Source organism: Gambusia affinis, linkage group LG10 (genome assembly GCF_019740435.1).
Source record: "Gambusia affinis linkage group LG10, SWU_Gaff_1.0, whole genome shotgun sequence".
Lineage (NCBI taxonomy): Eukaryota > Metazoa > Chordata > Actinopteri > Cyprinodontiformes > Poeciliidae > Gambusia > Gambusia affinis.
In genome coordinates this window covers 5,839,172-5,983,350 of record NC_057877.1, presented here as the reverse complement: position 1 = coordinate 5,983,350, position 144,179 = coordinate 5,839,172, and the positions used below count along the sequence as shown (strand labels likewise).

The following is a 144,179-nucleotide window of genomic DNA, read 5'->3' as shown; positions in this document are numbered from 1 at the left end:
ATCTTATCTCGCAGTGCCATATTTTCACAACCATTCTGTTGCTGTTCCTAAAGAATGGATGGTACAAACTCCAGTTATCAGGCTCTTCTCTTGTGGAACTAGTGTTTTGTCTACGAGGTGGACACTCTGTCCATTTTTAAGGACACTTTGAGTCCAGTTTCACTGCAGGTTTCTTCTGGTTAAATGAAGATGTTCCGCCCTACTGTCACCCCATCTTTGATCAGCATGACGGGCTGAATCAAGCCACAGTTCAGAAATGGTGGTTTTTTGTTGGTTTTTTGCTTTATGGCCATTTCAAAGTACGTGTATTTTGCAAAACTGCAGTGGAGAAACATTTTTTGCTTCATACGAGTCATCTGCAACAACCCAAAGTTACTACTGATGAAAACGACAAAGAAGACAACAGGAAGTGGTAGTAGGAGGACAGTCGTTTTTTTTTTTCCCATACAATGTGCAACAGCTCATGGATTCAACAGAACATTGAATCCAAGTTGCCAACTACATTTTCCCCAAAATGCCGCATCACTGCCTTGTTTTTATTTTTTTTAGTGACTCACATCTGATGTTAATTTCATTCGTTTGCTGCAAACACAGGAAGTGCAAGATTGTTTTTTTTTTTCCAACATTAGCAGAATAGAGGCAAAGATTTGCGCACATTTGTTGCGGAAACGCAGCTAGTGTTTTTCTTTTCCTTTTTTTTTTTTTTGATAGAACAAATAACATCAATTGAAATCAAATTACCAAAAAGAGAACAAACAAAACAAACAAAAACAAACAAGCAAACATGTAGGCGTACATTATAAAGGGTACATTCAAAACAAAACAGAACATAGTCAATTGGTGTCAGGGGGAATTGCAAGCCTTGCTTTTGACGCTGAAAAAATTGTAACAGCAGCTGCGCAGGGGGGCCCAATCTAATTTTTTGTCAGGGAGCTCAAGATTCCTGGCGACGCCCCTGATTGGTGTCACAACAAAAATGAAACTGATTAATATGTGAATTAGGATATGCTTTTTTTTTTTCTTTTGATCTTGGCAGTCTAATTTGAATTATTTTTCTATTCTCTAATTAATCTAGCATCACAGATGCTTTGGAAAAAAGGGGAGAAGGGATGGAAGAAAAAAAAGAAAGAGGTAAGCAAACAAAGAATAAATAAATAAAAGTATATGCCAGAATAAATAATAAATAAAGGATAAGGATGAAACACTATAAGTGTAATTACTTGGCTCTCTCAATTCCTAGTGTTTTTCTAACCTTCTAGGGAATTTATCTTGAATTGCTTGCAAACAAGTACGCAATTACAATATTATAACAATACTACAGCTTAAAAAAATTAAAAACTTAAATAGAAAAGAAAAAGAAAGCACAGCGTTGTATTATTAAAGTCCATAAAAGTTTGAAATTATTGCTTTGACGCAACCATTTCCCATGAAGAGTCTGCTGAAGTTAATTACCAATACTTAATACAGTTCAGAAATAGCAACAGAGTCAAAATTATTGCTTTTCTTCTTCAACCCCAGTGTAATTTCCTCCTTTGTGTGGTGCCCCACCACGGCTGTCAAGCGTCTGTAATGAGGAGAATTAGCACCCCCTCCGGCTGTTAATTGGTTTCCTTTGTTAAAAATGAAGGCTGGGAAATTGCTCACTGTGCACGTTTCAGATAGCATCGCCACCGTTCGCCTTTTTCTCTCCGGGCTGATTAGCGGGCCATGCCGCTGGACATTCACTACTTCTCTGGGACCGTTCACACATTAGCTGCTGCCTGTGACCGGGGGACACGGAGGAACTATCAACAGGCTGCAGTAATCCACCAGAATTACACGTAGGAGGACGCACTGTGAAGTCACGGGGTGAGGGTTCAGCGCGGAGTCGAGCAAGACTTTCCAGTCGTTCGTCAACGCTGGCAGCACAGCTGTGACAAGCAAGCATGGAGAGGCGGGCCTTTGACTCCGAGGTGTCCTTAATGCCCTTATCCCTAGCTTACTAACTTGTAGCTTGAGTCTTACATAACAAGCTAGATAATGATGTCACAAGGTTGTTTTTTTTTTTTATGTCTGCACAAACTGATTCTTAACCAGGACATACTTTAAAGTTGCAGTATGTAACTTTCTTAATTTTTTTATTTATTTATTTTTTTTACATATTTGTTGAAACACTATGTCCTGACAGTATGGAGCCCTCTAGGGCAGTTTAGTCCCCAACCTGTTTAGTGGAGCGGACCGGTTAACCCAGGGGTGAGCAACTCCAGGCCTCGAGGGCCGGTCTCCTGCAACCTTTAGATGTATCTCCACTTCAACACACCTGAATCAAATAATGAGGTCATTAGCAGGACTCTGGAGAACTTAGGAGGTGATTCAGCTGTTGGATTCAGACGTGTTGGACCAGGGAGACATCTAAGAGTTGCAGAACACCGACCCTCGAGGACCAGGATTGCCCACCCCTGGGTTAACCCTTCGTAAATTTTCTGCGGACCGGGGAGGGGGCGGGGGTTCGCGCCGTGAGGATCGACACCGACGCCGTTGTTTCTTATTCACTCTGCTGCATATTGGCACGCAAGACGTAACCGACAGCTTCCGGTTTAGCATTTTCAAAATTAAAACTCATCCAGACTCAATATATAGAACGGACATATTTAATCATTTCTTGCACGGCCCGGTACCAATTGGTCCACGGCCCAGTGGTTGGGGACCACTGCTCTTGGGGACATGGGGAAAAAAAATTTATTTTGCGTTCCCTCGCTATACTGTACTGAACAGTTCATGCGGCATAATTGAATACTGTTAATACTGTTACTTTCTTACGGTGGTCACCATACTTTCTGCTTTAATATAAGGTAAGGTTTTGCCATCAATGTTAGTGTCTCGTTGTGAAATATCTGTAGTTTTACATCATTTACTTTAGAATACAAAGGCACCAAAAACCTATGGGATAAACAGAAACTTTCTGTAAGTAGAATAGAAATAAAAAATACATCCTAATTTGGACTATTTCTGAGTTATTATCCCAGGGTAATGAGTCATCTGACAGTTTTAATTGTGTCTCTGTTGTGTTCGTAGTCATAGTCCTAGCAGGGTGGTGAGGGGGGCTGGTGGTGCCCATCTCCAGCAGTCATCAGATGAGAGATGGGGCTTCACCCTGGAGAGGTCACCAGTCCTGTGATGGACACCAGGTCACCAGTCCATTACAGGGCCCTGAAAGCTAACAATGAATAAAATGTATGAAAGAGAAATGGTAGACTAACAAGGGGAATAAATTCTGTCCAATTATATTCAAATCAAATCATGTTTATTAAGCACTTAGTGTTGGAAACACGCCGGTTAACAATGTGGCCAGCTGCTCAAGTTAAGTTTATGAATAAAACTTAACTTTTATTCATAAACTCAATAAACTTATTGAGTCGCAACAAACAGAGCCCCCATGAAGTTACAATGTGAAGTTGAATGATTGTTATGATAATCATAATCTTAAAAATCACAATAAAATTGATAAAATAACTATTTCTGAAACCAGTGTAACTTTGTTTAATATGTGTACTGCACTGTTTATAATTAAACAAAGATAATTAGCGTTTTGAAGCAAACTTACCACCAGCTAAACAGAATGTGCATTACCGCCACCATCTGGTCTAGAGTGTAAATTGCTGATTGGACCTGTGGAAATTCTACAAGAGGAATTCACTTCAATGGCAGAAATTGCCTATGGAGAAGTGAAGGGAGACGAGAATCCGGCAGAACTCCACAGGAAAGCAACGACCTCGCTACAAATATTCACCACTTGGTGTTTATCGCCTGAAATCCTAATGCACAATAAAAATGTGATGTAATGTGAAAACAAAGGCGGCGCTACTGTTGTTTTCAAATGTGTTGCTCTAGATATCAGCCAAATCGCCCTCTGGGTCAGCAATTGCTAGCCTGCCAACAGTAGTGATGTACATCACTGTAGTGCAAAGGTTGGGAACAATCCGACATTCCCGTTGAAGTCGGCAGAATCGACGAGTCTGTCATTCTTGGTAGCTTTTTGTTTTGACTTAATTAACTATTTAATCTTATTGTCACAGGGACTTGGAACAGTGTCCAGCACTTAGGTGTTATTGGCTAAAAGTAGCTAAATGCTGTTCACTATCGGAGCTAGAGATAGCAGGCGATGGCAGGAGCCGGGCTCCTGAACGCAGCTCAGCCGTGTCGCAGGCTAAACGTAGCGTGCCGTAAATCATTGATTAGATCAACTTGTAGTGCTTTTGTATTTTTGCTGTGCTGTAACATCTGTTTTTATGAGAGGGGGAAGGCGAGTGGGGTGTGGGCAACACATGCACACGAGCAAACACGCACACATTCACACAAGCAGGTTAAAATCCCAACTTTACGAGGTTTTATTTCGAAAAGAGCGTTTTTTGCGGATTACTCTAGCTCCCTTCTCTGACGAGCGAAGCCGTGTCGAGGGTGTCTGCTCCCGCTGCGGCTCTCTGGGGGAACAGCTTCGCTCATAATCGAGGGTCATTTGAAGTGGATTGCCGACGATTCTGTAACAATTCACATCTGCAGAAACATACCCCTCGGCTCTGCTCTATGTTACAGGAGCCTCTTTCTGCTCTCGATACACAAACACGTCTAATTAACACGCGCATGGGAAGCGTTACAGATCGCTAATTCCTTTCTGGCCTCAGCGCCATATTTCTGAATAAGACACAGCTGTCTTCCCATGTGGGACTTTCAAATCTGCTCAATCAATCCACCGTCCCCTCCCCGTTGCTGTTTCGCTGCCTTCATCGACACACCCTCTTGCTTCTGGCCATCTATTTGGGTTTTTTCCCTCTTAAATTGCTTCCTATGGCTCCTCTCATTGGGTTTTTGTTCCCAGTTTCGATTTGCACCTTTTCGTTCAGCCTGTTCGACCATTGGATGTTTCTCCGTGCGTGTGCCTCACCTGTAGGCATTACGTTTTCATCATTTATAGCAGAAGTGTTCATACAGACCCATGAAACCTATGGAATGCATTTTTGTCATTCCACGCAAACTTGGGTGTATTTTATTCAGATTTAATCTGACAGACCAATACAAAGTAGAGCATAAAAAAGGGAAAGAAAAATAAATAAAATGTCTACTTTTTACAGAAAAAAAAGTCTAAAAAGTGTGGTGTGCATTTATATTTACTATATAAATGCATCTCTAGTATAGCGTCTCTAGGTGATTCATCTCTAGTATAATATTCTCCACCTTACAGAAATATATTTCGCTGTGGTTCAAGATGGATTTTGGGTTTTGACTTTACTGGTTTCAGTCATATAGACATAGGAATTTTCTCGTCTTTGCGAATCTCAGCCGGTGAAAACCTCTGTACACCAGTTCTCTCAACTTTACTTTGACTGGGCCGTTGTAATGCAGAACATGCTTTGATCTGAAACCAGGGGGGGGGGGTGCTGGGGGTCAAAACTCATTTTCATTTTGGGCCTCATCCATATCACAGATGTCTTCAATATGGCCGGTTGTGGCAGAATGTATTGATAAAACTACCCATTAACAATCTGTTAAAATATTTATAATTATCTGTCTCTGTATTCAATAAGTGCATCTTATAGATTAAATAAAACCAAACATCTTTTGACATTCCTGTAGCTTGGCAGGATGCAGAAAAAAGCCTGCTTTGATTTTCATTGATAAAATAATATTTAAGCACACAACTGTTCATCTTAAAGCCTCTCTTTACGTGGCCCCCATAAAGTCTAGAGTTGTGACATAACTTAAACTTCCCCAGCTTTCTCATAGGCCTGTCCAGTATTAGCACTAGTAATGTTGCAACCAGTGGTATGAAATGAAAAGTGTGCAGAAAGGAATATCAAAACACAAGCCAAAAGATTTCATCTGGCTCCATCCTGTTTATGAAGAGATTAGCCTTGACCTTTCACCTACAGTAAGAGCAAACGCTGTCTGTCCTCCCATGCTTCTTTGCGGAGTTTTAACCGGGATCAAAACACTCAGTTTCATCGGCCCCTCTGCCTTAAACCAAGCCAGACGACCTGAGGCCACGATGGCAGATAGCGGCTGAAAGAGCAGATGTCTTGAGTGGGAAGCGGAGCGGCACACTGCCACCCAATTTGGCCCCGGCTCAGCCCTGAGAATCCGGCCCCAGACCCCGAGTCGGAGCGGCTCCAGCGGCCCCTGGGCTCTAGTAAAAAATTGAAAGCAGTTGGAATGTGGATGAGAAAGCTACGTCTTGGCCGGGGTAGCACCTGTCAACCGGACCGAGCGGGCCCCAGAATCCTTCTGAGCCCACGTCGTAAACAAGATTTTCAGGATGCGTACGTATGCGCTCAGCTAAACGGTTAAAAAGGGGGAGGAAAAAATAAGACATCTGTTCAGGATCATGTAATCTTCACTTGTTCTTAGTTTTTTGGCTTGATTTGGTGTGAAGGATTAAGTTGGTCCGATGTTCTGTGAGAATGACGTCTCGTTTTCAGAGCACTGAGCTTCCTCAGTCCACCAACAGGAGCGCCGCAGTTCAACCCAAAGCCCCGACGCACAAACCGGACGAGTCAATCGGAGCGTTTAACACGCCTCTCCCCATTTTATCTGACTACAAAACATAATTTTGTTTTCATGTTTGATTCTTATTCCCACTTTTATTTTCTTACCTAGGTATTGTTTTTCTGATGTTTGTTCTTCTGTTTTTTTACAAGCAAACCCAAAATAGAGTTGAACGAAAATTCCATTTGTTATGACCATATTACAAGTCAGCAACATTTTCAATTCAATTTTATTTTCAATTTTATTGAAAAGTTTTGCTTAAATGCATTTCCTTTCTCAGATATTAGAACAAAATCAAGCTTCCACTGCAAAAGAAACAATTTTCTAGAATGAGGTGAGCATTTCCTCTAAATATAGAAAATGAGAAAAGATATGTAGCATAGTTTGAAGCCAGTTACTTCTAAAAGCCTGTGGTAGATATTAAAATTGTTTTGCAAAAGATCTTCTTAATAAAGCTGTGCAATACTACAAATTCTGATATTGACCTGATGGCCGGTTTTGCCGTTACTGATACTTTTTATTTAAGTTGATTATATCGTCAAACATTTTTCCTTTTTAGGTGTTTTTGGGTTTTGTTCCTTTGAATTATTTTGTTCAATCCTAGAACAGAATTTTCACAGTTTACAACATACTTTAATGCCATATAAACATGTTTTGTGCGCATTTTGTTTCTAATTAGAGTGCAAACAACAAAAGTTGTTTGAAAGCAAGTTGAACCAAAGATTTTTTGAGGTCGAGATGAGAAATGATGCAAAAGTAAAATAAAATTTTAAAGATTGAAGTATCTGTCTTGCGCACTAGATCTATTGAATCCGATACCGATACAGACATCGATATTGTCGATATTTTGGATCAGTTCGCCCACTTTTACTAACAGAGAAACGCCTAAAATGATAATTTCCTTTTGCATCCACGATCAAAAACATTTCCTTTTTGTTTCTGGAGCTAGGTGAATATTCATGTGTTAGAATGGTCCAGTCAAAGTCCAGACCTAAACCCCAAATGAAAATCTGTGGAAAGACTGAAGAACTGATGTTCCAGTCTGACTGAGGTTCACCTGTTCACACAGAAGAAATGGGGGAGAGGAAAATAAAAAAACAATACGGTCTCCAGATGTGCAGAACTGGTAGAGACATTTCCACACTTTGTGGAAATGTGATAAAATTTCTGATAAAATTTGCCATTGAGGTTCCCTATTGTGGGTTTATTGGATTTGTAATGGGTTGATGTTTCTCACCTGAAAACTCTTTAATAGACCAACGTCACTGTCAACAACGTTAACAACCACTAAATGCTCCAAAAAGAAGAATGATTTCCTGAACACTTTGGGACGACTCTTCCAGAGTTTTTAGTGGCGACGGTTAAAAAAAGGAAATCGTTGACGAGAACATATTGACGGACTCGACTTTATGGGCTGACGTCTCATTATCGGGCACGCATCTGGCTCCCGCAACAGTAGTTCCCGATTCGTGAGGGATCGTTTTTTTTACTACCTGAGGGTTCGCTTCTTCTGCTTCCAGCAAATAATGACATCTGCAGGGCGCAGAGCGGCCCGCACGGCAACCCCCGGGTTAAAGCTGTAACCAGGGCCGAAAATATTTAAAGCTCAGTTAATGTTAGTTTTGACGGAGATGTTGTGTGTGTGTGTGCGTGTGCGTGTGTGTTTATTATGTCACATTCTTTCACACGTAGTGAAAAGGCAGGAGTTTGGGAGTCCGTGTGTCCATTCAGTGGAGCATTACCATGTTCTTTGATGGACTTCATTGGGCCCAAAGGAAAACGACGTAACTCTGTTTATTTAAATGCGCAGCTTTGTGGGCCCTTAAATGCTCCTCTGTCTTCATTCCTCGGTCACCGTTCTTCCATTCACGGCAGGAAACAAAAAACCTCTGACCCCCATTTGTGTGCCTTATTTGTTGTCCATTCGACTGCAGACTTTGTGCTTCATAGATTTCTCGTTTGAACAATTTTCCAGTAAAATGAGTTTCTCTGTATTTCTTTTTTTCTTTTTCCTTCCTTTGGCTTCCTGGGTTGGGTTTGTATGCCGTCCTGGTGGGAATCTGCACCTAAACATCTTTTTTTTTTTCTCTTCTTCTTCTTCTTCTTCTTGGGAATGCTTACCTGATTGACACTAGAATAATACATTTCAGTCAATCTCCTTTCTCTTCTTAACTTGTGGCAATTCTGACTGTAAGCAGAGGCAGAGGTTCCCAGCCCGGGGGTCCCGGGGGTCCCGGGCGTCTCGTCGGCTGTTCTTACCGCTTCACATGACAGGATTTGGTCTTTCAGAAAGGCTAGAATGTGAGAAGAACGACCCTGACTTTCTCTGTTAGCGATCTCTTCTGTTTCTGTCACACTTGAATGTTCAAGATCATCAGACAAATTTTAATATCAGACTACGATGAACTGAAATAAGATCTAAAGTCACAATAACCGAAGAATCAATTAATTGGTCGGACGATCAATTAGAGTGGACTCGATCATTTCTATTTCTACCAAAAACTAGATGATAAAAGTCTGGTGCTTTGGCCACAACTAGTCGATTTTGCTTATAGAAATGTTATAATTCATTTTATTTGTTATTTCTTGTTGAATTTATTTTGGATCTTCAAAATGTCTTCTGGTTCCAGTGTCAAATGGAACCAGTGACTGCATTAATCATTTAAAGTTTATTGATCTTTGAGAATGTGTTCTTGCATTATTATACCATTAACAATATTATTACTTGAATTCGGTCTCAATATTATCGTTTATTGCAGTAACTTCTGTGGCAATTTATCGTCCATCAGAATTAGTTATCGTGACAGGCCAATCTAAGAGGCTGTTTTCTATGGAGTATTTCATTTCCTAAAACCTCTTTAAAAAGCAACCGGCCATGTGTTTTAAAGTAATTGCTCTCTAAAGAGCCTTTAGCAGCAATATTTGCCATCAATCTCCCACCAATGAAAAAAGTCATTTTTTTCATGTGTGTGGATAAAATTTAGCCCACTCTTCTAAACAGAGCTTTCATTTTGCCACATAGGAGACTTTTTGAGAATTAAAACCATGTTTCAGGTCATGCCACCACATTTTAGTCGGATTTGGGCCCAATTAAAATGAAGCCATGGTTCCCTCAACTTCTGCAAGTCTTCCAGGTCTATAAACGGCAAACCGAATCCCTGACATTGCCACCACTATGTTTCACCGCCATATTCGAAAGTTGGTTGGTTTACTCCAGATGTGCTGAAAATGCCTTTCAGTACATCGAGTGTTAAAAACTAACTTTGTCTCAACAGTCTAAAAATTATTGGCAGGGGTTGGCAAAATGGACTTAATACGTTTTGTCATAATATTTTTGTATTATTGTGATAAAGACAAAAGCAACAAGAACAATTTATTACTTCATTTTTTTAGGTGAGTGTGTGACTGTTACTTCGTGGCACAGCGATTCTAACCCCACAAACATAAATACTGTTCTTGAAAAACATGTTCATTTCATTAATGCACTTCTTTTGGATGGCAGTCACACAGAGAAGTGGGATTTTTATTATTATACTGCGCAAAGTAATTGCATTGAACGACACTTTCAAGTGTACTAATGTGCATTATTGCTCAGGTTGAATAAAGAGTGGATAAAATAGCAAAACCGACATCACAGACAGCTTGAACGTCATTAAATTGAATTCATCATGACAACAATAAATCCAAAATTCATCCATCCATCCATTTTCTGTTCACCCTTTGTCCCTAATGGTGTCAGGAGGGTTGCTGGTGTCTATCTCCAGCTGCGTTTCAGGCAAGAGTCACCCTGGACAGGTTGCCAGTCTGTCGCAGGGCAACACAGAGACATACAGGACAAACAACCATTCACACACACACACACTCACACCTAGGGAGAATTTAGAGAGCCCAATTAACCTGACAGTCATGTTTTTGGACTGTGGGAGGAAGCTGGAGAACCCGGAGAGAACCCACCATGCACAGGGAGAACATGCAAACTCCATGCAGAAAGACCCCGGGCCTGGAATCGAACCCAGGACCTTCTTGCTGCAAGGCAACTGCTCTATCAACTGCGCCACTGTGCAGCCCTAAATTAAAAATTATAGTTATAATTTTTAATTAAATCTTTTTGTTTTTTCCAGGTTTCCATTTTGGCCCACTGTCTTTCTTGAATCATGACCTCTGACCTTCCTGAAACAAGTGAGGCCGGCGGGGGTTTAGTTGTTGTTGGGGGCTCTTTTGTTCCTCACTGGTAGAGTTATATTGTGTAATGTGTTTATCTATATACACAAAATGTACATTTTAGCTTCATTTCAGATAAATGAGAATGAGTTCAAGCTGGAGATGTAAACTTCAAAATGTGTAGGTGGTGTACTATGATTATGAAACAATTCATTTTAAGCTAACTGAACTGCATTTAGAACTGGTTCTTGATGAAGTGAACTGGAACAACATCGTTTTCCTTAATAAATTCAACCATTGTTTGGATTCAGCTTTTATCTGTGTGTGTTTTTAACAGTTATTGAGGATCTGAAACATAAAAGTGTGACAAAAGAAAACAGGAACATCAACAGAACGTCACCTGCAGTGCAGAACTCCCAGATTAAATTCACCCTGCTCTGTCAGGTGATTCATCTCAAGTCTTTACGTCTTAATTCAGCTCTTCACTTTATGTCTTTTTTTATTACTATTTTATTTTATTTTCATCTCTGAGCCGGGGGGGCACATCCTAAAGCAATCACCATAATAAGGTCAGAACTTTAAGGCTTCTGCTGGAGCTGCGGTGAAAAAGATAAAACACTTCTTAATCTCGTGAACAATGCTGGCTGTTATTAATCAGATGAGGGGGGAAAAAAACCCATGAGAGTTTTAAACATTTCTTTAAAACTTTACAGTGAATGTAGCTTTTTAATTTTGCTGCCTCTTAAGCCTCTAAGACTTAAGTTTCAAATCTCCGCCTGGATATTTTTGCTTCTTTTAATTGTACGCAGTTCTTTAAATGTCCCGTGAGTAAATATATTTACCCATTTATGCATAACAACAGAAACTTGCGATATCTAGCAAGTTATTTTTGCAATTTTTGCAATTTAAAAGAGTGGCCATCAGATAAATGTATGTAATAACTCGATATCGGCTGGACAGCGCAACGTCTCCCTCTTTCAGAAACCGTTGGAATTTTCCAGACAGAGCAACTTGTGGCGGAATTACGGTACTGCAAATTCGGCTGCGTCGTCGCCGACAATGTTCAGCCCAGACGGGTCAAAAAAGGTCCAGCCAAGGACTTTGCAGGTGGCTAGAAAACATACTACACATACCGTTGCTTCATATGTTGGCCTTGATGGGTGGCGTTGGGGTACAAACTTGAATTGAAATTGGCTGCGTGCTCCTGTATCTGCTTTCGGCGTGTGGGAAAGGCAGCCTCCGCTGGTGTTGCTATGAGGGCAGCAGCTTTATGAGGTACAGCCGAAGCTCTGCTTTCACAGGATGATTGAGAGACCTTGAGCGGCGACCATTTGCCGGCTAATTCCCCCCACAAACAGCTAAAGTCAACACCAGTATTGTGCAGCTGAGTGCAAGGCCTTCCAGTACGACTCTTCTGAGAGGAAGTCTTTTGTGGGCTGACCCTTTGCGACCTCTTCCTGCGTCGGCGTGAAAAAAAAAACCTCCACGAGAGTCGACTCTTAAAACTACAACAAATAATGACATATATATATATATATATATATATATATATATATATATATATATATATATATATATATATATATATATATATATATATATATATATATATTATTTAACCAACTCCTCCTTTTTTAATGATCCCCGACATTTGCCAATTTTTGGCTTTTGCAAGAAAATATGACCTAAGCTGTGACCGAACTGCAGAGAGGGCGTTAAAAAGGCCCGAGCAGAGACAGACGTGGAAGTGCGGTAATATGAGGTGTTTTATGACACCGCCAGGGGATGGCCCCGAAAATCGTGAAATACTGTAGCAGCGCCGGGGCCAGAAAGTTAGCCTTCAAGAGCCTGGGCAGTGTTTCCCATCACTGGGTTGTAAATTATTCTGGCAGGTGGGCTCTAAATTGAGGGCCACACAAGACAAAAGGCTCAAACTGAGAATTGGCCTCTACCAATAAACACATAACGTGGCCATAACTTTCCGGAGCATTTTCACAAATCAGACCGGTTCATTCGTTGAAGGTTAACCACAATGGAAAGACCAGGACTGCCGATTTAGGTGTCCACGCGAAGACAAGAAAAACTGCATAAGCTTCATTTAATTTCTGGGTCTGCTGGAGTGGATTTTACTTATTTGGCCTTCAGAAGAGCTTTTTTTTTCTTTCTTTTTTTTATCAGACTGTCTTCTGTCAAAATCAGTGAAACAACTACAATCCCCAGAAAACTCCCGTCTGTTCTGATCTGTCAATCGATTTATTTGAAAAATATTTTCCAAGTTTTTATAAGAAAAGTAGATGAGCTTTTGATTTCCACTTTACATGTAGGGGGGCGGGGGGATTCCTTCAATCTGAAGACAAAATGTTCATTATCTGTTCCAGATTTACATGATGTGGGAATTTGAAAGGAAGAAAAACAGGCTGACACACAAATTCTGTATTTTTCTATCTACATGTTATTTTTTTTTACCTCTGAGCTTTTTTCTTAGATCTCTCAACTTAACTTGAACCCATCTTAAGGTTTTATTTAATTTTTAGTGAACTACTCGCAGTGAACGGGGATTAATGCCAAATGAGTGAATAATTGCAAAACCACAATAAAGTTTATTCCTTTGAACATTAAATATTTGGTCTTTGTAGCGTGTTCGATTCAATGTAACCTGAAAAGAATTTTGTTTATGTTTTGCACAAGGTCTCAACTTCATTGGAATTGAGGTTGTTTAATAATAAATTAACAAAATATTCTAAGAAAAACACAAAAAACTATTGAATGGATATGTAGGTTGATTTGGGTTCAGCTCCGGCTTCTTTAAGGCTCTTTGTCACTTTCGGCTGGAAAGTGTCACCAGTCATGATTCACACATTTTCTGTCCTCCTGGTGAACTTTCTCTCATTCTGGACGCCTGTTGGATGTTTTTTTTTTCTGCTCCTTTCCTTTGGAAGTCTGGCTGGAATTGTGAGTAATGCAAAAAATAAAATAAAATAAAAACTGTTACAGTGGATAAAACAATGCAATCAATTCTTAATAAAGTTGATCCAGGCCTGGTCAGTGTGCTTGTGGACACGTTCTGGGCTCTGTATTGTGCTGGTCAGCAGACGGTTGTCTCTCAACTTCAATCTCACTCTTTTATTTAGCGCTCGATGGCACAGCAGAGTGTTTTTGACAGCTCAGACTTTATTATTCTTTCAGAACCGCCTGGTTTTCTCTCAGAGAGAAAAGGCTTAATTCAAAAGAATAAAACACCCTAATTGCAATGGAATATGTGTGTGTGGTTAAGACATTTGTTGACAGTTTTTGACACAAATGGAACCCCATGCAGTGAAAAAAAGAGAGGAAATGTTTTTTTTGTTTTTTTTTTGTTACCTCGTTTAGACATTTCTTCTTGTAAGCAGCTATTGTTATGTTCAGGTGAGATCAGACCCTGCATTAATTGTTGGAAACTGAGAATGAATGCAGTTTTACCTTTGGGTAATAATGGCAATAAAACCAATATATGTGTTTATGTGGACTGGTTTATGTTGCCAGTATATTCAGCAACTTTCTGAAGACCAGTGAACCTTATGGAAACCTAATGTGGTCTAAAGAGGTGTGTCAGGTTTAAATCACCTAGACATCAAAATACAAGACACAAGAAAAGACAAGAGTTAGATTTTTTTTTTTACTTGCGAGGAGTAAAAAAAGTTACAATCTCCTACCGCTCTGAAAACACACCCCTCCTTTTATTGAAAAAGACGTCCTTAAACATGCACTTTGCAGCTCTGAGGGAGATAAACTGGTCACGCAGCTGCAACGTGAATCAGAGTCACACAATATCTATTCTGAAACACTCTGTTCATAACACATCTCCATATCTATTTAGGCAAAACAAGTTGCACATCTTCACAATGACAGCTTCACAGCAATCTAGTGTGTCAAGCATTGCAAGAAGTTTCTGCTGGGCGGATTATCTGTTGAAACCAGGTGTAACCGCATCCTTCATGTCGACTGCTCCCAGCAGTGAGGCCTCCTTAAACACACTCAGAAATATAGTTAAAGCATTTCAGAATATACAATGTTTAAGCAAATGTTTGATAAACATACACAATTTCTCCAACAGGGTGGCATGACCTAAATTTAGGGAGAGGTCGGTGTTAGGAAGTAGAAATGTGCCGATCTGACGTTAGTATCTGTATCGGTTCAAATATTGGGAGAAAAAAAAATCTTCATCTGGTATCGGTGACAACGTGCCCGGCCCATAAGGGTGGATCTATTCAGTCTAATTTTATGCTTCGTGCTCTGAGCGACGTCTTGAACCATTTGATAGAAGGCTTGTTGCACTTCATTTTTTTACGTGTTTGACCAAAGAAATCAAACCTCATCTATCAGCTTCAGTTTCTTTATTATTTACTCTACATTGACTCTTAAAGTTGGGTTGTTTTTTTTGTTTTTTTACATATGTGACAGTTTGTGAAGCTACTGGTGTATTTAAGTGCGCTGTACTGGTGCAGAGTCATCAAATGAATTTGCAACTCGGTTCATTTCTGTTTAAAAGAAAGAAACGCCTTCAGTCAGTCCAGCACGGCTCCTCTGTGTCAGCCAAACCTCAGATATCGGTATCGTATCGGAAAGAATAAAAATGTGGATCGGTGCGTCCCTGGTTAGGAATTTACTGGTGGTGTTCCAGCGAGTGCCGGCACACTGTTTAGGTAGGAACCAAGCAGAATATTTGCTTGTGTCTGTGCAGGGCGGTAGCTTGGTGTCCCTAAGCCTGTGAGCTAAACGTTAGATTTTAGGCTGCTTTTTATGGCTGTTATGATATTAAGCCAAACAATGTCAGGGGAATGAGGATTTTGAGGAAAGTTGACTTGTTGGGTGGTTCTTTGTCCAGTGGGCTTTCTGAGCAGTGCTGTTGTCTGTCTGTTTCTGTGACTTAGAGGAAGATTTGGAAAACTGGGGGAGGGGAGATTAAGTTTGAACAAATAATATAGTTTGTATTCCAGGTGGTTGGGTTTTGGGCTATGGTTTGATTACTCAAGTGATATTTTTGGAGTAAACATAACCCTAGAGAAGTAGGAAGAGTGAGGTTTTTGGTGAAGGATGATTTCCTTCAACTTGTATTTTCGTGGGCGTGTGTGTGTGCGTGTGTGTGTGCGTGTGTGTGTGTGTGGCTTGTTTGGAACGCTAACCATACAGCATAAACCTGCCCCCCAACACTGCTGTCACCAACGGGACAAAAAACCCCAAAAAAAACAAAAAAACAGAGGGCTTGTTTTTCTGGGTCAGCATTAATGCTAGCATCAGAACATGCTAGCATTAATTATTCAGATAAATCTGATTTCTAGTGGTGATGGTTAAGGTAGGCTGCCACACGACATACTTTATATCAGTCAGTGACCCCGCAAAGAGTTTTCTAGTTTCAAGTGTCTGTCTGTGTGTGTGTGTGTGTGTGTGTGTGTGTGTGCGTGTGTGTGTGTGTGTGTGCGCGCATATGTTTCAGTGTGGGAGAGTGGGACAGCTTTTAGAAACCAGGGGCTCATAAAATGAACAGGATTTATATGGAGTGAACAGTGTGTCCAGAACCACTTCTGAGTTATGTGTCCAGCGGAGGCTTGTTCTCGGTCACAAAGCAGGGAGGGGCAGCAATAAACTTCTATAATCTGGCTTGTCTTTAGCTGTTCCAGGTTTTATTCTGTTCCTTTGAATTTACAAACAACCTTCAAATCGGATGCAAGAAAAGATTCAGGATCGCGTTGCTCGACGTTCGAACTTAGCGAAACTGAGCTGAATTTGCATGTGAAGTATGGAGGAAAAATGTAAAGCAAGAGGAATTTTGATCAGACAGCAGAGACATTGAATTATTACTGCCGAAGTGGAACGCTGTGGCTTCGAATGAACAACACAAAACCTCAAAAGTCAGGGATTGTCATGACGGCAGGTTGCCAAAAAAGTGATTGTTTGCTTTGGCCAGGTTTCTGTCAAAGCTCCACAGGCCCCAACAAGTTGGTTAAACAACATAATTGTGTACTTTATCCTCCTTTGCCAGCTTAAGGGCGCTATTTGAATTTGACCAGTTTATTTACGTAGCACATTTTTGCAAAAATGCGATTCAAAGTGATGACCAAAATGAAACGAAGAAGGAACGAACACTGCAGTGGTAAAATTTGGGGACGTAATAAAAGACTTTGGAATTGGACAGAATTAGGAGGTTCTTAAAGACACGGAGGCCCGATGTCAGGGTGTTAAATTGCAAAGTCAGATTTTATAAGTCACACTTTAAGGTAACATAGTTACTTGATTCTGCTATAAAACGTCACTATGTGCCAGGAAAACACGTAACCCTGCTCCTCTACGGTTAAGTGTCACAGTTTGGAGTGCCATTGCTTTATACAATGTTTTTATTCTGTTAGCTTTTTTTTATTATTTTATTAGCTAAATTACAGATGCCCAGACGAAGGTGACTTCATAGCTGGCTGTGGGTGCATGCACTAAGTTTATTACCCAGATTCATCCGCCAAAAAATTTCATAGCGTAGCAAAAGATGTCATGTTTGAGCAATAAACGTTGCGTCGTTGTTTTGACAGTTGAGCCTGTAGGCAAAATGGGAAAACTAATCCCCCATATATATATATGTATACTGGGAAATGCTTCTTTTTCTTTAAAGTGAGTGGAGTGATGGGTGGATTTGTATTGAGCGGGGTTTGGTGACAGTGAAGTGGAGCGGGGTCACGCAGAGGTCAGCGGGACAAGCCCGGTGGTCTCCAGATGCAGAGAGTGACGGCTGAGAGCCGGGCTCTCTCACTCTGAGGGCGGCCGAGGCTGGGAGGTTATCGCCGCGGCCATCGCGCGCCTCGCCTGGTTCTGGTGACATGTTGTGACTATCGCTGACGGGTGGCTCGAAAGCAGCGAGTTGCGTAAAATAAGAGCCGCAGTCACGCGTGTAAAGACCCTTTTAGTGCTGCGTGTGAGCCACGTCACGTCTCTTCCCGGTTCGCTCTCTCTCCGCTGCGAGGCTTTGTGTGGGTTCTGAACACATGAGCGAAGTCTACCTGACAACGAAAGGGCCTTGGACGAGGTAAGTGGTATCCGACGAAGGACGTGGTGAAATTTGCCGGAGCTTAGCCTTTTCTAATTCAAAATGGCTCCACACACATGCAAATACACACACACACACATCAGATGAAGCTGATCCAGGAGGGGTTTTTTTTCTCCGCCCCCACAACTTTTCAAATCCTTGGGACTCACTCTTTTAAGGCTGGTCCCCGAGTTAAGAATGAGTCATTGGCGCTCACAAAGGGCCACAGTGACAGCCGGGGCTCTGCAGATAGCAGCAGAAAGCCACTCTGGGAAGGGGGATAGGCGCTTTATATTCCCTTCACACCAAGGTCCTAACCCCTTGTGTCGGCCCCCTCGCCCCTCACCAAATGTCTTCTCTAATGCGGCTTTATTGACTGTGACACTGGGAGCAAAGAGACGATGACCACACAATCAAAAGCGCACCCTGAGAGGAAAGGTCGTTGGGAGTCAGACTCTTCTAGCAAGCTCCAAGACCAAACGCACCGCTCGTTTCTGTGAACTTACCAGGAGATCAACCGGAGATCATGTAATTACATTAGGCGATCGTTTGGTTTGATGGACGTAACTCGGCCCTGAACTCCTTAAACCGTCCATTTCACGGAGCTTTTTGTTCCCTGAGATCGCTTTCCAACACATTCTGCTGCACATCTAAGCCTCCAGAAAGTGGGTTATCAGTGAAATCGAGCTCACTAATGCTCCGCAAGCATCGCGGAGATCAGCTGGATTATGGTGCATCTAAGACTGTGGTGTGTTCAGCTGCCTCATAAAGCTCCTTCCCTGCAGATTTAAACTTTATTGGTGTGTGTGTGCGTGGGTGTGTGTGTGTGTGTGTGTGTAGAGCACGCACGCAGACAGACATGATCGCTGAGTGTTTCCGACGGCTTTGACAGCTCTAATTGTGCGTCTTTCTTTATCCCAGCTGTAAATGCCAGGCAACCAATCCCTTCCCACTCCCCCATAATGAGACTGCTAATGGTCTGCGTGACCTGCGACCTCATGTTTCTGTTGGGGTCTTCACCGGACCACAGGCCGCCATCATAATCGCTTCCATGAACTACTCAAAGACCCTTCAAATGTGACTTTTAGCCCTGCCAGAGAGGTAAAAAGTACTTTCTTTTTTTTTCTCTTTCTTTTTAACGCAGCGAAAGCCAAGCCTGTCACTTGTCGTCGGGTTTGATTACATTCGTGAGCCGTTGTTTGTCTTCCTTTATTGGTTTACGACGCGTTGAAATGATCTGTGTTTCACCGTGACCTCCTGAAAACAATCCTGCTGCCGTTGTTGCAACCTTGTGTACACAGACTCGCATTCACACAAGCCACCGTAGGACGATCAGAACATTGATAAAAAAATAAATATTCTTGAGATTTAGTTTTCTTCAGTTTCCTTTGGCTTTTTTAGTTGTTTGTATTATTTTTTTTTCTTTTATGTTGCAGGAGCCTCTAAAATCTTTCATCTCAAGGTTTTTTGTTCTTGTGTGGCACTCCCCCCCTGCTACCGTTACAGCTTTTAAAACTTTGTTCACATGGAATTTTTTTGTTTTATTTCATTTTTTTCGCCCAGAGGCCGCCAATCTACGCCTGCGATTCACCAAAACTTTTGCATTTGTCAGTTATATCTTTATTTACCACATCATATTATGAATTTCTTCCTGATACTGCGCAGCTCCAATCCACTCACAGTGAAGTCGATTATATGTACAGTGAAAATTAAAACAAAATAACACATATGAACATCGATTTTGATCTCGGATAAACCGTGTCACGTTCCCAAGAGCTTTGAAGTACAGGACGTACCTGCCTGCATCGTATATTTCCTGGTTGCGGTCACGTCAAACGGTGTCTTTAGTGTCCTTGTTGTGACCCCAGATGACCTTTAATGTCTACTTCCCCACACGGTGAAAGCAGCGGTTCACACACGTCTCGACATTGTTTGCGGTAAACGGTGATTCGACATGAATTCGTGTCACCAAGTGTAATATTAATAAAACTTTGACTTTAACATTACATCATGTTTTGCCAGGATTTATGTGAAGTCACGTTGACAAAGGCTTCCATTATTTCACCCTCCTCCATGACATCACCGTGCCACGTCTTTGGTTGTAGTTTCTGGAGGATGTGCCCACTGGAGAAAAGATGACACGCCGAATGCCATAAACAGAGCTAAATATGAAGAAATTTTGGCAAACATAATAGAGGATAACTCACTGCCTCAAAAAGAAAAAAAGCCAGACCACCTTGCAGCAGTAAAATGGAAGGAAAAGTTTAGAAAGGCTTTAAAATGTTTCAGTCTTCGACCTTTCCCTGCATTCACAGCTATAAATCGTTTTGCCATGTCTACTAATGTGCAGTACATTTTATCCTTTTTTTTTTTTTTGTGGGCAGGGGGTTTAATGTATGCAATAAAGCTTTTCGTTATGCTGCAAGAGTACAAAATCTTACCAAGTAATTTTGGTTTAGTTTCTAGCTCAATTATCTCAGTACTCTAGAAATATGACAAAACTACAAGAAATTTTTCTTAGCGATTTAACTCAATAATTCCTTAATATTGGTTCATAAATTAGCTGACAATTTCCCTTGAGACGTTTCCCATGTTATGCTTTTTCATCGATATGAAACTGTGGACTAAAAACAAGCTCCTATATTGTGCTAAAAAGACACATATAAGTTAGTTTTGTCTTTTTTCAAGCGTACTAAGATATTTGCACTAGAAACTAAACCAGAAATGCTTGGTAAGATTTTGTTATTGCAGTGTAAAGCTACCTGCTATGTCCCCTATATAGTGTGAGACTTTTTATGTCTTTCTTTCTACACTGCCTTTGTCATTTTTGTCGGTTTTAGATGATGTAAACAACTTCTTTCACATGAATCTCTACATCTCTTATAAAGTTGCCAAAGTTCTCTGGATTTTATTTAACAATATCAGAAAAAAAAGGTTACATTTTCCACATTTTTCCTTCCAGAGCACTGTTATGCACTACTTTGTGCTATTTGATCACTAATAATAATAATAATAATAATAATAATAATAATAATAATAATAATAATAATAATAATAATAATAATATAGATGTTAGTTTTTGTAATACAATAAAAATGTGAAAAGGTTCAACGGGTGTGGTTACTTTTACAAGCCGCTGTAAATCAATCACATGATCAGTAAATAAGTTAAAACGACTTCTGGGAGCAAAAACCACTTCTAGAGTTGCTCACTACTACCATCTGGTGGCGGCTGCTGTGGTCGCGTCCTCCTCCGCAGAGAGGAGCAGCACCTGCCCCAGATGGTGGCTGCTTTTTAGAGCGAGGAATCGCTTTCTTATATTTCCATTTGCTGGAAACACTCTGAGCTCCACAAACAAGAAATGTGAAACCCCACTCAGGAAAAAAACAAAACAATAAAATACAATAAAACACGGCAAAAAAAATAAAAATAAAAAAGTTGATGATTTTCAGCTGACGCAAAAAAAGCGAAACCTCCCAATTAAACCCTCGACTCGCAGCGGCAGGAGGATCGTTACTCCCTCGTCCAAATATGATCTCACAACAGAGCTGCCGGCGCCAGAAAAACAGGATTAAAAAGCAGCAAGTGTTTGCCATATGAACACAGGAGCTGCTTACTCTGATGAAGTCAGGCTTCTCCGGTGTTTGTCCAGCTGCCAGTCTCATTAAACAGAAAGTCTGAAGAAAAACTCCTCTCCAAAGATGTCGGACATCTTGCAGGCCTCTCTCCGTGTTGGCTGTTGAGGATTGAGAGAAATGTTTAATTTTTTTATTTTTTTAAACACTGCCCCCTTCTGGATGAGCTCTGAAAATCCCCTAAGGGGATCCTGAAGTCCTTAGGATTCACACAGAAACACTCTCATAGGGGTGTACGCTCGAGTGTGTCATCGTAGTGCAACGCGTCGTCAGAAGCCCCCAGATCGCTGGAGCAGGTGCACATCTGCAGGTCGATAAATCTCGTCGCTCTGCATATGAGCGGCTTTTGGAAAATAAATAGCCTGAGCCATCACAATAAATCCAGTGTTTTAATGGAAGTCGCTGTTCACACCTCCCCCCCCCATCCCTCCCTGCTCCTACAGGAGATTAATGCTGCTCAGAGTATAATATAGAACATCTGCTCAGCACTAAAGAGGCTGTCATAACATTTCTCAGAAGGCCAGCGTGTCATTCCCCCCGATCAGATGACTCTGCGAACGATTCAGAGAGAATACACTCTGCCCTTAGAGGAACTGCGTGGAGACGACCGGGCGAGTTTGGACCGGGTGATCCAGATGAACGCCTGGAGACGGACAGCGGCACTGTAGATCCTCCCCACCAGATCAGAGAGCACCTGCTTTCTGACGGAGAGCAGATCAACTTTGACTCATCTCAGTGAATGGAGTTAAAGGAATTACTAGAAAACCACTTCAGGCGGATCGGGGCTGTCACACTGACGTCTTTGGTTTGCTTGCCTTCGGGAATATTGCATCACATTTAAAGAATTTTAAGCAGTTCAAGCCTCTCCGGGTAGATACAAAGAGTCTGAGCCGTGAACGTGGGCTGGAGTTTTAAAGGTAGTTTCTAGTCAAAGATACCAGAAACTGCGTAATGTCAGAGGGGGCAGTATTATGTACAATCAACTTTCTTGAGCTTTATATCATGTTCTAATTATTTCCTCCTCAAAAACATGTCTGGAGTGTTGATTTGATTCTTTCAAGCGAGATTGAGAACTTCCTTAATCTCCCGTGGCAACCAGTCAGCTGTGCAAAACACCTGGGTGGACCTAGCTCCGCCTTTGAGGCAAAGCTCCTCCTCTGAGCTGCAGTTTCCAAGCTTCCATGTTTCTATCTCACAGGGCTCCCCTCCTCTGATGACCCATCCCCCAGTCAGCTCCTTCAGACTAGCCCGCAGCAATTAGCAAACAGCTGGTGGAACTGAGCATCCACTAAACTCTTTATAGGAGCTTCTTCTCAGTGGAACGCTGGTAAAAACATTGTTAAAGGTTTAATAGAGCAACTGTTGTGATGACTTTCTGAAGGCAGAGTTTCAGAAAGAGCAGGAGTTTTTAAAGAGACAGAGACACGATTTCAAGATGTTAAATTACAAAGTCAAATTCTTTTGAAGTCATATTTGATATATACAGCATTTTTGGAATAACTGAAGTTAACAAAGTTACTTGATTGTGCAATAAAATGGCAGTATGTACCTGGAAAATGCATAATAGTGCCCCTCTAATCACAAGAAATTCAGATTTTTTAATATTAAAACTGGGTTGTGCATCATTGGGAAGTACAGAATGCATGAATCCATGAATAGAAAATACTCTTTGCAGAATTCTTAATTAAATGTATCTCTGCACTTTGACTAGGCCAGCGGTCTCCAATCTATGGCTATGGATTATCTATAACAGATGCAGGTTTTAGTTATTTTTCATTTAGCTATTTTAGTAAAAGTATTTCCTGGTTCTACAGGTCTGGTAGTCATCAGACTTGAGTGTGGCCAGTCAATCTGGACCAAACAATGTAGTTAGTCACAAGGGATTAATTACTCACCAAAGGATGCTGGTTACTTTCTCAGATCAGACTTGCTTTGCTGTCATTTTCCCCTTAATTAATAAAATCTCCATTATTTATCCATGTCATGTTTGTCAAAAGCCGAGGAAATCTGTGTAATTGTTATAATTTGTAAATTACAGATGATCATAGAAATTATTCGGATGCTGTTGATAATTTACCAAAATAAAGTGAGTTGAACTTCTTCAAATTCATTGTGATACACTTTGTTTACTTTTCCCACAATGTCTCTCATATTCGAGAAAGCAAGTTTTTCTTTTTTCAAAACCGAAGAGTTTCTGAACCACTCTTTATCTCAATGCCGTTTCTGCAAAATTTTGACATGCTACAGTGAAACATATGAAAAGAAAACCAGAACTTGTTAGGAGCTCTATAGTCTTAACAAAATGTTGTCAAAAAACATCAAGCAACAGAAAATGGAACCTCGCTTTCTAGAGAAATATATCTTACACATGAATATTCACGTCCATGCTCGGAATCAGAGGGCCTGTTGACAACAGCTACATTTTCATCACAAATGTTTGCAAAATTTTGTTGATCTCCCACTAATGTCGAAAAAACACAATATCCTAATTACGATGTTTCTACAAAATAAGAAACGGGATTAAAATCAAACTTGAATAAGTTTGTTCACATGATACGTCATTAAAAAACACACCGCTATCATCCTGCTACAACTTCCTGTCGTCTTCTTCCTCTTTTCCGCCAGTAGCAATGTCCCGTTGTTGATCACATGACAGTGATGTGAAAAAAAGGGCTTCCACTGCAGTCTTGTGAAATACTCACATTTTGATACAGCCAACTTATTACCTCATCCCCGCGCAAACATTTTCTTATTTTTTTGCGTGTCTCCATTAAGCAAATATATTTTTGCAATTCCGATTTGCGCAATTATATTGTCAATGTAAACTCAGGTTCTGACTGTGGCGACACCTGGCTGCTCGGGCCCTAACGCTGTCATCCAAGCGTGTAGACGGTGGAGAGAGACCGGGTGGGGAAATCACTTCCACATGGGCTCTAATATAAACACACTCTCTGATTGTGTTTTGCGGGTCGCATGCTAATCTCCACAATCCTGACCTCTACTCCTTGATTTCCAAAATAATAAAAAAAAAAGGTCAAAAACCAGAGACATTTTTAGGACGGTGGGTGGAGGAATGAAGACTTTCGAATTGCATAAGTCCCAACGTTCATATCAGCTGCCTTCTGGCACGTTGTGTGTTTCTGCTGTTTGGGACGGAAACGTCGAAGCGCGAGCTGCTCGTGTGAACGTTCCTGCACGCTACACAGAGAGCTCTTTGTGCCTGAATCCAAACTTCAGGGAGGGTGAGGGGGCAGACTACGAACCCTGTGCCCCTTGCTGCCCCACGACTTCATGTCAACGACTTTGTGGCAATATTTACTTAATGTTCGGATGGCGTTCTAAATATACAGGTGTATTTACCTGCAGTGACGAGGGAGCCGGGGGGGCGGCCAGATCAAGTTGTCGAGGCGGCGTTGTACAACAGCAGGGAGGTGATTTGTGTGTGTTTGTATAAGCCTCAGGTTTCAGACCCAGCTTAGTGTGTGTCATTTTCATTAGCATGTTGGCGCTCCAGTTCAGGCCAAGGAACTGGAAGGCTAGCTAAAGTTACAGACTTTTACCTTGTGGTCACCAATAGGTAATAAAAACTACTGCTACATGTGGGAAGCCTTCAGACTAGACTGGATGATAATTTCATGCCATGTGCTCTTACCTGTCTTCATGCATCTTTTCACTTTTTCCTCTCCAAGAAGTAATGATATTTTTCAATGCATGACATGCTTGAGCAAGATTTTATTTATTTTTTTTTTTTTTCACAGTGCATCTCAAGTGGCCTCTTCCTCCTCTGTGGCCTCGAAGCTGGAGGATCAGCCAGCTTGCAGGAGATTTATGAACTCCTTGCAGCGCCGTATATTAAACCACCTCCGCCCACGGCTCTGCAGGGGTGTTGGAGGTGTCAGGAAAAGTGTGAGGAGAGCTCCAGCTGGCCAGTGGCCTGATTGTGAACCCAAAACAAAGTCAAAGATAAAAATCCCCAAATGTCCCTTAAAGCTGCAGTTTGAAACTGTAATAAGAAATATGTTTCTTATATATCTGTTAGAACTGTCACAGTAGCCGTGTTTCCGCTATGAATGTGCGCAAAGCTTTGTCTATATTGAAAAACACAATTTAATAACCTTGTTCAGGTAATAAAAAACATGACCTGAACAAGGTTAGCGCTCACCATCTATCAGCCATCAAAGGAGACGTTGGCGATTTTACAGAGGAGTTATGGATTCAACACGTTCAAATGAGACACAACTTTTTATGAACGCTGTGAGAGCTCCGGTGGAGCCAGCTGTGGAACAAACCGTCATCCTCTTATCGCTTCCTGTCGTCCTCTTTGTCGTTTTTGCCAGTAGTAATGTCTGGCTGTTGATCGTGTGACTTGTGTCATGTGAAAAACGCGTTTTGGTACAGCTGGAAAAAAACGTTTTCGCAAAAAAACTTTTTTTTAAATTTTTTTGCAGAAATTAACGCGTTTTAACTGAGCAAGCTTGTTTTTGTCATTTCAATTTGCTCAATTTTATGTTTAATGGAAAGAGACAAAAAATCTGTGGAGAAAATCTAGCTCCTCCTCCTCCTCTCAGTTCGCCAACATTGCCAACTGCAAAAATTCACCGCAACCAATCACAGGCATGAGGAGGGTCATATAGCGCCCTTGTGCTCGCCACTCCAGAAAAATGGTTTATCCGCCTTCATTCGTTTCCATGCTAACGACCCTTAGCATTTCTGACAGGCTCTGATAAGGTGTGCCAGCTGTAGTGCAGTCCTTGCTCAAGGGCAAGGATTGGAAGAGCGTGTATTTAAGGCTGGCTGACAGCGCTGAGACCCTCCTCCTGGCCCTGATTGGTTAATTCTTTTCTCACAGATTAGCTGTCTCATACTCTCCCAACATAGTGCCAGTTTTAACAAATATGTAAAAAATGAAAAAAATAATAATTAAATAAAAGTTACATACTGCAGCTTTAAACTGCATTAAAAATATTCACACCCCTGGAACCTTTTCACATCTTTATCCAGCTGTGTTTCTGTGGGACGCTATTTAATTCCACACAGGGTGTAGAAAGACTTCAAATTCAAGCAGTTACACTTGATTTTATTTAGGAATATCAGAGTAAAGGGGGCTAAAAGCAAATGTATGCCACACTTTTTGTGATTCTCTTTTTGAAATGATTCAAAAACCATGGACGTTTTTGATTTCACTTCATATTAGTGACGTGAAATCATTATTGCTAACCAGCACATCATATGCACAATCTTACCTCTTTGTTGGACATTTAATCAGACTAAACCTGTCCTGTTTTAAATTGGTTTGGATTAGCAAAATGCAGGCAAAATGGTTACTACAGTTACAGTTACTCCAGGGTTTCCCACAGGGGGGCCTCCAGGCTTTACCTGTTCCCCCACCAGACAAAGCATTGCTTATTTATTTAAGTCCTTTTAAAATGTTACCATTTTTTAAGACTGTGTAGTAGTTCCGGTGTTAATCTTTCAATAACACAGGATTATCAAGTGATACTTTCAAATTTCCTGTCAACTTTAAACATTTTTTAGCTCAAAAACACGATGGGCCGCTGGATGAATGACTGTCACCCAACAACTGGGCTTCTGTGGAGAAACCTTACACTCAGTTATTTTGACTTGAGAAACCTTTAGGAAAAAAAAAAACTTTTAGGAGTAATTTTTTTGCATATAAAGTTTCCACATAACTTCATATGTAAAAAGTACATTATCAGAGGGACTGAAATAGAAACTGATTGATATTTTGATCAATCAAAGTATCGGTACTTGTATAGCCAAATACTTTAACTTTTACTTGAGTAATTTCGTGGATGCCCACATTTCACTTTTACTTAAACAAAAATATGTTGAAGTAGTGCTACTGTTATACATGGGTACAACTTTAGATTTTTGTCTAATCTACTCACCTCTGGCACTTTCTTCAAGTTCAAAGTTTTTATAAAATTGCTATAAAGAAAATCAGGAAAGCCCAGACACCGATGAATCGCTCGTTAAGCTTCTGATAACGTTAATTCACGACATCTAAGTTAAACGAAAACACTCTTAAATTGTCATTAATGGGTTTGTTATTATAAGGTGACAAGAAGCAAAAGTGGAGTTCTACTGGTATTAAGGGTCCTGCAAAACTCTGTGTACTGTGACATCTGTCTGCTCTTTCTTCCTGCAGTAACACACACTTCCTGTGTTTTCATAAGGAATGTTAATTCAGAGACAAACACAGATCATTTGTCAAACATTTTCAGCAGAAAAAAAGGGTAGAGATCACACATGCAGCCTCATTAGCAGTTCTCCACCACTCTTCCTGATGTATTTATGTGTTAAGCCCTGAAGTGCGTGTGTGTTCCCATTTACAGTTTCATATCTTCATTCCTCCCCCCCCCCTTCATATATTTCTCTCCGTGTTATTCGACATAATAATATGCCATCCTCCAGGGTAAAATAGCGTAATGCTTTGGCTCCACTTCTAATAATTGTTGCGTTTCTGCCAGGACTCCTGCAACATTGTGTTTGGTGAGATGCTTCAATGTGTAAAATGGGAGCCATTGTGAGGCACAGAGTGTCTTTACTTGGCTTGAAAGCTGTTCAGCAAAACATGGGAGGCGCAAAACGTTTAAAGATGTGCTTTAGTGTTAAGGAATTGATTTTCATTTTCTTTTCAGATGTGGAATTTTAAATTTGGCAGGTTTGAAAACCGTGTGTTACAGATTTCTTAAATGTTTCAGATCAAACGAATTTTAAGATCAGGCAAAAACGACAAGAGTAAATGCAAATTGTACACTAAAAAAAGGAAATGGGTGATCCAACTTAAGAAAAATGGAGTCAAGTAATCAAATTAAGTTTGTTTGAGTAAATATATTAAGTTTATGAAGTTGTCATGTTAAATCAGGTTTGACAAGTTTAACGCGATTACATTAACTACATTTTTCACATTTGAAACCAAATTCTCTTTTTTTCATGTATTTTATTTTTTTTAATCTCTAGTTTTTCCTGCAGCCATATTGGTTTGTTTTTGAAGACACAAATTACTTGTTCAAGATCATTTCACTGCGTTTCAACTGTATTTGAATCCAAATTTTGACTAGACCACTCCACAACCTTAATTGTTCTGTGTTTTAGAGCAATTTAGGACTGGACTTCTTTGTTCTTGTCCTTAACACTCCTTCAAAATGTTCTGGCAGAGCGAAGAATCTCTGGTTCCATCAATGACGGCACGTTGTATATTTCCTGAAACGGCAATTTATGTGTTTGACTGGACGGATGATGTTCTTTTTCTGAAATGCGTTGTTGGTTTTACACCAGATGTGACGGGAGCCACACCTTCGCATAAGTTCCATCTTTCTTTTTTTTTGTGAGTAAACGCAATATTTTCTCATAACTCTCAAATGTGAGACGAGAGCAAATGAAGAACTCTGCTGAGGAAACCATGGAAACCAGTCGGCGCAATAGACAAAAGGTTAGTGCTGGGAAGTTTCCATAGACCATACAGTATGGTGTAATTTGACATTTCAAAAATAAATTTGCTAAGTGGAAACATACTAGTTTTGAAAAAAAAAACAACAACTCGTTTTTCGATAAAAGGAGAGTTTTTTTTGGCGCTAGGATGAAGTGGTATTGAAATTGGTTTATTTTGTAAAATCGCAGTGGAAACCCTTTTTCCCGTCAAATGAGTCACATGATTAACAGGATGTTGCCACTGGTGAAAACCACAAAGAAGACAAAGACAGGAAGAAAGATGACAATATAATAATACACTGTTTGTGTGTATAACATAAAAAAATGTAGAAAAGTTTAAGAAAGTGGACGAGCGGTTCAAATTTGGCTTCTCAAATCAACTCAACCTGTCAAAAAAAATAATGTCATAAGTTTTATGAAGAGGGGAAGAAAAATAGAACGCCTTAAAACTTAACTACTAGGATCAACAAAGTTCTTAGATTCCATCCAAGTATCTTTAAGAAATTTAATGCAGCGACAGATGTAGAAACATTTCACACAAAAAGCCCAAATTGAATCTCCCTGGAAGACAAGGAGATTGAAAAAAGAGAACGAGCGCCTGATTTAAAATGTCATCTTCTTACAAAGTCTGCCTGATCCGTGAGGAGCCTCCATGTGGTTTCCTCGTTTCATTTAGAGTGAAACAACAGAATTTCCGTTTTTATGAGAGCTAAGAAAAATCCTATCATGACCAGTAAAACTGTGAAATATGGGCGAGCAGAGACGATGGGAGGCTTTCTTGTTATTAAACAATAGCAACCAAGAAATGTAAGCCTTCCTGGCGAGAAGGGACCAAAGAGGACGACTGACTGTCTGTCTGTCTGTCTGCTGTTTTCTTTTTTCTTGTTTCTGTCACTGTCCCTCTGGAATTTTAAGAGTTTCTCTCTGAAACCTCAAACTTCAATCCGGCGGCTTTTCCCCCTCCCTTTTCTTTTCTTTTTTTCATTTCACCTCCGTTAGGTTTGTGTTAAACGCCGTGCCGTCTAATCCGACCCGACAGTTCGTTTCGGGGTCATTAGCCGGCGGAAAGTTAAAGATTAACCCTCATTATGTCAACGTCCCTTTTGATGTTCTCGACCCTGAATTACGAATCTGTTTGGTCCAATTAACTCTTACAATCACCAGGTGGCACCCCAGAAAAGTTACTGCCACAAACTGTTACCCGTAAGCTCCCACCCTTACGTACGAGCAAAGCTCATTCCCAAACTGTCACTATCGGTTTTTTCCGCCGGGGCCTGAAGTTGTGCTTCGTCGCCGGAATCAAACCCTGATGTTTCGCCTCCACAGTTCTCATTTTCACTCCCCCTTCCCGCCACCAACAACCTAATGAAAAGCTTCTACAACGTCGGGAGCCCGTGGCTAAGCCCACTGTTTGATTTGTGATTTAAAGGAGCACTGATAATCACGGCGCCTCTGTTGTACTTGACCAAATCGATTTGTGTTTATCCGCCGCTGATGTTAGCCAGCGCGTGGGGCTAAACTGTTTTTAATCCGAGCAGGGAGTCTCCGGTTTGGACGGCTGGCGAGTAAACGGAATGTGGAGGAGGTGAGAGAGAGAGAGAGAAAAAAATAGGAGGTCCTTATTGAAGCAAGCTGGAAAGTGATGCAGCAGGAGTCCAAACGGCGTCAATTGCTGGTAAAAATAAATAAATAAAAAATCTATTTCTGAAGCGGCTGATGGGGGTCCAAGGTGTTAAGGACACGGTGTGAAATATAAGAGGATGATGGTTGGAGAAGATTCATATTTGATGAACCTGTGGAGCCCTGGCTGGAGATGGCAGCGGAGATGTTTAACATTCTTCTGCAGTGTCTTCCAGACATGAGAATTTGTGCACATTTGCTGTGTGTTTGCATCCGGCCCATCTGACCCCGAAACTTCACGGAATCGCCTTTCACCACAATTTGCACCCGCAAGTTTTTTTTTTAGGGAGAACATCTCCACGGGATTTGCATTTAGAGGCAGGAATTTCTTTGCTAGAAGCTCCAGTTGTCGGTATAGGCATCGATTCCGAAGTCTTTCCACAGATTGTATTTAATCAATCAACTTTATTTGCGTAACACGTTTCAAAAACACCACAGTTCAGAGTGCTACACATCTTGAAAACATTTTAAAAAACAAATCATACAGTCAACAGCTGTGGAAACCAATAAGATATTACATTTAGTACCATCATTAGAATTACCAGTACACATCAAATTTATTGGTCCGTGTTGCTGGGTTTTTAGTCTAGAGTTAAAGGAATTCTGTGTTCTGGCAGTTTTGCAGTTTTCTGGAAGTTTGTTCCAGATTTGTGGTGTGTAGAAGCTGAATGCTGCTTTCTCCACGTTTGATGGAGAAGTTAAATGTACATGCCAATTCTTTTGTTTATCCAATTAATTGTTTAATCGTCAAAAAAAAATTTGTTAGAATAATCAATTATTACAATAATCATTAGTTTCAGGCCCAAATGCCTTATGTCCTGTATATTTTACAATTTTTTTTGCTATTATTATTTTACTTTTATTTGATCAGAAAATTCCCATTGAGTTTAAACCTTCTTTTTCAAGGCAGTTCTGGCCGTTTGGACAGAAAGAGAGCAAAAAATTGAAGGTAAAATTCCCCAATTCTGTGTGGGAAAACAGAACAGAGAGCAATAGATGATCATTTGAATGTAGAGAAAGTACAAAAAGGTGGTAGGTTTCGGTGGTAAAACAAACCGTACAACATCCGTGTTACAGTTTACTTAGCGACGGCGACCCTGATCCTCCAATGTCTTTGATTTTTCTTTTTTTTTTGTCGTTACTTTTTCTGCTCCTGAAAACCAGCCAATGTTAACATCTGCGTCAACCTATTAAATCTGTAATAACTGCTGACCGACAACATGTGGAGTCAGGGCTGCTGCTTCATGCTGCAGACGCTAATGACAGGACATCGTTTAGAGTTCAATGCCGTCCGGCTACTGCATGTCGGCCTTGGTAAAGGATCAAACGCAGAGGAACTTGAGTAAGAAGCTTCTGTGATGTTCTGGGAAGAAAAAAAAAAAGAAGATTGATTTCTAAATCAATTTTTGTCCCTTTACTTTAGGAACTTGTCAGTTTGTTTTAAAGTGCTGAAAGGTTAGGGGCCTGAGGAGCTGCGGAGACGATCACACACGCACACATAGTCAGGAGCTTCAGCAGACTCTTTGACACCAATTAAGACATGATATTTAAAAGTTAGTTGTCAAGAAAAAAAACGTTGGTAGGGTTCAGATCACATAACCGCAGGAAGTGATGGAAGCAGGCTTTTTTTAAATGCAGTCGTTAAAAAGCACAATCACTGGGCTCCAAGCCGATACCTGGGGCCGGATAGGAACGTCTATACCAGCGAGGTTTGTAGATTGCTTCTTACTGTTTCACTTTTCACAAACTGGATTGAGCAGTAAAATGGTTAAAGTTCTGCGTATTGTTTTAAAATCAAGCCTCGGTTAAAGGTTTTTCTACAATTTTTTATTTATATATTTTACACTGATCTATCCAAAAAGCCTCTGCGTCTGACTTCTGAAGGAATTTTCTTCACTTGATTTCATTTAGGGGTGTTGGAGTCAAAGGGGGCAGAATGGAAATGCACACCACATTATTGTCATTGTTATTTTGTCATTTGTAAAGACATGAGTCCTTTTCCTTAAAGGCTCAACGATTCCATGCTAACATCTGTTATCGGTGCCGATTATGAAAGAAAATTCTATATGTGGTATCGTGACAATGTGGCTGATCCATGAGGGCAGATCTATTCAGTCTAATTCCAAGCTTGATAAAACTTTATCGGTGTATTTACATCTGCTGTACTGGTGCAGAGTTGTGAAATAAATTTCTATTTCATTCCACTTATGTCTGTGTTAAAAACAGGAAACGTTTCAAGTCGATTCAGCTCTGTATTTCTGTATCGAATCGGTATCGCCCCACACTAACTCTCAGGCAGGGCTGGGGAGAGGAAACAAGAAAAGATTCATACAGCAGAGCGTTTTGTGGCTCACGAAATGTTTCAAGAAGTGCTCGGGAGGAACGTCTGCTGCAGTAATTAGATTAATGCCGTCTCATCCATCCCGACTGAGACGAGGATCAGCAGGAAAGAGGCTCAGTTAGAAAACTCAGAAAGCTCTGCAAACACACACTGCTCCTCAACTACCGGGCCCAAAGTACAGGAGCTGGAGAACGAGAACAGGAAACGGAAACTTTAAGCAATTTGAAAGAGTTCACTTTTTTGGCCCGCGTCCGAGTTCGACAGCGCAGTCACACCTCCCCAAACGAACCGGACTTTCTAGACAAATGAACCAGAGTTTGATTAAAGCGGACTGAACAGGATTGGTGTGAGTGGATATTACACGCTGCTTAGTTGGTGAAAAAGATCTGACTGAGAGTTAGCAGGTTGGGGAACTTGCTATTATACAGGCACATTGCATATATTCAAGCATTGACATATATTCAACCTGATGGGTTTATATATATATATATATATATATATATATATATATATATATATATATATATATATATATATATATATATATATATATATATATATATATATATATATATATACGGTTTTCTTGTGTAGAAAAAAAATCGTGATGGAGTTTTTTTTTCTTCACTCATTTTGAATTAAAAAAAAAATTATTTAATTTTTTAAAAATGATTATCCTGCTGCAACCAATTGTACAATTATTTGAAGCCAATTTATACATCTTCACCAAGAGGAGCTAAGGGTGGATGACAGAGGTGTAGCACAAGAAAACCTGTTTCAGTCCCCAATTGTATGTCTTGATTTAAAACAGTCAATGGTCACACTGAAAAAAAGGAGGGAATTAACAAAACACGCAATCCATATTTTTTTCCTTTTACTTTGTGAAAATGATAGCTTAAGCTGACCTATACTGTATGTAATTAATCTATTGGGCAAATATATCTTAACCTAATGGCTGTTTGTAACTGGAGACCAGGTTTTTGGTCACTGAATGTGACGTAGCACTAAAATGTGATTTATGTCTCACAGGTTTAATTGGTCGCATTTCCTGTGTCTGCGGCCCCTCAGCAGATTTCTGACATGTCTGAAAACCATGGGAGATGCGTACTCGGCTCTTGAACCAAGCTGCCTGGTCTCAGACCATTTATCTCTGTCTGGAGACGCCCCCGAATGAAAGGCAGACCCGCTTCTGTGGGCAGCCATATTTCTCCCCTGGAGATATCAGTTTTCATACCTTCAGCAGAACGACGGACTGAACGAAACAATCAAAGACATTCCGGAGGTTTAGAAATGTTTATATCTCAAGACAGTTTAGGAAAAACTCATAATTTGGAGCAAATTGTTGTTCTTTTTAATCAATGCTTGAATATATGCAATGTGCCTGTATGTAATAGGACACCTTAATGATTTTTACTGGTAGTTAAAAACAGAGCCTCGCTTATTTGAGGCCATGTTAGCAAAAGTAGCGCCTTAAGGTTTCATCAACATCATTCAGTGACAATGAATGCACCCAACCCTTTTGCAAATGTTAGATTTTGTTAAACTTTGTATTGATCTATCACTTAAAGGAGCAGTATTATGTATCGTGGATTTTTTTTTTAGCTTTACATCATGTTATAATGTCATTCCCTCATCAAAATCAAACCTGGATTGTTGCTTTGATTCTTTTACGCATTTTTGAGAAATCCTTCAATCTCTCGCAGCAACCACTCAGCTGTGAAAAACGCCTGAGTGGATCGAGCAACGCCTTCCAGCTGCAGTTTCCAGGTTTCCACCCACTCAGCTCCTTCAGACTAGCCAGCAGCAATTAGCAAGCACCCGGTAGAACTACACATCTGCTGAGCTCATTATAGGAGCTGCTGCTCAGAGAAACGCTGGTTACAACGCTGAGAAACATTGTTACAGGGTTAATAGAGGAGCCATGTTGTGGTGACTTTATGAAGGCGGAGTTTCTTAAAGAGACAGAGGCCCAGTTTCAAGATGTTAAATTACAAAGACAAATTTCTTTGAAGTCTTGGTTGATATATGCAACGTTTTTATAACAACTGATGGTAACATAATTACTAGATTGAGTTATAAAATGCTACCGGTTGCCTGGAAAATCCTAAGTTTAAAAGTCTTATGGAATCAATAGGAGTTTGTAAATGTAAGATGACAGAATTCGTAAGAGTTAACGGGGTGTGAATACTTTTATAGGCCACTGTAAATTTTGTTTTCAATGCTTTACTATCCCTTCAGCATTGTGAACAAAGCAGGCAAGCACAAGCCCTTGCTTCAGCCTACTCCTTTTTTTGGTAAATTATGGGTTTGTAAGTCATATTGTTTTTGTTTTCTGTGTTTGTAATTTACCAAATTGAAGTAAACCTGAACTGAATTGTGGTTCTTGTTCTCTCTCCAAGTGGCTTTCCGGATTCTGAACGCGGAAAGCCACGTGCGAAGGTTGATGAACTTCGCTTAATGAGAGTCCCGTTGAGAAATACAATATTTGTATTGTAAGCAGCGGTATATCATCAACACGGATACGATTCAGAAAAGTGTGACTGGTTCTTTTCCACGTTGTTCAGCTTTATGGGATTGATTGCTCCTTAGAAACCCATTTATAATAAAGAGTAACTTCCACTTGAGCGAGGCTCCTGTAAATGGCGTCGGTGACTAATTCATTGTCAGGTATCCGTTTCCCCGGCCCTAATCCGAATTATTCACAGCTCTGTCACTGCCGTGTTATGCAAACACGCAGCACATGTCTGCCCCATAAGTCTTTGCGCTGAATTATTTGGACATGGCAGGAAAAACAAGCGAAGTCTCTTAGCTGCCGAGGAGCTATTGATTTGATTTGCCCCCTAAAAGAGGGGAAATTTATGGATGTGCCGCGTCCTCTCCAGAGAGCGAAGTTGGTTTCCCTGAGGAGGAAAGGAAACTGTCTGAGTGGGGCGTGAAGAATCGGCCCCAGACTCAGCTGGAGCGCTGGCCCCTGTTTTTGTGAACGCATAGCCTGCTATTAGAGCAGAGACAGTTGTTACAGGATCGGTTCTCTCCAAGGTAACCCAGAAAGCCATCTGGTTCTGAGGAACAGGCTGTGTTTTGTTGCAGTTCAGACTTTCAGTCTCAACTCTGTTAGTGAGAGCTCTTTTGTTTTATACCACTTGGCTAGCTTATAACGCTCTGCACACACAATTGATAGAAATTGGTGGATCGTTGTTATTTTTAAAGGGACAGTATCATGGATTTTCCAGCCGTTTTACCTTCAGTTGTTGTAAAAATGTTGGATATATCGAATATGACTTAAAAAAAGTTTGACTTCATAGTTTGATGCCTTGATGTTGGGTCTGTGCCTCCTGAAGAAACACCCATTCTTCCTGAAACTTCGTCTTCAGGAAGTCAACGCGACATCACTTCTCTATTAACCCTTTAACAACGATTTGACCAGCGTTTCACTGAGCAGTAGCTCCCATAATGAGCTCAGTGGATGTGCAGTCCTACAGGGTGTTTGCTACTTGCTTCAGGCTATAGCCTGAAGGAGCTGCGCAGAAAAGGCGGTGCGTTTTGCACAGTTTGAATGGCTGCCACAGGAGATCAAAGAATTTCTCAAACATACATGAAAGAATGAAAACAACCAGGCATGTTTTTGGTGAGGGAATGACATTATAACATGTTGGAAAGCTAAAAAAACAGTTGGCTTTACATAATGCTGCCTGTTTAATGGTTTCCCCCAAAGCAAGTACATTTTTTTTCTTACATTTTGCTTCTAAGTTACATATAGTCCTAAAATCTTAGTTGTGCATACAAAAAACAATAAAGATCTTTGACATTTGTATCTGAAAATGTCATATTTTATGAAAACACATGGCTGTTTTTTCTGCAAGAACACACCAAGGGTGTGTTTCGCAACGTTTGAACAAATATGAATTTTTCTTAGTACAGATGATCCCACTTTCTTGTGAATTTCAAAACTCGCACGAGGGATCAAATTGCTTGTTAGAAAAGTGTAAATGTTCAAAAACGGAGTGTTTTAACAGCTCTTTAAAGTGGAGTTCCCTTCAAAGAGCCATAAGTCTCATCATCAAACAAGATACCAGGTGGGTTCTGAATGACTTGCACAATATATTTGCGTCATTATTTAGTTCCATAGAAAGAAACTGCTTCAGTTTACAGAACTTCCTGTGCAGTTTCAATATTCCACAAGAGATTTCCCTGAAGTTGACCCAACTTACCCAGCAGCCTTGTGAAATGTCCCATGTGTCGAGTCACAAACTGATAACCGTTTTACTGAAGTGGCTTATATTTATTATTTTCCCAGGGCAGCTGGCAAACACCAGCAACATTTCTGAGCATTTTTTTTGTTAGAAAGCAGGAGATACTTTTTGTTCTGCGACATTCATTCAGTTTTTTCCTTTAATTAGGCATTGATTGTTAAATTAGCCACCAAATAACTCAAATAACTGCTGACATTTTCCAGCCTCTGAGAGCTGAAATTGAGAGGAATGGTGTAGTGCAGAAACGTCACTCCTAAACCAAACTGAAACAACAAACTCAATAGATGTCGGATGTTCAAAATACCAAAATTCTCTCTGCACACTTTCCTGCGCTCACTGAAATGGCCTAGCTGAGTTATGAGCGCACGCTGCTGTCGTAGTTTTTGGCTGGAAAGTTGACGCATCTGTGGAAGTGGGACTTTTTCTCAGCGGGTCGTGATAAGGCCGCTCCACAGGGACAGTTTGGATTCTCAGAACAACAGCGATATAAAAGGAGCAGAGCAGGATTTTTATCCTCTGTTACATTGAAAACATGCTGCAGACTCTAGTCGTCGTCCTGCTGCAGGTGGCGTTAGGTGAGGTTTTTTTGTTATTTTTTTATTCTCTCATTTTAAAATGCAGTTGTCACGTATTCACCTGATATTACACTTTATTTACAGAATGATTTGTTCTGATGTTGTCCGTAGTTTTTGGGTGCGGTTCCCCTGCGGTGAAGCCAGACACCAGCAGGGTAGTGAATGGAGTGGACGCTCGTCCCCATAGCTGGCCTTGGCAGGTAAATCAGACGGCGCCTCGCAAAAGTATTCACACCCAGGCTCAATTTGTACACATTCAAAACCACAAAAAAAATTCAATAACATTTATTTGTGACGGACCAAAGCAAAGTATGCATATAGGTCTAAATCTCAACAGAAAATTGAAGGATAATAATACATGGTTACCTTATTAAGTAAAACAGTGTGGTGTATTTTTATGTGCCAGTCTGGATTTGGCCGTTGCCAGGTGACCAGCGCTTGCCTAATGCATTATTTATTATTTAGACGAGGTTTTTGTATGGGACTTTTTTCCATGAGTCTGACAACACCCCTTAGTTTTCGTAAAATTAACTCTTCATGCTTCATGTTGGACGCTGTAATGCTCCTGACTTTGAGAGCAGTTCAGAAATTGTCACTTCCTGTTTCACTACGGCTGTAGGCCAATGCACCAAGCGAGACCCATAGACACATGGATAAGTGAGTTGGTGCAGAAGAACTTCACTGACCTGACCCCAAAGCGATAGGACACCTTCAGAGTGAGTTAGAGCTGAGACTGACCACGACTTCCTCATCCAACATCAGTGTCTGACCTCACAAATGTGAAAGAATGGCAAAATTGTGTTTTTACGTACTATATTTGCCAATTTTTCATTGCGAAGTAAGATGAGTTCAGCCAGACTCAAGTCTTTTGTAGACTTTAGCAAGTTTTCTTCCAGGATTGTCCTACACTTAGCTACATCCACCTGCCCATCAACTCCGACCAGCCAACTCTGTCCCTACTGAAGCAAAGCATCCACACAGCATGATGCTCCTGAGGCCATTCTTCATTGTGGGTGTATTTCTCACAAAAAGGCATCTTTTAATTCATGTTTGAGTGCCCCCTACCGAGAATTTGCCAAACTGCAAACGGGATTCTGTAGAGGCCAGATTTAGTTGTAAAAGGTTTTATTTATAACTGCAAATAAGATTGGATTGTATTTATATTAGTAGTATCAGAATAAAGGGGTGAAATATATTCCACACTTTTCTGAATTCAATTTGCAAAGCATTTTGAAAACTGTGTTCTTTTCCGAACGCTTCACTATTATGTGCTAAGTGATGATGGTTCGACATGTGACTTTAAAGCGACTACTTTGGCTAAAAGTAGTCACCTTAGTAGCCACTCTCTACTAAAATGTAGTATTTTTGCCTCGCGCTGTTGTATTCATGCACCATGAGCATTGCTTTATCTGTATCTTGTTGGAACATAAAAATAAGGCGTAACGTTCACAGATCTCCCTGCAAGTGCAACATGGCTCCCGCTTCCATCACACATGTGGAGGAACGCTGGTCGCTCCTCGCTGGGTGCTGACTGCTGGACACTGCATCTGGTGACCAACTACTCACAGCATCGTCAATACAATGTGACATAATAATGCCAGACGCTTCAAGTGAAATGGTGCTGCCACAGATGGATGAGAAATGAGTGTGTTCTCTCTTATGAAGGCCCGGAGATGTGTACCGCGTGGTTTTAGGGGAGCATGACATGAGCCTGCAGGAGGGCACAGAGCAGATCAGAGACATCCTGCGCATCGTTGTCCATCCTGAGTGGGACATCGACCATGTGGCCGACGGGTGAGTGCGTTCGGTTTGTTTGGATGAAGCAAAGAGTTTGACCACCTAAAAGAGATTAGCAAATTTATCAACGAGACGAAGCAGCAAATGGCTATTTTTGCCGCACAGCAGATATGATCAAGTTAAAATAAAGAGATTAGGGCTGCATGCAATGGATCTAAAAAGCTTAACACGTTGAAATCGCATAATGCATATCAATTGCGTTACGTGTTTTGACCTAGAAGCCTCTCTCAGGTAGAAGGTTACTTAACTTAAAAAAGCACTTTTAACGGTCTTGTACTGCGGTCAACAATGCTGAGTCACAAGCGAAAAGATGAGTAAGGAGAATCAGACTGGGGCGCTAAGCAGCAACTTTCACTTTCACAAACACTGCAGCTAGAGCAAACACCTCTTATACAAAGCATATAGACCTCAGGTCCTTTGCCACATGTCTTCTTGCTGCCCCTTTCCTGCCAGATTACTGACAAAATTACTTCTTTTAAACCCTCCTTGATATGAAAACCTAGAAAACTGAGAATCTCCATCCAATTCGGTTTGTGGCAATAAACATTTTCTTAAACATTTTTGAAAACGTGCATTTCAACACTTCAAGCTTACAGAGCCAGACATAACGACTAATCGCGACTGATCACAACGCTTGAGTGTCATGAATCTGATTACCTTTTCTAATCGATTGACGGCACTAAAAGAAACGCACATGATCAGAAAAACAAATGGCACGTCAGAGTGCTTACCTTCCTGTTTAGACAAACTCTTCATGTGACAATGCTTCTCTCTCAGCAACGATCTCGCTCTGCTGAAGCTGGACAAGAGCCCCATTATGAACGACAGCGTCGGCGTGGCTTGTCTTCCTCAGGCAGGAGAGATCCTGGCCCACGGGACCCATTGTTTCATCTCCGGCTGGGGCAACCTTTACAGTAAAGTTCCTGCTACTCCTCTCTCACACTGTTTGTCCCCTGGACTAGACAATTTTGGACATACTGTTGTCAGAACTTTGCACAAACTTTGAAGTATGTGCTAGAGAGTGTGCACCATGTAGCACCATGTAGTCACATGCAGGGCCAGACTGGGATTATAATCCATGCCACAAATTTAATGCCATTAATAGAATTAACGCAAACCACCACGACTGAATTGAGTTTTAAATCAAATTGTGCACTTTACCATCAACAGCCAATGTAAGTTCTGTTCTCACTTAGACTCCACCTGTACCAGCGGACTGGCCACTGGGAAACGTCCCGATGGGCAGTCCGCATCTGGTTGGTTCAACTGGTATGACTGCAGTCAACATGTTCCAATGATTAATCCCTCTGATGTTGAGGAGGAAGCAGTTCCAGTTATGGTCAGCATTTTCAAACCAAAATGATTCATGTTTTGGAATTTGTGGGAGGAGCTAAAGATTTCAAGAGTTTTTTTCTAACCTCAAACACTGGGAGCTCAGCAACAAAGACAAATGTTCAAAATGCCAATAGAAATATCCAAAAAGCTGCTCGGCAATTATAAAAAGGGGTTTGAGCTTCTGTCTCACAGAGCAGCCATCAGCCGCAACTCCTCCACTCGGCTCCTACAGACTAGCCAGCAGCAATTAGCAAACACCCGGTGGAACTGTTCGTGTGCTGACCTCATTATACAAGCTACTTCTCAGTGAAATGCTCCTAAAAATTTTGTTAGAGGCTTAATGGAGAAACTTTGTTGAGATGACTTCGTGTCAGAAGGATCAGGAGCTTCTTAAAGAAACAGATGCCCAATTTCAAGGTATTAATTTACAGTGGTAAAGTTTCTTTTAAGTCATGTTTGACATTTACAGCATTTCTATAACAACTTAAGGTAACATAGTTACTTGGTTGTGCTAAAAAATGGCACTATATGTGACTGTAAAATACATATTACTGCCTCTTTACACATTGGATGTTTTCAAGCTTTTTGCACGAGTTGTTCCCAAATTAGTTTGATAGGATTTTTTGTAATAACTCCACCTTTTTTAGCTGAATGCTGAATGTGTTTATGTGTCGATGTCGCTCCGTCTTCTCTGTGAATCACCAGCCCACGGCCCCATGCCTGACATACTGCAGCAGGCCTCGCTGCCCGTGGTGGAGCACAGCGTCTGCAGCCGCAGCGACTGGTGGGGTCACACGGTGAAGACCACCATGGTGTGCGCAGGAGGTGATGTCGTTTCTGCGTGCAACGTGAGTGAATGCATCAATACAATCCACCTGTTTGAGCTTCGGCCGCTACATCCGGACTTGGTTTGAGGCTCCATGCTGTGTTTGTGTCACAGGGGGACTCCGGGGGTCCTCTGAACTGCCTGGGTCAGGATGGTAGGTGGTACATTCAGGGCGTGACCAGCTTCGTGTCTTCTGCCGTGTGCAACGAAGTGCAGAAACCCACCGTCTTCACGCGCACCTCTGCCTTCACCGAGTGGCTCAACGAGGTAAAAACAGCGTGCGGCCGCACGTCCGTCTGTCTGTAGAGATAAAAAAAATTGTTCTGCAGCTGGTATCAACAATTAGCAAGACAGGTGGAATGTCTGTTTTACCTGTTGTGTCTGCAGGTGATCCAGAATTACTGAGGGTCTTCAGGAGGCCAACCAAAACAAATACGTTCAAGGAATTTGTAGGCGAGCTCTAAAGACTTAACAAAAGCTTCCGAAATCTTCAATAAAAATAAAATAAAATTGATTCAACTCTACTGATGCTTTCAGTATGCTAACCCGTCAGCTGCCACAACCTTTCGCTGGCGTCACAAAGTTTAACGCCGCAGATTTCAGCCAAACCCTCTCCTAAAACGTCCAGAGCAGGTGTACGCAGCTTCCCAGGCTGCTCTACCTCTCCACACTCCATGACTCCTTGCTGTGTGATAAAACATGAGACGGACGACCGACTGACCGCTGGCACGGTGGGTGGAGGACTCATGAGTCAGGAGAGTCTATCAATCACCGCCAAGGTCAAACAAATGTCTGCGCAGGTGAACGCACCATCTGATGCCTTCAGGCAAAAAAAAGAAAAAGAAAGAAAGAACGAAAGCCGCAGAGCCTCTTCTCACATCGGATAAATTGCAGCAAACGGGTTACCCTGATGGAGAGACAAACGGATTTTGCCACAAGAGCTTGTAGCTTGAGACAAAAAAAATTTAGATTTTAAGGCGTTACGAATAACAAACTCAGGCTTGGTAAGATTGAGGGGAATTTCAACGCTCTTTTCTTTTCTAACCATAATCAGACACAAGTACTGAAGTACTTTGAGGTCAGTGAAGGCTAAAATAATTATGGTGTCTTTCTTGCACAGTATTCAAATCTACAGAACTTGGTCACGTTGCTGCCTCTAGCTCCGATGTATTTGATTCAGATTCCACTGAGCACGGAAATGAAAGTGAAAACATTTAGTGGGGCCTCAACCCTTTTCCTGAGCTGTGGTCGGCCGTAACGCACAGCCGCAGATCCTCACTGAGCTCTCTTTGCTTCGGCCGTCACTCGTCACCACAAACCGATTGCGGGGCGCTTCCCGTTTATCACCTGCTAAGTCGATGAAAACAGCTGCTCCCAGTTAATCGGGGTGGTGGTTAGGATACTTTAGGTCAGCAAGGACAATTTGAAATGTTGTAGAACCTTGGATTTTCCCACAAACTCAAACCAGTCTGGAATGGGAAATTCCAGACTCTGATATGAAATATCAGTCAAGAGGGGGGTTTTTTGTTGTTGTTTTTTTTTTTTTTTTTTTTTTTTTGCATAGATCATCGGTTTATTGCAGTATCACATTTTCACATAATTTAAATATACTTTGTAGTTAAATTAAGTTAAGTTAAAAGATTTCTTGAAATCTAAATCTGCCAGCGGTATTAATAACTCTGGACGTTGTTAGGCTTCAAATGAAGCTGCTGGACTGACTTTTTTTGCATATACTTTTGTCTCCATCTGCTGGTAGATGATGGAACTACACAGAAGAAGACTGAACAAACACACTGCAAAAAGTGTGTTTTTGTAAAATATCCCACACGTAGGATGAGTTTTTTCTTCTACTTTTTCTTCTTCTTCTTCTTCTTCTTCTTCTTCTTCTTCTTCTTCTTCTTCTTCTTCTTCTTCTTCTTCGCTTCTACTGGTTATACGGAGGAGCCAGAATGCAAACGCGGGTCGTGAAGTGAAATGTTACAGCGTCTAGCTTAAAACTAATGAATGTTTTCACAGTAGTTTCCGGCAGTGAAGTTGTACAATCTTTGTACATCTTAATTAAAAAGTCTTTTAAGCAAACCACAAAAGGAGCCTTAAAGTAACAGAAATACTGGATTAATTACATTTTTCTCTAACTAAACTCTTAATGAAACACTTTATGAAAATTCTCACTGTCAGCCAGGATCACAGGGTTGCAGCCAAGACAGATTTTTATTGTTCATGTTCCTCACGAAGCTTCGACAGGAAGGTTTCAGCAGCTTTCTGCCCTCTAAATGTGTGCAGACGCCTTAATATGGCTTGGATCTTTTCACATCTGGTCACATCAGCCACAAGCTTTAACTTGCTTTGGTAGGATTTTACTATTTTACATTCTTTTCTTTTTTGCCAATAGTAAATCTAAAAATATGGTGTGCATTTAGTCTCATATCCAAAATAAAATCGAAAGAAACTGAAATATCTTCAGGGCCAAATTTCAAAAAACAAATTCAGTGTAGAACGCAGTTAATAAACGCGCTCTATAACCTTTGGACAAATTAATAACTGTCAAGTTAGCTGTCGTCCTCATAACTGTTTAGGCCATAACGCAACATTTTTATTTATTTTATAATATATATGTGCGTTCCAATAATATATCAGATTTAATCACTTTTTAGTAATATGTTAATTTATTCAGGTGTGTGAAGCTACGTTTTGTAGTAAACATGTTTTTCTAGGAGGTTTTGGATCAAAACAATTTCAGGATGTTTTAGAAATTAGTTCATTCATTGGATGTAAACGGGGCTCTGGATTTTCATAGTCAAGTTAGCTTTGTTAGTTAAGCTTGAGCGTGAGTATATCAGAAGCCCTCCTCAATGGGAGGCAGAAAATGCGGTTTGCCGTGGCAACGGGAGGAAGCGGAAGCTTCAAGTTTCTTTCTCTTTAATGATAGCAAAGGGAAAAATATCAAAACATATTTAATAAAAATAAATAAAAAAAACAGCAAAATGGCAAGAGTTAGAGAGGAAGAGACAAAGTCAACGCATGCGTGTGATTTGACATAGAGCTAAAGTTTTATTCTCTACACTTCACTTGCTTAATAAAAAAAAACTGAGTGTGGGGGTTAGGGGGGCTTTATTTGATTGAAGAAAATGTTACTCTACTTTCACTTGTGAGCAATGAAGAACACTTAATAAAATGAAAGGAGTCAGATTCTGACTGGGTCCCGACGGAGGAACTGCTATCTAAAAAGCTAAACTGAGCAATTTCTGATTGATGGAGACAAATAAAAGAGGAAGAGAATAGCTTTCATCAACAACACCTGCCAGGGATTGAACCCCCAGTGACCGTCGCTTATGAACCTTGTGCAAGAGAGTCGTTGCTGAAACGAACCACAAGAGGTCGTGTTTGCAGTTTGAAAACAAGGCCTGAGAGGGAGACAGCAAACATGTGGAATGAAGTGATCAAAAGTCAACATTAGTTATTGCTTTGATAATTAAAATCAAAGCATGGTTACAATGGCCCACTCGAGGTATAGGCAGGAAATTGAAAATCATCTGGGATTGAGTCTGGTGTTTACAGACACTTTCCATTCTGTCAGACTGAGTTTGAGGTTTTGTTTTGTTTTTTTTGGGGGGAAAGGAGGTACAAAGTATTAGCTCAGAAAAAAAACACAGCTGTCAGAGCAGGGCTGGAAAATAAATCAATAACAATATATATCACGATAGACACATAATCAATATCTGCAGATTATATGTCTGGTTGAATGTTCAATAATTCCGCTGAATCCCGAGCTAGAACCGCACAGCATTCTGGGGAATGTAGGCAGAGGAAAGCCGCTCAAACGCTCAAGGAAAGCTAAACAAAACTGAGTGGCATCAACCAACTCAGTTTGTCTTTGGTCACCTAGCAACAACCTGTTGAGAAACTTGCGCAGTAGCAATTTCATATTTCACCACCATGCCTCATAACTGCTTAAAAATAAAAAATAAAATAACATGGGATGAAAACTGGATGGCACAGGAAAGATCACACCACCATTGTGGGAGAATTTTGTAAATTTAAATAAAAGAACATAATCAATAATTATCGATTTTGACAGATATGAAACGCTTATATTGCGATGCATTTGAGTCGTCTTGTCCGGCCCTACGTCAGCACTTGGAAAACCGTGCATCTGTTTCCTCACACTCTGTGCTCCCTTTTGTGAAACCCTAATTAAAGTACAAGGAAGTTTATCGTTTTTATGTGAAATGAGTGTGAAAAAAAATCTACTTTTCTAAACGCGAGCTGCTTTTCGAGTGCTCTGTTTTAGTCTACAGTGTCCGAATTGGAAATGTGTCCATCTGAGGGCCGCAGGACAGAACTCAGTTCACCGGGATGCGCTTTTAGCAACACGTCCTCTCTCCGATGAAAAAAAAAACTGTCTACTTCTGAGGTAGTTGAACGGATTCTTCTTCACGTTTCCAAATATTACCCTCAAATAACTCCAGCAAACTGAGCCTCGAAACACAAAAAGGCAGAGTCGTTGTTGTCATTACTACATTCCCTCGGCGACCATTTAAAGCTGTTTTTGTTTGTGTTTTTTTTTTCTTTTCTTTTTTTCCTCGGTTCGGCCTCTTAGGACAGCGGAAGATAAAAAGCGGCAGAAACCCACCGACCTCCTCGCCTCCCTCTCTGGTCATTTCTGTGTCAGCCTGATTGGAACCTCGATAGTTGTTCCGCCGCCCGCTGAGATTCAGCCAGTTTGGACGAGCTCCACCAGCCAGGGTTTTATGGTTTTACTACGCGGCCCACGCGCCCACGGCGTGTGTGTAGCACCACAGGGCTGGCCGTCCCCGGCCGGAACACGCGGGCGAAAACCGCTTGACCCTCTGTGGACTGTGCCAGCATGGCAACACGGCAAACAGCTCGGCCTCCCCTGCAGGCAATCATTGACTTATATTCGATAACTGCACGAAAATAAAACAAGGAACGGAACATGTCCAGAACTCATTTGGAACTGTGTGTGTGTGGGGGGAATGGACGCATGATTATGTGGGTGGAGAGGCGGTGAAAGCAGCATTCCAAAGGTTAAAGGTAACCCTCGACTGATCCTCTTCCATCATATGTGGGTCTTCCCGAAGTCACATGGAGAAAAGTGCTGCCTCCATTCTGATGGGTTAATCAATAAATAACCGAGGTAATTGTAAAAATGTTGCCTCTTTTTAGATGGCTCTTTATGTTTAATTGGTTGGCAACACAGGGGGCTGTCAATCATCCTCCCGCCACGTTACTGCAAGGCTGCGAAAAGGTCAAGGCTGGGTGGGGGAGAGGAAACAAAAAAAGAAAGCTTTGAAGAGAATCAAAACGCCCATGACGAGACGGCTCTACTGTTTGTTACTGCACAGAAGCTGCTGCTCTGGGAATCAGTACATAAGGGCAATTATTAGAGAGATAAATAAAGATATTGAATCAATGTTCAGCTAGAGATTGAGTGCTCCACCTTGTGTGTATCTCCGTTATCTGTGCAGCTAATAAAGTCACTTAGAATTGTGCCCCATAAAAATCCAGCAATAGTAATAAAGTTCTAAACTACAACAGAACGCATTTGTCAAGCATGGATTTTTATAAACAATTATATATTTCTTGGACATTTTCACTTGTTGTTACATTACAGTCGCAAAACTTCATGTATTTTGTCGGGATTTAATGTGAAAGACCAACACAAAGCAGCACATAGTTGGTCTATCACACAAAGTGCTCTTATATATATATATATATATATATATATATATATATATATATATATATATATATATATATATATATATATATATATATATATATATATATATATATATATATATATATATATATATATATATATATATATATATATATATATATATATATATATATATATATAGGCCCAGATCTACCACACCAGACAAGACCCAAGGTGTAGGTTGTGCAAGGAGGCCCCTGAGACAGTCCAACACATAACAGCAGGGTGCAAGATACTGGCAGGGAAAGAATACATGGAACGACACAACCAAGTGGCAGGCATAGTGTACAGAAACATCTGTGCAGAATATGGACTGGAACCCCCAAGATCAAAGTGGGAAACACCCCCGAAGGTAGTGGAGAATGACCGAGCTAAGATCCTGTGGGACTTCCAGATCCAGACAGACAAAATGGTGAGGGCGAACCAACCAGACATAGTCGTGGTGGATAAACAACAGAGGAAAGCCGTTGTGGTGGATGTGGCAATACCAAGTGACTGCAACATCAGGAAAAAGGAGCATGAAAAACTAGAGAAATACCAGGGCCTAAGGGAGGAACTGGAGAGGGCCTGGAAGGTGAAGACCACAGTGGTGCCTGTGGTCATCGGGACCCTCGGGGCAGTCACCCCCAAACTGGAACAGTGGCTACAACAGATCCCAGGAACAACATCAGACATCTCAGTCCAGAAATGTGCAGTCCTAGGCACAGCCAAGATACTGCGCAGAACCCTCAAGCTCCCAGGCCTCTGGTAGAGGACCCGAGCTAAGAGGAAGAAGAATCACCACCCGCGGTGGGTGAGAAGGGAATTTTTTTTTTTTATATATATATATATATATATGTAATAAACCTCGTTTATTACAACCTCTAATAGACCTTGTGCTATATCAATGCATAATAAAGACAAAGAAAACTTGACTTTCAAAGTTCTTAATAATTATTAATCTGAAAAGTGTGGCATGTATTTATTTCTCCCCTTCCGAATACGCCCAAGAAAATCCATCGCACCCAAAATTTAATACAGACATGGTCGATATGGACATAAAGTTTCATCACGATATTTTGTGGTAATATTGCGATCACGACAAAAGTGACAATAAGAAGTATTAATTGTATCTTTTTTTGGTAACCGTATGACCGTGACTGTGTTTCACAGTAACTGTGGTCCCATAAAACACAAATACTGCTCTTGGATAAACATTCCCATTTGTATTGCGCTTAATCACATTCCCACACTTGTTGATACTTCAATTTAACGGTGTACAAATAGTGAAAATATCAATCCGCACATTACAGACAGTTTTGCAGAGGGGATTTTGAAACATTTTATTGCAATTTATCGTGACAACAAATCAAAATTCTTATCATGACTAGAAATGTATCACCATAAATGACCATTCATAAAATAAATATTATAATAAATTATTATTATTACTATTATTGAAACAGAAGGTGATTACCTTTAGATATGTGTGTGAAACATCTTTTAGTTAAACAATTAAAGTGTTTATTGTTAGCATCTGAAACCAGAAATATGCTATTGAATAATATTAGGTGAGCACGGCTATATTTAATTCTCACACTGCCTTTTTGAGTGCTCAGTATCAACTTAAATGTTTGTTTTTGGTATTTGTTTCACGCAGGAAGATCATTACTGGTGCACCTATTTAACAGTTCAGGGATTTTGAGCTTCATCAAACACTGCTGGAATTAACCTCAACAATATTCACTAAGATATTATCTGCTTCTAACCTACTTCACTTGTAATATCCAAGGAAATCTGGGTTTTAAAACTTAAATTGATTAATTTATTTGTTTTTTTTTTAAATTTCTTTTATCCCTGACATTGTCTATTGCAGAAAACATTTATCCTATTCACCCAGTCACAAGACCCAAGACAACATCTTTAATGTTATGTTTTGGTTGTAGAGCGTTACATGAGTCTTGAACCTGTTTGTTTATGACACGTCCCGAATGAACGAGGCTCATCTGCTTCTGTTAAAATGCGGTGGTGGTGTTTTTTAGACGTCAGTTAAAATGAGGCAGCATTGCACTTTCCTCTCTTGCTCATGGCTAGAGGACCTGATTTTTTTGTTTCAGTCTTGAATTTTTCCCATGTTTAGGATAAGTTTGGCCCTCTGTGTGGAGATTTTGCTAAACGTTAAGCGTCATCTGGTTGGGTTTCATCAATTACTAATATCTTCCATACAGTAGAGACAGGCTTCCTCTGATAACGTTTCGGATTTGGTCCGGCACATGTACGCTGGAAAGTATTCACACCATTTGAACTGTTTCATAGTTTTTCATTTTCTATGCAACAGACTAACATACAGTAGTTTGCAAAAGTTTTTGTACCCCTTGAACCTTTTCTCGCTTTTTAGTGTTTTATTTGCTTAAAAAAACTAAACATTTTGAATCATGTATAATTTTCCTTCTACTTTATAATTGTGTACCACTTTGTGTTGGTCGTCCACATAAAACTCCAATGAAACATTTTTCTGTCTGTGACAAAACATGTAAAAAGGTGCTAAATGGTGAAAAAAACAATACATAGTATTGTACAATTTTCCACAACAATCTAAGGTTTTGCACGATTTCTGCTCCTGAAAAGCATACCTCTCATCCTTTCCCATCCTTTTTTTTTCTTTTGCAAAACAGCTAAAGATGAGTCAGATTTTCATAAAATTGTCGCTCTGTCTGCACGTTCAATGTGGTTCTCCTACCAGAACCCTCTGCCCCCGTCTCCAGTCTTCTGCAGCGTCTCTAACAGGATTGCGTTTAGCTCGGCCCGTCATCCGCTGAACTCTGAACAGCTCAGCCGCACGCTCTGGGGCCATCGGAGGAAAAGGAAGCAAAATACAAATATTAGAATTATACACTCGTTTTTGCTGCCAATGTCACATGAAATCTAAATAATCCCCAGTGAAGTCTGAGGCTGCGGACGGGGGCCGGGCGGATGTGAGAAGAAGTTCAAGGAGTTTGGACAATGTAATTACCTACAGGAGCTAAACGGAGCGTTAAAAAAACAAACGGAGACATATTTTTTGTCGATGTGTCATGTCTCTACTTCATCTGCTTCAGAACACACCTCATGACTTTTGTTTCTTTTTTCTTGTAGATATCTTGTAATCATCCTCAAGCGTCCCTGCATAGTTTGTTTTCTTTGGTCATTATGGGAGGGTAAAAGGGGAGATTTTATGATTATGTAATAGGTTTATGAGGTCATACAACCTAATTTGAATTTTCTTTTTTTCTTTTTTTTTTTTTGAAGTTTCGTAACGTCTAACCCATACCATAATATTTCTTCTAGACTCTGACTCTAGTTGCAGAATTCACTAATCTGATTGGTAGTTAATGGCAGCAATGTGTAATCATTGATTTCTGGTCGTGAGCTATTGTTTTGAAGCTGAGATGGGGGGTGGGGGGAGAAAAGCAAAACAAAAACAATCACATTCTGTATTTAAGTCCCAAATCTAACAAGACTAGTTTATTTTGGTGATCCATTCAGGCGTGTCGGGAGTCTTCTGACTCATGCTTGTGGCTCTCACAGTGTAGAGAAATGATTTTTATTGAAAACTAACACACATAGCTTTTGCAAAACAAACAAGTTGTGTGGAAGATCCAAACCAGAATCAGTAGCAACATGATAATCATAATAATCACAGCATTCATCATTTGAAAACAATTTTTTGTCTATTTAATACATAGATTTATATATACATTTGTATTAATCTTATGTCAAATGTTCAGAGGTTGTTGTTTTTTTTTTCTCCCTTCAACTCTGTGAACTCGTTTTATTGACGCCCCTCTAAATTTATCACGATTATTTTACAGCGTTTTGGGAGTAGCTGAAACACGACCAGGGTTTAATCATTCACTTTTATACACAGCGTTTATTTCAGATGTGAAACGATATGTTGTTGCAGTCCTATCGGCGCAGTATCTCACTATGAGCATAAGACAAATTCAGGGAGCTATAAACGCGTATGTGTGTGAGTTGTTAGCTAGTGTGTGTTCTGAAACAGCACAGTGTAAAAAGTCTTTTTAAACTTACTGATTTCTTCTGTTTTTGATGTTTTGTCACACTTAATGTTTGAAATTACACACACAAAAAAAATTCAGATTATTCGTCTGTATTTCATTCAGGTTTAATTCCAGACTTTGACTATGCCCCTCAAATCTTTCCCTTATTTTTTTGGTTTTCCTTTAGTCATTCAGCTGTTGTCCTACTTTAAAACCCAAGTGGAATTAGACTTTAGGTCACAAACTGATGGACTTTCTCCTTTCTGTGTTGTTGTATTCATTTTTCTAAGATATTTACTGAACGGTTATACAACATAAACAAAAGGTAAATATCTTCTATTTAAAGACATTCAGATGTTGATCACAGATGTTAGAAAGCTAAAAAAAAAAGAAACAATGGAAGAAGAAAAGGGGCATAGACCACAATTTAACTTGAAAAACACAAGCATTGAGTTGTAAAAAAAACACTCTTCAGAGATTTACTAAATAAAATTAAGCTATTCTTTCAATTTAATAAGTTTGAATGAAAAAAAAAAGTAAAATGAAGTTGTATACTAAAATTGTTCCATTAGTTATGGCAACTTATGTAGGTCCTGAGGCCCAGAGCATCACATTGTGATGCTAGTTTTATGCCAGATGTGACGGAAGAATAACATTTTTATCTATGTAATATTACCCAGAAGCCTTAGGGATCATTAATATGTTTTTTATTTGGCTAATGTGAAACATTTTCTGTGTTCTGTTAAGTCAGCACTGTTTTATTGCGTTCGAACTCGCCCACGGATTTGACCGCTCTCCAGAGTGAGTTGTTGATAAGACGCTCTGTCATTCTCAAATTTATTTAGATAGCACTTTTGAAAACAGGTTCAAAGCAACTGCACCAAGGTGCTGTACAAAAACGATAACATAATAGAATAATTTGATGGAAATAAAAAAACAGAAAAGTTGCAGTTAATGCTAGTTTAATTTTTGTGGGTGGGTCACTCCTTGGACGGTTTGCCATATTCACTGCTCTTTCACTTTTGTTGTGATTATTATACCAGCCTTTCTACGTGTTGTAATAAGAGGGATGTGGAGCGACGTCGAGTCCGTTCAGAATGCTGCTGCCAGGACTTTAAACCGACACACACCAGAGACGGTACATTGCTGCAGTTTCAAACCCGAGTTAAACCCTGTGTGGTCAAGCCACAGCCTCCATCATTAAACGTCCTGATAAACTTCCCACTCCTCGTCTCTCAGTCTGAGATGATCTGGTCAGAGGCTGCTAACAAATTAATGAGCACTGTTAAGACCAGAAGAGATAAATCCTCCAGATTGTGGAATATTTTGCCTTCACCTTTGTACTATCGTCTTTTAAGAAGCAGCTAAATACTTATTTATCCATAGTGGCTTTAAAGTTTTATTTTCCACTTTTATGTTTTTATGTGCTGTGTGTGTGGTTTCTTTTATGGCTTTTGACCTGTGAAAGATATGCTCTGTGACATTAGGCTTAGTTTGGCTACGAATAACAAATTATTAACAAAGTTAGTTACTAGATCCAATTTGTCAAGGGCACCAGCTGATTATGAGGAAAGAATAGCCAAATAGTTTCAGCCTCAGAATGAAAACCTGCCTGCTCCGGCGTTAAAATACAACAGATGAAGGACTTGAGTTTATCTCCGACGTTCGCTGATTCAGAGTCGGCGTCTCTGTTTAAGGAATCCATCATTTAAAGATTCCTTCTGCAGAATTTCAAATAAGCCGGGGTCAAGGCTTGTTTCTCAGCCAGAATTCAGTACCTGAATACACCAAGACGGTAGACAGAATATTTACTTTGGATCCAGATTTATATATCTCCCTTCGGTGAGCAAAAAATAAACAAAGTTTCCTACGGTGCCGGATAAAGGGACGGCTTCCTTTAGGGCGAGTGTTTTATTAAAAAACATGATGTTACATATTTCTGCAAAGTTCTCCTCTTCCCTCTAGAATCGAAAGGTTATTGCAGTGTATTCTGGGATTAATATTCAAATCAGGTTTATTTGTGTAGCCAGGCATGTGCAGACAGGGTGGGACCAAGGGGGCTTGGGCCCCTGCCCCTTTTATCCTTGATGCCCCTAGTGCCATTTTTGAGTTTTTTTTTTTTTTTTTAAATCAAAAAAAAAAATTTTTTTTCAATTTTAATTTTTTTTTTTATCTGTATGTCAAAAGGCCTGTTTGTGCCCCTCAGCAATAATATTTAGGTAAATATAATAACTTAGTAAAAATAAACTAGTCTGGCTGCCCTCAGTCTAATATTGACTCTCAGAGCCTCCATGTTGGTCCTCACCATGGAAACCGGGTCCTTGGTGAGGATGGGGGCAGATCTGTATCCTCTAACTATCAAATTATGGGCAAGAATATTATGAGTAAAAACATAGGTCTGATGTTGACATTAGAAAAACTGTTTCTATTTATATTTTCATAATCGTCCTTGCAATAGTGGGACAAAACCCGCATAGAAATGCTTCAGCTGCAGAGAAAACTTTTGACTTTAACTTCATCATTCTGCTAAAAGCTCGGTTCACTACAGGCAGATTGAGTCGGTCCACCGACAGATATAAAGAATATCTGTCTTTATATCAGACATCCTGATATAAGACACGGTACCGACTGTTGCGGAGAGTCAAAACGCAGCTCAAAGCCCCGGTGGTACCACCTACTGACTGTTCGCTCTGCTTCTCCTTAACGTTTCTACCAGGCATTTTGAAGCCGCTGCTGACTGGATCTGGGCTGGAGGTTCGTGGGTGTAAATAGAAGTTACTGCAGAACCTCAAGTCTTAAAGGACGATTCGGCCCATTTAGAGTTCATAAAATAAACATCAGAGAAAATACTGTAGCAATAATTAGAACCACAGCAAAAAGCCAAACATGCCACAATGAAATGAATCAAAATGTCTCTAAAGCATCGGTGGACTGACAGGGGCCACCAGGGGATTCCAGGTAGATTCCAGGTAGATTCCAGGTAGATTCCAGGTCGGTTCCAGAGATGTGCATCGCAGCTGTTCATGCAGGGCCGGCCCAAGGTAATATGGGGCCTTAGTCAGAACCCCCCCAGTCCTCTGAAACCTACTAAGAACCTCAGCATCACTAACATGTTTAAATATCGATAAGGTGAATCTGTGAGCGAGAAACCAGGTTTATTGGCCGAGTTTAAAATTAATCACTGATTATTGGTTATTTGCTGTGATGTATTTGTTAACAAACACAAAGATTACACCATATTGTTGCCATGGTAACACAACAATCAAACTATCAAGATGATTCTTTCAAGGTTTACAAAGTCAACTTCCTAATTAAATCCCAAATGTATAATTATTTTCTTAGCTGAATGCATTAAATAAAATGTAATAAAATTTTTATTCTCTATAAATGAATCTACAGTTTGTGTTACAATTAAACCATTTCTAGGGGCCCCTGAGTGTCTGGAGGCCCCTGAATGGCCCCTACCAGCAGTTACTGAGTTTTCTTTATCTTGATATCCCAGTCTTATAATTACAGATCTCAGAGGTTTAACATCAAACTATTATACAGAGTTAACCCCTTTGAGCTCTTTGATCTATAAATCAGTCTTTGCCAGCTTGTTCTAGAGGTTAATAGATATTATTAGGGCTTAATTAGTAAAATGGCAGCAAATTAGCTTATTTTATAACTTCATAACCTTCTCTCTCTCCTCTGGTCTGATTAACAGCTACAGTCTCAGATCAACTCAGGCCTCCAGGACTGTCAGCAGCAGAAACAGAAACTTTATACCTGTTGGGGAAAATATAGACTAGATTTACTTTGCATTTACCCGCATGATGGCACTGATTTAATATGATCCAACTAAATTCTTGATTAATATGAGTTGTTGCTACGGTGTTTTAAGATCTTGATCAATCTGCCCCTTTTTTAACTTTGAGCCCCTGCCCCTCCAAAGGTCTCTGCACGGCCCTGTATGCCGCACATTTCAGCAACAAGACAGTTGAAAGTGCTTCACACCGTAAAAACATAACACAGTAACCAATTCTGAAACAAGCGATTAACGTTACAATTTTGTCAAAGTCATCAAGCAAATACACAACAAATATATTTGACCAATGTTGCAGTTATTATTAATCAACCGTAAACTGCTGGGTTTTTAGGCCTGATTTAAAGGAGCTCAGTGTTTCAGCGGTTTTGCAGTTTTCTGGAAGTTTGTTCCAGATTTGCAGCGCATAGAAGCTGAATGCTGCGCCTCCATGTTTGGTTCTGGTTCTGATGCAGGACCAGGAGACCTGAGAGGTTCTGGAAGGTTGATACAACAGCAGAACTTTAATGTATTGTGATGCCAAGCCGCTCAGTGATTTATAAACCAACATTATTTTAAAGTTTATTCTCTGAGCTACAGGAAGGTTAGTGTAACATATATAAATACACTAACCTACTTATTTACGTTATCCCTCTTCTGTTCTTTCATTTTCTCCAAATCGGGCAATGATATGTTGCTTTTGAGATCATCCAAAATATATTATATTTAATATAATTATATTTATTTATAAATATTAATATTAAATATTAATTATATTTATTTATTTATTTATATTTTCACATAGAGTCACACTGGTTTGGACAGCTTTTTATGCTCAATGAGTCAAATTTTAAAAATGATTGTATTTAATCTGTTTTTTCTTTGTCTTCTTCTTCCTATTGTTGTTATTTGTTGAAAACGTCCGAGTGTGAGTAAAATAAAAACTGAGGAAATCTTTAAGGCAGCATCTTGACTGCATGCTCGTTCAGAAATAATAAATGTATAATGAAAAATTATTGTTTTATAAGCTAAGTCACTGCAGGGAACGCAGCAAGTAACCTTTCTCTCAACTTTAAATGTGGAAAATAGTTCCTTTTCCAGCAACCAGAGGGCAGCTTCCTTTACGACACCAAACGTTTCCAAGCCACACTAAACATTTATAACTGCTCCGTGTTGGTATTTTTAGCCTTATTAAGAGCCAGTAAGGTCTTCTGTGAAGATTATTTTAATTGAAGATGAATCAAATGAAGTTCCTCGTGTCGTTTCTGTCAGCAGTGTGAGTGTCAGCGAAGTGAGTAACTATTATTAATCAGATTATTGGTTCTGTTATCAGCCAGGCGGCGTACCGTGTATATACGGTGCTGCTGCTGCTGCGGCGCAAAGTTTGTCCCCACTTGTACTCTGGCCCAAGGTGCGCGACCTTTGAACCGAGCGCGACGGGCGGGCGGGCGCGCGCGCGCGTCGCAGCTGGCTCTATAAAAGCGGCGCGGCGCCTGGGAGCAAAGCGTCAGGTAACCCAGGTGAACACGGCGGCTCCCGACACACAGGCGCTCATCTGCAGGTGAGTAGACTCCCCCGTTTCTTTCGCTTAAAGACACCGAAATGAAACGGGCTCAAGACGTTTAGAACAGAAAACTTCCTTATTTATACTTCAGAAATGCACCTGCGTTTTGAAAGACACGAGCTTATTTCTTTGACTCTGATGATGGTTATGATTGTTTCTGGTTTTTAATCTCTGTCTGTTGCAACATAAAGAGCTTTTTGTATCTCATACTCCTGAAGTTGTCTCGCTTTTAACTCTTGAATTTATCATAACTGAATCATTCATCTTTAATGATGTATAAGTTTAAATCAAAGTTCAGGTTACTGATTTAAAATGGGTCTCATTATTATTATTATTATTATTATTATTATTATTATTATTATTATTATTATTATTATTATTATTATTATTATTAGGCCCATTAATTGTAGATAAATGTAATAATTAACCATTAAGCAAACTCTCACACTTTGTGACCAACCAACCAAAGCAATGTCAGTCATCCCTGTTAGTAAGATGCTTCAGTAGAAATTGTGATTTCTTTCCATTGTAAATCAGTCTGGCTGGTGACAAATAATTTTTTATGTAAACAGATTGTCCTGCTTTACTCCAGAAAAATATTTTTTAAGAGTTGAATTTATTTAGAAAATTGACTGAGATAAGCACCAGCATGTTTTGATGGCATTTAGACACCATCAGAGACTTTAGTACAAATATCTTTTCACTTAAAAAAAAAACAAAACCAAAAAACAATGTTTGTGGTGGTAGACCTCTACCACCACAAACATTGTTTTTGTGGTGGTAGACATAAATCGGGAAGATTTATGTTTAAATCTTCCCGACTCATAATAAGAATCTGAATCAGAAAGTCAAAAGATCAACAAAACTATTGGAAAAGCAGTATTGGAACATTCACCCCCCCCCCCCCCAATAAAAAAAAATTACTTATAACTTTAAATTTAGATTTTTCCAGATAAAAACATGAGTGCCTGTAATAATGGACACCTGGATAAAGGTAGTAGTTCATATCACAACATTAAAAACAGCATGAAAATCAACTTGTGAAAATGACAAGTTGATTTTTGTTGTGTGTTTCACGTCTGGATTTTTGTTGTGCGTTTCACAAAACAACCACTGCCAGCTCAGCAGGTTTTCACATCGCTCTGCAGCGTGGCATTAACAATCAATGTGACGACCAAAACCCCGGTCTAGCCCTAAAAGTCACCTCAGGTCTGCTTTGTGTTTCTTCATTCATTCGACTTCATTCTTTTAACTTCTCGTCATTTCTCCAACAGTCATGGCACCGAGACCACAAGAGGGGAACGACTCGTCCTCCACCATGAGTAAGCTCTTTTTTTTTTTGGATACTTCTAAAGTCTTTCAAGCTGTCATTAACACCCGTGTTTTCCAATCGCTCTGTTTGTCTTTCATTAGGTGACAGGTCTAAGGGTAAAGATAAGGAAATGCCACCACCTTACTCCACCTTGGAGCTGGGGAATGAGGAGCCTCCTGAGGAAGATCCCTGGGATCTCCCAGAACTCAAAGACACCGGGATCAAGTGGTCAGGTGAGGCAGGTCGCCATTTTTATCCCATTCTTTTTTCTAAAAGCTGACTCTGATTCAGTGTTTTGTTGTATTTTTGTTGTTGTCGTTGTTGTTGTTGTTTCCTGCTGCACAGAGCTGGATACACGAGGGAAGATAATGAGAGTGCTGACTTCCATTGTGAAGCTGATTCTGCTGCTCGGATTACTCTACCTGTTTATTTGCTCGCTGGATGTTCTCAGCTCTGCGTTCCAGCTAGTCGGAGGTGAAAACCAAATTGGTGCCGTGGGTCACAATGACTCATTGTTCCGTCTTTGCACATTTATGTTCTGTATTAGACAATAGGGTACTTTCGTGGCGTGTAGCCTATGAAGTACTTCACCGTTGAACCTTGAGGTCTGTGTATGTACAGGCAAAGCAGCCGGTGACATCTTCAAGGACAGCTCTGTGTTGTCCAACCCCGTGGCTGGGCTGGTGATCGGGGTGTTAGTCACAGTGCTGGTGCAAAGCTCCAGCACCTCCTCGTCTATTGTGGTCAGCATGGTGTCTTCTGGATGTAAGTAAGACTCTTTACGGACAAGGACCGTCACCATGAGGGTCTCACTGAATGATAATTTTTAGCTAAAATACCTTTTCTCTTAATAGAGTAATGTTGGGCTGATGTTAGTAAGGCTGACAGGTAGACTCTGTAGTCAGCTGTGTAACACTTTAGGTCATAACCTGGGTTTTGCATCACCATCAATATTTCAAAGCACGCACATTTTAAAAAACTTTCTCATTTATGTGAAGCAACAAGTAGTAGAGGACCAATGAATGCATATTTCACACAGCCTGAGAAAAAAATTCCATTATTAATTTCGCTTCCTCTGACATCTCATGAAAAGAACTGGAAAGTGGAAAACTTCTATAGCTTTGAAACCGTAACTTTGTAAACATTGTAAATAGTATAATAACGGGTAAACTGGCTGATTTTAAATTTGAAAAGCTCAGTGAGGAAAAGAACAATAAGTTATAAGTTATTACTTGATTGTTTTTTTTAACAAAACCTTTATAGCATGCTAGCTCTGAAAACCCTTGTAGGTCACATGACTATAATCCTGCTTCTGAATCTCAGAACATTGAACTTATTTATCAAACCACAACTAAGCCAAAAAATATTCCTAAGGGTTTTATTTCCTTATTGATATTATTATTTTGCTCCAAAATAACCTGTTAGAAAATCTATGGAGAGTTACAGATTAGGATAAGAATGGCTTTCCGACCTGAAAGACCTAAAGCTCAACATCAGCATGGAAGCATGCTAAAAGTTTATGCCAAAAATACAACAGTCCGTCAATAATGTAATAACTTACATGATTGTAAAAAAGTTATTGTCAGTGGTTCAAAAACTGACAAATCAGTACATGATTAATTGCGACGTACCCCGAGACTGAAAACTTAAGATATTTTTTTGTAATTCTTAACTTAGGCCAGCGGTAAATGCAAGCATGACAGCGGGATTGTTGAGACCCATCAATTAATGCTTCTGCTTTTGTTCAGTGCTGGACGTCAAATCTGCAGTACCGATCATCATGGGGGCCAACATCGGCACGTCGGTCACCAACACCATTGTGGCTGTGATGCAAGCTGGAGACCGAAATGAGTTCCGCAGGTAAACAGGGACCAGGAAGTAATAAGACACAAAGGGTGACCTACAGCAAAGTGTTTACCGCATTGTTTTCTTTACTTTTAGGGCGTTCGCTGGCGCCACCGTCCACGACTTCTTCAACTGGCTGTCTGTGCTAATCCTTCTGCCTTTGGAAGCAGCGACGGGCGTCCTCTTCAGGCTCACCGACCTCCTGATCAAGTCCTTCAACATCGAGTCTGGAGAGGACGCGCCCGAGTTGCTGAAGGTCATCACGGACCCCCTCACCAGCTCCATCATCCAGGTGACAAAATGAGTTGAGATGGGAGGGTTTGGATGTACTGTTCAAGATTCGGGCAAATGAAACACTTCCTTGTCTTCTCAGCTGGACAAATCGGTGATCACTGACATCGCAACTGGCAGTGGCGATGCTAGGAACAAGAGTCTCGTCAAAAGATGGTGCAAGACAGAGAAAAACATAGTAAGAAATCAACAATTGCTCCAGCACATGAAGAAAAATCAGTCGCAAAAAATAGAGTCTTGGAAGGATAATAGAGTCTATTATCCTTCCTCTAAATCACTGATATTGTCCTTCTCGATCTGTGACCACAGTGATTCCATCGTGTGAGGTCATGGTCTTTAAAAGGAATTAATGTTGCTTGCTATCACAGGAAGATGATTGTCTGCTGCTGGATTGCTTACTGTGTTCCCTCCCTTTTTTTGGACATGTCTCAGACTTTCTGGAATACCACCGTGGACAGCTGCCCTGCAGGTTACATCTGTTGGATGGAGGGAAACCAGACCTGGACTGAGAAGAACGAGACATTGACCAACTACCTTGAGAGATGTAATGCCTCCCTGAATGTTTTTTCTTTCTTCCCTTCTTTTTCGGTGGGGGTGGTTGAGGGACTATTACAAAGTAATCAGGACAACCTGATCCACCAAAGCTCAGTGAAACGTAAGCGGGACATTTGGCCAAAAACAAGGCTCCTCTGATGTCTGGACAATGCCAACCTTTGAGATGCTGCAGTGCCTCGGTTTATGCCCTGGCTTCAGTATCTATCTTGCTGAATAAGTCTTTTCATGCTGCCTTTCTCCGGCACAAGTCCATTACGTGGATCACTTACTCAAAGTATTCTGCTCACACTTAAAGTAAATCACTTGTTTGGTTTTGTGTGCTTCATTCTTACCGCATTCTTTTGTGCAAAACACACTTGTAGTTGTCTCAAAAGCTTGAAATGTCTAAGAGAGTTTACAGTGAGGTCGCTCATTGTAAATGTTGACACTTATTTGCAGGCAAGCACATCTTCGCCTACGCTGAGTTGCCTGACCTCGCCATAGGCCTGATTCTGCTGGCGCTCTCTCTGCTCGTCCTCTGCACCTGCCTCATCCTCATCGTCAAGCTGCTCAACTCTATGCTGAAAGGACAGGTGGCTGTGGTCATCAAGAAAGTGCTCAACACAGGTACAGACATTAAGCACCACGCGTTCACATGCTTCGCGAAGCCTGTTTGATAGTCAGCACACCTGTGTCGTCGTGGTGATGCTTGATGAGCAGCACAGGTACAGCCCTCCTGTTGCTCCTGGCTGGACTCCAGGTCCAACAGTACTGAAGCGTTGCTCAGAGAGCTCAGGCACAAATTATGTTTTGCCAAAGTACTTTTCTTTTTTGTGGTAGTCATCGTACGCTACCAGCTCATTAGATCCAAACCTGTTGTTCTGTTCCAGACTTTCCCTTCCCCTTTGGTTGGGTTACTGGCTACATTGCAATTTTGGTGGGAGCCGGGATGACCTTCATCGTTCAGAGCAGCTCCGTCTTCACATCAGCTATCACACCTCTTGTCGGTAAGTCGCCTCGGAACCACTAAAATTCTTTTTGATTAATTTTACATACAAACTTAAATCTTGTCTTTCTTCGTTTGCCAGGAATTGGTGTCATTTCCCTTGAGAGAGCTTACCCGCTGACCCTGGGGTCAAACATCGGTACAACAACAACCGCCATACTGGCCGCAATGGCTAGCCCTGGAGAAACGCTAGCCAACTCGCTGCAGGTATGTTGGCAGCGGTGCACCAACAACAGTGATGTCATATTGGTTTATGGTTGATTTTATTTGACTGGCAAGGCAAATTACCAGAGTGATCAACGATCACATCTAAAAATAGGAGAAAATAAATTAAAGTGGATAAAGAGTGTTTGATCACAGCATATGTATTATTTCCTGAAATGACCATAAAATTGAGAGTGAAATGCCTGTGTAAAAACCATCAAAATATTGCTGCAAAAGTAATGGCGTTTCTACCCATCTATTCTGGATAGCATCTTTAAAACAACTGAAGGTAACATATTTACTTGATTGTGCTGTAAAATGGCACCATGTGACTGGAAAATGCATAACACTGCCCCTGTAGTCAGCTTCTCACGCTTATTTTGTGCTTAATGTCGCTTATTTGTTAACGTGTGCATGTAATGTGTTCTCTTGCCTAGGTTGCACTTTGCCACTTCTTCTTCAACATCATGGGTATCCTCCTGTGGTATCCAATCCCCTTCATGCGGGTGCCCATCAGATTAGCCAGAGGCCTGGGGAACAAAACTGCCAAATACCGCTGGTTTGCAGCTCTCTACCTCTTCCTGTGCTTCTTAGTGTTTCCCCTGGCCGTGTTTGGACTGTCCATAGCCGGCTGGCAGGTCCTGGTCGGCGTCGGCGTGCCCATCGTGGCCCTCGCCGTATTCGTGATCGTCATCAACGTGATGCAGTCGCGATGCCCCCGCTTCTTACCCAAGGTCCTCCGCAACTGGGACTTCCTGCCCCGGCCCCTGCACTCCATGGCGCCGTGGGACAAAGTGGTGACGACCTCCATGTTCTTCTGTGGCAGACACTGCTGCTGCTGCTGCAAGTGCAGCAGCTGCTGCCGAAAGGACGAAGAGGCGGAGAAGATCTCCAGGGCCAGCAGGAAGAGCCTGGCGACATACGACAACCCCGCCATGTCCAGAGACGAAGAAAAGACGGTCTGCGAGAGTGCGACGCAGTTCTGATTTCAATGGGGGAGGGGGGTTTTTCCTGTGGGTGGGTGCAATACTTAATGCAACTGTATTCTCGTGACACATTTCGTAATTGTTCATTCCTTCTCAGGCTGTGATAAGGTGTGGATTATCTAATGACAAACTGTCGTCATGGAGACTATGGACAAAACTGTCACACATGCTCTCATCAGGCCCGCTGTGTCTGATGTTTATTTAATGTTTCCAAAATCAATGTACATACCGCCTGTCTTCTATAAGTTCATATATAGGTTTCTGTGAATACAAGCTTTTTTTATTGTTTGAAATTAATTTCACAACAGAACATTTTGGATTCCAATGTAGCATTTTAAATTCATTATTATTTGCCTTTGCTAACACTCAGTATTTAAAATGGTGTAATATTTGTACATTTAGAAAATGGCTATTTTTAAAGTACTACTTTGTCGTCTTTTGAATATGGTTTGTCTCTTATGTTCGTAAATCACAACTTGCGAAAAAAAAAATTTCTACTCAACATGACATATTTAGCTAATTTGAGGGTCAGACTGAGCTGCTCCAGCAGGTTTCACATGGCTGATGAGGATGTCACGCAAGAACAGTGTACTATCTGTATTTTGGTCTAATTTCTGCTGCAAATATCTTAGTACACTTGAAATGAGACAAAACTAACTCACCAGTAACTTTTAAGCAAGATTTAGGAGTTTGCTTAGAGTCAATAAGTCCTTAATATTGATGAAAAAGTTAGTTCCAATAATTATTCCACTTAATTGAAGACATTTCTCCCACGTTATAAGTGAAATAATCTGCTAATGAAACAGATCACTTTTCATCAATATTAAGGATTTTCTTGTTTACTTAAAACAACCTCCTATATCTCTTGCCGAAGTTACTCCTTTGTTTTGCCTTATTTCAAGTGCGCTAAGAGATTTGCACTAGAAACTAAACCAAAACTACTTGGAAAGTCTTGATGTTTTTGCAGAGTAGAGTTGGTGTGCTGAACGAAGGCCCCCAGTTATCCACACATTCCTGTGTTCATTGATGTAACAACAGGTTTGTAGAGAGATGGATGTCATTCTGAAACCACGTAATTACAATGCAGACAAAGCAACAAAAACACAGAGCTGAATAGGTAGAATTTGTCCTTCTATTACACTAGACACCATTTTTACATGTAGAGAAGTCATAAAATATATATAGACATAATTCTGGTTTAGATAAGACAAAGGTTATCAAGTTCTTATAGTGGTAGTACAGAATTTTTTTAAACTGGGTTGTGGTTGGAAGGTGTTGAGCAGTTGGCTTTTTGTCTATAAAATACTACTCTGTTGGCATATTCCATTTTTATGCACTCTTATAAGAGATTTTGGAGGCTGAAGCCTATTGATAGATAAAGTTGGGGAAATCTAAAAGTATGTCTGCTTTGCTGAAACAACTGTAATCTTTCACCCCACTTAGGGAAATGTGGTCAAACTGGCACAGGAGCAAATTAACCATTAGCTAAATTATAGCAGATACCCTGAAGGCTAAACAGTTTTTCAATTTTTTTAAGCTTTCCGCCTTTTCTTTTTATGGAGATTGCCGGAGTAGGGAATGTTTGACACCTTTCGAACATTCTAGAAAAGGTAAGCGTCTGCCTTCTCAAGGAAACGCTGATGTGGCCATTGTTAAATATGCTAATTCGGCTAACCGCGCTAATGTAAGATGCTCAAGAAAAATTCAAATGTCAGTCATTTCTATCCATTTTAAATGACTAACACCTAGCTGCTGTTGCACACAAATGGTCGGAAATACTTTGTTCAAATAATTAATGAACAAAGAATATATTGAATGTTGTTTATTTTGGTTCCTAAAGAGAATCAAAATAAATGGTTTAAGTGAACATGGTGACCAGAGGCCCATAATAAACACTCTACCACCCACACTGCCACACCTGCGCACCTTCTGCTCTGGTATTTCTAGGTGAAAGAGATTTGCTGGACTTTACATTACATTCAGTCTGAAATCGCACTCTGTTCTATTCACAAAATCATAATGCAATCATAATTCATTTCTAGCCATCGGTTTCAGTGCAGTAGAAAACCTGTACAGTGTGTTAGCTGTGCCACTGGAGCCATGTGTCAGACTGTAAACATGGAATCGTTCACATTCATATGTCCCATAAACCAATGCTAAACAATTGTTGATTTGTCACTTTATTGGTTAACAGGAGTCATTTATTCCCATAATAAGTGTGTAAAAAAGTGCAACAAGTGAGTCATGAACTCAGTCGGTCACAGCCTGTGCGCTCTGTCCTTATCAGGGTTCAACTCAAGAGTTCTGTGAAGGACTTTTATCAGCTGCAGCATTCAACCATAAAACCTACTGGATCACGTAAAAAAAATAAATAAAGCAGCTGCAACGATTCAGAGGGAAATACCAGCCGGCAGAATAAATACAATGCAGTATTGTGGAAAAATGTCAAGTGTAAATACTCAACAGGACTTTATCAGTTAGCGCTCACAAAAGCCAGTATCGTCCGGCGCCGGTATATCATGTGTTTAATTTCAGATGCTCTCCGGTTTCACCTCAGAAATAACCAGAGCAGTCGGCCATAGCGGACTTCTATTATAAAAAGTTCAACAAGTCCGTGTCGGCATAAAGGACTTTCTTTATCGTGACATTCAGCAGGTCAACTTTTAAACCTCGAAGTGACAAAATAAAACGTGACCACGTGGCTCTGATTGCGTTTGGGCGGACCAACAAAATTAAATGGATCAACTGATGAAAAGATAATAATTTATGGTTTGTTGGATGTGCAGCTCTTCAAATGTTTCACGGCCTTCTAAGGGAGCCGTATTGCGCAATAAACTGTATTACGAACACTCAAGGTCAGTGGCGCTATCAGCTCATTAAAACTTGGCAGCATAACTGCTCAGCTGGGGATCATAAAGCGCTTTTAACTCCATAACCACTACAGATCACTGTTTTTTTTTTAATTATTATTATTTTATATTTTGTTCTCGTTTTTTTCAAATTCTCAAACGTGCAGTAGTTACATTTACTTGATAACCGAGTTCAATTTTGCACACAATCTCAACTTGTTTTATGATATTATTCAACATGTAGCGAAGCATTTCTTATGATCTTTTTCTTGAGGGGGGGGGGTGACTTTTTCACTTTAGAAATTAGTGTTCACAGTGGAAACAAGTACATTTCCGTCATTAACTTGTTACATTTGGATAATAAATTTCAGCAAAAGCAGATAAACTGAAAACAAATTTGTTCCTGGAACCTTCCTGTTTGTGCCGTTTAACGTTTTTTTAATGAGATGTTAGAGTGTTTTTTCTATCTGTTTGAAATATTGAGTGCCATTGCAGTGAACTTTGTTAAAATATTGCTGCGCACTGCAGCTCAGCTGGCTAACATCAAGCTCTCCTGCTTACCAAAAAGACAAATTCATCTGTTTTCAGGCATATTAAGTGACAAAGAAATAGACTTTTTGATTATTAAAAGCAAATTCACCACCAAGAATAATCTTTTCAGATTCTCATGAGAGTCGAAGCGTAAAAGATATACTATTGTACAAAACATGAGTTCAATGAATTTAAAAAAAAAAAAAAATTCCTTCAGATTTATGATCAAAATAACAATAAATGAACGTCGTAGACAATATTATGTCTGTAACAACTGATAAGTCTTATTTCCAGCTGCTGGATGAAATATTTACTGTGGGATTAAAACAAAGGTAATGTGACACCATCCCGACTCCACTGAAGTCCACACGTTGTGTAAAAACCGAACGCAGCGATTTGCAAATCCATTTTCAGACGACATTCAGTTGAAGTCGCCACAAAAACAAGACGCTTCATGTTCACATGGAAAACTTTGTTGTGTTTCTGCAAATATTCACTCGTTTGGAATTTGATGCCTGCAGAATGTTGCAAAAAGATAAAAAATAAAATCAATAAAAATTGCCATAAGACAGTTGCATTGTTACGTGAAAACGCCAAAACGATGTTTTCATTGTTCAATTGTTCAATACCAAACATAGTATTTTTGCTACAGATGTTTCTGACACTTTGACCTGTTAAAATAAGTTTTAACAGGTCAAAGACGTCGTGTGTCGAGTGAATAATGTTGAATATGATTTTACGCATTCGTTTTACAAATGTGGAAGGTGTAAATCCTAATTAATCATAATGCAGTATCTTTTGTTAAAAAAAAAATAAATGTTTTCCAAATAAAACCATTGTGATCACTGTTGCGTCATGATGTAAACTGTCAACATATTAACAATTTAAATCATGTTTGGATGTAAATTTTTACAATATTAAAAAAAAATAGAAAAAGAAGAAAAAAGTTAGATTTCTATTTCCCAATAAAAATAAATTAATTGTTGTGTGTGGGCTGCAGATAACCCCTTTCTTCTGCAAAACTGATGATATTCTAAAAATAGAAAACTGTGTCAACTTACTGTGTACAACAATAAAAAAAAAATCACAATAAATTTCCAACAACAGCAGCTTCAGGTTGTGCACATTTTGCAGTCTTTTTTTCTTTTTAATTGTTATTACACTCTTGACTCCAGGAGAATTTGCTCGGCAACACTCGCTCTATCGGTAATTAACGGTGTTGGTCAGAGCATCCAGATGGACAATAAACGTGGGCTCCATATAAACTGATGCATGATGGGACAAATAAAGTTGTTTTATGTAAACAGGTGCCATAAAGCAAAGGCAGGAGCACATGACCCTGAGAGCGGCTTGGAGGTTGCAGGATATGCTAATCGACTAGCAGCAGCATCCCTCCAGTCCTCGTTTAGCTGTAAATCCGTTGCGGGATTTTCGCCAACGCATCCTGGCACTTTCGTAAACCTGCAGCGGAGCTTTTAATTCACCACGAAATTATAAAGTCAGCTGCTCTTCACCTCCCCTCAGAAGCGTCGGCGACGTCACCAAAAGCCTGCGCTTCACGTCGTTTGCTAATCTGACTGACAGGGTTTACAGCAGCGAGCCGGTTGGCGACATGTGAAGGCCCACGGGAGGCAGGTGGCAAATAAGCGCCATGATTTCTCCCCTCTCTCGTTTTTGGTAGGGAGAAAGTATTTGTTGCAACATGCAAGGGAGAAGTACAGTAAGTGCTTGCTGAGTCATAAAAAACTGTCACGTTGCGTCATGTCTACTCCTCTTTTTCCTGCTGTAAAATGCAAAAAATATAATCTGTCATGAACAGTAATATGACAGAATGATGACTTTTGGAGGGGGGGGAATCGACAAATTACTCCCTGTTTATGTTATCTACTTGAAACCTTTCTGCATAAACAGAAGTTCTCTTGTTTTTGTGTTCTCTTTGTCTTTCTTGTGTGTGATATTGAAGAAGAAATGGTTCCTGCCGTTTAGAAGGAAATGCCTCATCTTAGCAGGCAGATGAGGCCTGCTAAACCAGAAAAGTTTGGTAGGACGGGAAACCACCAAAAAAGAAATTCAAATTTAAATTCTGAAATACTTTATTGATCCCAAATGTGACGCATATTAATTCCAGGTTCTCCAATACAAAGTGGAAATATGAAAGAAGCTCCTCAACATTTATGAGACGGGTTTGATAGAGGCAACGCCAGCAACGATTCTTCTATTGATTATTATAAAGTCTGCGTGATTTTTGACATTCCACTTGTTCAGAAAAAGGTAAATAAAGCGGATACATTTTAATTAAATGAAAACTGATTCTGCTTTTTAAATTGCTTTATATAAATTTCGCTTTTCTGTAAGAAATACATTTTGGGGATCTGATGCCAATTAAATACAGAGCCAGTTTTGCAGGAACTGATACTTGATGTATCGTCACACTTCTGACTTTTAGGTGTTTTTGTAGTTTTTGCAAGTTCTGAATCATTTCTAATGGAAATCTGATAAAACAAGGTTTTTTTTGAAGGATTATTCCACCTGTGAGTCTTGTTGTCCACACCCCGCTGGGACATCGACGGACGCATCAAGTCGATATTCACTTCAACAGAGTGATAAATGAAGCACAAGCAAGGGGCGGGTTCATTCTGAATAACTCCTTTATTCGTGCTCGCGCTAAGTGATGACACCTCAGGCTGAGTAACCCAGAAGCCCAGCAGCACCGGCGTGACCTTCTCCTCCCTGAGGAGCAAAGGTTACTCTCTAACCGATGACCTGAGTTGTCTCATGTAGCTGTCCACACGCGCAGAAAAATACCCTGATTCAGTCTGTGTGGGCAGAGCACACAGTACAGAACATTTTATTCGTCATGTTAGCTGGTGACAGATTTGTGGAAAGTGCCGTTCTGACCTTGAGTCAGGCTGGGAGTTGGCGATGTATCATTTTTTGCGAAGAAAACGTCTTGTTTGGCTGAGCCGCAGAACACCTGATAACATTCCCGACTGAAACCAGATTGCTGGCTTGCTCACTCGCCCCGTGCTGCGTTAGAGTGCGAACTTGTTAACGGCTTCCTGTGCGTAGCGGGTTAGAGACGGACCTCCTGCTTTTCTCAGGAACACTGTGGCATCAAAAGAATTCCTCGGAAAAGAATGTTTCCAGAAACAAACCCGTCTTCAGGCGGCTAATTAATACTGATCTCAGTAAAATCTCTTAGTGATTAGATAGCTTGTCTATTCTGGGAGTGTTTTCATTTGACTTGCCTTTTATCATGTCATTATCAGCAGTGAGTATTCTTCCCAGCTGTTTCCAAAGTCCAGCTGAGGTTGGACAATCTTCTTTTGAACCAGTCTCTCTGCAGGAGTGTTATAATGAGAGATTAAATGATATACGGAGCACTTGCCGGGAAAATTTGTCCCTTTGAGTCTTTTCGCAAATTGTTAGGGGCGGTAAGACGTAAAATTGAACTTTTTTTTAGCTTTACAGTACAGACCAAAAGTTTGGACACAGCTTCTAATTGAATTCAGTAAGAAAGTGTGTCCAAACTTTTGGTCTGTACTGTATATCGTGTTATAAGAATGTTCCCCCACAAACATACGCGGGAATGTTTCTTTGGTTCTTTCATGCATGTTTGAGAAATACATTAATCTCCTGGCAACCAATCAGCTGCGCAAAACGCCTGGTTGGATCTAGCCCCGCCTTTCAGACAAAGCTCCTCCTCCCTGCAGCTGAAGCTTCTGGGCTTCCAGTTCACAGAGCAACCCTCTACATAACTCTCCCCATTTGTGCTAAAAAGACATCAGGAAAAAAATGTAGTCATTAACCAAAAAAGGGGGTAGGGGGTTGACATCAGATAAGAAGGTAAATAAATAATTTTTCATTCTGTCCATAAAATGATGATTACGTCCCCATGGACGGGTGATGGGGTCCAGAATGGACGGGTTGGTCTGGAAAAGGTTCTGCTTTACGTACCCGTCTCTTGTCCTCTAATGAGGACGTTATGTAACCAAAGCGAAGCAGATTTCAACCGGATGTCGGAGCTTTCCTGAACACCACACCTGTCGCCAGTACGAGTAAAGCAGATGATGAGAGCTGCCAGGACCGCTTTACAGGAGACCCCCAAACCATACAAACTAATTACCTCCAGATTTAATGTAAACATCCGGTAATTTATCACTGGATATTCGTCTTTCACTTGTTTTTTTAGATCCTGTGGTGACTTTCAGCCAGCTGAAGCTGAAGCTGTCAGAATCCCCCAGAGAACAGGAACACTCTTCTCTCTTCTTAGCTCAGATTTAAATATTCTAGTTTTACGTTCTTGTGTTTTATTTTCCCCCCGAATTGGTGAAATATTCCAGAAGCGTGGAACATGGATTAAGTTTTTGTAAAATAAAATGAAAAATAAAATAACATTAATTTAATTTAATTAGGGTTCATATGACACGTGCTTCTTGTGAAATAAAACAAACTAAACTCTGGGGCATGGCATTCATGATTCGGTGCTCAAAAAGAGAAGAATCATAGCAAGTTAATCAATTTAAACAACTGAAATCTTCGAGTGAAAATTACACGCGAAACTGTTGGATTCAAAAATTGGCCCAGATATTGTTTAATTATAGAAATAAATAAAAAATGAAATCATAAGTAGATCATCCGTTTTCCAGCTATGAGAAGGAACAGCCGTGGTAACTCTCTTTAGCTCGTAATAATTTAAGGTTTTAATTTAATTTTCTACATTTTTTTTAAACCTCTTCTGTAGCCATTATGAGCAGCAAATCTGAACTTCCTGTTGTTTTTGTGGAGCCATTTACCCTGTTAACTATTTTATTTGTCTTTATCTCTTCTGCTGCCACACAAGCAGAACATATGAATGTGTCTGTAGTCCTTCTTTCACAACATAAAAAAAGGATTAAATTTTTTTTAGCTGCATAGCTGAACTCATATCTTAGTTAAACAAAACAAAACACAGTCAGATGACTCATGCTTTAAGACAATGGAGGCATAACATTTTATTAATTTTAATTACACACAGTCAGTTTTAGGTGAAGCGGCTCCGCACTGAGTTGTTTACACGGCGTAGCTCCCAATTTAGCTAATGACAGCTACCAGTTACCAACTGCACATTATCACATCCTAGACGCCCAGACGTGTAAATAACTGTTAGAAGAAGTGACACGCTCCGTCCCTGGTGCAGGCTGGCAGGCACAACAACAAAATTACAGAGTATTTCCCGTTGCATTTGTTTTACTGACACGCTGGATTAACAGATATGGTTTGTTTTATCAGTCCTGGCAAAAACACAAAATCTTACCCGGTGGTTTTGCTGTTTGTTTCTACTGCAAACATCTTGGTACACTTGAAATAAGACAAAACTAGCTTACAAGAAGCTTTTCAGGAAGACGTAGGAGCTTGTTTTAGCACATTAATTCCATAATGATTATTTTTATTCCACTGACAGATTTTTTTTCACTTATAACAAGACATTGTTGCCCCATGTTTAAGTGAAAGAAAAATCTGCTAGTGGGACTTTTCAAAATCAATATTAAGGAATTATTGACTCAGAATAATCTCCATGTGTTGCTGAAATGTTTGTAAGTTAGTTTAGTCTTACTTCAAGTGTGCTAAGGTATTTGCACTCGAAAGTGGACCACTAGATTTTGTGGTTTTGCAGTGTTGTCCGAAAAAAAAACAAACAAGATTTCTTCTTTTTTTAAATTACCTGTTGCTATAGTTACTTTCATTTCCAGCCACTTATTACCGATGGGTACAGCTGCTATCTCATCTTATTGACCAAAAGCACCTGCACAGAGACTGGGTCAATAAAGAAAAATGTGAAATTCCAGCGTTGGGGTTTCAGACCAAACATCAGGTATTTGTGCCCTACATACTTTTGCCGTATATCCTTGTCTCCTGAGCAGCGTTTATCATCACTGATAGGACCAAGGGACAAGCCTTAATAGGTGACTCATTAGAACAAAGCTGGTAAAACATCTCCCCACATTATCATCTCTAAGGTTGAATCTTTTTTTTTTTTTAATGCACAACTATTGACTTTGTATCCTTTTCTGACTTACATGCCGAACAAGAGAAGGTTCAAACTCCTGCCAAGAATTCATACCATAAAAAAATACAAGCAGCAACATGAACCCAGGTACACTTGACTAAACTCTGTGATAAGTGGTTTATTTTCCATAAACATAAAACAGATGATACTGCTACTGATGAGACATTGTCGGCCATCAGATAAAAGCTACTCTCCTTCATCATGACTCCGATCTTTATTATTATTTTTATTAAAAATGAGTCACACATGAGTAGCTTTCCAAAAAATTATTTGTTTTTCATTTTTCCCCTTTGCTGAGGTTATTGAGTCGCTGTGCTGGGAATGGACTGTCGCAGGAGATGATAGAGCAGCGTGGTCCAGAAAGCGGTGAGGCACGCGCCCGATAGAGTCACGGCCAGATCGCCGGCCTGGCTCAGCCGCCGTCGCTCGTTTACGGTCAGCCATGGATTCCCCGCGGCTCTCCCCGGGTCGTCTGCCAGTTCCGCTTGGCTGACAGACGGCGTCCTCCTCCGCGGAGCGGATGCCCCGCCGCTCCTTTCTGTCGCACGCGCGCGCACACGTACAGGTAAAAAGACAAACAAGACATAAAAAAAAAAAAGAAAAAGAAGTGAATTAATCGGTGGGAAACAGTGCCATCTTGTGGTTACTGTTAGTATGTGGCCGTGTCAGTGAGCAAACGGCATCTTACCCAGACAGCCCTGCAAAGACACGACGACTACGAGGACAAATATGGAGACAATGGCGGCGTACGCCTGTGGAAAAGACAGGTTAGTGACTAAAATGTGCCGCGTTTTATCTCAACACTGCAAAAACACTAAAGCTTGCCAAGTATTTTCTACCTAGTTTCCCCACAAGCGGTTTTCTTCCTGATGCCGTGAGCTTCCAAAGTTCAATTTAGCATATTTTAAATATAACTTTATTTACTTATTTGTTTATTTTGATCTTGCTCTAATGAGGAGGATAAAATATTTGAGTCTTTTATTTTATGTTTTTTTAATGATTTTTAACATTTTAAAGTATTGAGCGCCTAGCAACTTTGAATCATTTTATATTTATTTTGTGTCACTCAAAGTTTCCTGTAACTGTAATCCAAGCTACCTAAAATCTACCTATTTTTACCTGGTGGTAAAAATAATGCTGACTGATTGACTGACTAGTGTTAATATGTTAGTACACTTGAAATAAGACAAAACTAACTTACAAGTAACCTTTCAGCAAGATTAGCTTGTTTTTGTGATTATTTCAGTATTTCACTTATAACATAGGAAAAATGTCTTGTTATAAGCGAAACAGTCTGCCAATGGAACAAGTACTTTTTTCATCAATATTAAGGAATTATTGATTCCAAACAAGCTAATATAGCTCGCTGAAAAGCTATATTAGCACTGAAAAAAAAAATTTGGTAACCCAACTTTCAAAAAATAACTTAATTTGTTACAAGTAATCAAATTACGTTTTTCCAAGAAAATATATTAAGATTAAGTTTTTGTGTAAAGCAAACATAACTAAAGTTTGACAAACTTAATTCAAATGAACTCTTTCTAAGGTAGTTTTGTCTTATTTCAATGGTGCTAAGATATTTACACTAGCAACTAGATCAAGATTACTTGGTAAGATCTTGTGTTTTTGCGATGAAAAACAAAATCTGTAATGGATTTAATGTTGAATTTACAGTGACTTTCAAAAAAATTCAGATCCCTCAAAATTCTCCACCTTGCTGTAGAAATGAAAGTACAAACCTGTATGTATTTTACTGGGGTTTTATGTGATGGACCAATGCAAAGCGGCAAGTCATTGTGAAGGGAAAAGAAAATGACACGTTATTTTTGTTGCTCATTATTTTTTCCCAGATAGCTCAAGCTCAGACAGATTGAATGGAGCGTGTCTGAGAAAAAGCAATTTTCAAGTCTTGCTGCAGATGGATATAGTTTGATCTAAACATTTCCAGTGTAGGAAGGTGGAAGACTTTGCAGGTTTTTGCAGTCTCAAGTCTCCCTGTGTATCTTTTCTCCCTCAAGGTGACGCACAGTGTTAGGTTGTTACACAAACATAGCATGTAGGCTAAAGATAAGAACCGTGGTTCAATCTGAGCAGAACCACTCCTTTTTACATGTTTGCTGTGTCTCCTAGATGGCTTGTGGTAATATAAAAAGTCAGAGAAGACTTCTTGTTTCCTACAGTGATGCACTGAGAGTAGTTCTGAAAAGACCAAGATGGGTCAGGGCAAGCCAAAGGTTTCTGACGGCTGGAGTCCACAATCTGCAGGCCAAGCTTAGAAATCTGACCAGTTAACCAAGCTGGCTATCTAGCTAGCTATGTAGCTATATGTCTATCAAGTTAGCTAGCTAGCTCTTCTCTAAAGGTCTTGGTGAACGAACAGGATGTACATATCAAGTGGAGTGTTTGTGAAAGTGAATGTGTTGGGCTTCTCCTTGGCACCCAGACAGTAATTGTGATTGCTATACAAGAAATGAACAAAAAGAAGACATGAAACAAGTTGTATTTCTATATGTACGGTAAAATTCATTCGGAGAAACAATCTTTACTAATTAAGCGACTTCTGAAGGCCGTTGGCTGCACATCGTTTTAATTTGATGCAACAGAACAAAGACGGCTAAGCGAAAAATCCACGCCGCATTTTAAATAACATTTCCTTTTCACTTCACAACAATGTTTTATTCTACGTTGGTCTGTCACATAAATCCCAATAATATACAATAGTGTAAGTACGAAAATGTGGACGGAGGAAAGAGAAACAAATAATTGAAACCTGAATTATTCTGAGATACAGTAGGACAAAAGCTTGAGATGTGCTACTTTGGGATTCTTGCTGCACGCAGTGTGCGGCGGCTGTCTCATGCTCACCAAAAGGAGCTGCGCTCGGCTCTGAGTCACGCTCCTCCAGGCTCTTCCCATCTGGAGTCCTAGCAGAGCTACAGCACACGGCGTAACGGCCTCATCATCCTCAATCTCCGCACATCTGAGCGACGAGGCAAAACAGTGCAAGATGTGTTATATCATGAGCTTTAATAAGTACAGACCCACCGCGGCGCATTACTGGCCACTGTAGATGGGAAGAAAAAAATTAAATGGAATAGATTTACGCCAAAAACAAAAAAAAAACTCAGACATTTTGAGACCGAGCTCAGAAAGATTCATAAAAAAAAAAACATAAAAATTTTTGAGATTGAAGTTGAAAATTTGCTAGATAAGATGGATAAAAACAAGAACATTTTCTGAGCTTCAAAAGTCAAATATTTGCGAGAAGAAGCTCAGAAATTTTGAGCATTTATGAAACTGTTTTAAACTCAGAAATTCTTAGATGAAATTCCTAAATGTATAAAATCGCAGACATTTTTAGACTAATTTAAAAAAAAAAAAAACAAGGAACGTCTGACCTTCAAAAGTCGAACATCTGCTGGAAAAAAATACATAAATAAAACTCCAAAATTTTGAACATTTTTGAAAATGTTCCAAACTCAATTTTTTTATTAAACTCAGAAATTTTAAAGAAAAAACTTAAGACATTTCAGAGTTCCAAAAGTCAACAAATATCCCAGAAAAAAAAAATTGAATGGTTGTTTTTTTTTTTTTTAAATACTCAAGACTCCAAATTTTAGATTAATCTAAAAAAAAAAAATACTTGAAAGTGTTTTGGAAGTTTCAATTTCAAAAGTTCAACATTTTTGGAATTTAGAAATGCTTAAAAGTCCAAATTTTTCTACTTTTAAAATTAGAAATGTATAAGTTTTTCTAGAAAAGTTTTAAAACATAAGACATTTTTATGCTTTTTCCAGAAAATTTCATTGACTAATCTCAACATTTCAGAATGTTTTTGCCTGAAATGTACCTTTTTTTTCCCCCCCTATCTCCAATGGCCTTACCACGCTGTTGTATTAGATAAGAGCGGAGCAGACACTTCCATTACCTGTTTAAAATCTTCTCCATCACAGCCTCCACTCCGTCGCCGCGTGACACGCTGAAGAAGTCAAGGACGCTGCGTGGAAGGACGTGCCCCTTTTGAGCCAAAACGGCTAAATTGAACATTCCCTGCGAGCCGGTGTGGAAAAACAGAACGATAACGGTTGGGCCGACGCCTTATTCACTCAGAAAGTCTCCAAATAATAACAGCGTGTAGCGCCGTTTGTTGGTTTTATTGCGCCGGGCCTCAAGCCTGTGGAAGTTTAATTAAGTTTATCATAGGGTGATGAGATTACAGCTCAAGTAAATCTGTCACCTGAGGGCTGCCCGCCAGAGCTGCTCTGCTATACATCGATACGGCCTGCTCAGCCAAGGATAATGAGTTCCCCCGTGTGCCGGCGGAGGAATAGTAGTAGTCTCCTATTTCCAGCAAGGCTATAAAAATAAAAAAAGACACATATTTGCTTGTTCAGTGACCAGACTGGAAGAGAAAGAGACGGAGAGGTTGGAGCAAAATGAAACGAGATGAACTCACTGGATGGATGAGAATCAGAGTTTAATATAGAGTGGTTGAGATATCTCCACCGACAGTCAGGACCAACGCCCAGCTCCTTTTTGGTAGGGAGAGAGCAGAGCAATAACGAGGGCGTGTTATCAGCCGCTAATAATTTCCCTCTGGGATAGTTCTCTTCATTTAGCATGTGACTGGAATTGTGAGCGATGTGTCCATTAGCTACAATCACAAACTCCAATTATGATGCGTTAAAATACGGGATTGAACCGGAGGAGGCGGGGAAAAGGGAAAGGCGTGTGTGTGTACCTCACACAGGTGAGCGGCGTTACTCTGGGCTAAACCCAGGCCGGTTTCGGCGGCCAGGATGTACTTCACAAGAGCTTCCTCCCTGTTGGCGGCGCCGCACAGCGTAAAGACAGGAGACAAAGAGCTCAGATCAGAGGGAAAGGGTTGCATCAACACGAGAGAAATAAAAGTGAACACAATTTTTTTATTTTTTTTCCTACCAGGCTCCCTGGAGGTGGGCCTGAAGAGCCTCCCTCATCATGAATCCAAGGTGGCCGTTCCATTTGCAGACGTTTCGCAGTAATCTGTGCGACGAGTTATATGAAAAACAATAACTTAGCAATTATTATTGTTAAAATAGTCATTCTTCTGGGTGTAATGTCTCTCTCAGCGTTCCACTTCTAGAGACTGAAAATTGTTGACAATTCCTCTTTGCAAAATAGCTGCTTGTACCGTCACAGCCTGGTGGGAAACAATATTTAATTTCAGTCGGTGTATTTCTTTATTGAATTGTCGGATTCATTTAGAAAATCTTGACACTTCAGTCAGATTGCAATGGGAGTGTCTATGAAAAGATTTATTTTTGGTTTTAGAGCCAAGCATTAACTTGCCCATCGTAGTTCTGGCTGTATGTTTGTTTTCCTGTGGGCAGAAGATGAGTTTGGACCAATCCATGATGCTGCCACCACCACACTTCCTTGTCAAGCACGGGTTTCTCTGTCTCGTCTGTGTGCCGACTCCAGCCTCAACCTGAATGGATTTTGCTGGACAATCTTCATTTCTGGTGCACCAGTTCCTTTACCAAACGTTTTTCTCCTACTCAGTTTTCTATAAATGTGCCTGAATGCAGAACTCTGTGAACAGCTAGCTTATTTAGTGACAACGTTTCGATTGTGTTGCTTACTGACTCAGAGTCAGAGACCGTTTAAAGGCTCAGAAAACCTTTGCAGGTGTTTAACTGTTGATGGTGTGACCATCATAAGTTTCTAACATTTGGCTTTTTCCACAATGTTACCATATCTAGAGACCCCGAACTTTGAGTTTTCATCAAATTTACAATAAATAAAGTTTGAAGGGTTTCAGCCTACGTTTATTAAACTTAAATTAGTGAGCAAAAATATTAAACATTTCATGATGTACCTGTATACACAGAGATGTACAGGTAATTCTGTCAAACTACTACTGGTGACCTCTGATTCTTTGCACCAGTTACTTCACTTCTCTCTTTAGGTCTTTCCGATGACACCAGGCTAAATACTGAAACGTCAAAATTCTCAGATTTCAATTGCTAATAAGAAGTTGGGGTTTTTTGGGGGTTTTGTTTTTACTTCTACTTCACCGTTATATGACAATTTGTGTTGGTATATCGCCTATGAAATATGTTATTTTGTGATTGTGATATAAAATGTGAAAGGGCTCGGGGAGTAGATCAGTTCAAAAAGCAGCAGGAGCAAACCTGCTCTTTGTCCACAGAACCTCTCTGTGTGCCAGACAACAATGCAATGGCAACAGCTCGTATTTTTAGATATGCAAATGCTGCTTTCTGACCTTGAATTAGCCACCGTCACTGAAATTGGATAGCACCGAGCTGCAGGCTACGGCGCAACGGCCCATGACAATGCTTTCTTCACCAAGCTAATGAAAAGCCCCTTACGTCACGGCCCTCTCCACGTCCTGAGAAACCCCCCGCAGGCTTCCTGTCGAAAGGTACCACGCCGCCTCCACTGACGCGGCCGCGTGGCCGAAGCGGGAGGCGTTCAGGAACTGCTCGAACGCGGCGCTCTGCGGATGGACGTAAAGACACGGATCAAAGAAGAAGCAAAACGATTACAACTAGGCTGCGGAACTGATTGTAAGGGTTTGAAAATCAAAAAAAAACCAAAAAACCTCATTCCTCCACGGCTTGTCTGGGTTTTCCCCGGTGAGATGATAAATTCCCAGGTTGAACATCCCATCATCGCTCCCATTCAGGGCGGCTTGTTCAAAGTATTTTGCCGCATTTCTGTGGTCCTTCAGCACAATCCCATGGTACCAGCCTAAGCCGTTCAGGGCATTAATTGAGCCCTGAAGCGTGGGGGTGGGGGAAACAGACAGCGGTTTTCACAGTGAGCTCCTATATGGAGTAAACACACCGATTGATTGCTGTTCCCTCACCATCGCAGCCGCTTTCTTCAGCAGCTGAAAACCTTGAGTGTAGTTTCTCCTCACTCCCTGGCCCTGAAGGAATCAACATCTATCAGCTAATCAATATGTGTCAAAACAGAGGCGGTGCGCGCACAGAAGCACAAACACACACACAGACACACATGCAGGCAAACAGTACTGTGTTCCATTCAGTCGTAAAATAAGGTCCTTATGATTTTGCACGACCTTCATTAGCAGGATGGCGTAGTCGTAGACCGCCTCGGGATGCTTCATTTGCATGGCGCTCCTCTCAAACCACTTCACGGCGCTGGCGATGTCTTTGGAGACTCCGTTTTGTCCCCAGTAAAGCATTGTTCCCAGACGTCTCTGAAGTTAATAGAGTTTTTATTAGTCTGTTCTGGACGCCGACTCCACCACTGACCGCAGAGGAGACGTTACTCTCCCGTGCTTTTTATGCCCCTTTCCACCAGACAACCACACGAAACTCAATTGAATGATAAATGCCGTGAATTTGGACTTTTGGCTGGGGTGTGTATGTAGCCGAACACACCTGAGACTCCAGGTCTCCCCTTTCCGCTTGGTATTGTAGATATTGAAAGACGTCACTGGACTCGTCCGTCAGGGAGTTCAGATCGTCTTCGTCGCCTAAATAGATCAAGTGAGGTGTGTATTGCTGCGGGGAAGAGAAACACGGTGATTACGGTGGTTAAACTTGTTAAAGCACAAAGTGGGTTTTTGTTAATAATAAAACTTCCCCTGTAAACACTCACAGCCATTAGATATGACACATCTCCCTCGCTGATTGCATCATTATCATTCATTAGGCAAATTTAATATCCAATCAGTGCAAATCAGCCGCAGTGTTCAGTTGTCTGCCAGCCACTGAGACACACACCTGGTAGGACGTTCAATATCAATCAGATAGATTTGAGGCTTTTTCCGAAGCGGTTCGACTTTTCCATTTTTTAAGGATGAATGATGAAACAACCTATACTTTTTGTAACTAATTCTAGTTTTAAGAAATGGTTGAATTTCTCGTCTAATCTTTCATTCCTCAACAAAGAGTATTTAAAAATCCCCAATGAGTTTAGGATTCTGGTTTTCTTTTATACCAAACACGAAGACGCAGCATTAATTTTCTACGCACCACAAATCTGGAGCAAAACACAGAGCTCCTTTAAATCAAGGCTAAAAACCCACCTGTTAAGAGTTGCCTTTGATTATTACTAACTGAAAACATTGACCAACACATTTGATGTACATTGCTTGATGATGTTGACGAAAGCATTTAACGTACATTGCTTGTGTCACAATTGGCGACTTTATGATGTTTTCATGGTGCAAAGAACTTTGAACTCCCACGTCGCTGAAACGCGCAACACAATCAAACCCAACAGCGACATCAGAACAAGCCGATTAAAAGTGTGCGAACTAAACCACAAGCCGAAGAGTTCGCAGAGGTGCAGAGCTAAACAGAGACCCAGATGTGTTTTTAGATGCTTTGAATATTCATGATTTATTCCACAATTAGTTTCGAGCACAAAAATATCTCTCTTCTGAATAATGAGGACGGCGTGGGTGTGGTTTGATCCGACTTGACTGACAGTTCTGCAGTCACAACAAACATGGGTATAGAGTTGAGCTCCGACTGAAGTCCCTCTTTAAAAAATACATCTCTGCATTTTAGTGAGTTGTTGCAAACGTTTCTAAGAATAGATGATTGTTGCACTTTGATCTGATTTTGTCCTTTGGGTCAAACTTTTAAATCCCTCTTTTTTTTATTTTTTTATTCATCATTATTGTTTTCGTGCTCCATCGATTCCCCCGTTCAGGATGAAGCAGACAGCCGGATCTCTCTGGTGTTTTCATACACCTCTCTTCATTAGATGGAGCTTATTGAAATACTGGCAGAATAAACAGGAAATCAGAAGGAAGCAGGCTTTTCTCTCGTAGCGGGGCCTCTTATCTTCTGAGTGCTCTCTGGCATTCATCAAGACGGCTTGATTTCTAAATGAAGATTTAGCGCTCATCCATTCTCCCTTTTCCTGCAGCCTCCCCTCAGTCCAGCTGGCTGGACAAACAAAGATGCAATTAATCAAATTTTTTGAATCGGTACGTTTTAGAAAACCACCGCCATGTGTGACGCACGTTTTATCTGCTGGGAAAGAAAAAACTCCCCATTATCGCTTTTGAATTCTCATTCTAACAAAGCGATGAGAAGCAGATTGATACTGGTGTCAGTTTGGGTAAAATTTGAACTGCATTAATCACACCTGCTTTGTTCATTAAGGTGTCGAAACAAATGGCAATTGCAATTTCTTACGGGGTGTCACTTTAAGTTGTGATTTTCTTAAATTAGAGTGAAACGGACCGGCTGCTGGGTCTGGTTTTAGAAAGAGCTGACAGACTGACAGCAAAATCAATTTCATCTTCTTCCTGAAAAAGAAACAACAGCAATAGGCAGAAAAAAGGCTGCGCTGACCCAAACAGGCCGGACTGCTCGGTCTAAATAACAAAATGATGAAATCGTAGATCATTCCTAGTAACGACCATGGGTTATGATCGTTTTGGGTTTTTCATTCCAGTTTAGTTTTGTTCTGTTGTGACTTTCGTTGCGAGTTTTCATTTGTTTTTAGAGTGGGATTGCTAGTTTTTATTAGTTCCTATTACTTAAATATTGTTTTGTTCTTATTAGTTGTAGTAGTTGGCTTTTTTCTCCGATGGTTAATTTTTAGGCGCAAAATTCAAAGATGTCAAAGTACTGTATTACGATTATGCATACATCAACTGGGTAATGATTAATCAACAGACGACACAATTTTCAAAAAGACGTATTCAATTATTGTTGAACAACCAGCTGACTCTGGAATTTTATCTCAACTTTTGCTGCAGCCTTTTTGACGTCCAGCTGCAAGGAGAAGTACGAAGTACCGTAATATTCAGACAGCTGATGTAAACTGTTTAAAAGGCTAATAAATGGATTCATAAACACAAGAACAAAGGATATTACATATATAATTTCAGTATATTTTAGTCAGTTGAATAAACACACAACTTAATTCCAGTTATAGTTTTTCCCCAGTAATCACCATTTTTACTTTTTCCGTTAACTAAAATGTTTCCGCTTTTGTCATTTCGCTAGGTTCAGTTAGCTATGACAACTTTAACAACGACAACCTTTATCTTATAATGCTAACGATTCAACAAAGTCGCAGCGATTGCTACCTTATGTTCATGTGTCCGCGATCTGTCGATGCTGCTCTGGGAGCCAACGTTGGAGTAGTAGCCGTAAGCCACGTCCATGTCTTGAGGAAAACCGTCGAGTCCGTGTGTGTGCTTGAACCCTGCGTGCATCAGGGCAAAACGGTCGTCACCAGCTGCACCAATCAAACTGTAGGCGTGACCCTGAAACAGATTGAACGTTTCACCAACTTAAATTTAAGACTTTTTAAAACCATTATGAATTACCTGCCGGTATATCATGACAGAAGTGTTCAAGAGAAAATCTCTTATGCTATATATAGTAATGCCAAACTTTTTTAGCATCGTACAAGTTGGTAACAGAAGTGAGCCAGTGGCGAAGACAAACATCATCCAGCCACCGGGCAATAATTGTTGTCTGAGTCCCAAGGTGAGAAGAAGTAAGAGTAGAGAAAGCAAAGAAGGAGAGAGAGAATTACAAGAAAACACCCTAGAAGTCTGCTTCTACACCTGCAGAAAGCAAGAGAAAAAAAGACCACAGAGAAAACCTGTACAGCTACAACATCACTGAAAAGCACACATTACAAGTTAACACAAGACTTGCCGCAACACAGAGTTTATCTGAAATCATAACAGTTTATAACATTTATAACAGTTCTTGTAAAGGATGAACTGACAGTGGGTTGGAGGTTCACCTTCAAGAAGAACAGTGACTCTAAACGTGCAGACATACTTGTAATGGTCTAAATCAAAGCCTTATATCACAAAATGGCCTAGTCTAAGTCCAGACCTGAATCTAAACATGTGGCGGTTTGAAAAGAAAATGTAAGAATTGAATTTAAATTTCAGAACATTTTGAAAATGACGCATCATTCCCTTCCACTTCACCGTAGAGCTCTACTTTGTGTGTGTCCTATTAGATGAAATGCTAATGAAAAACACAGTTTGCAGGGCATGGATTTTACCTTTTCTTGATCGGCCGGGTGACCCAGGCCAGACAGGTAGATGGTGGCCAACAACAGAGACGCTCTGTGATTCCCAAAGCAGGAGGACGCCTGCAGCAGAACCATCGATTCGGACGGGATCTTTATCTGCTTCCCTTCCACAAGGAAGATGGTGCCAACCGTTAGCTCGAACAAAACGCTTCCGAGGCGCTTCACGCCCAAACGCTCTGCCGGAACAGATCAACGGCGTGAACGGCTGGATAAAAAGGTGTACGTTTTCTTTACTTGGCATGCAAATCTCTGTCACCTCTCTGGATAATCTCCTCCACTCCTTGCAGGAAGAGAAACAGCGTGGCGTGTTTCTGCTGTGTTTCCACGCTCCACGTCTGCGCGCACGTTGCCTCTCTGTTGTCAAACTGACCCCGGCGTCTCAGAGGGTCGTAAGAGCAGACGGCTGAAATAAAGGGGGAAGAAGAAAACATTCCCTGCAGCTGTGCGCTTGGAGTGTTCGCGCCTTTAAAATCAGACTCACACAAGGTGTTTCTCTGTAGATTGGCTGCAACGTCACGTTTTTGGGACATGTCAAAATAGTGTCTCACCTTTGTCAGTCGGGGACAGAAGGCGACTCTCGGCCACTTGGTGCAGAAAAGCTTTCGCCAACGTCCTCATTTCCTGACACGCCACGTGAGCCCTGTCCAGCTCCTGCGCTGTGGACATGGGGTGAAGCTGATTTCTTATCTGGGACATGAAAAGCAGTGGAAGTTAAAACAGGAATGGACAGTCGAGGAGTGGGACAAACACCCGTTTGTGATTTGCAGAGTGGAAAATGTCACCTCGTCGGTGCCGAGACGATAATACTTGAAAGGCCCAAAGTAGCCGGCGAAGCCCTGCATGTATCTGCCTCCTCCAATCACAAAGTATCCGTCTGTGTCGTCGAAGTGGATGCTGTTCCGAAATCTGAAAGATTTTTTAAAAGTATTTAAAGCTGTGTGGTCAAACTACATAATGACATACCAAACAGATTTTTCCCTCAGTGCCTTGCTACAGAAATCACACCCTCACCTTCCAGAAACAATGGGAAAAATCATTTTTTGCCAAAAGTTTTTTTTTTTTTTTTACCTCTAGTAGAAGCAAGAAAAAGGGACAAGGATTTTTTTATTGTTGTTTTTTTTGGTAAATCACTTGTGACAAATAATGACTTAGGCCAACATGAAGGGGAGGATATTTATGTTACTTACTGGAATTTTGTGTGACAAAGAGTAAAATTCTGAAGTGGAAGATTTTCTTTTTTTGATTCTTTTTTATTTTCAGAAAGACAAATCTGAATAGTGTGGCATTCATTTATTTTACAAGCTTCCTGAGTCAATCATTAGGTGCAGTGTTGGCTTCCCACCAGACATCGCCAATAAGATCAATTTTGGCTTAACCTGGGCAAAGTAAAGGATGTCATGTTGCTTCGTTTTAACAACAGCTTCCTTTCTGCTGCTGTCCCTTAAGGGCCTTATTTGTGGAGAATAATGTAGTAATTGATTAATAAGTAATTATTTTAGTTGTCGACTAATTAATCAGTTATTCTCACGTTGAATTGCTTAATTTGGGTTTAAAAAATGGCACGTTCTGCAGTGTGTTTCATTTAAGCCTTCTTTACACTATTTCAGAAACACATTAAAAATGCAAATAAACAAATAATGAAATTGTACTGTCTAAAATTCAATAACAGCATTGCTTTAGTGAACGCTCGGTCATTTGTAGCAAAGCACTCATCTGCAAAATAAAATACTTTTAACATCAACATGAGAATTTTCTTTTTCTTTGCAGAGTTTGAACTGGATTAAGCCAAAACTAAGCCACCTGATGCATTCTGGGTAAAGAGTATTTTCAGATAAAGATGTTTTTCAGTCTTAAATACAAATTGTATATTATTTTGCCCAATTTTAGCTTAATGTTGAGTGTGTGATTGTCTTTTTCTGAGTCTGTATACGCCTGTTGATGATTAATTGATTACCAAATTAGTTGACGATTATTTCAGTAATCGACTAATCCTTTTAATTAATGCAAAAACCATTAGTTATCCTTTCAACAGATTCTCCCACCTGAGCAGCAGGTCTCTAGCGCTCCTCCACAGACACCATCTTATGGTGTAAAATAGTTCAGGTGGACGATCATTTGTTGGTAGGGCTGCAGTTGTGTTGTGCTGTTTGTGTTGTCATATTGATTAATAACGTTCAAAGTTTGGATTTTTTTTTTAACTACATAACCCAGCTTAAATCTTTAAACCCTTGATCTGTGTGCTGTGTTCCTCCATGATGCCGTTTACTCAGTAATGTTTTCTGAGGCCTTCACAGACTGGATTTATTGAATCTGAGATGGGAATTCACTAATGTAGTGGTTGAGGAAGGCCTCGGGGTTTGGTTAGGGGTGTCGGATTAGAGGGGGATGGACAGTTTTCAGAAATGATTTGAGATCTTTTTCAAACACTAAGACATTTTATCTTCTTCACAATTATGCACCACAGCGTGTTTGCGACAACAAGACAAAACGTAAGGGCAAAATTTGTGTTTTTCCCCCATGGATTTACATAAACAAACTGGTTTTACTTACACGTATTCAAATCTGTGGCTCTTAGCGTCCCATGTTACGTTCAGCAGCACCTGAGAGTCCAACATAACAAGGTAAAAGCTCAGCAAAGAAACAAAAAGAAAGCAAAAAAGACCCCCCCAAAAAAACTACTGAACTGTGGACAACTTCAAATTGAAAACAGAGACTACAATTGCCTTGAATCTCCCAGTTGGAAAGGAACCATCGTTCAAGATCTTACAGCAGGAAACAAAGAGCCCGACCAGCAGACACGGCTCAGGAGGAAACGGATGATTGTGCTCGCTCAATTTCAGCTTCAATTCCTCCTTCGCCCACCCAAAACCGCATGTTGGTGCTTTTTTTCCCCTTTTACCTTGGAGTCCAGTATGTAACAGTCCAATCTAATCCATTTCCACAGGGGCAACATTAAGTGGGTTCGAAATGCTTCATCTTCCCCGGTTGTCAGGCGGGCCTGAATTATGATGTCTCCTGCACAGAAGATATGACAGTCATACATTTCGCCAGAGGAAATCCAAAGCTCTTTATTAATACATAACGCAGTCTGTTCCTGAGTCGCGCGAAACACACACATCATCGCTCGCGCTCGTCTCCCTGCAGCCGGGGCCCCAAATCTTCCACGGCAGGATGTGTCTACACAAGCTGCTGTGACCCACCTGTTTCTGAGAGCTGCATCAGCACCGAGTCAAAGAGATGTTCCTTATCCACATGATGGATGATCCCGCAGTGCTTCTTCTGACACCATTTCAGCAGGTAGATCCACACGGAGAAAGCGGTGCTGGAAAAACAAACAACAAGGCGTGATTGGACAAATCGTTTCTTCACCCAGTCAGGCGTGAGGGGTGAATTTCAAAAACTCTCTGCTTGTCTGCTAAAGGCAAAAAAACCCCCAACAACAAACGCCTGACCTTGCTTTCTTGCACTGACCGTAAATAAAAAGCTTATATGCTTGGATGAAGAGGCTTGGCGGAGCTCATAAAGTCATTTAGAAAGATGGTGAATTACAAGTGAAAGCTGCCAGGGCTTTTGGACAGAAGCTGAAAGAGAAACAACCCCTGACCTGTGGCTGCTCTCAACACACACCGCTGCATCAGACACACACTGCCGTCACCTGAAGCGAGCGTCTTTATGGTGTTTATCGTGTAAAAGAGAAAAAAAGCGGCTTGCTTTTCTTTCTTTCTTTTTTAAAGCATTTGGCACAATACGTGCAGACGCAGCACGGGGTGCCTAGGGGAGGTTCTGTCGCCCGCTGTGAGGGTGAACCCTGAGCAGAACAAAAGAATGAGGTAAATTAGGAGTCGCTGAGCGAAGCCCACCTGGGCTCAGTCACGGCGTGAAGACGGACTCTCTCCAGGGCACCGCTGATGAAAGGCCGGAACCGGCGGACCACCCCGAAGCGCTCTCCGGTGCTGGCCAGGGGGAACTTCAGCAGATCTACCACATCTGTGCAGAAACACGGCATATTAAAGACACGGTTAGGAACATTCGGTCCAACGCAAACATCATGTGTTCCATTGCAAATTTTCTTCCACTTTCTTTGTCTTTTTTTGTCACACTTAAATGTTTCAAAACATTTAAATACTAAATGCAGAATAAATTGATATTATTTATTTATATATTTATATTATTTATTGAAGGAAAAACTATCCAAAAGAATCTCACCCTAATTGAAAATGCCTACTTTGCTCAATCTTTCCATTTCCTAGTCCGTTTTTACTTGGCTTACCACCTAGCTGCTGCTAGGCCAGTAAAATCATTTAATTACACCCTGTTGACAACACAAAGTGGGTTGAAAGCCCTCAAAATGCTGCTTCATGCTCAGATTTAAAAACATCCAGTGTAGACATCTCTGTATGGGTGGATTATTTGGCTTGTTGTTAGGTAAAGATAAAGGTAATTTTATTTCTATAGCACATTTGCAGCAACAAGGCAATACAAAGTGCTTTACAGGAATTAAAAGGAAATACAAACAAAATAACCAACCAAAGGAAAGAGCAAAACTAGACAAAGAATCTAATGTTGATCTAAAGTATGTAAGCCAGACACTCCTGTTCAGGGTTGCTAACTATCTGGTCTAATTCCATGGAGTCTAATATTATTAGACTACATTTTAGGAGTCTAATAATGTTGATCCAAAGTATATAAACTAGATACTTTTCTTTAGGTTGGTAGATTAGTATAAGTAAGTGTCCTCTGGTCTAATTTCATTTCTGGGTTGGAAGAGCAGGAGTCGAAAACGTTGTAGCTAAGGTAGTTTTTCTGGATTCTAAATTTGTTCTAATCCCTGTTCTGGGTTGATGGATAAGTAAGTATTCTCTGGACTTTCTAAGTGTGCTCAAAATTTGTAAAAGTAATGAGTACTCTTCAGTTTCTAAGTAATAATAAAAACTGTTGACATCTCTTCAGTAGCTTCACTGTAACACATTGCTGCTCAGAACAATGTTGACATGCTCAGTACTCGCTTTCCCATTGTACCGGTAATATATTAAGAGAAAACGACAGAGTGATTAAGGGTGTAAACCTGTCTCATGTGGGCACTGATGGAGCCTGTCGCTGGACGTCAGCCACGCGAGTTGAGCGGACCATGACGGGCACCCAGCGGGGGCCGTGCCCGGCCACAGCGAGAGCCGCACGACCCGCTGCACTTTATGAATTCCCGCCACGGAGCCGATTTCACTGCCTCCTTTCAAATCATCCAACCGAGCTCGAAGTGTCACGTTCTGGGTGTCTGCCGCGCTCCCGTGGACCAGGCGGCGGTGATGGGACACGGACGGAGGCAATCTGAGCAACACCTGCTGGACCCGGAGCGTTTGAGGTGTGCTGCTGATCCATTTCCTCCTGAAGACCACCAGATCCGTCTTCCTTAATGTTGACAGCACGACTTCCACCGCGAGCCGACACGGCCTGGAGCACCGATACCGCACACGGACCACTGAGCCGTCTGCCACTCTGTCAGGGACCGAGTCGAACCCTATGAAACTGTCAGGTGCGGCGTCATCCCCGTGGGTCGAAACGCCTCGTAACGCAGACGCTGCCTGGGTGAAGTGAGGGGGGGAAAAGAAATTACATCAGTGTTATACAGAGAATGACAAATGCTGTTTTTAAGTTATTCCACTTTAAGAAAGAAGACAAACTACATACTGGACCATTTGTTGCTGTATTCTGAGTCAGAATGACACATTTGACAAGATCTGGGGCCATTTCCAGACTTCTCTGCATCGAACGATTATTTTTAGCAAACGATTATTCTGACAATCGATTACTTGGATTAAAATATGGCCACATCCCTTCTCGTTTAACCACTTAAGTCTTTTTTACACAATATAAGAAGATAAACATTTTATTGCCTAAAATGCATTAACAATTTTTTTTTTAGTTTGCGCATCTTCATTTGTACCAAAGGAGGAATCTGGAGCAGAAAAACAATTTTCTCCATCAAGATGTGAAAAGATCAAGCCTTTCTGCTTGACTTGACATCCACACAGTTACCTGTTGATTTTTGAGTTGACCAATTAATACTTGGACAGCAAAAGGTGCTTAATAGGAAATCTTTTTATTTATTTATTTATTTAAATGTTACCTTTATTGATTCTCAAGGAAGCATCATTTGCATGACCTTAGGCCTCTACATCACAAACCTAACTTCAATATTTGAAATAAGGTGGACAAGAAGACCATTACATTACAACAGTCAAAACAAAAATGCAACTCCACTTCCCTGACAAAGATTATAATGCAAGGAGTAAGAGAGAGTGTGAAAGAAGAAACAAAAAAAGGAGAAAAAATGTAGTTAGAAATGTAAAAAGCAAACCACAAAAAGAAAGAACACACCAACGAAAAACGTAGTATTAAATAATCATGAAGTATGTCTGTCATAGGAGAGTGGATTATCCAGGAGATTTCATCAAGTTTGGTCTCTAAAAATGAAATCAGATCTTTTAAGTTTCACAGAGTCGCTGACAGAATTGTTCAGTCTTGTGATTGAGAGGCTGTTATTTTTTCCGTTTTATAGCTGGTTTGACTAAAGCCAACTAAAGTTGGTTTGTCTTGTTGTAACCATTTTCCAGTAAAGTCTTTCTTACTTGCTATTAATAAAATAGTCATCAGATATTTCTTTCTTTTTGAAGCTTCTTGAGGAATTACGCCAAAATACATAAGTTTGATCTCCAAAGGAATGTTCTGCTTGAAGGCACTATTGATCTCATTTATCTATTTATCTTTTATGATTGGGCCGTCCCAGAAGACACGATAATGGTTTGGGTTTTGATTTCTACTTTTTCTCCAACATGTAGGTGGATTTCCATCATAGTGGCATTTCTGAGCAGGTGTGATAAAGAATCTTACCAGATTATTCCAAGAAATCTGTTTAAAACACAATTTGAGCCAAGCGAAGTTATGTTTTTGTCTTGTATGCAAAATTCATATTTTGCAACGTTTTGGCTTAGTTACTGCCAACTATGTTGACCTTTCAGAAATCGGCCCTTCTTTGAGTCTGTATACTCCCTAAACAATCAATTACAAAATTAGTTTATTATCATGTCAATTATCAATTAATCACTATTAATCCAATTAATCGCTTCAACCCTAGACATATTCTTCAACTTTAAAGATCGGTCTATTTCGCTACCACTGTCCTTGCTAACTCTTGCTGTCCACAAACAAAATAAAGAACAAGAACAAAAAACTCTATGAAGACTTTTAACTACAACTTTAACTTTGTATTGTGTCACAGTTTATATCAGTTTAACCCTGTTATGGAATTGTGTTGAATATATGCATCAATTGGCTCCCTTGGTAAGCGTCTAGAACAAAAAAAACCCTTCAAATAAATTCTGAATTTACTGCAGCATGTTGTGAAGAGTTTGTTTTTAGCAACACAAGTTGCATAAATAATGCAGCCATTAACAGCTAAATGTAAATGATTATTTTCTGTGATACATAAATATAACAAATTGAATTTTCGCGGCTCTCTGAAGAACCGAAGCAAAGAGCGGCATCTTGTGTTGACCAAGTATCCATGGCAACAATTTGTTATAATCTTCATCACTCTTGATTAAGGATCTTTTTAAGCTTCCTTCTTTCCCTTCCTTTAGGAAACATTATTAAAGGTCATGGCATCGCGAACTCACCAGGAAACTTTGGAAATCTCCACCAGAAAACTCAAAATGGGTCATGATTAGGTATTTTTTTTAAACAAATATTCAAAAAAATATGGCCAAATCAACAGAAATCACTAGCCAGTCATAAAACCAATCTTTCATCAGACACGCATGGCTTCTCTGGGTATTCCAGCTTCCTCCTGCAGGAGGAAGGATTTTATTTCTTCGCCAAATATATGTGCTCAAAAACAGCATTGTATTTTCATACAGATGTAATAAAAGATGCATCTATTTTATGGCTTTTGATTCATCTTCATCTAGGATGAAAACAGACTTTGAGAAAATATTAGACACATTTATCCTGCAAACTAAGTTGATCAGATATCCACCAGTCATCACCTTGATAAAATAATGGCCTAAGTTATTTTTAGCCAAAACTGATTTTGGCAAGAAAATCACCACCTCTTTATTTCCAAAATATTTTTTAGGCACAAAAAAATTAGTCACTTTTGACAAAAGAAAAGGACTTTGGCCATTATTTTAGGAAGGTAGTGACATTCAGCTGGGCTCTGACAGCGGATTCCTGTAGTGTAAAATAACACTGTGGACAGAGTGACAGTAAAACCAACTCATAATAAGGTCAAAACTAATTAAAAGTTACGTTCAAAAATATTTTTTAAAGTCACAGGAAACATTTAGATTCAAGAATACCGACACATTTAGGTGAATGTAAGGTGAGCTTATTGTTATTTAGTCATTTTCACATGTGTGTTTACTCAGGACTGAATGTATTATTATTAAAATGAACAGTTCTGTTAGATATGCTTTCAAGAACATAGCATGTTTGTGAAGAAACTGATCAAATCTAATTATAGTTACAGCTAACGTCAGGGAGGTAAAGTGAGACAAAGTTGCTTACCAAAAGGAAACAAGCAGTGAAGGTAAATCCAGAAACGCTGGTGTGAAACCAAGTCATTGTGAAAGCGGGTTAGAGCAAAGTGGGACATGAAAATAAATATTTAAACTTTCGGTTCATTGTTTCTCTATCAAGAAAACGTAGCTTCCTCTGGCTATCCGACACCTGCCGGTTGCGTCTCAGACAAACAGCACACACCCTGCAAAATGCGGCACTACCTGATATTCTGGTGTGGCAGGTTCAAGGTTCAGCATGAATCACCTTTAAAGAGAAAGTGCTGTGCTGGAAAGGGCTCGTCTGTGCAGCGCCGCCACGAAGCTTCACATTGACATCATGTGTTATTCTGACAGGGATTTGATCCATAGGACTGCTGCATCAAAGAGTCGGAGTTAATTTAAAGTGCTCGAGCCAAGGCTTCAACATCACCCCACGATCTCGTTGGCCTACGCCCACACAAGACTTTGAAGCAATCTGATGTGAAAAACAACCTGATATCACAGCCAAAATTAATTACCCATGGGCTATTGACTTTATGTGTTTCAAAGAGAATGAAACATTGGTAATGATGCGGATGGGTTGTTTGAGTGACCACACAGAAACATGAGCCCGACCTTCTTGTCTATATAAACGATGATTACTGCAAGCATCGCCGCGGGCTTCAGATGTACAGTCTCTATTAGACGGCTGACATTTGACTGAGGGCTTCAAAGCCCCAGCAAGTTATTTTAGAAGAGCATTTTCAAGGCATTCAAAACTTTGAAAGTTTTATTCAATGGCTTTGCAGGACTTGTGCAATTTTGGAGATACCTTCCAGGAAAGTGTAGGCACTGCAAGAAATGCAATGGCAGTTGGGCAAAGGAAATGTTGTAGCTATGCTACTGGTGTGGCCTTGAGCAATAGCACAAGCCTATTCCATTTTTATATTCCAGAAGCTGGTTATCTGGATGAAAGCCCGATACAGTTTGGGCAAATCAGCACAATGCAGAGCTCAAGTGGAATCCCATCTCAAGAAACGTCCTCTTTGCCGGAAAGTCTTCCTTTCACTTCCTCTCAAGCCGTGCCGCTTCCCTTCCCCATGGCGCATGGGACCACCACCCTGGCTTTCATGTTCCAGGGTGGCGTCCTGGCTGCGGCAGACACTCGCTCCAGCTGCTCGGGCCTCGTAGCGTGCCCGGCCTCCCAGAAGATCCTGCCCATTCACAGCCACCTGGTGGGCACCACTTCGGGAACCTCGGCTGACTGCGCGCTTTGGAAACGGATCCTCTCCAGAGAGCTGCGCCTCTACCAGCTTCGCTACGGACGGCGTTTGTCCACGAGGGGTGCCGCCAAGCTGCTTTCACACATGCTGCACCCTTTCAAGGGAACCGAGCTCTGTGTGGCTGCCACGCTGTGTGGGTGGGATGGAGGAGAGCCGGATGATGGATGTCGTGACCACGAAGGCTCAGAGATGGAGCATGGTGAAGGCAGAGAGACTACAAAGACTCCAAAGGCTCACCTGGAAAAGACGGCGGGTGCCTCTGGTGAGAAGGTCTCTGTTTCCAAGACTCAAAGCTCTTCTTTCACAAAGCAGCAGTGCTCCAGGAGAAAAATAAGTTTCTCTGGTCCCAGTCTGTTTTATGTATGCAGCGATGGCACTCGCCTGGAGGGATCACTCTTTTCTGTGGGTTCAGGATCACCCTACGCCTACTCCATCTTGGACCAAGGGGTTCAGTGGGGCCTGACCGTGGAGGAGGCCACATCAATAGCAAGGGAAGCTGTGTACAGGGCCACCCACAGGGATGCGTACTCCGGGAACTCCGTGGACGTCTATCACGTCACCTCAAAAGGATGGACTCGGAGGACACGCGAGGACTTGAAAGAGGAGTATTACAGAGAAAAAGAGAGACGAAGACTTGAGAGGGAGAGACGAGGCAAGACTTTGTCAGGGTAAAAGACGAGAAGCAAACAAAAGGAAACCTCAGTAGAAAAAGAAAAGCAAACACCGGGCTGTATTTTAGAGAAACAAGGTTGTGTCTTTGGAGCAAATGCTAAATTAATGAACAAGACAGGCAGTTGCATCCTCCAGGCTATCTCTCCGAAGATCTGGGCATGCACATCATTCCATTTAATAAACAGCTGATGTTTTGTTTGCAGTGACGATAAGAAGTGCTCTTACAGCGTTGAGAGCTGCTGGCTGCCATTTTGATGTAGATGTTAAAGGATTATAAATCATTTCATCTGGGATAATTACCACCTACCTCTTCATGTGCTTTAATCACATAAACAAGAGAGAGAAGCAGACAATGAGTAGTGTGAGGACCTCAAGTTGAGGCTTATTGATGTATTGTTGTGTGTGGGGAAACACATTAACTCCAGCAATAAAAGAGCAGCAGCTGAAACCTGATTTGTGCCTACTGTCGGAACACTTCTGAATTTTCGTTGACGCGCCAATAAATTAATGAATAAATGAGGTTTGGCTGAACTTGCCTGTTGGTTTTGTGTGAGCGCCCCGCTCATAAATACAAGTTATTATTATTCAAATGACAATGACTGCGGAAAAAGACGGTGAAAGAAATTGGGTGGTTAATCCTATTGTGAAACCACACCTTCTTGAGTTTCTAGTGAAAATACTTGCCTAGAGGTTCCCACATGGAGGTGTTTTATGGCACATGGGCGAGCGCTGCATGGAAATCCGTTTTTCCATAAAGATGTGATGAGCTAATTCATACGTATTTTGATTTATTGTGTGTGACAAAAATTTAAATGGTGAACATATCCATATGTGTGCACTCAGCGTGTCTATATGCTATTAACAGTGTAAAATAAATCACATGCAAGGATGCCTGACAGCAGCATGAGCAGAGATGTCCTCTCCAACCAATGTCTGATCGACTGCGTCTGTGAGAGTGAGAAGGAGAAGCATTACTCACCCATCTGATCTATGATAACCACCATTGGAAGACCAATAATGGAGGGATTATTGAGCACAAGAAAAAAAAAAAGGAATACAGTGGCTTGCAAGAGCATTCATGTCCCTTGAATGTTTCACATTTCGTCACATTACAAGCACAAACTTCAGTTGACAGGGCAATTATTCATTCTGTAGTGCACAAAATGTGGCCATTTTTGAGAAAAAACCTGAAAAAGTCTTGTTTGCGGTTTTCCAGGAGTTATACAGCAAAAGTGAAAGAAGGCGCTCTGGTCAGATGAGAGGCCATACGTGTACTGTAACATACAGTACAGTATATTATTGTACTGTAATATACAGTATGTGGCAGAAAACACACACTGTTAACTACCCTGACAATATCTTCCAAACTGTAACACATAGTGGTGAACATCATGCTGTGGGAATGCTTTTCAGAAGCATGATAGGAAAGATTTCAGTTCATTTAGCTCCAATTCACAACAAATGTCATCTGAAGGCCAGACAGAGCAGTTACATTTATTTACAGAAATATAAAAGGAAATCAAATAACAGATTCAGGTTAATCTAGAGTGGACACCTGATCATGGTAGGGTTGGGGACAACAGCGGCCTGTGAACAGCTAAACCTCAGTCTGAATGATAACTTGCGGCAAGAATTGACATCTGATGTTCACAGACACTTTACATCCAGCTAACAGTGAAAATGTTACAATTCAGAGAGCCTTAATGCAATCCATATAGCGCAATAGAGCATAATAGAGCAAAAATAGGAAAAAGCTCAAGGGGTATGCAAACTTTTCGAAGGCATAGCAACAAAACGGATGGTTCAGTCTTGAAAGCTGGTAGGGAAAGACCCATTAAAAGATTTTAAAAATTAACACTTAGGTTTAAAAATCCAATGAGCAGCAGAAGTCTTCCAACAAAAATGGAGGGATGAGCTCTGAACATGTTTTGCACAGTCCACTCTCAAACCCTCCCTGCTACTCCTTGACTTCACTTTGTGCCTGCTCTGTACTTGGCATTAATAATCCTCTGCACACTGCTGGGTACAAGAGATCTGACAAGTGCCCTAAGGGTTATGCTATCTCTTTGTTACTTCCTTTGAGGATCTCTAGTTTCCCAGTTACCACAATGACTCCATCAATCTTGACTGGTCAAGACTTCACTTTCTAAAGGTACAGCATTCTTAAGTAGTCTTTTCAATGGTACCCAAGTTTTTCCTCATCATAAAAAGACAAATATTTCATTATAGATTAAACATGAAGCAATCCAATATGTTGGCAGATACAAGCTGCAGATGAAATGCAATTGGAAAACTGATAATCATCAGTGTGATTGCCACTGTGAAAGCATCCAGGTGTGGTTTAACACATTGCCAAGAAGGAAAGGTATCGGCTATGAATTTAGAGAAGCAACGGTTGCTGCCCATAAACCTGGGAAGGGTTAAAAAGGTCATTCTCCTGCAATCTCATTTACAATCTACAGTGAGATTATTTCACAGCTGAAAACCGTGGATGTCCGAGCAAATTCACACCAAGGCCAGGGTGTACAAAGGTGACAATGAAATTGTAGCTTTAGCATCGTAGCTTTAACCCCACTGAAATGCTGTGGTTGGATTATACTGTAAAGGGGACATCACCTTCAATTAACCAATGCTACGTTGCAATAGAGAGACCCAAAAATCCTCAAATTGGGGTAGAAACAAATAGCTCTTGAGGAAATGTGTCTCTATAGCTAACTGTGTCTCTACTGGGTACTGGCGTGTACTTAGTTTTTTACAGATCGGGTTTCAAATGTTTTCTTCATAACTAATGACATCAGACACGCACAGAGGGGAGGGGGGCTTGAGCCCCTGCCCCGTTTATCCTTGATGCCTCTAATGCCCTTTTTGAGTCTTTTTTTTTCAAAAACATTTTTTTTGTCAATTTTTTCTATTTTATTTATTTTTTCTGTATGTCAGAAGGCCTGTTTGTGCCCCTCAGCGATAATTTTTGGGTAAATATAATAATTTAGCAAAATGAACTTGTCTGGCTGCCCTCAGTCTAATAAGTTTCTCTGCCTCCATGTTGTTCAGACTCCGGGTCCATGGTGAGGAGGAGGGCGGATCTGTGCCCTGCAACTATCAAATTATGGGCAAGAATATTCTTTCATACACTGGTTTGTGAATAGAAACGTAGGTCTGATGCTGACTTTAGAAAAACTGTTTCTATTTATATTTTCATAATCATCCTTGCAATAGCGGGACAAAATCCACCTCGCCCCTAAACACAGAAATGCTTCAGCTGCAGAGAAAACGTCTGACTTTAACTTCATCATTCTGCTAAAAGCTCGGTTCACTACAGACAGCTTGAGTCGGTCCACCGACAGATAGAAAGAATATCTGTCTTTATATCGGACATCCTGATATAAGACACGTTACCGACTGTCACCGCGAGTCAAAACGCAGCTCAAAGCCCCTGAGTGTCTGGAGGCCCCTGAATGGCCCCTACCAGCAGCTACTGAGTTTTCTTTGCCTTGATATCCCAGTCCTATAATTCTAGGTATCAGAGGTTTAACATCAAACTATTATACAGAGTTAACCCCTTTGAGCTCTTTGATCTATAAATCAGTCTTTGCCAGCTTGTTCTAGAGGTTAATAGATATTATTAGGGCTTAATTAGTAAAATGGCAGCAATTTTGCTTATTTCATAACTTCATAACCTTCTCTCTCTCCTCTGGTCTGATTAACAGCTACAGTCTCAGATCAACTCAGGCCTCCAGGACTGTCAGCAGCAGAAACAGAAACTTTATACTGTTGGGGAAAATATAGACTAGATTTGCTTTGCATTTCCCCGCATGATGGCACTGATTTAATATGATTCAACTAGATTCTTGATTAATATGAGTTGTTGCTATGTTGCTGTACTGAGCTTTTGTTCAATGTGCCCTTTTTTTCATTACTTTGAGCCCCTGGCCCACCAAAGGTCTCTGCACGGCCCTGAATGACATGGTAGTATCTTTAGTGCAATTTTGATAAACTTGATAGCTTGATAATTTTTAGGATCTGGTAAAGATCAAGTTTATGCCTTTAAATTTGAAAGAGGGTGTACTTTATCTTTACAGTGTTTGTGTGTCTGTGCTAAGATTAACTAAATGAATCATTTAGACAAAATAAATCGGTGTGGGCACCAGATATTCTTGCCACAAGAATATATAACCAATTGCGCTGACAATCTTCCCCATCTGTTCCTGAGTCATGGCGATACTGAAGTCTCCACTCCTAAAATAGGATGCAGCACAAAAGCTTGACAAGGGGGGTAATTAGAGTCAACCAGATGACATCTTTTAAGTAAATTCAGAAAGCTGTTTGTCGTATGGTGCCCTTAAATGTAGACCTAAGTGCCAATTTTCTGGCGACGCTTCAGAGGGGTAGAAATAGGAGAAGTGCAAAGTTTCTGATTATGATTTTGTGCACGGATTGCACCCTAGTAGATTATAAAACGCAGCAGAACATTAAAGAAAACATACACTAATCAGGCCAAACAGCTCCTCTGCTCCCTCTCCCACTTTTGTTGCCAAAAAAAAAAAAGAAGAGTACCTTGTTGTTTGGACTCATGTAGAAACTTCTTGAAGGTGTTCTGTGGTATCAGGCACCGAGATGTTAGCAGCAAATCCATGAAGTCCCATAACTTGTGAGTCGGCGGCTTTAGGAATCGCATCAATCGGTTTGAAATCTGGAGAGCAAGTCGGCACCACATCCTCATTGTTGTCCTCCTTAAACCATTCACGAAATGTATTTTGCTGCAGGAAACACTTTCTTTCTGAAAGGACCTACCTTTCCACGAGAGAGTTTACGCAGTCGGCAGTAAAGCTTAGATCACTTGGGTTGAAGCAAAGGGAAGGACAGACACGGTGTTTCCCAAACATTGCCTCTGCCAGCTTCCCTTTTTCCTCATAGTGTGTATCGTGGTGCCATGTGTTTGGCAGGTAAAAGCAAAAGAAGAACTTCTTCCATTGGTGCTGGTCCAATGGTTAGCATGGACATCCTGACAGGTCTGTCAAAATACAATAGCCACTCTCCATTCTGACACTTTTCTTTGAGAACCAGCTTCTTTCCCAGCAATTTGAACTACGGAGCAGTAGCTAATCCCGGTCAGGCTTCCTCAAGTCACTTTTGATGAACCCTGACAGCTGCAGACTAGGACCATCCCACAAGAGTTTCGCCTGGTGCTTTTACCAGGATGTCTATCACAATTTAGACATTGTCTGACTCACTCAAATCCTTCTGCTAGCGCATTTTCCCTCCATCTATCACATCAACTTTGAGGACAAGACCTTCACAGGCCATCTTATATATATCTGATTCACAAACAGGTCACAGTGATGAAGACCTTATAAGCCTTATCAGATTTTTTAAAATTCGACCTGCAACCAATTGAAAAGGATATTTATGGGTGACGTGAGACAGTTTATCCTGTCTGTGTTATTCAGTGGTCACATCTGTCAAAAATAGAAGGCTTTTAGTGTAGCTACGGGTTTTTTTTTTTTTGTTTGTTGTTTTTTTTTGTGGCAGTTCCAAACTAATGGAGAGCGGGGAAGAGAGAAAGAGGGTAGAAACGCACAGCGAGGGAGGAAGCGAGGGATAGACGGAGCGAGAGGGAGACTGGGCTAAGTGGACAGACTTCACGTTGAGCTCGCATGAACCTCAGCATCATCCTCTCTCTCCCCCCTCGCTGGACTCATTTCGGCTGCGTTAAACCGCAGGAACTCCGCGGCGGAACACACGGTAAGCTCTCCCTTACCCTAATGAATCACTTCTTTAAAAAAAAAAGATAAAATAAAATAAAAAAAGAAGAAATCCTCACAGTGAGGTGGCAAGTTTCCAGCAGTCGCTCGTCTTTAACGCTCGCTTGTTATATCTGCGGGGGCTCCTGTCTAAACCAGCAGGCGGTTTACAAGTGTTTCGCTGTCAGTTTGAATGTCTGTTTCCACGAACATGTGCGAACTGTTTAGGTGAAATTTCCGTCGGCTGGGTGAGGGGTTGTTGAGAGGACGCAAACTATTATTTTTGGTTCAGTGAGCCGAGCGCCAGCGTCTGACAGACGGCTCGATTTCATTATTCATTTATTTATTCATTGGCAATGTTTGTGTGTGTGTAGGCGCGCGAGCTTGCCATCCATGCACGCGCGGTACTCTCACCTGAGACGCTCACTTTCCTCCAAAAAAAAAAAAAAAAAAAAAAAACGCCGCCGCTGCTGCTTCCTCAGTGAGCGAGTGGACGCCGGGTATTTGCCGACAGCTGTATTGTTTTTTTAGGACGTCGCGTTCATTATAATAGTTAGCCCAAGTGTGTTTAATCACATTAACATGCATCAAGTAGGTCATTTTCCCGGTTTGCTCTAACATGACAAGGTCGCGCTCCGGGGGCTGTTTATTGTATCACGATGCTAATAATGGTTCACAAGTGCGTGTGTTTGTTTGCGTGCGTGGGTGTGTGTGTGTCAGGGGGCTTTGGTGTGTAACCCAGAGCAAAAAGAGGCTGCAGTGAGGCATCGTGTGCTGTAGGATGTTTAATGTCCTGTGTTTTCCTGTGCCATGTTTAAAAAATAATTACTTTTCCAAATTTTGCCACATTATGACAGCAAACTTTTATGAATCCTGTTGGGATTTTATGTGCTAGATCAACTCAAAATGGCACCTAAGTGCAAAGCAATAAAATTCTGAAAAGTGTGGGATGCAGAACAAATATTCTGACCTTCCTCATGCCCTATTGTTGCAATTGCTGGTGTAGGTTTTGTCTCTTTCATCCTTTTATACAGACATTTCAAAAATAGTTAAAGAGCAGTCAGATTGGCCAGATCTCATCTTTTTATGTTTTCAAATTCTACATCTGGACAATGACTTTTCTATCCCTACATAGGTCTGGACAGATTAATCAACTAATTTAGTAATCGATAAATCAATACCTGGCATATTTGGTCTCTAAAAAGGCCATCTGATGAAAGAAAAACATACTAAGAGCCAGGGCCGGCCCAAGGCATAAGCAAACTAAGCAGCCAGTCAGGGCCCCAAGTCCATGAAGAGACAATTAATAATGTCATTATATCAAAAACACACAATTTTATCGTTAAGTGATTTGTTTCTACAATATGTATTTGATAATGTATGTAAAAATCATTATTTTATGGATAAAAAGAAAATTGCTCTTAGGGCCCCCTGGTGGCCGTGGTGGTGGGGTGAATATTGTAAACTCTAAACGTGTTGACCAAACCTTGTGGGTCAGTCTGTCAGTCAAACCTCTCACTGCAGAGCAGAAGAGGAGAGAGACTGATTTATAAACCTTTGCTGACGAAGATAAGATTAGGGGATAAGATGGGCTTCACATGTAAGTATCGGCCAAAATTAAGGAAATTGGCGCCCAGAAATCAACTGGTCGATAAATCAGTTGGCCAATAAATGTATCCTATATTATACATGTAATTAATGTAAACAGCAGTGCCAGAGATGCAATAAGTTCATAGCAGGTGTGTGAATGATCTAATGATCAGACTGCTGATTGCAGCTAGTCCACATTATTACCAGAACTAGATGGCCCCAAAACCAAATTTCACTTAGGACCCCATGGAGGCTTGGGCGGGCCCTGCTAACAGCAGTAATTAAGCCCGACCTGAACCAGAATATGCACATTTTGTATTCCAGATAAAACGTTTTTTTTGTCTGTAAATATGTTCTACCGAGATCTCCTCAAGTGGCATAGCTTTACCTTCACCTGGTTACAATTCTGTAAAACAAATCTTCTATCAAGCACCTTTGGCTGTCAAATTATTAATCATTTAATTGAAAAAATAACCAACAGATCAGCCTGACACTATATTGATGTCAATTCAAGCAGAAAGGCTTGAGCTTTTCATATGTTGATATTAAAATTATTAATATTTTTGGACTGCATATGGATCCTTTGCTATAAACAATCAAGTGTAAACAAAGGAATGCTGTGTTATTTGTCTACAGGCTGTAAAATGTTTATTGTATTATTTTAAAAATTAGTAAAATTGCTTGTTTGCATGTTTCATTGTATTCCCAATATTGTATTAAAACAAGTCTTAAGTGGTCAAATGAAAACTGCGGAACGTGATAATTATTTATCCGATTAATCAACTAATCGTCAGGATAATCGATTACTGAAATATTTAAAGTAGTGTGTGTGGAGGAAAGTTAACTCTGGATGAGAGTCTCACACATGAAGGTGAACCTCCTTCTTCTAACAGTTAGTTCTCCTGCTGAAGAAAAGTATGCCTGTAACATGATGCTGCCACCTCCATGCTTCACTATAAGGACGTTGTGCTAAGACTCTCATCCAGAGTTAACTTTCCTCCACACAAACTACTTTGCTTGAAGGTCAAAAAGTTACATTTTAGTTCAATATGAGCAGAGCACCTTACTCAGATGTGCTCCCTACAGCTTCTTTGCAAACTGCAAATGTTTTTCTTCAAGCTATGGAGTTCTTCTTGCCACTCCTCCATAAAAACTAGATTTGAGAATTGTATAAATAGTCATTGCGTCTACTGAGTTATGAGAGGCCTCCTGGCTCTTCTCTGATTGACGCTCTCCTATCCCGGCTTGCTGGTTTCGGTGGGCAGCCATGTCCTGGTAGGGTTGCACTTGCGTCATACTGTTTCCACTGCTGGACGATGGATTGATCAACGCTCCGCAAGATGTTCAAAGCTCCATGTTTGCTTGGAACAAAGCCTCGCTTTAAAATTCTCCCTGATTTGGCTGCATTGTTCCTTGTTCTTCAGGTTGTAGTTTCTTTGTACTTGTGTTCACTAACAAAACCTCTGAGGCTTTCAGAGAACAGCTAGATTCATTCTACACACAGTTGGACTATCTACTAATTAGGTACTTCTGAACTCAGTTGATTGAGCTGGATTTTATGTAGGGGCATCAGACTGAAGGGAAGGTGAAAACACAAACAAATGAATGCACATTACACTTTTTATATTTTTATTTGTAAAAAATAAAGAGAGAGAGAGAGAGAGAGAAAAGCCATTTATCATTTTCCTTCCACCTCAAACATACTCCCTACTACTGCGTAGAATTGATTTATCAGATGAGAAACCCAATAAAGTACATTGAAGTTTGCATTTCTAATGTTCGGGGATCAAGTGCAAAGCACTGTAGGTATATCATCCTTTTAGGCGTGGAGGCGGTTTTATTTGACAAATAAAGTACACGACTGAACACTTCGTCAGCACAATGAGTTTGCTGTTGTATCACTTAAGCTGTCTGAGTGTCAAACCTTGACAATAATGAGGAGACTGATGTGCTGAGTACAGTGCGGCTCTCTTCACCCGTCCGCTTTGGATGGACTTAAGAGATTTGCCCGTGTGCACTGAGGAGGGAAGAGACTGTGGGGATGGATGAGAGGACTGAGGGCATTAAGACGGATGCTGGAGGCTGGGGGAAAGAAAATAAATGTAAAAAAAGCAGGAGATGTGCAAATGGAGCAGAGCCTGACCCCCCCAACACACTCCTACCCCTATTCCAAAGTACTTTCACCACCACTCGCCCCCTTTTCTCCCTCCATGCATCCCATTTCCCCCTTTTTCTCCCCCCCCCACCCCCCTATGTAAAAGGCCTGACATGCACAGGCTATTTTTAATAAAAATGAAATAGCCTTGTTGCAGTGAAGCGACTCAATGCAGAGTGGAAGTGAGACTGAAACAGCGATTTGCAATTTGGAGCTATGTCACCACTCATCATTCCATTCCAAGCCAGCAACAGCAAATCGTTCTTGCGCTTTCATCCTCTTTCCTTGCCTTACACTAGACACACACACACACATCTCTCTAAAGACTTCAAACAACGTTGAATGACATGTACTGCTGGCAACGTGGGCTTTGGAGTAAAGCTGGCAGAGAGGAACGTACGCCACAAACTCAGTCTCTGCTAATGCACAATAGCTGGGGAAGACAAAAGTATTTTGGAAGAGCCACTTCTTGGATTTTTCAGCGATTTTTACTTTTAAGATGCTGGCAAACAGACGTAGAACATCAGGCATTACATGTGGACGGCTTGTGCAATTGGTGCGCGCAATGAAATGAGATGTAGAAAAAAAAAGAAGAGGGGAACTGAAAGGTGGGTTTCCTTTAGAGAAAATTCAAAGCAAGAAGGGCGGAAATTACTTTATATACCTCATGATCAAATGCCTACTTGTTTCAAGTGGGTCAGCATTTGGAGAAAAGGAGGGGGGGAAAAAAAGAAAGTTTCATTTCCATGTGTCCTTCGTTTAGTATGGAGAATATCCGTGTGAATAAATCAGACCGTGTTATGGCTCTCATTATGCTGTACTATCAAAGGCTGCTGCACTTGTACAGGGACGCTCGGCCTTTAAGTGAATCAAAGCGCATACTTATCTGGACATGAGAGGAGCTATGTTCTATGCCATGTCAGTCTTTGTTGCTGCCATGTCGTGGGAACGTGTTTGTCATGTTATAGTCAGCAAAATAACCTGGATGAATACAAAAACCAGTCTTTCAATTGATTAGCCAGTCATAAAAAAAATAAAGCAGTAAATGCAACCTGGCCCTACATAAAGTACTGCCCACCCTTTAAATCTTGAATTAACTAATAAATATTTTACTTTTATGAAACGCTTGGTTGAATTTCACTATATGGTCAAACCTTACGGTCTCAGGTCTGGAAAGACAAGAATAGGACCTGTCTGACAGCATGAAGTATGCTGAAAAAGCTCAATATCATGCCTGATCTAAAATATTTAAGGACACATGAGGAAACGAACAGTCTGGGCTGGGTTAGGGAGATATTTCTGACAGCCCTTGAAATGTTTCTGTTTTACAGGATCTGCTGTCTCCAAAAAGCCACAGCTCATGTGCCATTCTCAAGAAATTTAAGAGATTAACCAGATGAAGTATTCCCGGAGTGTGTGGCCATCCAAAATTACTCCTGAACATCGCAGCACATCGAACCGAAGAAACACCAAGAATCCCAAGATGTGACTGAATAATACAAAACCGTGAAGAAGAGTTGCTGTTGACTTTGTAGAGAAAGGAGCCAAAGCCATGCAAAGAAAACAATGTATATATACCACCATGTATATATATATATATATATATATATGTCTCATATGCTTTAGCTCTATGGAAATTATAAAGGTGAAAGCAGATGCCAGAATTATTCCGTTCATGCCGGGAAAAAGTAAGGCAGCGGTGATGGATGCACATGGGACAAAATGGGGCAGTGGGAGAGAGAAAGTGCAATCATGCATTTTCAGTTGAGTCTAGTTACTGACACCTTCCACTGCATCAAGCTTCACAGATCAATGGCCCTCTCCTATCTGACTCGTATGCAAATGAAACGGAGATCATTAAACTTTTGGGAAATAAGAGCAAGTCATCGATTATATTATTTATGAGCCTAATTAATCTCTGAAGGGGGATCTTCTTCCTCTATTGGGCATTGTAGCATGTGGGGGGCCGTCTTTGGGGACGGAATCAATCAGTTCTGTCCAGGCAATTGCGTGTGACAAGGCGCAGTAAAGTACCTGAGCTCCACCTCTTCGGCGGGCCCTTGGGCTCTAAATTAATTGAAAAATTCAAAGTCCTCACACTTATTTCTCTCGTCTGCCGATGAGATCAAGAACGAGATCCACCTGCGACAGCACGATGTGGCTCTTTCCCTTCTTTCTTTTTTGTAAGAGTTGGGGAGGGGGGGGATACCGTCTTATTGCACCACTCTGTAGAAGAAAAGCACTGCTATTTTTACTGCAGCTGGCAGAGTGCTCAGATGAGCAAACAAAGCTGCTCAACAAACAGCAGAGAAACATTCATGTAGAGATTTGTCTTAAAATACCAACCCCCCACTCTCTCCACACCACCCTCTGCGTTAGATGAGTAAGATGTCAACTTTTATGTGTCTTTTTTTTCCTCCTTCCGTGTGTCTCGAAGCACTTGCGAGCCATATTAATGAACGTGTTCCACATCGCGCTAATTATGTCTCCTCTCTTAGGTGATCCCGGGCAAGCATGTGCGGCGCATGGAAATGTGCGAGGGAAATATCCGAGATGAAGGCGGCGCGCACTGAGGAGAGGCGAGGCAGAGAAGTCAGGAAGAAGCAACTGTAGTAAAGCTGTCATGATCCGTGAACGCCTCGCTGCGGCGCCGCACGTGGCGCTCTTCTTCCTCTTCCTTTGTCGGGGGGGAGGCTGCGGTGTCCCGGAGGCCGCCGACCTTTCAGAAGGAGACGAGGACGTGCGAGCGACGTCAAGCGAAAAGCAACAAGTCTTACCTCACCCGGAGTCCGCAGACGTCTTGCTTGAGAGAACCGAAGAGCCGGGAAGACGCGGCCGCGATGCTGAGACTGACGGAACACCAATGCCAAGCGCCAATCACCCGCCTGACAAAAGGGACCCGCTGAGCCGCCCTGAAACTTCTGCTGCATCCTTTATGTCTAAACTTAGAACAGAAGTCACTGAGATGGGCAGCAAAACGAGCGGTTTGACTAATGGGGACGATGGCGGTGTAATTGATGGTGACTATCTAGGACCAAGTTCAGAGGAAGAGGCAGACTCTGTCAACGGAGTCGGAGAGGTTCAGCCTGGAAGGACTCAGGGTGGCTCTGAACGGGTCGAAGACCCTCAGTCGGGCCCCCGTCGCCGCAGGAGCTGGCTCTGGAACCAGTTCTTTGTGATCGAGGAGTACCGAGGGCCCGAGCCGGTGCTCATTGGGCGGGTAAGCTATTGTTGTAAACACTCTGCATGCCCATGTGAATCTCCTGCATCTATTTGTGTGAAATTATGTTTGTAGTTTACTCCTCTGGGCATTACTTTTTTTCCCCCTCTTTTTGGCAAACACATTTTTGTCATTGATATAACTCATGTTCAGAGTAATTTAATCAAAGCAAACACAATTGGCCGCTGCGCTTGGTAGAGGCATTTGTATGTTTGCATTATCCATGCTCGGGAAGTGCACAACTTTTCACTCAGTTTCACTCCGTGTTCACTCACAGCGCGTTTTGCACTCTCTGCTTTTACGCTTCGAGGTTTGCCCGATGGACTGTGACATTTCCAACCGGAGTGGAAAGGGGAGATTGTATCTATGTACAGTGCCATGGAAGAAACTGGTTGCCCTCGTTGCAAATTTCTTCTGTCTTTCTTTTGTGCCACTTTTATGTTTTAGATCATTATACACATTCTAATATCAGACAAAATGACCTGAGTACAAATAATGTGACGTTTTCAAATGATGATTTGTTCATGGAAAAAAAAACCCAATCCATACCTTGTTGAAAAAGAGGCATACTCTCACCTTCTATTGTTAAACAATGATTTAACTGTGATGAAGCTCATGTTTCTCTAGGTGCATTCAAATCCAACTCTATTCCGTTTTGTCTAGAAAGTCTGGTTTGTTTGGAAAGGTGTGAATGTGTACTAGTAGGTGTTAAAACTCAAAGAGTTCAGTTTCACCAGCCACAACCAGACTCAGAATAAGAACACAGAATAAACCTGTAGAATCAAGGGATAAAATAAAACTTGTCTCACAGCATAAAGTAAGCTAAAAATAATCACAAAAAGCAACACATCATTCCCAATTCTAAAGAAATTCAAGATTAGATGTGGAGACATACTCATTGGCATTTTTGAGATTCAAAAATGGAGAAAACATGGAACAAACGTAAATCTTCCCAGGAGTGAGATGTCCAACCAAAATTACTCCAAGAACTCAATGGCGTTTAATGTAGGATGTCACAAAAGAACCCAGAACAACATGAACAGCACTGCAGACTTCACTTACCTCAGTTAAGGTCAGAGTTCATGACTCACAACAAACATAAATACTGCTCCAGAAAAACATTCCCATTTGTAATGCAAATCTTTAGGACACCAGTCTCATTTCATCTGGGGTGACTTCTATCACTAATTTGCACCTGGGAGCTGTTGATTGTTTCACTGGACAAACTGTGGAGAAAACAGTAAAACAAGTTTTGGGGTTTTTAAACTCAAATTAATTGGAATTTACTGTGATGATACATCAAAATTCATATCCGGATAAGAAATGTATCATGATAAGTGATAAACGATGCGATAAATGCTCACTTCTATCTCTAAGTGCCCAAAAACGTATTTTTTTTCCAAACATTGTATGTGATTTCTCCTCTGTTTTGTCTTCAGCAAGACCGCATTAAAATAAACTGCTAAACTTACACAACTTGTACATCAGGAAAGAAACCTGAACTGTCGCCCAGACGTTGTTAGCCATGCTTGGCTGAAGTGGTAAAATGGGTGTGCCAACACGGGCGTCATTTAGACCGGGGCACCCTGGGAGCACATCCCCACCACTCTCCGAAATGGCCCATTTCGTTTCCATTACTTTTTAAAAGCATAATTTGTTAAAAATGCTCTGCAAAATGGCTTGTGAGAAGAAGCGGGGTTTGGAGTGGAAGCACATCTCCCCTGGGTGTGTGAGAGAGGAGGACCTGCATGCTATCTCAGCCGAGCCAAAGTACATGCCACAGGCAGCGCGGTATAATAGCCGATGTCAAGAGTGTCCAGAAGCACTCATAGGTTACGGAATATTGGTGTTAGAAGGACTACAGAGAAAGTTCGGTGTTTACGAAACCCCCGCAAAAGTGTCTTTTAAAGCCCCTCCCTTCTCCATCGCCGGAGCAGGCTGGAAGTTTGTAGCCAGAACATTCAGATCTGCAGTTTGATGAAGGAAAACAAGAGAAACACACAACTGCTATGAAATACGGCTAATTAAATCTTGATTGCATTACATTTAGTCAAGCGCTCCTGAATTCATTCTGGTTAGTCACCAATATAAACAGTACAAGCACAAGGCAGTTTGTTTTTTGTATTTTTTTAGTAGCGGTAATTTATTTTTAGAAAGAGACAAGAAAACAGGAGATTCATTAGAATTTGAGGATTTTGAAATATTAATGGAAAATAATTGAATCTCCGAGTTTTAAAGGTTTAACAAAACACAAACTCAATAAAACCTCTACTGTTCCTATTGCCAGCAAACAAAAAAACTCCTTTTCTATTGTGTTTTTTATATAGAATAAATGTTTCATAAATGTTGTTAAGAGGTTAACATATTGACATAACATGTTGATAAACTAATACATGAGCACATGCAAAACAACTGGATAAATGCCCACTATGTGCAGCTTTACTGTTCAACTATGTGTCTTGTTCTGTTCAGTGCAGCATTGTGGCGCAGCAGGTTTGTTAGTTCATTAATTAGTCATGCTATGTGTTTGGGTTGTAAACTTGCTTTTAGCTCTTTAATGGACACGCTGAGTGCAGTTTTAAAGCAGATTGATGGGTGGAGGTCCAGACAGTTTACGTGCCGACGCTTTGGAAATATTTCAAAACGGATAGAAGCGACGGAAAAGTCTTCTTTCAACCAGCTGTCCAGCAGCGAGTGGCAACAGGTGGGGAAGGGACGCTAACATTTAATGGCTAATCAGACGTACACTAACTGTTTTAGTTGATTTTAGCCATTTAAAACACCTAAAACTGAAACTGTTCATATCAGTGCCATACAATGCTCTGTTAGCAGATATTTAGTTTTTAACTCTGTAAGAATCTAATGGTGCTAAATAAAAAGTGAACTAACCCTTTAAGGGTGACCTTTCAATGATTTCAGTTCCTTTAACAATCAACATTTAAATATCTCACCTGAACACAAGAAATCACATAACAGCAATTACTGTAGTGAAAATTTATTTTGGTGAATTATTTTCCTGCAATATTTGACTTATTTTGAGTCAAAACTTTAGACAACCTGAGACAAAAATTTAAATAGGATTGCAAGTGTTGTTCAGAGAGTAAACCGGCCAATAGTGAGTCACCATTCTGTCACTGCCAGACTGACTGGTGTGTCACTATGGTAACTTCAGCCCTCCCAGTCCGCGCCGCCATCCGCTCAACGGTGAAGCTGGTGTAAACTGAATCATCTGCGACAAAGGAACTCCCATTTAAAGAGCGATGCTAAATACGCAGCAAATAAGGATGAGTCAGATCATCAGGACAGAAGAAAACACTTTGTAATCGCGCTTGGTTTTAAGAGTTTCAGTTTGGGGAGATTAGCTGCCCTGTTCTTGTGGATAATTTCTATCCGGGGGCTGAAAAGACGCAAAGTGGGTGTTGATATCTGGTGATAATTATTCTTTTTCTACAATGTTTTTTTAATTCAACGTTTTTGAATTATCACCCTGTTTAAGGCTGTGGGGAATAAATCTATTTCTAGAACGCCACGATCGAGCCAAACCAGAAACAGTATTGATGCTATATAGCATTTAACATGGACTTTTAGCCATCTGTGTAAGAGAAGCAGTAGCTGTTACTTTCAGTGGCCACAAGGTTGTTGCTGTCAAACTCTGAACTCTAAGACTGTGAGAGGGTTCTATTTAAAAAGCAGCGATTCCCCTGGGTTACAGTCACCAGACATCAACACGATGTCACCGACTTGATTCTTTTTCTCTGATCAGTGCGCTGCGAATTATACTAAATCCTTTAAATAGATATTAAACCTCAGAGGCGTGTATTCTGGTCAGAGTTTGCACGCATCACGTCGGTCACCTCTGGCTTCTTAGTGACACGACGTTGAACTGTAGCTTAGCTTCATGCTAAATGAAGCCTCACTATTCACTGAGCCACTGTGAAGGTCTCAACAGTCTGAGTGTCATATGTGACCAGTTTGATTGGCCCTTGTTCCCCTTTATGGCCTAACATGATATACAATGAAAGCTATTTATACCTCTTGAACTTTTTGACGTCAATAAACACAAATTTGAATGTGTTGTTTTGGGTTTTATGCTATGAATCAGGGGCCTGCAAACTATGCCAGAGCCATTTTGCCCTCAGTCCAGCAGAAAAAAACTTTAGGGCCGTAAATGTTGCAAGATCTTTTATAAATATCTACCAATGTATAAAAGAATGTGTCCTCAAGTTTACAAAAAACAACATTGCATTTCTATTTTTAGATTTTAAAACAAAGAAAAACTGCAATGAAGTGGGTGGGCACATTTTCTTTGGGATATTGATGTTTTTGGAAAATACTACAAAAAAATATCCTTTATTTCTTCTGAAGTTGATCTCTTTATATTTAATGTCCGTACGACTTTTTAAATTTTGTGTTTTTATGTGCAGTGAAAAAAGACCTTCAGAACATTAATGCATGTTTTGGAGTCATTCGTTTTGGATATCTACTGCAAATATTCCATCAAAGCAAATCTGAAATTCTGCTAAAACCTTAATTGTATGTTATATGTTTATTTAAATACATCTTCTTTGCCAAAGTTATTGAAAGCCACTGTGAAAGGTCCAAAGAACCACTTGTGCAGTTTGCAGGCCCCTGATTCAGAGCGACATGAAGCATGGCTATCAATATGAATATGAACTTCCCAAAACTAAAGACAGTCCCCTAATGGGGAATCCAAAATGACAAGTGTGTAAAATAACGTCTACGCAGACAAAGGGCAACGCAGAAAGAAACCTGGTCAGGAAACATTTCACTGGATGGACAGTCCTGGAGGAAAACCTGATCCCTCACAGAAAGTTGTGAGGAGAGAGGAGAAGAGTCGGGAAGAGCACTTTATTGGTCTTTACATTTTAATGATAATCATACGTTTTCCTACTACAAAGCAGCCCAAACTAATGGATAAAGCCACTGAAATAGAGCTGGGCAATGTGGACTTCAACTTTTATCACCATATTTTGCGGTGCTATGATGACAATAATAAAAGTGACGATGACTATTTATTACTCCTTTTTTAGGTATCTGTATGGCACGGCAGTCATAGCCTCTCAAACACAAATACTGCTCTTCAAACACAAACTCATTTGAAATACGCTTCCTTAGGACACCAGTCACATAAAGGGATAAATAAAAGATTTTGTATCCCTAACATTGTATTCCTAACATTGTAGCCACAATTCTGAATTTATTGAGATGTATTGATACGTGTTGATTGAACAAACTGTAAAGACAAATAGTAAAAAACTATTTTAAAAAAAGCAATCCTGATGATATGGACAGTTTTAGGAGTTTTTAAACGTCACTATTTGGAATTTGGCTAAATTTATCACGATAAATGATAAGCGATACTCTAAAACCATCTGATAAAACCAAAACATGTTTACCCGTCCCTGGCTATATTCCTCTCAGCATCCATACTGAAAGTCACATTTTCTAGCTCAATTGAATTGCGGGCCACATAAAGCAGGCGGCGAAGCAAATCCCTGCCTCCAGTTATTTTGACATGTCTATCCTCTGGAATGCTTTCTATCCAAATCGGCGGTATGAACGCTGGCGAAAGAAAAAAAACAAAAAGGCCAAATAGCATCTTGTGTATCTCTTAGTTCCTGTTAGCCGCTGAAATGTAGCTCAGCTCTTAAATGTGAGCCGCTGTACCCCACACACACACACACACACACTCCACCTCCACTTGTTGTATCCCACACTTGAGCTTCGACGACAGCCAGCACCGGCAGCCCTCATCTGCCATCAGCGGTGGAGATGATTTAGCTCGAGGCGCACGTGAACCGTGCGGCCCCTGGAGTCGCCCTGTATTATTTCACAGCGAGGACCTCTTCTCTAATGCGGCTCCTGGCAGCCTGACGACACTCGGAGAAGGCCTCCATCAGCCGCAACGCTAACAGGGACCGCCGCCAAACACTTTGGAGCTCCCAGCAAACCATGCAGTGACAGTGGAGATTGGCTCCTCACCAGGGCCGTGTACGCCTCATAAATGCTTAATTTCTCTCTCCGATCGGTGGCAACGCGACGCTGCCTGGGCCTTTTGTCTTCATTTTTAATATTCATGTAATAAAATGCTGCTGCTGCTGCTGCTGTGGAGGAATTGAAAGTGTGAGGTTTCCCCTTCGCTAAAGCGGCTCACTTTGTTTTGCCAGAAATAGACGGAAGATGTGAGGAGAGTTATCAGCAGCTCAAATCGCAGGTGCCTCAACCTGGATGAAAAGAGTTCGTCTGCCAGGAGCAGAAATAAAACCCGGAGGTTTTATTTCTGGAGGTGGATGCGGCACACCAACACCAGTCGACCAGGGAAGGAGGGATGAAGAAGGATGGGGGGGTCACAAAGAGGAAGAGAAAGTGACATTAGAAGGTATCTTCCTTTTCCTCGCTTTGTTTGGACAGGGATGGATAAATTTCCTCCCCGCTGAGAGTGTTTTCCCATGCTGACTGAAGCGCAGCGGGACTGAACCAGCAATTAGACAGTGAGGAGAGAGGAGGTCTGGATTGGAAGTGGGAGGTGGTGGATGGGGGGGGGAGCGAGGCTTCGATAAAGATGTCTCTGGTGGAGAAGAGTGGGATCAAAGCTAGTTTTAAGGAAGAAAGGATGGAGAGGATGTGGGTGCAGGGCTGGATAAAGAAAGCAGCACTTTATCTTGTCATTTTTTGTGCGTCTGTGGCGTTAGGAGTGTATGTAATCCCTGCGCTCAGCCCCATCAAACCTACACACGCAACACGCAGTTTGTTTGCCCTCTGAAGTACGCACGCTTTATGTTCAGTGAGCACAACCTGCCACCAAGAAGTGTCCAGACCGCCTGGTTCACTGTTTGTCCTATCCACAAACTTATAGATGTGATTTATTAGGATGGCGTGCGGTAGATTCTGACAAAGTAAGTCATAATAATGAAATGGAAGGCAGAATATACGCAAACCTGTCACAATATGCAATTAATTGCATGATAAATTGAAAATGAGCTTGATAATTTCCACTCTGATGAATAATATTTTTTGGAAGGGTAATTTTGTTTGCAAAGATGTCATAATCCATTTTATTTACGGTTTTATTTTTGTTTTATTCTCTGTTTTTGGTTGTTTTATTTGGGATATTTAGAATATCCAGAAGTGTTCCTTTATTAGTCTTGGAGAGGTGCAACTTGTATTGTTATCAATATATCACTTGAAAATTATCTCAAAATGACAATATTATCGTTCATGGGGTAATTTATCGGCCATCAAAATTAGTTATTGTGACTAATAAGTATACAAGGTTTTCAAAAATGTTTCACGAAAACAAATAAAAAAAAAAAAATTGGGGTTACCTTTGTGCACAGCCCTTTGTAGCCTGATACCCCTAAATAAAGTCCAGTCCAGCACATCAATTTTCTTAAACAAAATTGGTTTCAAATGTTTCTGCTGAACTTTTGTTTGTGCCGTTAAGATTTTAATAAAAAGCTTTTAGAGGTCATCGGCGATCAACCTGCCCACAGGAGCAAGTCAAAACGTATTGAAATAAATTCATCGTGTTACATTTGTCCTGGTTTGTGCATTTCCTTCCTAAGTTGTGTTTGATTTTGTAAACACTGGCTCTCTGGTTGACCTTTGGTGATCTCTGGAAACATTTATGCCAAAACTGAAAATATGTTTCATATTGTTTAATTTTCCTACTCATCTAATGCAGAGACAACAATTTACTTAGAATTTAAGTTTAACAGGAAGTTTTATTGGTTCATTCTGTCCCAACTGGACATTTGAGGACATTTGAGTTCTCAATGTGTCCCGAAATGAAGATGAGTTTGACGCCCCGCCCTAAAAAGTGGTTCTACAAAGTATTGATTCAGATGAGTAAACTAGGGGTGCACAGATTGCAGTTTTCTAGCAGATCCCCAATTCCTTTACATTTGTTTTTTTTTCCTGAAATGTTTCAAAAAATATACTAATAAAGTTCGTAATAAAGTTTGCAACTCCGATGTTGCTGAGTTGGCAACACTGGAGCGACTATTGCTAGCTGCCAATGTGCAGACACGACCTGGTGGGCCGGTCTGTCAGCCAAACCTTTATTGACCTTTGCTGATGAGGTCGGTGGATAAGAGCATCTTCACATGTAATTATCGGCCGATCACCGATCTCCCAAAATTAAGGAAATCGATGCCGATTTATCGGTGTATCCCGAGAATAAATGTAACATAAATGTAAAGACATTAGAAAATCTGTTTCCCCTCCTCTTCCACAGTTTTGCCTCTACATTGTGTTGGTCTTTCCCATGAACTGTAAATGACATAACATGACCGAACGTGGGAAATGGATGGGAATACTTTGTTACATTAGATATCACAGTATTGTTGTTGACGCTGTTGCCTTGCGGGGTTTGAATCCCAGCCTGGGGCTTTTGAATTTCCTCCAATCTAAGCACATGTTCTCTCCTGGCTCCGTCCAAAAACAAACAGGTTGATCTATTAGAAGGTTCTCCGTAGGAGTAAGAGTTTGCGTGCGTGGTCATTTGTGGTGATGATGCGCCGAGGGTGTTCTCTGAATCCACTAATTCCACCCTGGTAGATTTTGTTTTTTGTTCACCAGCACGTCTTGTAGCTGAAAATATAATTTTATATATATATTAAAAAAAACAGGATGGCTTGAATAAATATATGCAAAATTTGCCACTCACATTTCAAAACAAACTGCTCTGCGGCTGCAACTTAAAGTCAAAGCTTTAGTCCTCTTGAGTATCTGGGGTCGGCAGCAGAGGTTGCGAGTGAGCTTTGTGGATTATCAGCCTGTGCAGATATGCCTGGAGGACGGAGAGACGCGAGAGTCTGTGGTCAGAAGCCTGGATGTGATGAAGGCTGAGTAATCTCGTTCGCCTCCTATTGCTGTATGTTTGGCCTTTTACCTATCTATCTATCTCGCTAATATCCTCTCGCCGCCATTAAATACTGAACCACAATTCTGCACCGGCGAGCAAAATATACGTATATATTAAAAACAAACAAACAGGGGAAGAGAAGATAGAGTTGAGAGAGAAGGGGGTGAGGTGGAGAGAATAAGAAATGCGAGCAGATTGGCAATCTGTGTAAGCGAGGTAACTTGATGAAAAGAGCAGAGGAACAAGAGGAAGAGGTGGTTTAAAGGGTGGAGGCAGATGGATGTAGAGGCAGGACAGGGAAGAGGCAGATGGATGGAAAGGACTGAAAGATTATACAGACGGATAGTGGCTGCGCTTGCAGGATGTGTCTGTGATTATACGTAATATGACATTTGCAGGGCCACTGTACACATCAACGTGGATTTTTTTTTTCTTTCTTTTTCCCTCTCGACGATACCACCAGTGGCGTGTTCGGTCCAGTGAGTTAATTAGCTGCATGCATCAGTACTCACCCCTGGTCCCATGTGTATGTTCCACACCTGGTGCTATTTCCTCTCACATTCACAGACTCGCATCCTCCCCAAACCCCCACCCCTCCATCTCGACATGACTCACCCCATTTCGCAACAGTCTGGCGTTTCGCCGAGGAGCGTTGATGAGTGATACCCGCGTCGAGCGGCCCGTGGCTCGGTGTCGCCCCCAAGGTGCTGCCGGGGATTGTTGTCTGTCTGTGTTTCATTCTCCAGCTGCACACCGACATGGACAGAGGGGACGGGCGCACCAAGTACACGCTGGAGGGGGAGGGAGTCGGCTCCGTGTTCGTCATTGACGGCAACACGGGCAACATCCACGTCACCAAGGCCCTGGACCGCGAGGAGAAGGACGAGTATCGGCTCACGGCGACGGCCACCGACATGGAGACGGGCCGGGCCCTGGAGCCCTCCTCCGAGTTCATCATCCGGGTGCAGGACATCAACGACAACCCGCCCGTCTTCCCCGACGAGCCCTACGTTGCCGTGGTGCCGGAGATGGCCAACATAGGTACGACGCCGGAAGGGGAAGAAAAGTGATTCTGGTTGTGGCGGTTGTTGTACCGGAGAATTTAGCTCAGCTGATTCTGGCAGAAGATTGAGACGGTCTGAAATCACTTTTAGTCACTTCTGCCCAAATCAGTAGAGCTAGAGATCTGTGGTGAACGGTAAACTAGGAAGGGATTGTAAGAGCGGAAATACTTTTAGGGAGTTGTTTTTTACTGAGGAAATCTGGCGCTATGAAAGGTCAAATTAACCTGAACGCTCTTTCCCCTGCTTACGTGCGAAGAGACTACATGTGCTTCTGCTGCAGGTCGGATGCTAAAATTCACCAAAGCTAGCTTGCTGTTATGCAGCAAGTACAAACCTGAGCTAAACCTCGTAATGACATAAGGATCTTCTTTTCCTCCACATTCGCTCATGCTTGCCGAAGTTTCAGTTGTGTAAAGATTTAGATCTTTGCTCTGACTCTCTGAATCTCAATTGCTTTGCCATTTTCTTGCAGATATGTTCTGGCTAATTAAAATCTCCACACATCTGCCTTATTTAGTCGACATGTTCTCTTGTCTTTCCCTTCTTGATCAGGAGCTTCGACAAGAGAACGTCATGTCATGTTTTCACACCAAGTATTGAATTAATAACTAGACATTCCTGCATTTTAAGTTCCAATTACATTTATTTCATTTACATTTTACACCTACTAGCAACACAGTGACACTTTTGGTTTTGCTACCCTATTCTGAAGGTTTCACCCCAATGATTTTTCTTATTTTCTTCAGTGTCAGATGCTATGCTGCAATAAAAGGTGAATTCCTTTGAAGATGGGCAACAGATTGTGTTGTTTTTTTTAATCGGAGGTGCCAGTTAGTCTGCAGGCATCTGATCACGGACTCTGCATTAGCATTCATCACACATTTCATCTGAGGAGCATAAGATTATTTAACCGCCTGTCCAACAGTGGCTCACACATTTCAGCCAGGATTAAGCGGTGGACTCAAAATCAAACCAGTCGTCGATTTTCAGATAGCCTGGAGAAGAAGTCATGCATTTAAACTTTTCTGTGCAAAACTTGAATATTGACTTTTACTTCAAAGAAATTTTATTCTGGTCTCTTAAACCGATATTAATTACAGGTCTGCTGTTACTTGCTGAGTTTTCTCAAAGCCTTTACATTTCGGCTGCCGTTGAACTCGCCCTTTGACCTCGTCCCTGACAAGCCTAAACAAGTGTCTACAGCAGAGAGATGCAAGTTTTAGGGTAACGTTTTCTACAAACTCAGTGAACATGTGAAACTGCACATCCTGGTTGACCTTTCTACTTGTTGTGCTGTGATTCGTCCTTTAATCAGCTCCCGTCCCAAATTTGATCCCCCTACCGAACTTTCAGCTGCGTTTTTCTTCTTTTTAATCAAATTTCTTTGTTTCAGTTTGACTGCAGCAAAAAAAAAAGAAGAAAGAACGTTTGAGCCAGATGAAAGAGCGCCGCATGAACTGAATAAAAATTCGGTCACTCTAAAACTCACAGAAGTGCTCTTCGTAAGGGGAAGTGACGCAGAGTGGAGTCGCTAGGTTTGACACGGGAGATCTTCACCCATCTTTTCATGCCAAGTTGTTCTGAGAACCATTTGGCTCTGGCTGATGAGCTCCATCAGGGGGATTTTCAGGCCCCAACAATTTTCCCTGCAGAATTGCTGCATCCTGCGACCTCTGCTGAAAAATAAAAATAAAAAATAAAAAAGAAGAAAAAAACGATTCCCAGGCAGACCGACTTATAATACCACCAAGGGGGAAGCTTTGAAATCAAACTCTGTCTCAAATATGGAAAGCTGGACCCCTGGCGACCTAAATGCAACTTATGTAATGTTGAATCTGATCGGGGAGGTTATTTGGGGAAAGCGAGGTTCAAACAAACTCAGAGTCTGCACGGCAGTCCGGGTTAACGTCTCAGGTCCGGAACGGCTGGTAGTTCAGCTAACTCTGAGGAAAGCTCAAGTTAAGTTTGTAAAAAGTGTCAGAACTCTTGTCGCATTGATTCACCATGGCAACTGCTGGAAGGATAAAACGACGATGCCGGTGCGGCTTGATGTCATCCAGCTAGCTAGCAGGTCATCTTCAGTTTGTTGATTTATTCAGAGTTTTGTTTAGTTTTCTGCGTGGGACAGAAAGACCAACAGAAAAAAAGTTTCCCAAATTTAGGCTTAACTTTCCTAGAGTGTTCAGTGTCTGAACTTTCTGGGACACCGCACAGCGTGAGACTAGTGCCTCTTGTGACGTCATCATCAGCCAAAGCAGGATTGGCTTTGTCTCTTTTTTTCTTCTGTGAACTTTTTAATAAGAGATTTTATAAAATCTGGCAGTGGAAATCCATACTGCACCACAGTAGTGAGTAGTATTCAGAAATGTGAAGCTGGTAATTTAATACATCCATCCGTGGTTGCCAAATAAACGTTCCACCTGCAGATTATTTCACTTATTACAATACATGGGAAAATGTCTTGCTATAAATTAAAAAAAAATCTGCCTATGCAACTAATATTAAGGATTTATGTACTTAAAACAAACTAATATTTGCTGGAAAGTTACTTGCATGTTGGTTTTGTTTCATTTTAAGAGCAAAACCAAACCAAAATTACTTTGTAAGATTTTGTGCTTTTCTTTTGCAGTGAAATAGTTTCTTTGAGACTGTTAATAAGAGACAGATTGACAGACTGTTAATAACAAAGATCTCATTTAAAACAACACCAGCTAATCCCGAGGCTTTTTTTTTTTTTTTTGCCTATTTATGCCAGAAAGACTCTTCAATGTTAAGTGGCCTTTAAAGCAACAGGCTGGGCTCAAAGAGAGTGAAAACAAGCTGTCAAATTTTGAAGAAAAGCTTTAGAAAACTTTCAGAGAACCCAGAGGGAACCGCTGATCATCACCGCTCCACAAGAAAACAAGAAAATCTGGTTCTGCTGAAGCTAAATATAAAGAAATTAGCTTCAGATTGCTGTAAAGTACTAAGTAGAATCAAATTTTCACTTGACAAATGTTTTTTCCACACTTGGGCTGAACACACCGCTCCAAGCATGAGATCAAGGACGACATCCGGAACATTTTGTGAGCAACAGAGAGGCAGGAGGAACTGCATTATCCCATTTGGCCTAACGGATTTAACTACTGAATACGCAAAAGGAAAGATTTTGCATCTAATAATAATCTGATTTTAATGTGGAGCGTTGCCTTTTGCGTTTCACAGGCACTTCCATAACCCGGGTCACGGCCACAGACGCCGACGACCCGACGTACGGAAACAGCGCCCGGCTGGTCTACGGGATTTTACAGGGCCAGGACCTGTTCTCCGTGGATCCTCAGACAGGTTTGTTCACCGTCGGCAGCAATTAGCTCTCCAGGTGATGGGAACACTTTACGTAGTTAATCCTCTTCATATGGTTACGTTTTATCCGTTGCCACCATGTTCGGCAGAAAACTAGATTTCTCTCTCTCTCTGAGTCAGTTTAGGGGAAAGAGCGGTAGCCCGGAGTCGCATGTTTGGAAATCTCCTCGTTTTAAAATGTATGACTCGCTTTGACGCTAACGCGAGGAGACGGCGTGTCACTGTGAAATCTGGAGCTGTTGTGATTCTTCTTCTTCTTTTTTTTTCTTGTGCTCCCCGCTTCCCTCTCCACCAGGCATCCTGCGGACCGCCGTGCCTGACATGGACAGGGAGACGCAGGACGAATATCTGGTGGTCCTCCAGGCCAAAGACATGGGCGGACATCTGGGTGGGCTGACGGGGACCACGACCGTCACCGTGAAGCTGAGCGACGTCAACGACAACCCGCCCCACTTCAGACGCAGTGAGCGCACCACGCCTTGCCGGGTCGCCACGTCGGCCGCGGTGGCTTCCGGTCGTAGACGTAGCGAGCGCGTGAGGATCACGAGAAGCGTCCTGCGCTGACAGAGAGTTCGGATATTTTTCGCCTTGTTCGGGTTCAGGACGAGAGCTGAACGTTTCTTACCGAGTCGTCGTTGTGGAAACTCGCTCTATTTGTTGCTCCTCGCAGGTTTTCTTCCATGACTTCCTCCAAATGAAACAGTTAAAGGGATCCTTCTCTCCGATCTCTTACAGTCTGAAGCTTCACTTGTTTGGAAGCACAGCTTCAACACTATTCCTTCAGTTTTGTGCTGTTTTTGAACTGGAGTTCTCTGTTAACTCTTTAGGGTCTCTTAAAGGGGCAGTATTTTATAAAATCCACTTTTTTTGAGACAGAGGCCCAATTTCAAATTACAAAGTGAAATTTCTTCTAAGTCATATTTGATATATACAATATTTTTTATAACAATTGAAGATAATTTTACTTGATTGTGCTATATAGTGATTCTATACAGCTGGAAAACACATAGCACTCCCCTTTAATTTTGTGCTCCATCTGATTCCTTTGACTATAAAAATCCTCTTTAATAATATCCTTAAAATAATATTCATCGACAACTTTTTTTTTCTCATCTGACCAGAGCGTCTTGTTCGACATGTTTGCCGTGTCTCCTATGTATCTTAAGGCCAGCTGTTATCTGACTGGTTTTGTTATTTATCACTGGTCAAGGACGCCGGTTACGGTTGCTTCTTGTCTGCTCTTCCCTCGTTCTGATGAAGAATTGAACTCTGACCTTTACATCTCAGTACATTCGCTGCTTTAATCTGCTCCACAGGTTTCTCTCTGACATTCCCGCCTTACTTGATGGCTTTCCTGATGCCGTTTTTGTGTGTGTGTGTGTGTGTGTGTGTGTCAACACAAATATTTGCTCCTCGTCTCTGTTCATCACATTAAATCCCAATAATACACATGGACATTTGCGGTTACAACGTGACGAGACGAAATGTGGGAAAAGGTTGTGTGTGGCCGGGTGTGAGTACTATTTTATCTTATTTTTTTATTTTATTTTTGCAAGGCACTCTACGTAAGCATGCCATAGTGGTCCCTAAAGTTTACACGGACTGCGTCTTGATGCAGAAGAGTGAAAGATCGTGTCCCCTTTTTTTTCCCCATCAAAGCTTTTTCCTGGTTCCCCGCTATTAATATTTCATCTTATAGTTCAGTGCTTTCTGCTTCAATAGACGGCAAAATCACTGCAGAATATGTCCAACACTTCCAGCAAAACCCTGCATTTCCTTACATATTACCTCTTCCCTGTGTGCGTTTCCCCCTCTGTCTCTACGCACTTCCATTCATCTTAATGTTTAAAGTCCCCCTCCACTTCCCTTCCTCTTTTTTCCTAATGTTGATACATCGTGCTGCAATACAGGCGTTTCATGGAAGCAATATTATAATTCCAGACAGCAGCAGCGTGTTATTTATTTACTGATATCTGACGATATATCCCCACTTCACTGCAGGGCGCTTTGACAATAATGCCACAGTTTTAGCGAACGGCTCATTTGGCATGCTCTTTGAAAGCGAAGGGTGTGTTTTTATTTGTTTATTGATTTTTTATTTTTTTTTTTGTATAATGTGCCTGTTTATGAGGAGGAGGCGCCGATTTGATTAAGGTGAAGTCTCTCCTCAGGATTTGATTGATTTATTTTTTTGCTACTGTGCCGCATCAAAACAAGCAGCGCTCATTACGGGATGCCAGGTGAACGACAGAACCCGCCACCGGTCGCTGGCTGGCCTCTCACCGCCTGCAGAGCGGACGCTGCTGTCTCGCTTAAACAGTGGCAGCAGAACAGACGAACTCTGTGAGGCTGCGGTTCTCTGTTAGAAGAGCCTCTATTTGTGCCAAATACTGTAACAGCTACATCAAATTTGAATGTCAGTTTGAATTTAAGTTTCAAATCTGGTCAAAGTACGGCAGTGGTGGTGTGATGGTGTGGGCGTTGATGTAATGGAAGAAATTCCCAAAGGAGGAGAAAAAAAACTTCCTGCTTCCTCTGGGTTTCACTGCAGTTCACTGATCTGAAGTAGAGGAGGGCGGATCGATCCAACATATCGACGATATCGATAGCAAGTCAATATCAGTATCGGATCGATTCCAGCTTGATAAGATCGATGGTTAAGTTTGTGTTTGTTATTTTATTTCAAATTGACCTCTCTCCAAAAGGTTTTGGAGAGGCCTAGTCAAAGTCACAGCCTAAATTCAATTGGCAGGCCGGAAGACATGCTTCCTGTACTTCAAAGAGTGTAGCTAAATTGAAACATTGTTGCAATGAAAAGTTCTCTGTCTTTGCAGTGATACAACTAGTTATTAACTTTAGAGTTATATATATATATATATATATATATATATATATATATATATATATATATATATGAAGTGAACTAAAGAAACGACGCTGAATGTTTGAAGATAATTGGTCTGAAACCAGAGGTTTTTCAGAGTTTGAGGACGGACATCCCAGAGGAGCTCCGGGCTTTTTAAGAGCCGGAGATCAGAAATCATTACAATAATAGTCAAACGGAATGGCTCAAATGTTGAAAGTGATTAAAGAGTTCAGATAGAGTAGTACTGGGGAGAAACCAGAAACTTGCATCAATTATAGAACATAGCTTTTAAAGAGCCCTGCAAAATATTTAAATCCCTTGAAATCCGTCACATTTTGTCACATTACAACTTCAGTGAGTTTTACTGGGATTTTAAGCGATGGCCAAACACAAAGTAGACCGTAATTATGAAGAGAATTTGATTATTGTTATACAAAAGGAAATTCTGGTGCCGCGTGGCAATAATCTGTACAGCCGCTTTGTGCTGGAAGACGTTTTTGGTGATTTTAACTTTGCACACCAAAAGAGCAAACAAGCTCAAGCTAGGTTAGATTGGATGGAGATTATCTGAGAACGTCTGTTTAAGAGTCCGGGTTAGATATGTCTGGACTTTGACTTGGCCGTTTCCAGCGCAGGATGTACTTAGAGCTAACTGCTGCTCTGAATGTTTAGGGTCGTTGTTTCCCAAAGCAAAAACGGCAATAACAACAACAACAAAAAAAACAGTAAAAATCCCCAAAACGTTTTTTTTAACGTTTTTGCTGCGTCCCACCGACATGGCTTGTGGTTAATTGCAAATGAGTTTCTTTCTACAATGGCTTTCCTCTTCTCTCCCCTTCATGAAGTCCAGATTTATGAAACGTCTCGCACACCTGTAGTCTGACCTGAGCCGGAAATCTTTGCGGCTCAGGTCGCAATGGGCCTCTTTTATAATTGACACTCCTCCTGCTCCTGCTTTAAACCTCCACCCACCTGAGGCCATCACAGAGCTACAAAAGAGGATAAAAAAAGAAATTTAAATAAAACTAAGACGTTTTTTCTTCTTCTCAGAATTCTGACTTTTAACTAAAGAATTAATAACTAATACTATTTATGTCCAAATACAAATAAATACCCAAAGATGCTTAGCGTGTTTTTTATGTTAGGAAATGATCACGTAACTGTTTCCTCCATGTTAAAGGATTTGTAAACCTACATTTTATCCACACTGAAAGCTCGTCCAAAATGTATATGGTAGATTTGACTTGTAAACAATTTAAACAATTCTAATTTTCAGAAAAAAAAGTCAGAAATCTTTTTTTTTTTTTTTTTTTTTACTCAGTGGCCCTAATTTTCTTCCGTACAAGAGCAGCTGGATTTAACCTTAAGTTATAAAATAACATTCTGATGTCGGTGCTGAACTGGATGTTATTCAGAGGTGTCAAACTCAGACGCGTGCCACACTTTTTAGTGTATTCATTTGTTGTAAATTTTGAAAACCACCTTTTCATTTTCCATCCATCCATCCATCTATTTTCTAACACCCCTGTCCCTAATGGGGTCAGGAGGATTGCTGGTGCCTATCTCCAGCTACGTTCCGGGCGAGAGGCGGGTTCACCCTGGACTGGTCGCCAGGGCAACACGGAGACATACAGGACACACAACCATTCACACAAGGCAACAGCTCTACCAACTGCGCCACTGTGCAGCCCCATTTTCAATTTACAAGTTAGTTTGTGGTCACATTGTTAAAAACTTTCCGGTGTTTGAATGTAAATAATCCTATTAGGAGAGAAAAATAAAACATTCATGGAGGTTTTTTTTTTTTTTTTTTTTTTTTTACTGAAATATAGATTGTTGTTTTAATAAATGAAAAACTTCTGTTTTCAGGAACTATTTGTTCTGGTCAATTATGACACAAGCAGTAAACAATACAATTTGAACATCACCAGAATTATGAAGCAAATATTCATCAGATACATTGATCAATGTTCCAGTTATTGTTAATCAAACCCTAACCAGCTGTGGTTTTAGCTTTTAATTTAAAGAAACTTAAAAGCTTCAAGTTTTCCGAAAGTTTGTTCCAGATTTCTGATGCATGGAAGCCGAGTGCTGCTTCTCCGTGTTTGGTTCTGGTTCTCCGTGTTTGGTTCTGGTTCTCCGTATTATGTGTGAAACGTTGCGCTAAAAGGAAAACTCCCACGACGCTCGCAGTCTGCAGAGTTCGTTTCATTCGTCTCTGCGCGCCGTAACGTATCAAGGATGCAGGCTTTCTCGCTTTAGGACACAATTAGCACGTTTTTTTTTTATTCGTCCGTGCCTGTGGAGCTGTGAAAAAAAAAACAACATCTGATGATGTCGCAGCGCAAAGACGAAGAGGGTCAGAGCCTGCGCCGTCCGGACAGAGCAGCACAGGAGGAGCGTTTTTGTTTTCTTTTGATTATCAATAAATTACAGTATTAGAAAGCTGTTATTGTCTTAAACTTTAATTCAGTTTTTTTATTGAATACCTTTTTGGAGGTGTTACAAATGATAGAGATATATTAGGTCTTGTTTACCATAAAATGATTAAAACAGCAATCAACAGGGTTGAGGCAGCTTGGCTGGGTTTTATTGTCCCGACTCACGGTTATCAAACTCCTCAAGGTCATTCTGGTGGAGTTCAGCACAAACCTGAACTCTATCATTGTGTTTAACTTTATTGCTGCAGCTAATTATTCTGTTAGGAGTCGATTAAACTGAACAAAGCCTCATGATAAAAACATCGGCACATTCTGCAGATTTCTCATGTAACCACTTGAGCTTCTTTTGTGCTATATAAGAAATACATTTAAAATATTTAGGTAATAATTCCTTTTTTAAAATAAGCATGAAATGCAGCAACTTAGCATTTATTTAGTGAACGCTTTATTATTTGTAGCTAAAATAGACTTCAAATATCTGAAAAGCTCATTGACTTTACACCAATATAATAAGTACAATCTGCTGATAATTTTTTTGTTGGATTAACTAATTAACAACTGGGTGGCAAATGGGGATTAATAGGTTTGTTTATAGAGATTTTTGAAGCAGGTGAAGCTAAAACTGGCACTTTATATCTGGGTGGAATGCATTTACAAACAGAAGTTTTCTTTTAACCTTAAATGCAAAACTCATATATCTTTTGTAGTTTTGTCTTAATTAATTCTCCGAATATATTGACCTTTTAGCCACTGAACTTTTTCTGAGTCTGCATAATTCAGTTATCGATTAATCATTGACTAAATTTGTTGGCGATTATTTCAGTAGTCGATTCATCACGATTAATCTGTTTTACTTTGTAACACTTTCATGTCCAGGAATTCTGTTTTCTGCAGGAACAACGTTTACAGTTGACCAACGACATCTATTAGAAATTAAAAACATTAACTTGGAGACTTCAAATTTTATGCTTGTTGAAAAATCTACTGCAAGAACCAAAAATACTTGATGAACATACACAGTCTAATGTATGTACCTAAATTTAAAATCACAAATAGCAGCCTTTTTCCATTTGTTTCATTATTTAGGTTAAAGTGAATACAACATGTTTACTCCCCGCTTCCCCAACCACAGCAGCTCTGTATAATTCATATTCTACCGCAGAAACAAGGTGCTGTTTACCTACATTAGCATCGCCTCAGGACGAAATGTTGTTCCTCGAATGATTTACTGCGATTGTTGCACCGACCAATCGCTCTTGCAACGCAAGCAGACCCGGGATATACTGCGAGAGCCGCGATAGAACAATGCTCCAACCTTCATCATGAAACCTGCGCAGGGGGAGCAGCTGCACGCGTTAGCGTAATGCCAGCTTTGTTTTGAGCCCCAACGGAGCCAGACAGCGTCCTCATGAACATTCGGTGCCAGCTCTCAAACTGCTCCACTCATTGTGACCTCCTCCCTCCGCTGCAGGTGCGTGGTCGTTCTCTGTGTCGGAGCTGGCTGCGCCAGGTGTGGAGGTGGGCCGTCTCACTGCCACCGATCCTGACCTGGGAGAAAACGCACAGCTGGAGTTCACCATCCTGGACGCGGAGGAGGCGGACATTTTCAACGTCACCGGCAGAGCCAGAGAGGCCGTCATCGTGCTGAACAAGGTGAGCGGGGACGTGGACGCGCGCTGAATGCGCGAGGCGCAGCTGGGGTTCGTCACGGGGAAAACGTTCAAAATCGGGGAGGTTTAGCTGCGTTTATGGTGCCCTGGAAGGGTCATTCATTCACACCCCACTGACCTCTCCACAGTTTGTCAAGCTGTATCCACAAAGCTTTGGGTACTTTATTGTGGTGTCATGTTGTCGACCAACACAAACCAGAGCATAAATATGGAGAAAATTATACGTGGAAAGTAGAAATGTGTGGCACACATTTTATCAAGCCCAAAAATTTAGTAGCTTTTTAGCAAGATAAGCTAAAAAGTTTGAAAATAAAACCCAGTAAATAATTCCTTATTATAGATTTTTTTAAAAAATACTAGTTCAACTAGCAAATTATTTGACTTATAATAAAACTTTTTCCATATCTTAAGTCAAATAATTTACCAGTGACACCAATATTAAGAAATTCTTTACTTAAAACGAGTCTTTACATCTTGCTGAAATGTTTAGTCTGATTTAAAGTGCGCTGAGATATCTGCAACAGAAACCAGAGCAAATGAAAATAGTATGCCAGACATGGCAGTCCACCTAAACTGACAAACAGGCAAGAGGCCCCATGGTGACTCTGGGGGAGCCGCAGAGATACGCAGCTCAGGAGGGAATCTGTTAGTCATCCACTCTGCAAATCTGGTGTTTATGAAACAGACATCAGAAGATGATGAGTCCAATTAAGAGTCTTAGTAGAAAAGACTCCAGCCAGACTGTAAAAATAACAGAGGGTCTTGCTTTACAATGCTATCTAGGTAGCTAGCTAGTTTTATCTAGCTAACTACACTGCAAAACCACTAAATACTTTTGCCTAGTTTCTAGTGCAGATATCTTATTACACTTGAAATAAGACAAAAGTAACTTACAAGTAACTTTCCAGAAAGATGTTGGAGCTTGTTTTCAGTGTTTCATTTATAACCTGGGAAAGACGTCTTGTTACAAGTGAAATAATCTGACAGTGAAGCTAGTGCTTTTAACCGACATCAAGGAAATATTTAGTTAAAACAAGCTTCTACATATTGCGGAAAAAGTCACACATTGGTTAGTTTTGCTTTATTTCAAGTGTACTAAGATATTTGCACTGGAGACTAGGCCAAAATCACTTAACAAGGCTTTGTCTTTTTGCAGTGTAGCTAGATTTTTACGTACATCATGGGTAAGTGTAAATTTATCGCCCGTTAGCTGGACAATGTCCATCTTAACCATTGGCTCCTTTCTGTTGCCAACCCATACGATTCATTTATTTGCTATTTTTTTGTGTGTACTTCTGTTGTGCTGCACGTCTTTAACTCTGTAATTAGGCTTTAAAATTGAGGCTGAAGCCTGAGCTCATTCACAAAGGAGAATTTCTCTCTGTAGATGTGCGAAGCTGATGGAGACATACACCAAAAAGCTCGCAAATCTAACGGTAGTGAAAGATTGACCCAGAGTAAAGTATTGACCCAGAGGAGCTTTGTACATATTTTTAAAGCATGTAATATTTTCTTTACCCACCACTTTGTGTTGGTTTACACACAAAATCCCAATAAGATGCACGGACGTTTGTGGCTGTAAAGGATGAAACTGGAAAAAGTTGGAGGGGTTTGAATAGTTTTTCAAACCATTGCATCAGCAACACTTCAAACATCTTCTGCTGATAGTGTCAGCCCACCGTTGTCCTGAAGGGAGTGATAAATGAGAAATGACGAACTCGACATCAGCTGGTCGGAGGCTCACTCATTGAAAGTGAGGTCCTGTTAAAAGAGCAGCATTTGGACTTTTGGGGCTTTTGACAACATTCGGTGAGATTATCGAAGAACGATTAAAGGAGAAGATGAGGCTAGTCATTAATTAGACAGAAAAAACAAAATCACCTGAGCTGCAAAAGAAAAGAATGAATGGAGGAAATGAATGATGAAGTCTTCAGCTGGATCAGAACCAGAGCAAAGAATAACTCACCGTTTCGTTTTTTCACTCTCTTTTCTTTTTTTCTTACAGCTTCTGGATTACGAAATGCGTAATTCGTATACTTTTTCCGTGGAAGTGGCGAACCCGGTCGTTGACCCCCGGTTCATACGGAAAGGGCCCTTCAAGGACCAGGCGACGGTCCGGGTGATGATCCTCAACGCCGACGAGCCGCCGCGGTTCTCCCACGCCGTCTACCACCTGGACGTGTCTGAGAACTGCCCCCCCGCCTGCGCCGTCGGCCGCGTCCACGCCGTGGACCCGGACACGGGACAGAGCAACAACATCAGGTGGCCGACTCGCTGTCGCTTACACACACACACACACACACACACCACTCACACACTCATTAGCTTCTTTACGCCTGCGATTCCTGACTGTTCCTCGTCCCGTATCGTAGGTACTCCATCGACCCGCAGTCGGACCCCGAGGCTTTGTTCCGCATCGCCTCCGACAAGGGCTTCATCAGCGCCGTGGCAGAGTTGGACCGTGAGCAGGAGCAGTGGCATAATATCTCAGTCATCGCCACACAGAGGGGTATGACAGACCGCGCCGCCGCGGGGCACCTGGAGCGCCGTGGCGACACCGAGTCGTATTTCACCTGCTGGAGAGCAAGCGGTGGATTTCTCTGTAATAACTTGAACATTAGCGTTCATTTCCCCCATTCTCTTGTCTCCCTTCCAGACAACCCAAATCTTGTGTCGAGGGCTGTGGTTGCCATAGAGACACTGGACCAGAATGACAATGCGCCGGAGTTGGACAGGCAGTACGCAACATCAGTATGTGACTCCAGCGCCCCGGGTCAGGTCTGTTCTTGTTCAGCCTCGGCCTGATAATACACTGCTCTTCATTTTACCCGCTCAGTCTCCACAGCCGCTGTACTTCCTAATCTTTTTTCTTTTTTTTTTTCCACCCCAATAACTACACAATTAAAGCCTCCGCATCGTTCACTCCCTGCTTGGCTTTATAAATGATACCAATAAGAAGAGCTAAACATTTATCTAGCGCTGCAGTTTCTGGAACTGAACTAACTCGAGTGCAACATGCAGCCACTGCTGGACTCTGCTGATGCAATTAGATACTTTAAAGCGGAGGCAGAAATGTTGGGTTTGCATCAGCAGTGCTGAAGAAAAAGCTTTCTGTGGGGATGAGAAAGGGGGATTGTCAGCTCCTAGAATGACTTTTATTGCGAAGACGTCAATGTGTGAGCAATCAAACAATGTGATTATGGGATCTTTTCACAGTCTGTCCGAGTTGCTTTGATCTTTGGTTTTCATTTTCTCACTTTGCTGGATGTTATTGTTATTTAGTGTGACAGACCAACACCAAGAGCTGCATATTTGTGGAGTGAATTAGAAATCAAGCAGATGTGGGTCCAAACATTGACTAAGAGCAGCATTACTTCAATAGTTTTACTGATTCGTTCCATTCTTAGTCGAAACTCAAACATTTTGACTTCCCAGTCGGAGAAGTCAGCTGGAACGGTCAAGGAAGTCAGACTTCCCACTCAGAGCAGTGGGAGGAACTCCCACTTGTCCCAGTAACGACTTGCAAGACTTGTCGTTTCAAAATGGCCGCTCCTCAAATCAACAGTAGTAAGGTGTGTTGGAAACATTCTCCAGTCTGACTGATCTGCTTTGAGAAGAAGAATGTCTGTGTGAAGTTGGATAAGACAAACTCTTCTCCTGTAACTGCAGCAGAATTTGGTGCCGCAAAGTGTTGAGCTGGAGATGAATAAAAACATATTAAAGGTGACATATTGTGTTTCCTTTAACAGACTACAAATCTGTATGGGCTATTAAAACATGTTTGTTACATTTTTTGCAGAAAACCAGTCTTAAATAATGAGATTCAGTGTTGCCTATTCCTCTCTGAATGATCTTCTTTAGGGCCTCCTGTCACTTTAAATCCAAATAATCTGCTGCTGGCCACGCCCCCTCAACTCAACCTTTACACTCGCACATGAAAATGGCTGCAAAACAAATGCGCTGTCATGAGGTGGTGTTGGTGACGGTGAGGCAAAACGCAGCGGAACCCAGTGGTGTGGTGATGAGGAGTTTAATGAGAAAAACCAAACAGAAAAACAGTCCACAGACCTGGCAGCACTGCTGAGCGGAAGGCTGAAGCTCACTACAGGTAGCAACAGGCTATACGAGGACTCGACATACACTCACGTAACAAGACGTACACTGACTGACACTGACGTAGGACCCGACGAAGACAGACACACACAGGTGACGCTAAATACACAAGAGGAAATCAGGGAACGAGATACACCTGGGGACTAATCACGGGGAGACAGGACAACACAGAGACTCAGACACACAGGAAACTAGAAATAAACATACAGAAAAACACAGAACACAACAGTACCTCCCCCTTAACGGGCGGCTCCCAGACGCCCCAAAAACTGAAATACAACAGGGTGGGTGGAGGGGAGATGGACGGGGGGCCAGAGTCTATGGAAAACGAAAAACAACCTATCAAATAGGCGGAGACACGAGGGTCCAAAGTCCAAAAAACAAAAACAAAACAAACCCAACTCGGTGGGCGGAAACACAGGAAGGCGGGAACCACGGAGGCTGTCCGGCGGCCGTCCGCGGCGCAGGAGGCGGGAACCACGGAGGCTGTCCGGCGGCCGTCCGCGGCGCAGGAGGCGGGAACCACGGAGGCTGTCCGGCGGCCGCGCGCAGGGCGGGAACCACGGAGGCTGTCCGGCGGCCGTCCAGCAGCGCAGAGGCGGGAACCACGGCAGGCGGTCCGGCGACCGTCCAGCGCGCAGGAGGCGGGAACCACGGAGGCGGTCGGCGGCCGTCCCGCGCGCAGAAGGCGGGAACCGAGGCGGTCGGCGGCCGTCGCGGCGCAGAGGCGGGAAACCACGGAGGCGGTCCGGCGGCCGTCGCGCGCAGGGAGGCGGGAACCACGGAGGCGGTCCGGCGGCCGTCCGCGGCGCAGGAGGCGGGAACCACGGAGGCGGTCCGGCGGCCGTCCGCGGCGCAGGAGGCGGGAACCACGGAGGCTGTCCGGCGGTCGTCCGCGGCGACGAGGAGCACAAGGAGTCTCTAGGGCCGCACGGGGGCGGCGACGAGCACAAGGAGTCTCTAGGGCGCCGCAGAGGCGGCGACGAGGCACAAGGAGTCTCTAGGGCGCCGCGAGGCGGCGACGAGCACAAGGAGTCTCGGGAAGCACTAGGAGTCTCGGGGAAGCACTAGGAGTCTCGGGGAAGCACTAGGAGTCTCGGGGAAGCACTAGGAGTCTCGGGGAAGCACTAGGAGTCTCGGGAAGCACTAGGAGTCTCGGGGAAGCACTAGGAGTCTCGGGGAAGCACTAGGAGTCTCGGGGAAGCACTAGGAGTCTCGGGGAAGCACTAGGAGTCTCGGGAAGCACTAGGAGTCTCGGGAAGCACTAGGAGTCTCGGGAAGCACTAGGAGTCTCGGGGAAGCACTAGGAGTCTCGGGGGAAGCACTAGGAGTCTCGGGGGAAGCACTAGGAGTCTCGGGGGAAGCACTAGGAGTCTCGGGGGAAGCACTAGGAGTCTCGGGGGAAGCACTAGGAGTCTCGGGGGAAGCACTAGGAGTCTCGGGGGAAGCACTAGGAGTCTCGGGGGAAGCACTAGGAGTCTCTGTAGCGCCGGCTGGAGCGGCGGCAGGAACGGGCTCGGGTGCGCCGGCTGGAGCGGCGGCAGGAACGGGCTCGGGTGCGCCGGCTGGAGCGGCGGCAGGAACGGGCTCGGGTGCGCCGGCTGGAGCGGCGGCAGGAACGGGCTCGGGTGCGCCGGCTGGAGCGGCGGCAGGAACGGGCTCGGGTGCGCCGGCTGGAGCGGCGGCAGGAACGGGCTCGGGTGGTGGAAGCGCTGCTGGCGGCTCCGGCTGCGGAGGGTCTGCTGCTGGCTCTTCAGACGACGGAACGGGGGTGGTGGATCGGGAGGACAGAGTCTTGGGTCTGGGAGGCAGCGGTTCTCCAGCCATGACAGCTAGCGCTGCCTCACGCTCCCACTCTGCCTCCCTCTGTAATGCCACCAGCCCAGGATGTGGAAAACGGGGAACCCAGAAGTCCAGCAACAGACCCAAACGGATGGCGAATCCAAGCCGTCTTGTTGCCGCGTACGGCTTGGCCATGGCAGCCTCATACTCCCGTATGGTCTCTAATAACTCCTGCCACTCCTCTGGGTCCATGATAGATTCTGCTGCTCACCTTTCAGCTTGGTCGGGTCCTTCTGTCATGAGGTGGTGTTGGTGACGGTGAGGCAAAACGCAGCGGAACCCAGTGGTGTGGTGATGAGGAGTTTAATGAGAAAAACCAAACAGAAAAACAGTCCACAGACCTGGCAGCACTGCTGAGCGGAAGGCTGAAGCTCACTACAGGTAGCAACAGGCTATACGAGGACTCGACATACACTCACGTAACAAGACGTACACTGACTGACACTGACGTAGGACCCGACGAAGACAGACACACACAGGTGACGCTAAATACACAAGAGGAAATCAGGGAACGAGATACACCTGGGGACTAATCACGGGGAGACAGGACAACACAGAGACTCAGACACACAGGAAACTAGAAATAAACATACAGAAAAACACAGAACACAACATGCGCAGTTATACAACTATACATCTTTGAAAAGCAGAAGTGGAGCCTTCTGCACAAACAATTGAATGCAGCAAGTGGTTACTAAATGAACAACAAAACTTTAGTCTTCTCCAGCAGCCATTGTACAGAGCGCATACAGCGGTAAACTCACACTAGAAAAAAGAAACTGGAGCTTCAACTTTAGTTCATTTATCACATGTAATCAAATTAAGTTTGTCAAGCTTACTTTGTTTACGTTTGCTTAACATGGCAACTTAAACTTAATTTATTTACTTGGGTAAACTTAATTTGGTTACTTTTTTTATGTTGGATCACTTGTTTATCTTTTTCAGTGCAGCTGACCAAACATGCTGGAGCTTGTTGCTCTAGGTGACGGGGCTGGGCTCCCCTGGGGTTGCTAGGTGACGGCAGTGCCTGCCTATTCCAAAGGTGTTTGAAACAACCAGACACCAAGAAACATTAACTTATTTTTTGTAAGGCTTTGGGTTGTTGTGGAAGCAGTGGAGACCCAAATGGAAGTACAAATATGAGCAAAATTGGAATTTTGCATCCTAGGTCCCCTTTAATGCTTGTAACTTGTAATAAGACATGGAGAGGTTCAACTTTACTGCATGTGAACAACAGATTACACTCCGCCGGACTGTTAAACGACTCCCGTTAAAACGGTTCTCCGGCTCTTTGCTCCACAGGTCGTCCAGGTCCTGCGAGCGGTCGACAGGGATCAGGGAGGACAGGACTCTCCGGTCCACTTCAGCATCCCTCCTGAGTCCAGCTCCGCTCTCAACCTCTCCATCAAAGAATCTGGAGGTTACCCGCCCCGCTTCCCTCTACAGCCGCTATTTCACATTTCACGCAGAAATTCGACACCCGTCGGTTAGCGACAAGAGAGCGCCCTGTGCTTTGCTGTGCAGTGACATGCTTGATGTGTTGTCACATCATCAGGTGTGACAGCCAGCCTGGTGCTGCAGTCAGCCTTGGAGCCGCTCCCTGGCTTCTCCTCGTCGCCGCTCGCCCTCGACGTGCCGGTGGTGCTGCGTGACGGGGCCTCGGGGCTGACCAACACTGGCACCGTCACAGTCACCATTTGCCCGTGTCTGCAAGGCGGCATGCAGACGGAGAACCGGGGCAGGCAGCGGGACCCGCGGTGGGAGAGGCACGTGGTCTGCCTGCCCGCGCCGTCCGCCTCGCCGTCGCTCATCTTCAGCTTGGTCACGCTGCTCGCCATGCTGGCCTGTGTCACCACTCTGCTGGGTGAGTTCTGGAGGTGGGGAGGATTTTGTGTGACATTTCTGGGGAGAAAAAAAAAAAACCTCCCAAGTATGTTTTTTTTTTTTTTTTTTTTGAGTGACTTCTGTTTGGAAAAGACGCTGAGCGGTTGTGTCAGGCTTGCTTCTGGAACATCAGTGGAGTATGTGGGCATCTGTCTGTTCTTTGCCCTTTAGTGGTGTGTGCTCTCTCGCTGTCATTGCGCCATCAGAAGCGAGACTCCCACTCGCCCTTTGAGGAGGATGATGTCAGGGAAAACATCATATCCTACGACGACGAGGGGGGAGGGGAAGCGGACACGGCCGCCTTTGACATCGCAGCGCTGCAGAGCATGCACAGGATCCAGCACATGCACAACAGCGGGAACATGTGAGTCGCTCGCGCGCCGTGGCTCTCGGCTGTTTGCGTGCGTGGTTGTTTTTTGATGTCTGTGATATCTCTCTCTCTCTCTCTCGCTCCTTCGGCACGCAGATGGTACACCCAGCAGAATCCGCCCAGAGCCAGGACGTACAGCTGGAGCCGTCACCCGCGCCCAGCTCTGGGCCCCCAGCAGCGGCCGGGCTCGGCCCCGCTCTACGGGCGCTTCTGCTACGGCGTCCACACGCTGCCCGTTCTCAGAGACTACCCGCTCGGGCCGCTGGAGGCGGGCCTTCAGCTGGGCCGGGTGACCCCGGGCCTCGCGGTGGGTCACGGCGCCGATCGTCTCCTCGTCCCCGGCCAGAGCACCTTTGAGCCTCTGCTGCGCTCGCCCGAGATGAGCCTCGGCGGCTTCGAAGTGGAGCATATGCTGGCAAAGAGCGCGGCCGCAGACGGGAACGAGAGTGGCGGGGCGAACGCGGCCGGCGCCAAAGGGAAGGAGGAGCAGGCCAAGGTCAGAAAACGCTGCGGACCAAAGCAGTTCCAGCTCACTGTTTGTTTAGTTTTTTTTTTGTTTTTTGTCTTTGAACAAGTTCCAACACTATTAGGCTTGTGAGAGAGAAAAAGCGAGTAAATTAAATTCATAGAAAAGTCATTAACAGGTCAGCTTACCTGATAGTGTCAGACATTTAAAGGGATAGTTCAGGATTTTTGAAGTGAGGTTCTGTCTAAAAGGTTGTAAGCAGAGTTATAATAATTCTGGGTTTTTCATTATAGTTTAGCAAGATAAGATATTCTTTGTCTAACTCACTTTTAGTCCACTTTGTTTGCTAGTTTTTATTAGTTATTGTTTAGTTTTAATTTCGTTTATATAGTAATTAAAAATTTTTTCATACTTTTGGTCAATTTTTTGGTGCAGAAATCAAAAAAGGTCAAAGTATTGTAATTATGTATACATCAATTGGGTTATGAATGATCAACAGAAGATACCATTTTCAAAGATTGTATTAAATTATTGTTGAACCGCGAGCTGACTCTGGAGTTTAAGTCCAACTTTTTCTGTCGCCATTTTGTTAACTACCATCGGAGGAGCATGGAGTGCCGCAATTTGCCGACAGCCGCTTGTATTGTGGGGAAAAAAATCAATTCCACATCAGTTTAAAAGGCTAATAAATATATTCATAAACAAGAAAATGAAGCATATTATGTCTATAACTTCAGTATGTTTTAGATAGTTTCAGAAACGCACAATATAGTTCCAGTTGGTTTAAATTTCTCCACATTAATTTAATTTAAAATGCTTTCTCAACTTAAGTTTTTGTTATTTTGTTAGTTTTAGCTAACTATAATGACCTTAGTTATAAGCAGCTAATACCTTACCTGCAGGAGATAACTGTTTTATCCATTAAAATGGATTTAAACATCTTAATGTAGTTTAGATCCAGATTAGTTGCAGAGGCTGGTCAGAGAAGAGACTAGACCAAATTGAACTTCCACCATCATACAACTACAAAAAAAATCACAGCAGTTTATGCCAACTCAGTTTTATGAACTTTGAAACAATAGTGGGTTCTTTGCAACAGAAAGAGAAGTGGTGTGCCAACAATAACGTTCCTGTTGGAAACATGCACTGAGCGAAACATATGAAATGTTTCTTATCCAAGTGTAATAGAAAAACAAGGAAGTGTAAAAGTTAATAAAGACCTTCACACATTGTTTTCATAAGTGTTGCCTATAGGTCATATAATGAGCTCAGCAGGTGCACAGTTGTTATAAAACTGCTATATAAATGTGACTTAAGAGGAATTTGACTTCAAAATTTAACGCCTTGAAATTGGGTCTCTGTCTCTTTAAGGAGCTCCTGCTCTTTCTGAAACTTTAACAACGTTTTTAGGAGAGTAGTAGCTCCTATAACGAGCTCAGGAGATGGCAGTCCACCCGGTGTTTGCTAGTTGCTGCTGGCTAGTCTGAAGGAGCCAAGCGGAGGGCTAGTGAGGGAGGGCAGCTCTGTGAGGTAGAAGCTCAGACGCTTGGAAACTGCAGCTCTGAGGAAGAGCTTCGTCCTCAAAGACGGCGCTAGGTCCACCCAGAATGGTTGCCACGGGAGATTAAAGTATTTCTGAAACACCCATGAAAGAATCAAGGCAACACAGGAGATATGTTTTTTTATAAGGAAATGACATTATAAAAGTCGATTTTACCCAACATCGCCGCTTTAACAATCTTTTTTCAAACAGTTTTTCACTCAGATTGATAACTGATGACACACCGCCATTCCCCACATAAATATAAATCAGTTTCCCTGTAAATAACCATAAACTGCAACAACACTCAAGTTATTTTACGACAGTAAAAGTCTGTCCACCCTCTGGGACAAACTAATCTGGATTTATACTGAATGAAAAGTTAATATGATGCAGCTACAACATTACGTGCTTATAATCCTTTCACAGAGCCTGCCTTAAAACTGCGTCTGTTTAAAATGCAATACTTTATCATCGAATCAATACACATCTTTTATGTCAGGCCCACAGTTATTGCCAAAGATAACTGCGGCTTTAAATAATTATATTTTACTGCAATGAATATATCTATATATAAATCTTACGTGCATGTATTCAGTAGAGTAGAAAAATTAATTTTAATAAATTGTTCATTTTTAGTGTTACACCGTCGATTTATGAAATGTAGTTTGAGCTTTTTTCATGCTTTACGTTTTAGGTTGATTAGTTTCTATGGTCTTTTAACTAGAAACCCATATTTATATAAACACAGTGAGGAGGATGATATGAGTGGTAAAAACATAAAAAGCCACTGTACGACATATACATGCCAGCTGGTTGTTTGAGAAGCATGACAAAAAAAAAAAAAAAAACCAGCATAAACATGTAGAGTTTGCTAAGGATCCAGGTTGCATAAAAGTTGGGCCAAAACTGACTTTTTGGCCCATATGTGGCCCATATCAGAACACCAGATCAGGGCCACTGAAATACAGTTGGATGCATATCTGCTGTTGTTTATACAGACCTGTGTTTTTTTTTTTTATCTTTAGCATTTTGTCTGGGGATGCCTTGATCCATTTTTTTCACTCCCGATACCAATATCTGAGATTTGGTATCGGCTGATACCGATCCGATGCAGAACAACAATTCTGAGTTGACTTAAAACGATTCTTTTTTTTAAAACACAGACGTAAATATACGTAATTAAAAATGTGTTGGATAACTCTGCACCAGCACAGTACACTTAAATACACCAATAGCTTCACACGTTTGGTCAAACATGTAAAAACAGGATTTCAATTTGTTCAGTCAGAGCAATTAAGAGCATAACAACCGATGCTAAATAAACGATAAAGAAACTGAACCTGACAAAAATAATAGGTTCACTACTTTGCAACAAATGCAGATATTAATATTGGATATCACTAATTTAGTCCGAATTTATGTTATTGAAGTATAAAATTTGATGGAGCTGGTCGTCATTTTTCTGTGCAAAGATGTCTGATCCCAAGAAAAAAATTTCGAATTGATAAATAAGAATTTAAGTTTTTTAAGTTCTGTGATGTTGTGGGCCTATTTCCCTCTCTCTCCAAACTCCCTGGGAGTCTTCTTACAGTGGATGGCTTCAGAGACTCTTTGGGACTATTCAGATAAAAATATGGTCGACTCTGTCAGACAAATAAAAATAGGTTATCACTGGCTCCGTCAACAGAAAAACAATCCGAAAGATTATGGCCCAAATCGATACAGAAATGGTTCACCAGAGGCAAAGTCCACTTTGTTTCATGGCCACCTTCAGCCCTACATCATTTGGAAAACCAGGGGGGGGTGAGATGAAGAAAAAAATACATAAGATTGGAGTCTGAACTCTGATCAATTTAGAGAAGTAAAGGTTCAGATAAAGGCTCACGTTGGGGATTAGTTTAGGGGGGAAGTCGAAGAGCTGTCCTGTTGACGAAAGAGGCATGGGGCAAAGTCTGGGTCCAAATAAATATTCCAGGAATGCGTATTTCTTCCATTTGCAATAAATCAAAAGATAAGACAAAATTTATTTTAAGGCTTTTCTTTTACATCCTTAACAGGATTTCCCATGAATGTAATGAGCGCCGCATAAAGACGGCTTTGGACTGATTAAAATTTATGAACCCCAGACGTGGCGAAGCGTCACGTTAACGCAGGAGCCCGTCTTCCAGTCGTATTTGCATGTCGGCGCTGCCATAATCAATCATTTGCATATAGGAGCATTGTTTATTGCTTGATGTGGCAATAAAAACAACAGCCGGGGCAGAAGCACTTCACCAGCCGTTAAACTGAGGCTGTCGTCGGAGGAAGTGAGAAAATAAAGTAGGTTTTATTAGGTGGCCTCAGCTGTGAAATCACAGACAGGCGAACGGAGAAAACAGGCTTGTGGCAACAGTATAAATATATATACATATATATATTTAGAAAAAAAAATCCCAATATCTTCAATATCATCATTCTTGTGTGTGGCTTCAACTATTTATAGTGCATTCCAAATAAAATCCACATAGATAAAAACAAAAAACAGAATAAATAGCCTGAAAAGACTTTTGCACCAACTCAATTACTTAAAATACAGTTTGTGCATAGTGTAGTGTGTGTATGTTGTAATAAAAAAAAGAAACGATACCCTTAATAAGAAATGCAGAGTCTGTGAAATTAGCTGTTTCATATTATGGTAAATTTTTGTCGCTGCAGTACATATTTTCCATTTTAACTTTCGCATCTCAAGCTTGAGTGCGCTAAAAAAAAAAATGTGCGTGCATGATCGGTTGTGTGTATCAGACGGGCGACGTCGTCACAACACATTCGTCTGTGTCCAACAGAAAATGCCGGATTATGAGGTTGGTGCTCTGGGAAAAGGTGTAATCGCATACGAGGCATGAAAAAAAGAAATTCCAAAAGTGAAGGGAAGAAAAAAAAAAAATAAAAACCCAAAAACCTCGGCCAAAAAGATGCTGGTCAGATCAGAACATGAGGGAATCAAATTAGATGTGCATCTTAATGAACACAAAAGTTTTTGACAATCAAGTGTAACGGTTTATTGATAAAAAGGATTCTACAGGCAGAAATGTGGACCTACTATAACGTGTGTCCATGTGTACAGCTTCAAAGCCAGAGTCCGACCCAAAATGATCTGCTTGATGATTGGCTCGGGCTGCTACACAACCTTTTTATTATTATTATTATTATTATTATTATTATTATTATGTAAAATTGACTTTTTTGAGCACCGCATCTTGTTATAATGTTATTCAATCATTAAAATCATACCTGGAGTGTTTTTTTTGTTTTTTTTCATGCACGTTTTAGAAATCCTTTAATCTCCACGGCAACCATTCGGCTGTGTAAAACGTCTGGTTGGACCTCGCCCGGCCTTCGATGATGAAGCTCCACCTCTGAGCTGGACTTTCTAAGCTTCCGCCTCACAGAGCAGCTCCTCCTCTCAGCTCCTTCAGACTAGCCAGCAGACATTAGCAAACACCTGGTGGAATTGAGCATCTGCTGAGCTCATTAAAGAAGCTACTGCTCAGTGAAATGCTCGTAAAAACGCGTTTCAGAAAGAGCAGGAGCTTCTTAAAGAGACAGACGCCAAATTTTAAGGCGTTAGATTACAAACTCAAATTTCATATATAGCAGTTTCATAACAACTGAAGTTAACATAGTTACTTGATTGTGGTATAAAATGGCAATATGTGCCTGGAAAATACATAATACTGCCCCTTTTAATAAGCCAACAATATATACAGCACAGACCAAACTAAGCAAGAATAACCAACTTATAGTCTAAAAAGAGAAGGTAGTTTACCGTGTTGAGTAAAGAAACAAACAAAGAAAAAATTAAGGTGCTGAAGTTCATCAGACTGCACAGCACGCACACGGCCCCGCCCTAATCTAGAAACAGGAGAAGTTACACTGCAAAGCCAGCAGAGTTTGGAAGTATTTTCAACTGGTAGCTGATGACAACAGGACATGAGTTGGCTTGGTACAGTGCATCAAATGTGTCACTTCGTCTTTGTCCTTTTGCATGAATTACTGCATTGTTGGGTCTGGTTTCTATCACCCTGCTCTTGACAGTGCTTCATATATCCTCTACGGGGTTCAGGTCAGCTTATATTGCTGGCATATCAGCCTCAGTAATGTTCTCGCCATTAAAGCGGCTGGTGGGAAGTGTTGGCGGGTGCCAAATCCTGCTGGAAGATGAAATCAGCGTCTCTGAAAGCTTGACAGCAAAGGGAAGCAGCAGATCACAGGGCGCCACAGATCATTACTGACAACCCGGGTTCTGTGGTTCTGCACTCTTTCTTGGTGTTCTGCGGCCTTGATGTCCAAATTCAATGTGGAATTCACTTTTCTCTGAAACAGGTCCTCTTGTTTTTCTCCTTAGCCCAGGTGAAGCACATCTTACATCGTCTCTGGTTCAAAACTCAGCTGCAGCTTTTGTCCAGGATACTTCTGTGTGTGGGGCGGGGGGTGCGTGCGTGTGTGTGTGTGTGTGGTGACTCCAGCACACTTTGGGAATCTCCCAAAAAACTCTTCAAAGGGTTTTCCTTCGCAATCCTGCATACGTTTCTTTACGTATGTTTTCTTTCCACTTAAATGGCAGACTAGGAGGGCCTGAACAAATTCTTAGGAGGCCCAGGCGGTGATCAAGAGTAGCATGTAGAGGATGTATTATATGTGAATGGAAATGGTTATGGGGATGTACTGTCGATCTGGCATCTGTGTTTTTATGCATCTTTTGTTTGTATGTATTTATTTATGGTTACTGTCGTTTTGGATGAGCTTTCATTGTTGTATTGCAGTTTTTCCCCTGCTTCCAAGACAAATTTCTCCTATGGGAGACTGATAAAATTATCTTAACTTCTCTAATTTCCATAAATTAGAGCTGAAGCGATTAATCAGATAAGTTATGATCAATCGATTATTGGAATATAAAAAATTTCAATTCAAATTTGAAAATACTTTATCGAGCCTACAGTGAAGTTAATTGTTGTTGCAACTCATATCAATTCAGATTCTTTAAAGATGTTGTAGGTGGAGATGGCTGTTGATAGGAAAATGTCTCGTGTAGCGGTCTGTGTTACAGTGAATTTGAAGAAGACTCTGACTAAAGACGCTCTATTTTTCTAAGACAGTCTCACAAAGAGGATGGTCAGGGTTGTCCATAATACTCTTGACCTTATGTAAAAGTCTTCTTTAAATCGTCATCTCCAGAGGTTGGAGTATTTCCTGGAACATAATCGGTTATGTTCCAGTATAATTGATTATGATGGACTCTAAAGGATGAATAACTTTTTCTTTATTTTTACAATTAATTGTCACAACAATCGGTAGAATAATCCATTACTAAAATAATTGTTATCTGTTATCTTCACTTCCTGTGCATTTAACTTGCTGAACTGAGTCAGCCGATTGACATTGTAGTTTATTGAGATGCGTTGACGGATGCGTTGGCTTCCTCTGACTCGTCTCATCGCTGCCTTTCCTTCCCCAGCCAAACCCAACAGGCCCAGAGTCGACAGCAGCCAACGTCCCAGCTGACCTGACCTACGAGTCGTCGTGCCAGAGTCACACCAGCTTCTCGTCGAACCAGCAGGACGGCCGACCGGGGTCGTCCCAGACCCAGGTCAGCACCGGCGCCACCAGCACCACGGCGGACGACATCGACACCGACTCCTCCATCCCCTCCATGTCGGAGCAGAACTACTCCACCAGCAGCCAGATGAGCAGCGTGAACTCCCCCGCCTACGTCAAGGCAGACTCGTACAGCATAGTGGGCTCGCTGAACCCGGGCGGGATGGGCGTGTGCATCAACGGGACTGGCGCCGGCGGCGGGTTGCAGCTGCTCAACATGGCAACGCTGAAGGCCAGAGATGCGCCTCCGCAGACTTTAACCGTACCGGCGGGGTCGCTCGGCAACAGCAAAGCCCCGGCGTCCGAAGCCCCGAACCCTCAGCCGCTCCGGATGGAAGAACTCCTCAACATCCGTTTGGACCGGGTCACCTCGGACCTGTCGCAGCCGCCCTACGACTCGCTGCAGACTTACGAGTTCGAGGGCCGCGACTCCAGGGCCGAGTCGCTGAGCTCGCTGGAGAGCGACGGCGACAAGGAGGGCGAGCGGGCAGCGGGGGGAGGTATGGACGAGCTCAACCAGAAGTTCCAGAGGCTGGTGGAAATCATCCGCCAGAGGCAGAAGGAGAAGAAGAACACGACGACGCAGAGCGGCGAGGCGGCGGAGACCGCAGAGACTCAGAGACAGGGCGAGAACACAGAGAAACAGCAGCAGAGATGGGATTTCTAGATCCTCTGTACCAGACGAGCGCGAGAGAAGAGGAATATCTTTGATAATGACAGAGTTTAAACACACACACACACACACACACACATGAAAAAAAATTTTCCTCTGACACAAATGAGCTTTCATTTTCTCCCTGACGTCAAGAATCAAGGCAACCCGGTAGCGCAGATCTGTGATCAGTGTGTAGCTTCACTTTCACCGGGTTTAGAAACGGGAACACGTCACTTTTCACACTAACCATTAATAATGCAGACAGGGCTTTAAAAGTTAAAGATATAAATGATGTTTTATATATATATATATATATATATATATATATATATATATATATATATATATATATAAAGCACTCCAAAAATTATTAGAAAATGTGTATGAGTAAAATTATCAAAAGTATTCATATCCCTTAAATCTTTTCACCTTACAAAAGGCCTGGATAATAAATCCATAATAATATCACGGTAGACACCTGATCAATATCAATAGATAATACATCCGATGGAATATTCAATATTTAGGATATTCACTGAGCTCCAATAGAAAACAACAGCATTCTGTGAGACTTTAGCAGAGGAAAGGTTTTAGCCACCCAACTTCTCACAGCAAGCAAAGGCTGGTGGAATCAACTGACTCACTCTCTCTTTGGTTACCCAGCAACAAGACATTTAAACCCAAAAAAAACCTTGTCAATAATTATCAATATTGACAATTATTGATATCTGCTGATGTGAAACGCTTATATTGCGATACGTTTTTCAGCCGTATCGTCCAGCCCGAACAGCAACAAACTTCGGT

The 144,179-nt window shown here is 41.4% G+C and overlaps 5 protein-coding genes across 9 annotated transcripts; 4 read left to right on the top strand and 1 right to left on the bottom strand.

The window, feature by feature from the left end:
* The first annotated feature begins 37,561 nt into the window (after positions 1 to 37,561).
* On the top strand, positions 37,562 to 42,149 carry LOC122838869 (chymotrypsin-like elastase family member 3B). Its single transcript, XM_044129889.1, has 8 exons — positions 37,562 to 37,667; positions 37,779 to 37,867; positions 39,120 to 39,217; positions 39,333 to 39,461; positions 40,242 to 40,378; positions 41,505 to 41,647; positions 41,740 to 41,892; positions 42,013 to 42,149. Exons 1-8 carry the CDS (start codon positions 37,625 to 37,627, stop codon positions 42,028 to 42,030), a joined length of 810 nt encoding a protein of 269 aa, XP_043985824.1. The 5' UTR covers positions 37,562 to 37,624; the 3' UTR covers positions 42,031 to 42,149.
* Positions 42,150 to 56,613: 14,464 nt separating this feature from the next.
* Positions 56,614 to 65,079, top strand: slc34a2b (solute carrier family 34 member 2b). The gene is made up of 13 exons (XM_044129805.1): positions 56,614 to 56,732; positions 58,010 to 58,057; positions 58,149 to 58,280; positions 58,393 to 58,521; positions 58,669 to 58,812; positions 59,796 to 59,907; positions 59,989 to 60,184; positions 60,266 to 60,361; positions 60,616 to 60,727; positions 61,177 to 61,344; positions 61,608 to 61,724; positions 61,806 to 61,930; positions 62,365 to 65,079. The coding sequence occupies exons 2-13, from the start codon at positions 58,012 to 58,014 to the stop codon at positions 62,911 to 62,913; spliced, it is 1,926 nt and encodes a 641-aa protein (XP_043985740.1). The 5' UTR covers positions 56,614 to 56,732; positions 58,010 to 58,011; the 3' UTR covers positions 62,914 to 65,079.
* A 7,361-nt stretch (positions 65,080 to 72,440) lies between these two features.
* On the bottom strand, positions 72,441 to 92,134 carry LOC122838834 (protein sel-1 homolog 3-like). Of its 3 annotated transcripts, none has more exons than XM_044129815.1 (24): positions 91,966 to 92,134; positions 88,469 to 88,982; positions 87,264 to 87,390; positions 86,604 to 86,725; positions 86,303 to 86,418; positions 85,954 to 86,003; positions 84,186 to 84,309; positions 83,952 to 84,090; positions 83,660 to 83,806; positions 83,374 to 83,579; positions 82,433 to 82,612; positions 79,758 to 79,880; positions 79,433 to 79,573; positions 79,217 to 79,279; positions 78,950 to 79,126; positions 78,717 to 78,844; positions 77,284 to 77,367; positions 77,084 to 77,165; positions 76,799 to 76,874; positions 76,580 to 76,698; positions 76,271 to 76,392; positions 75,208 to 75,322; positions 73,031 to 73,094; positions 72,441 to 72,880 (listed from the first exon to the last, which is right to left on the bottom strand). In XM_044129815.1, the coding sequence occupies exons 1-24, from the start codon at positions 92,020 to 92,022 to the stop codon at positions 72,642 to 72,644; spliced, it is 3,315 nt and encodes a 1,104-aa protein (XP_043985750.1). In that variant the 5' UTR covers positions 92,023 to 92,134; the 3' UTR covers positions 72,441 to 72,641. The 3 variants fall into 3 exon arrangements, with proteins under 3 accessions (XP_043985750.1, XP_043985751.1, XP_043985752.1); XM_044129816.1 differs by having other exon boundaries at positions 83,952 to 84,054; XM_044129817.1 differs by having other exon boundaries at positions 88,469 to 88,978; positions 91,966 to 92,132.
* Positions 92,135 to 92,941: 807 nt separating this feature from the next.
* LOC122838909 (proteasome subunit beta type-11-like) lies at positions 92,942 to 93,892 on the top strand. The gene has a single exon (XM_044129951.1). It carries the CDS (start codon positions 92,942 to 92,944, stop codon positions 93,890 to 93,892), a length of 951 nt encoding a protein of 316 aa, XP_043985886.1.
* Positions 93,893 to 99,511: 5,619 nt separating this feature from the next.
* On the top strand, positions 99,512 to 143,469 carry LOC122838797 (cadherin-24). Of its 3 annotated transcripts, none has more exons than XM_044129744.1 (14): positions 99,512 to 99,634; positions 105,877 to 106,598; positions 116,232 to 116,526; positions 119,754 to 119,873; positions 120,187 to 120,354; positions 126,670 to 126,851; positions 128,874 to 129,130; positions 129,241 to 129,377; positions 129,525 to 129,646; positions 134,126 to 134,243; positions 134,379 to 134,687; positions 134,879 to 135,071; positions 135,174 to 135,573; positions 142,581 to 143,469. In XM_044129744.1, the coding sequence occupies exons 2-14, from the start codon at positions 106,002 to 106,004 to the stop codon at positions 143,385 to 143,387; spliced, it is 3,705 nt and encodes a 1,234-aa protein (XP_043985679.1). In that variant the 5' UTR covers positions 99,512 to 99,634; positions 105,877 to 106,001; the 3' UTR covers positions 143,388 to 143,469. The 3 variants fall into 3 exon arrangements, with proteins under 3 accessions (XP_043985679.1, XP_043985678.1, XP_043985680.1); XM_044129743.1 differs by lacking the exon at positions 99,512 to 99,634 and adding an exon at positions 105,668 to 105,761; XM_044129745.1 differs by lacking the exons at positions 99,512 to 99,634; positions 105,877 to 106,598 and adding an exon at positions 115,410 to 115,964.
* The last annotated feature ends 710 nt before the right edge of the window (positions 143,470 to 144,179 follow it).

Coding starts and splice junctions, on each gene's coding strand:
- LOC122838834 (XM_044129817.1), bottom strand. CDS start 92,053: ATGTCCCACTTTGCTCTAACCCGCTTTCACAATGACTTGGTTTCACAC. Junction 86,726..87,263: donor CACGCCGTGACTGAGCCCAG/GTGGGCTTCGCT, acceptor TTGTTTTTCCAG/CACCGCTTTCTCCGTGTGGA. Junction 77,368..78,716: donor GACGTGGAGAGGGCCGTGAC/GTAAGGGGCTTT, acceptor CTCGTCGCACAG/ATTACTGCGAAACGTCTGCA.
- LOC122838909 (XM_044129951.1), top strand. CDS start 92,942: ATGCAGAGCTCAAGTGGAATCCCATCTCAAGAAACGTCCTCTTTGCCG.
- slc34a2b (XM_044129805.1), top strand. CDS start 58,012: ATGGCACCGAGACCACAAGAGGGGAACGACTCGTCCTCCACCATGA. Junction 60,185..60,265: donor TCACCAGCTCCATCATCCAG/GTGACAAAATGA, acceptor TTGTCTTCTCAG/CTGGACAAATCGGTGATCAC. Junction 60,362..60,615: donor GCAAGACAGAGAAAAACATA/GTAAGAAATCAA, acceptor GACATGTCTCAG/ACTTTCTGGAATACCACCGT.
- LOC122838797 (XM_044129744.1), top strand. CDS start 106,002: ATGATCCGTGAACGCCTCGCTGCGGCGCCGCACGTGGCGCTCTTCTTC. Junction 129,647..134,125: donor ACTCCAGCGCCCCGGGTCAG/GTCTGTTCTTGT, acceptor TTTGCTCCACAG/GTCGTCCAGGTCCTGCGAGC. Junction 134,688..134,878: donor CTGTGTCACCACTCTGCTGG/GTGAGTTCTGGA, acceptor TTTGCCCTTTAG/TGGTGTGTGCTCTCTCGCTG.
- LOC122838869 (XM_044129889.1), top strand. CDS start 37,625: ATGCTGCAGACTCTAGTCGTCGTCCTGCTGCAGGTGGCGTTAG. Junction 39,462..40,241: donor ATCGACCATGTGGCCGACGG/GTGAGTGCGTTC, acceptor CTTCTCTCTCAG/CAACGATCTCGCTCTGCTGA. Junction 41,648..41,739: donor ATGTCGTTTCTGCGTGCAAC/GTGAGTGAATGC, acceptor TTTGTGTCACAG/GGGGACTCCGGGGGTCCTCT.